This window comes from Acanthopagrus latus, chromosome 1, assembly GCF_904848185.1.
Source record: "Acanthopagrus latus isolate v.2019 chromosome 1, fAcaLat1.1, whole genome shotgun sequence".
NCBI lineage: Eukaryota > Metazoa > Chordata > Actinopteri > Spariformes > Sparidae > Acanthopagrus > Acanthopagrus latus.
In genome coordinates this window covers 27,481,169-27,625,347 of record NC_051039.1, presented here as the reverse complement: position 1 = coordinate 27,625,347, position 144,179 = coordinate 27,481,169, and the positions used below count along the sequence as shown (strand labels likewise).

Below are 144,179 nucleotides of genomic sequence, written 5' to 3'. Positions count from 1 at the left end.
GTACCGCTTTATAGGCAGAGAGGAGACGGCTCTTTTCTTCTTTGCACCTTGTACCCTGGATACATTAAACAGAATCAAAGACGACATTTACATACCATTTGTGTTTCATGTTTGAGGAGTTGAGACAGAAACAGCGCTCATCCTGTGTGAAAGTAGGGACGCTTTGACTTTCTGAACTTTTCCAGAGAAAGACACAGGAGGGAGGGATGATCGAGGGGTGGGTGGGGAGGGAGGGAGGGACATTAGGAGAGAAAGTACTCTCTCAAAGTTTTTCTCTGCAATTTTCTTTTGTCATCTTGTCACCGCTTCTCCTCCTTCTTATCCAACTGTACCGCGAGCAAGCTGTAAATTAGTGACAGCGGCTTTGAATGAGATTCTCCATTTTTCTCTCCTGTAGTCGTTGCCTGTAATCCAAAATTACTGAACATTCTTCATGTCTGGAGCGCTTCTTTACATACTTGACATGCTGCGAGTCACATTAGCATTCATCTTTGTTTGACTGATGTATAACATGATGTGACTCCCACAAAATGAAAACGAGATGAATTAATCAGTTTTTTGTTTGATTCATTTGGTGAACATCTCTCTCACACACAACATGTATCTGAGTAAAATGTGCATAGAATTCTTGTACAATCTGTTGATGATAGATCACTGCCTTCATTTTGACCAATGAACTCTATCATCAAGGTGTCACACTAGCAATAGCAGTCATTTCTGGATAGACAACTGGTGGTTTATGTGCACCGTGGAGAAATCAGCAAACATGTTTATGTCAAACGGGGTGGTCTGTCCTGTCTGAAACACAGATATTATAAGAGAGACAGACCCCTGAAGCATGGGAATAGAAAAGTCCATAACGCCAGAAGTGGCGGATATACCTCAAATATCCCGCCCCTTCCCCTTAAAAGCCAATCACCTGCTTTATGGTCACCAAACCTGGAACGACATCAGCCAATTGCACTGTTGTATCAACAGGAGCTGACAGATGAGAATTATGACAGTCTCAGTCGCAGATGATCTTCTAATAAGCATGGAGTATTGTTGGAGTCTTTGACAAATCAAATCTACCTTATAGCGACAGCTCAATGAAAGAATGGAGCAGATGAATGAGATGTACACATCGTGAAAGAGCTTCTTCAAAAAGCAAATTATTGTATGTATACTAGTACACGAGGCAGCCATTGTCTACACAGAAGTCACTGCAAACAAACGTGACTGATTCTCTAGAGGTCAAATGACACACTCCTCAGTCACTGATAGGATACTTTATTGTAAGCATCACACAGTATATTTATGAACGCTACTGCTTGCAATGAGCCAGATGAAGACAATCGTTTTAAACATCTTTCACCATGAATAAATAAAAATCACAAAAAGGCATTTTAATGTTCTACAGACCTTACAGTGTGCCTAAAATAATTTTATAAGTAAATACTCACTGCAAAGACCCAGCGGTGCTTCTCTTCCATCGTCTTAACGTGCGCGGAATACGTCCACCTTGGTGTAAAACCTGTTTGTTGTCATTACCACTTCGTATCAAACACCCATAGCAGGGTTTGGCTGCTCATGAAGAACTGTCTGGGATTCCATATGATCAAACACAGTCACACCTCTCACAGCAGGAGATGTCCGTGTCTCCTCATAGACATGACTCGTCTCTGATGATGCGATCCCGCCCCGTCCTGCGTTGCTCCCCAGCGGCCTCGGTGTTACTTTAAAGCCTGTCATTTATGAGCTGGTGCTATACGTTCTCCATATGGAGCGCACCGCTATGTTTACATCCCTCCGGCTGTTGGTGGATGGACGTTCAACATCTCACGGTTGCACAGGAGTTCCCCTTCAGTCCTGTATTTGCCTTATATAAATAGTGCATTTGAATGGGCAGCGCCACTTTTAAACTTTCACTCCATAGATGAGGTGGTGTGTTCCATGCGACTGAGATAGGGGTGTAGTTCAGGCGTATACTGTAGACATACTTTCTAGCATCTGTATTTCTTCGCTTTCTGCCTCTGGTTGTCAGATTCATCAACCTCTGCCTTTTCCGCTGCTCTCTCTGAGCTTGAGTCGTTTGGTCGCGCCATGTGAAAGCTGAACCAGTAGACAAGTGACCAGAGCAGAGCATTTGTATGAGTGTTTTCCACAATGAGACATCGTAGTTAAATGTTTTACAGAAGGGAAATGGAACATGCATTGAAAGACTAATGTATATACATTGTTTTCAGTGGATTATCTTACTTCTGTAAATCTGATCGGCCTCCTCCATCTCTCTCCTGTATGTTCTGACAATCTTCTTTATAATGAAGTCTTGTAGCCATTCACTTTTCAGAAAGTGTCTATGACTGCTCTTATCTATCTTTGGCTCTTCGAACTCTTCCATCGTGTCGCCTGGAAGATCTGTAGTATCTTCAAATTCATTCAGTCCTCCAGTCTGGACACAGCGTTTTCATGTCTGGTGCAGGTTTTGCAGTTTCTGCAGATCGTCTTCCGTCTGCTCAGCCTCTTTTTTCTGCAGCGACAATGTGCATGTCTTCCACGTGTCTTCCTTCAAGTCCATCTCGGCCTTCCCAAAATCAGCTTTAGGAAGGTAAAACCAGTGGGACCAGTGGGTAGGATCTTCTTTTTACTTGGTTTCACCTCCCTGGGCATAGAAGAGTTGACTTGTTCTTTCTCCTAGATTGCCAAAGAAAGATCAGCAGGTGGTTTCTCCTGACAAATACTGCTTAATACCAAACTGAGGTGTTGATTACTTATATCTAATCATCAATCAGGTAATCCTTGTCAGTGGGGTTGTTAGCATCATTCATTAGCAGAGTAATCTGCTCACCTAAAGCCCATTTAGGTTTCAGGGAAATTCTGGTATTTTTAAACCTGGGCCTGACTGACTGTTAGATTATAGAATATCTCTCTTTAAATATCTATTTCAAGAATGGTTTCATGACACAGTGAGGAACTTCTAACACTAGACACTAAATAACAATCTCAGCCTCTGCAAGCCACGGAAATATAGGCCTACTGGATTGGTCTACTAAACTTTTGTTAAGTATGACTCAAACATAAATGGCTCAGGTTTAAAAATACAGGAAGTTTCCTTTAAGAGATTAAAATAAAATGAATAAATAAACACATACAAGTGAATGTATTTGTTTTTCTCTTAAAGGTAATTTATTATTCATGTACAAGTACAGAATAAAATACATGTAAGATTTAATTACTGACTTGAATTTGTTTAATAGGAAGTGATTGGTCTTGAAGCTTAAATATCTCTTTTTTGAATTAAGCACATTATGACCACTTCTGTATTTAGATACATTATGCTGGTGAAACAAAATAAGTCTTGAACAGTCCACAGACGTGGTTTGAATAGATCTTATGATATCAGTGCTGTACATCCATAACCATTGAGTAGTTTTACTTGAAATCTGTGTTGATTTATCTCAAATAATAACATAATCCCTTTCATCAAGAATTTACCTAAATAGACAGATACTGAGAGTCACAACTGCCATATGCTTTATTTAATATATACTGTACTGTAATGTACTGAAGCAAATTAAGGAATATTCTATGTTGTTGGTTCTGCTGTCAGCAGGTCTTCAGGTATGTACAGCATAAGCTGAATTTGCTCATCTTGGCTCAGGCGAAAATGAAACCGACTGTATCACTAATATTTAGGCTGTGGCAATATGAAGAATGATATAATCTAACTGACACTCAGGATCAAACCTTACATAAAAACTTATGGCGTATCAACAAATAAGTAAGTGCTTACTCCCTCACTGGCGGAGACAGAAACATATTCCAGCATTTTCGTTTTTCTGTTCATAACGTACATGTCCATGTTACAGCCTGTCATGAGCCATGAGCCTTACAATAGTATGTTAAGCCTGTTAAGCACACGCTCGATGGATTGACTAGTTTGGTCTAGCTACCGGAGGACACGGATGTCAACAAACCGGTATGTAGCTCCTTGCACAAACACACTGTTTTAACCACTTTTGTATTCATTTTTAGTCATACACACTACAGTGCTGTGTTGTAAGGTGTCTGCTGATGTTGCATAACTTTTGGGGTGAGATGTGGAGCATGTTAAGAAGCTTAAAACACAGTGTAAAGTTCTGACCCCATGCTGTTAGCTGTCAATGCTAACTCTCCATTCAAGGAGCCCTGTAATGGTTGGACCAAATGTGTTCATGTCTTCAGTACTGGCAAGTCAAGGGTAGCTTGAGCAGTGAAGCTACATGATTAAATTGACCAAAGTTCTCCTTTAATGACAGTGTGAACAGATCAAATCACGCTCTCTTAACATTTGTGGAGACCAGTGTCAACGTCAAGCCACAATTTATTTCTAATAAATGTGCATTTGGGCTATATCATCAATAAATATATATAAATAATAATGGATTTTTTCAATTTTGTTTCTCCAATTTGAGCTGGCTTATAACATAACTAAGTATATAAAACAGGCAAACCTACAGTGACATTCAGAGACTGAAGAGATATTTCAGGGGCAGTGTCTCAAGGGAAGGAGAGCACACCACACCTCCACAGTACACCACTGCTTATTAAACCACTCATTACAGTCTGTAAGAACATACTTAAACTGGCAATAAATGGTTTTCGGTTACAACTCATCATTGTGAGGTAAACATCTATTCCACAATGTAATGGATACAGAATAATGAAAAAATGTGTTTGCATATGTTCCCCTTAAACCTCCCATCACTGTACACTATTGTCTGGCAGGCGGTCAACTGGTGATCCATTTCTACATCGGACCAAATAATTAATAAACATACATTTTGTCGTGTGCTGTTACTTATATGACTCTGAGGAAACTGGAAACAATCCAGCTGTCTTTGCAACAGCAGCACCATCTGTAGTAGCACTTGGCAATGGGCAAGTTGTCTGTGTCCAAGATATTTTATCACAAGATGAACTGTGTATTGATGCACCGATGTGTAAGCTGGTAAAACAAACTCCCAGCTGGAGGGCAGAAGCACATATTTTATAGAGTCATTTTAATGATCACTGTTCATTTGAATGTTTATTGTCCAAGTTTGAAGTCCTGTCAACACCGACTGTGAACACCACATGCTCTGAGCCTCTCTGAAGTCTCAGATGCTGCAAGACCCAAATCAAGCTGCAATTTCAACTGCAAACACAATGGTAATGTAACTTTGACAGTAATGAATAAAGAATGGCGTGCAGTGAAATGGCTCACCTACACCATCTGAGACACTTTTCAAGTTTTTGCACAGCAAATATTTTGACTTGTTGTGGCAGGAAAAGTGCAGGTGTGACTAATAGTGAAGTGAACTAAGTGGACAGCTGTAAGTAATTACCTCTGTACTTTTACTGCTATGAGCTGTCAATATATCTGTAGCCAATAGGCCTACAGTGGAATATGATGCACAGAAAGCAGTGGCTGTGTGGATAATAGCAAAATGATTCCCACATCATTTATATATAATACATACATACATACATACATACATACATACATACATGCAACATATATAAATGAATTAAAGTTTTGTGTAATGATGAAGAAATTATTAAAAATAACAGATTTTTAAATGTTATTTTATGAGTCAGTGTATAACATTTTAGAACAGTGAGTTGACATTTAATAATTCTTCTCTACTTTGGCAATTTATTGTTTCATGTATTTCGAAATAATTTGTTTAATATTTAACCCTTGGAGCCTCATAATTGGGCAGCCTGTGGTATCTCTTCTGTCTTTTGGAAGTCTACTATCTGCCAGCAAGCACTACACAACAGTTTATCTCCTTTTGGATCTATTTTATTATTTATATATTTAGGAGGGTGTACAGGGGAGTCATGCTGTTCAATAAAAAAGGATGATGAAAGGATGGTCTGATCCCCATCGTGCTTACCACCCACTGGAACACTATTAAAAAAATTAAGCTAAGCAAAATAAATGAATACATTGAAACAGCACCAACTTTAGTGGGTGGTTGTCCCAAGATGAACACTGGACCAGGCCGGCTCCAACCATGTAGCTACTGCAAGTGCAGGGCAAACGGAGCAGCCATGAAGAGCTAACTGGGTTCACTGGGGTTAAGATATGTCCTTCGTCTGGCCTTCATCCATCCAAATACATTGTCCCTTTGTTCATTACATGTGACTTAAACTGGCAAAATTACCTGATAAACTTGAACATTTTTGACACAGCCAGATCCTTTCTGTATCATCTAATTCTATGCTCAGTGCCGCTAGAATGAATATGTTTCTATTAACAAGGGATCTGACTCCACCACCTTTTACATTACACTATGTGAAAGGTGTTGGTCATCATGACAAACCAAGCAACTATTGGCCAACTATACAGTTCATATCGATTTGAGCATTTTTACATTTTAGTAACTGATGCATAAATAACTGTATTAGGAGATAACACGTCAAAATGGTCACCTTGTTGGGTTGCCTCCAAGTGGCCAAACAAAATCAATCCACAGAAGTTTCAAAGTCATGTTTAATATCGGTGCTGTGGTCTGCACTGTCATGTGATCGTCTCAGGTTTGGCACCACCTCTCCCTCCATGCCGTGCACACGGGGGATGCTTCTTGCTGAGAGTAAGTGGAGGCAAAATGTTCGTCATGTGCAGCTGCACCTGCCGTGCATCCACAGTCACCTTGACTCCTCTGTCCTCACACACTTACAGTGGTCCTCAGTCAACATTAGCTCACTTACAGACTCTAACCCCCCACCCTCCGTTTCCACTTTCCTCAGCCCCCTGCTCCTCCTGGTATTTAGCCTCTCTGTCTTCCTCTCTCCTTCCATCCTTCCATCCACGTTCCTGCACCTTTTTTTTTTTTATCTCTCCCTCCTTCCCTCCGTTGCCCCCCTCAGGTTTAATGAAGTCTGCTCTTGTGTAATCTTCCTGCGATCGGGCCCTCTCACCTCCCCTCTCTGACTCAGGTGTGTCCTCTAACAGAGAGCCATTGTTCTCTGGATCCTCCGCTGAAGCCTGCCTGGCACAAGCACACACCTGCAACCAACAATGATACCTTTATTCACCTTACACACACACACACACACACACACACACACGTGAACTCTTCCAGGACATGCCGACATGCAGGGGAACGAGCTCTCTGACAGCATTTTGAGTGCAGAGGGTTTGAAATCACCTCTCGTTATCTCCGGCGGAGGAATGAAAAGAGAGAAAAAGTAGCCGGGTGAGGGAGGAAAAGAGAAGGGGGGAGGGAGGGGAGGAAAGTATCGCAGATAACACGGCCAAGTTGTTGTTTGCACATGCTGGTGTCATATTTGATTACGTCGGACAGGGGATCAGCTGGGCCGGTGCAGGGAGGAGGCAGCGCCGTTGATGTTTAGTACGTATCGGTGGCCGAGTCATAACTCGATTAGCATTCTCTGGCTTGTAGTTTGGTTTCACATGCTCTCAGGCGATACGTCTCAAAAATCAAAGGTGAGCTCCACGGCACAAAAGCAAGATGGGGGGATTTCCAAATACACCTGCTGCAGTTTATGTTTAGGAAAATGGTCAACTAATCCTCTCTTTCCTGTGTCTACCACCGAAACCTGAAGTCTGCACCTGAGGGCAGAGAGGGGGGAAGGGACGATGACGACAGAGGCAGAAGGGAGAGAAAAGAGGGGATAGAATGAGGGAAAAGGTGAAAAAAAAAATAGAGGGGAAAGGAGACTGCACAGGAGCTAGGTCAAGATAAAGGGAGAAATAAGGGGTAATAGTAGAAAGGAAGGGGCTCTGCCTCTTGTAGCTGACATGTCACATCGGCATCACCTGTTAACGGGTGCAGGCCTGCAGGCAGGCTTTTCAAGGTCTCAGATATCTGTGTGTGTGTGTGTGTCCATGTGTGTAAGAGAAAGACAGAGTCAGCTCCCGTTGTGATAAGATTTCACCTTTACCGTATACAGTAAACACACCGTCTTGCCGGAGGATGACACGCAGACACCAGCCCCTCCGCCCGTCCCTCGGGTTAGACGGTGAGTGTGTGAGGTGTGTTTTTCATGTCACAGCCGCACTGATCTCAAAAGGCAAGACACCGTCCCATAAGGCTGCCGCCGTGCGTGTGGAACAGTGGAGCTACAGTACGCATGGAGTGTTGTCTGTGCGAGGGAGTGACTGGGGTTAAATTAGGAGATTTGCTTCAAACCAAAAGAAGTTCACAACCTCAGCTTTCCAGCTCCAGTTCTTTGCCTGAACTCCAATTTGTGGTGGGAACACTGTAAAGTTGTGAAGTATTTTGAGAATAATCTAAGTGGGTTATATGCCTCTCTGACGTTGGAACATGGGGGAAAGGGGTGGGATATGAGTGAAGAGGAGGGGTATGGGTGGGGGTGGGTGTGTGGGGGGGTATAGGAGGCCTTTTGTAATTCTACATGTGACAGGAGCGAAGCGAGGGATGGAAATAGAACAATGGAAGAAATGCTGAGCTTCTGAGGAGGCCCTCAAAGACTTCCAACTCAGAGGCTGATAAAAGCCCCTCTACTTCATATCCCAGCACCCCCTCTTCTGTCTCTCAGACACACGCGCACACACACACACACACACACACACACACACGCACCCATACACGCTGCTCTCTGAAGAGAATATCTTCAAGCCCTGTGCGCGTGCAGCTGAGCGACAGATCGCCAGGGTGTGACAACGATGACGGTTTCAAGCTGAGGAGACGTCTTGAAACAGAGTCACGGCAGTGTCACATCCTGATCGTGGCGCGATGAAAGTAGAGTAAACATGGTAAACATGCCAGGAAATTTTGGTCAAAACTCTGGGAGTGAGCAGTACAACAGGAGGATGCGAGTGTCTGAAAAGTGAAACAGTCTCTATCCACAGTTGGGCTGACAGTGGACTAACTGTACACCGTCTCTGAGGCAGTCTGTGGGTGAACGGGACGCTGATTCATCTGGAATACCACGTAAGCTGACACAAAAATGATCTTATTAGTGCATACACTGGTGTGCTACTGTGAACAATACTATTCAACTATTCTATCCTCTATACATATATACAGTATTTATTCTCTTTCAATATAGATATGTCAACATATCTGGGCTGTATGTTGACAGTAAAGCAGCATGAAAGATGAAGTGCACATTGGTCTCATTGGTTCTTAAAAACTGGATTCAGTTCACAACTCACAAGTTTATTTTTTTCTTTTGGCTGCATTACCTTTTACCCCACCACAACTCCACATCATGCCTTATTTAGCCAGCTAAATGTGGTATGAAGATTTAAATGTTGTAGTTTGAGGTCGTCAGCTTCAATGAAATGCTGAATTCAAGTCAGACGTTCTTCACTGTAAACTGGCCACATCACTGAGTTCACTTTGTTTTGATTTGCCTTTTTATTCATTGGATTAATTTAGAATGTGTTTATGAATTTCATTATCAATTCAGCTTTCCAACCCATTTAGCTCATAGCATTTACCAGTATAGAGCCAAATTAGTAACATACGAAAAAAAAAAGAAAAAAAAAAACATAGACTAAAAATAAAATAAGTGTGAGAGGAGTAACTGCTGACATAAATAAAAATAAATACAAATGACATACACTTAGGCAAACTAAACTAAACAAAAAAAAATGAAATAAAATTAGGATTGAAAATTATATTGAGAAATAATTAAAGGTTATATTGTACATCATAGCACACAACATCATAGAAGTACTGCACCTGATATTGTAAAAGTAGCACTGTAAATGAAAAGGTGAAAAAGTACTAAACGTACATTATACTGACATTAATGTTTTCAACGTCCAGTGTTTGCACATATATACACGTTATTTTATTAACTCCGCAACAGAATAAGTAATTAGTTACATTACTTGTTGCATTTCTTTAAATTACTCAGTCTTTAAAGAAGTCAAGAGTTATCACAGCTTCTGTATTTGACACGTGTAGAAATACAAAAAAAATGTAAACGTTTATTGAGTTTAAAAGATTCATCATTATAAGTATTTACTGAGGATGGTCTTTAAATCTGTGCATCCCTGTACACCTGACTGATTGACCAGCCCCTAATGGATGCACAGCGTCAGAAAGAAAGGATCAGACGACGTCTCCAACGTCTCCTGGAAACCCTGCAGGCAGAAATGCTTCATTCGAGAGCAGCCGGCCGTGCCATGATGCCACTATCTGGAATTAGCTCGGCCGATCTTCCAGGGAACAGAACATTCTGCAGGCTTCGAAAAGTGAACTGTCATCCAGAATCCAGCACACAAAAGGCTCAACACACTTTTACATTTTGTATTGTTTCTTTATAATAAACCCTATGTACTCAGGACTCCCTGGAAATCAGTATTGGTACTGACATTACCTGAATTTCCTGCATGTAGTCGTAGCAGACGGTAGAGTGGACAGGTAGCAACGCACGAAGATACAAAATGCAAATAAGACAGTTTAGTGTTTACCTGGAGGAGGATTTCTTCCTCCCCAACCTGAAATGTGCATCAGACTCAACAAAAGATTTTCACAGCAGCTCTTTTTCTCCCAGAAATGTGTGATAGTGTGATGTGCGACTTGTTAGCCTGTTTCATGTGTCTGCTGCCTGACAGTGTATTTAGTGTCTGCACTTCATGCTGTTGCTAAATAACTTTTTCTCTTTATGTCTTTCTCTGTCCCCTCCTTCTGAACCATGTTGAGAGAGGGAAGCTAATTAGAGTTGCGCAGCCTTGGAAGTTGAGGAGTAGGGGGGATAGTTAGCTGGCGGACTCATGGCGGCTCCCTGTGACATGATTGATTTGGACTGTCACAGCGCTCAGCTGGGTGTCATTGCATGGCGACAAATAAAGGATTACATCGTCTCACGGTAACACCCCCCACCACCACCCCGACCCCCCCACCAACGCCGCCGCCATTGTTCGCCCCACATCAAAGCACAAAGGAGACACATTAGCATTTTTAATCAGAGGCGAGGCAGGGCGCTGTGCAGGCACCCAGCGCTGGATTGGTTCTTTAATCTCTGGGCACCCCCACTTCTCCTCTTAAAATGATCTCACCCAAAACACTGGGTACACACACACACATACACACACACATACACACAGACCATTACTACACACATTTAGACAAACATGCACTTTCACATGTAAAGGGTCAAGCCGGGGGTTCCAGTGTGACACAGTGGTGGAAAATTAACGAGACCCATCTGCAGTCAGACTTCAATTAGTACTTGAGAGTTTGCCCTCATTTCACTGGACAAAAAGTCTGCACTTTTTTCCAAATCTTTTTTTCAGCTCAACAAACGAGGGCCAGCAGAAGGCCCAGAATGCATTTGTCCTCCTCCGCCTTGTGTACAGCCTCCTTCGGAACATGCAGATGGATAATTAGGGCTATACTCCCGGTGAGAGGACAAAGATGATGCTAATTCCATTCATAAAGGGGTCTTCCGCTAATTACACACAGAGTTGCTCTCTCTACTGAGTGAACAATTGCACAGCTGAGTGGTTAAGGTTAAAGGGAGCAGCGTTCATGTTTGGAATCAAACGAGATTAGCTCTGATTGGTGTGTCCCTTCAGCCCTCTCAGGAATAATTTACCTAATAAAGTACCTGAACCAGCTCTTTTTTTGAAGTCAGCCTGAAAGAGACAAAGTGAAGTAAAATTCTCTGTTGACAATTTTAGATGTCCAGGCACAATATCTTTTTTTTTTTTCTCTCAAAACCTAGATTTAAGCTGAATAGCACAAAGTGAGGGATTTTATTTTTAATTTGGTGCAAATGAAACGCCTCACAGCCTCTCTTTTGTCAGTGTTTGGGCCTAAATAATGAGTGACTCATTAATCAGGAGCTGGACGAATAAAAGAGAGGAACACAGAGGAAAGAGAGACTGGAGACTAAAGAGGAAGTGGGCAGAGAAATGTTCTAAAGCTGCTTTCTCTTTCATAAACTGTGGTTTTACATTTAACCTTTTAACAACTAATCATGTACACTGAATATTAATGCCGACTAGTTCCCAGGACACATCATGGGCTTATAGACTGACTTCCTGTCATCTGCAGGGGCAGCAATCAATCAATCAATCAATCAATCAATCAATCAATCAATCAATCAATCAATCAATCAATCAATCAATCAATCAATCAATTCTCTACAGTGTAAAAATGTACTTAAAAAGACAACTTACATTAAGAAAGATGCGAGATACTACTGTGTGAAAATACTAACTGCAAGTATGCTCTTTCAAAACTCCTCTTGGTGATGCATCCAAGGACACCCTGACTTCCAAGAGTTGCTAGCCATACCGGTACAGATGGGTGTAAGACTCATTCATGAGCGATATCACAAAATCAAAGGCAATCACTCAGCAAGCATGGAAGTTCTCAAGAGTAAGAAAAAAAAAATGATGGTTCATAGGAGCTGAAAGGAATTAAATAAATTATATTCTTTTCTATATGGAATAATTCCACCTAGAACATTTTCAGAATAACCTCATTAAATATTTTTTGAAATACCCGAGAAGAAGTTTATTTTGGAGATTATTCCCACTGTGCATAACAATACATGGCAGTTTACTAAGTTCTAAATAAACTGCTTTGAACATTAAAAATGATCTATTTAGTTCATCTGGTATGACAGCTGATGAAAGCTAATGATAGCTGGTATGAAAGAACACAGGACTCATTGTTTCACAGTGATTGATACTTATCGAGCAGGTTTCAAAAACCTGTCTGTTGGTTTGATAAAAGGTAACAGAGACCAGAGGCTGACTGGAAGGATGTGAAATCATCCCAGGAATGAGTCCGAGAACCCGGCAGTAAGTTACCATTTTGCACTACGGGTTCCTTTGTCTCGAAATCAATGGATTTTTTTGAATGGGTTTTCAGTTGAATGCCAGAAAATAAGATGCTTTCACATTTTGTTAAATGGCACAAAATATATCAGTAAATACACCACGTTTGAATAAACAAAAAAACAATAACTTTTTACTTCATAATTCCACTCAAAGGTGCTCTGTGTGACCATCTGTAACAATTCACATGTACTAATCACTTTTTTTATAGGCTTATGTGAGCGGATTGAAATGTGACATGAACAATGTGACCATGTCTTTGCTGCTGAAAATGCAGAATCGAGCTGTTTATAGTCTAAGAGGTATGCCTCGTCTCAGTGCTCAGTCACTAACAGAGAGCAACAGTAGCTAACGTTAGTTTAGAAATGGAGCCCGCTCGCATAAAGTAACAAACCAGCCTGCAATAGAGAACGTCCAGAGCGCCCCTTTAAACTTCATAAATAATAAAAGAGGTCTTCATCTGTGCAGATTATCTTGGTGAACTAATCATGTCATAAACTTGTGGTTGTCACAGAGATTATTTTCAGAAATAATCCTAAATCCCACAGGCTTTTTGTCGAGGAATCCATGGCGATGCTAACTTCCCAGTTAGACCATGAAAAATACATCAGAGTCAGGTGTAAAGACTTACAAACACATGGGCTAATGTGCCCGACAGAGGCCGTTTTACATACTGCCTTACTTATTGATGTCTTGCTACCTAATGACCTCCAGTGTCACACGTCCTTCGGGAACATGTCGTTCTTGAATAAAATCCTCGCTTCCACACTTGCAATAGAGGCAAAAAAAATGAAGCTCCCGAAACAATAAAAGCAAAGGAGTTTAGTGGGGCGGCTGGAAGAAACAGGCCTAATCTGCATGATCATCACTATGGCACGCGCTAGTGATCAAATACGGAGGGGGCTAAATAATAGATCACAATGGGGCTGTCACTGCCTTTTGTTTTGATGTGTGCACTGTGATGAGGCAGGGAATGTGCCTCGCAGTTTAACTTACAGACTGCGGCTCATCTACAGTAGTGTGGCACATTTGCCCTGTCACCCGCCGCACATGACTCGATTTGGGAAGAGAAAAAGGAGCGGGATAAGAGAGAGCTGTCACGGAGAGAGAGGGAGACGATGTGATCGCTCCTAAAATTAGATAGTGATAACACTTTCCGGAGAGAGACTGAATGAAAGTGAACACACTGTGGCAAAGGTTGTCTCACCCCGCCGCAACTGGTAAGACGACTTTGAAACTGTGACTATGATGTGCGCGGAAATGAAAGAGACAAAAATACAGGAGGGAGCAAACGGGCGCTGATTAAAATGTTGAGGAAGAAAGAGAGGATGGGTGGGGGGAAGAAAACAAACTCGAGTCATCATCGCTAATCGTGTTATCATACTTTGATGTGTCAGCGGCATACACAATGTATTTCTATCATTTATGACTTTTAGTGAACACATGATGGCAGAGGATTACATTTGTCAGGAGGGGAGGGGGCTTTGAAAGAGATATGCTAATTTAGCCAAGGAGCAAAAGAACAACATCAAATATGTACCAATGAATAGCCAAGGGACTTTCAAGTCTTAATATCCCTCAGAAGTGCTTTATCTTCGTACCACAACCTGCATTTACAGCACAAACAGGAAAGGAGCCAGTTGTAGCTTCAAAGGGCCGCTGGTCCATGAGTTTAATTCCAGATCAGGCTCAATAAAGGTTATCAGCTGGACCACTAATGAAACAAAGGCGAGTGCACATATGCAAACGGTGTAAGCATGTTTTGCGCCGCCCCCTCTTTCTCTTCTCCTGTCCCTTCTCTTCTCCTCTTCCTCTCTCCTTCTTTCATGGCAGACGTTTGATTTCTATTTTTTTTTTCCTTGCCAGCGTTTTAAGTTCTGCATCAAAGTGACTGGAAACAATACGCGACCCGCCTGACTCTGACTCTCTTCTTGCTCTCCCGCAGTCAGCGTTTGGAATCATAGCAGGGTGGTGCTTGTTTGATAGCTTGATAGTCATTTGTTTTGATCTGCGACTCCTTTGTCTCTGTTTGGGTCTGAAACAATAAGAGATTAGAACCCTAGACTGAGGGTGCAAGCAGAGAGAAAGAACAAATGCCTCCTTTCTTGTTTTCCTTTTAAGTTTGCTTCATTTTCGCCACAAATCTTGCAATCTTTTTTTTTTCTCGCCTTTTCTTGCGTGACTTGCTGTGCTCTTAAAGCCCCCCAAAAAGCCTCTCTCAGAGGGTTGTTATGAGCTCGAGCAATAATGATTTTGAGCTGTTGCATACGCAAAAGGTTGCCGCGCTAACTTTCCAACACACACTGACAACAGGCAAAATTGGTTCCTGTGGTTCAGTGATGGTATCCCAATTATGAAACCATGAACACAGAGAGGAGGGATGCATCACAGTGAGGAGAGTGGTAATCGAATGGGGACCATATTAAAGATCTTTTTCTCCATCTTCACCATCAAACATCAAGGCATGAGACAAAGCAGAGCAGGAAGAGAGAGAGAGTGCAGTCTACCAGTAGAGGCCTTGACTGAAGATGAAAGCTTTCTAGGAATCAAAGAAGCCCCATCACTCATTATACCTTGGTGGGATGCCTCAATCCCCATTCACCACAGTCACAGCACAGGATGCCACGCGAGAGGGTGGACAGAGGATTCAAGGTGAAAGTCAAAACTTGTCAGAATCCTTTCTTGGAACGACAGTGGTAAAGCTCAATGCCCAGACATCTCAAGGTAGAACTTTTTCATAGTAGAATTCCAGCCTCGCTCGGATGGGAATGGTCAAAACGGGAATTAGAATGTCCAAGCTAGAATGGCACCGAAAGACCATATTCACACAGCGGTACATTTTTCTCTAATGTCACAGAGCTAAAAACTAGTTTTGCTCAGTTCCACATAGCAAGTCCAGTAAATACAGCAAATCTGACAAATCCGTCTCATTTTACTGCATCCTGACTGATCAGCGACTGGAAAGACAAGTCGGCCTATATTTCCAGGTGAAGCAATATTTTAGATTAGCTTCGATCAGACTACACATAGCGTTAGCATTCAACCAGCACAAATTAATTCTAAAATATGAATGCACATATTGGTACATTTCTTAAAACCTGAAATGAAACACACTAATGTGATCAAACAGTAATGCTAGCTAAGTGGTTAAATGCTAACTTTAGCTAATGGGCTATCAAATATGTTGTTTTACCTTGAATAGTGGCCTGGTATCTTTCCAGGTTTTTACTATCAATTATCTTTTCAGCTGTTCTTCAGTCAGGATGTGTGTTTGGATTACATGCTACCTGGAACAGAGCAGCATAACATTATTCCAGCATTCCAGCTTCCCACCCTTATCTTGACGGCAGAGGAAAATGGAGGTCATGTGAATATGATCCAGAGTGCCTTTATGAACTCACTCATGAATGCACTTAAATGCGCCTGAATTTTTCATCAATATCTATGCATTATTCCTTTAGTAATAAAAAAAAAAAAGAAAAAGGCGAAAAACAGCAATGATAAAGAAAGTGAGAAAAAAAATTCCTGGATTCTTCCCTTCATCTGGATCAGCACAAAAAGTGAATGGGGTATATTTTGGGCCAAGACACATCCTTCATCCAAGTTTCATGGAAATATGTTCTGTAGTTTTTGTGTAATCCTGCACACAAACCAACCAACCAACAAATGGACACAGGTGAAAACAAAAAGGTAAAAGTAAGTGAAGACATTCAGGCTTCAGCTGAGACTGGTGGCTGCGGTGAGGCTGAAGCAGCACCTTCCCTCCCCTTCATATGAAAGAATTCAGACTCAGATATCTCTGTCTCTTTGCTCGGAAAGCCCAGAGATAAGGCCGCATGGAGAGACAGAGAGCTCCAGTGAGGAGAGCGGGAGTTATGGCGGGGTTGGCAGGGAGGTCAGCCATTTTAATAAGCAGGACACACAATCTGATAAGGACGTGACTCCACATTGACACACTTTGTCTCTTGTCCCGGACAGTCACCTACCCTGCCTCATTTCCTCCCATCATGCCTTCTCCCCACTTCCCCACCTCCTCCCTCCTCCTCCCCCCCGTCCCCTCCCATCCCTCTGTTGTTTCGTTTTATCTCTGTGAAAAATAATGAAAGCAAGCACTTGCAACCGCGTCTCCATTGATGTTCGAATACACAACCAGCAGATTCAAAAACACATTCTGGGATCAAAGTAAAAAGGGGTGGGGGGGAGGGAGGGGGGGGGGTCTTCTTCTTTCCAATGAAATTATGAGCGCAGAGGAGTCTCGGGTGCAGAGCTCATTTGCTAAGACTGTGAGGCAAATAGTCGTTAAAGAATGGCCTATAAGTAGGCATTAAATGGAAATGCCTGCGATTCATGTGGATTAGCATAAGAACCTTTTCTTGCCAGGCCAGCTAATAATATTCATTTAAAATAAATACATGAGAAACGAATCTGTTTGAAAAGCGGGGCGATTGCACATATTTACTGAAGGGGCCGTCGAAATGAAAGAATGGAGATTCACGGTGCGCTCGGAGGGATGTGGACTCGCGAACCGTCAGTTCTTTGAAGTTCCAGAGACTGGAAAATTAAAGTCTTTACAAAAAATTAGAGGAGGAGAAAGGTTTCATGATTCAGTAGGCTTGCCAGGGAACACAAGGCTGAAGATGTCAAGTGCTCAAAGTTACGTCCGATGAATTCATTAATCTTGGTAAATCGTGCCACACAGCAGATGGTTAACATGCGATCTGTTACCTCTGGCAGCAGTGACTTCCTGGTCCAAGAACTTTGCCTCACTGTCTGCCTCAGAGTTTTTGTCCCTGATTCAGCATGTAATGGCATCAAAAGATGTGAAAGTTTTTATTTTGTTAGAAAAAGTCTTAAATCTTGGACACGAAAAAAGTGACTTCTCAGTAGTCCAAACACATCAGGCCTCTGTTGCTCATAGGTTCTCTGTTGCTCGTAAGTTCGTAGGCCAAGCCAATTAAAATGACCCCCCTACCCCCCGAAAAACAAACACACGCAACACACACTTCCGCGGGGCCTTGTTTATATACCCTGTGTCAGCAAATGTGTCAATGTGTGTCCTGTGTGCGCCGGCTTCTAATGATGCTGGCCCATCACGATGGCCCAGTCAGACACTGACAGCCAAGCGCTAAAGTGGAGGAACTCCAGCCGTTTCTATAGCTACTGTGGAGTTCAAAGGCGGCCATCTTTTTCTGAGCATAACAAGAGAAGAAAGAGGCCATCACAGAGCCGGAGACCAAAGACGACCTCCAGGGTTACACGTCAAACCTAGCACCCCCCCCACCCCACCCCACCGACCCACGGACCCTCGCAGCCCCCCTTACCCCATGGTGTGAAGGCATGGTCCCAGGATCTGTGGCTGGACTGTCAGAAGCCTCAGACAAGGTCAACAGAGCCAGGTAAAGATTCTCCTATCAGTATCATATTAGCCCACTTTCTTAAAGTCAACGCTTTGAAGTGACACCAAAGTCTGTTGCAAGTATCTCTCATCTTATGTCCTTTTTTCTAAAACACTGCAGTGTCGACATTTCAAGCAACTTTCAGCGTTTAATGTTGAGCCTTTGATTTTTTTTTAAGACACTAATTTTAACATCTTCAAGGGAGAAGTGAAGTCTCTGCATTTGGGTTCCTTTGTCTGCTGTCTTCTGCCCTTTCTCTCTTTATGATATGAAAAGATCTTAAAAGGAGAACTTGTTAAAAGGCGGATCTCCATCAAAAGTAATGCAGAATGCGCTTTTCTGGTGACATTTTTGCTACTTGGCCATTTTAACATGATGCCTGTCATCCTAGGGCTACTTCTTCTTCTGCGCTCCAAAAGAAAATTCTACAAAGCACACAGACACAAAGACTGCATTTCAAGAGGCAAACAAACTTAGATTGGGAAACCTTTGATAAATCATCATACAAAGTTGAACAGCAACCAGCACAGACTAAGACCAAAAACACTCTGCTGTGTTGTGAAATTTGGGGTATTCAGCAACGAGCGTTGAGGCATCTGCCACACATCTGGAAGAGCAATCATTTCTTTTTCTTTTCTTTTTTCCTGGGTGCAACTGAAGACATGTGGATTTACAAACAGATAGAGACGAGGGAGAGAGATAGACGAGTGAATGTTGAAAGAGCTGTCGAACTTTACACAGTTTTCGTCATTCTACTCAGTTGCAATGTGAAGCTTGGATGCTTAAAGGACAAGTTCAGCTTTTTCTTGTCTTCTTACAAACTGTATATTTGATATTAGACACTGCCACTCTTACACCTCACATGTCTATCATATAACTCTGATCATTCCTCTTGTCCATATGGGCTGTGAAATCAGAGGTGTTCACACAGTATCTGAATGATGGAGCATCATAACATACAGAGTCGACAGATGTAAACTCACAGAACTGAGCCAAGGATGTACCTACACAAGTAGATGATTAGACATGAAAAAAACTACTTCATAAACATAAAGATACAAGAAGGAATCAAATGCACATCTGAGCAATCGAGCTCTGAGATCAGTCAAAGCCAACACGAGCACACAAACACTCCACAGCACTTACAGTCAGTGTGTAGGTTGCTAGCTATCTAAAGCTAACGTGTATAAAGTCAATAAAGTTTGTAGCTTTCCACTGGTCAAAGTTGTGCAAACAAGGCAAAGATTAGCTTTGCCTTCTGCCTGTATCGTCCTTTATACATCATCCACTGCACAAATGCATATTACTCAGCACTTTACTGCTTTTTGCACCTCTGCTTGGATGCTAAACTCCATTTCGTTGTCTCAGTACTTGCACTCTGTGCAATGATGATATTATTATATTATCTTGAGGGCTATCAAAGTTAAACCAATAATAATGTGCTAATGCAAATTCCTCTTAAGATCTACATTTTTTTAATGCGTGATTAACGCATGCAGGAAATGACCCTTGGGCCACCCCATGGTTTGGGATATCAGGAAGCGATGCAGCAGACACAAACCTCCCTGAGCAGAAATAGATACAGAAAAGGATCTTTTGAATGGCAAGTTCAGCTTAACAGCACTGCCGGATGGTTCTCTTCACAAGAAAAAAGTTATTTGCATTTACTGTCAATGTGAACTGAGTTACCACCGAAGCGTGTCAGGTCTCAAAAACCACTTGCTGGCCAAGGACACAGCTGATGCAGAGAGCCCTCCTCCACCTGGCCGAATGCAGGCCACACTGGACAGTTTTGAACAGAGATGCCTGAACCACTGTGCATGGAACAAGCTTTCAGCAGCGATAGCTAAATGGGTGGCTACAGCTTGCAGGCTGATTAACATTGTTTAGTTAACCTTTAACTGTGCAGTTGGCATGACATTGTGTTAGTACTACATTCAGGTCAATATGTCCATCTGTTGCTGCTTGTTGGGTTTGAGTTTTCAGAACCTTTGAGGTTACTCTGGAGAATGTTCTGGACAGTATTCATCATTGTTTTGGATTGTTGCCATAATAATATACATCTGTTTGATTGTTAACCAACTAACTTGAAAAAAATCCTTTTAAGGTCCATTAAGAACAGATGTAAAATGCATGAGTTACCCATGGACAATCAAGCAATTACTTATTGAATCAATTGAGAGCCCCTATTATATTGTATTATATCATACATTATCTGGCAAGGTGGCCAATCAAATACATGCAAGCGCACATTCCTGGTGGATTACTTTTTTACTGTAAGTGCTATATATATATTTCAACTGTTAACTTCACGATCATTGCACTGCAAACAAAGATCCACGTTGTAAAATTCTATATCAAAAACTGCTGTGCAGCGTTTTGGCATATGATAAGCCTTCAAACTCTTGGATCTGTCACTCCAACTTGACTTCCTGGATCAAATTTCACCGTCTTGCCAGCACCTTAACAACATACTCACACCACAGCCCTCTGTGTTGTCTTAACACAGGCCTGTTTTTCTGTCTTTTTGACAGAATCCTGTGACAGATCATAACTCAGGGTATTGTTATTATTACTGGCTTACTAATATGAATATGTGTTTTCTTTAATCAACAGTGTTACTTCCTGGTAGTCAGACGTAGCTTTGTTGCAATACACTACCTCATCTGATTTGGGAGAAAGGATTTTTGCAGAACAATAATTTGTGTCCCACACTAGTGTAGTCACATTAGTAATGGTTCTCTTATGGCTAGTATAGAATGGACTGATACACCGCTGATATACTGTACGATATATGATATATGTATCACATACAGAAGTCTTCTGTTAAGACTTGAAAAACATCTTGAATGTCCTCTGAATCGTGTTTGCCTCAACCTCAACAGCACCTTCTGTAACAGGTGTTCTGCAGCTCTAATGTCAATCTTGTCCCTTTTTCCATCTCCCTCTTCCCCTCTCTGCTCCTTTTCCAGCCAAGGAGACCAGTTTGTATCTATGTATGGAATCATCAAACAAAAGTGAGCTTCACATCACATCAGGTAAAGAAGGCATGCCCGGGCACTTCTAACAGCCTCCCAAAGATGCCTGTTTTAAGTCCTCACAAGAAGGCTGCCTCTCATTGAAGTTCAAATGGATAGCTCTCGGGCACAAGCTTTCCAGGGGGGAGGGAGGGAAGCTCGCTCACCTCTATACCAAACTCACACATCCTACCAGGGAGCTACGTGAGGGGAAGAAAAAAAAAAAATTAAAAGTGCAGCTCGTGGGCAAAGCTACTGATTCCTTCTTTTCTGTCTCTCAAGTATCCCCCCATCGCCTTTTATCACCCAGCCGCCCTCGCTGCCCCCATCCCCTCGAGCCACTACTGCAATGTCAACAAAATTGGGGCTGGGAATGTGGCCGTCTGATGAAAATCAGCTTGCTCAATGGGGTCCTCACATGAAAAGAGCAGCGCCTCAGCACAGATTTCCGTATCTTTCATTATGTGCCCCATCCATAGTGAAAATGAACTAATTGTCTAGTTATTGGTGCCTTGTTATCCACAGTGTGCCCCAGCTGAACGGTCTTTCGCCATGAGGACCTGCCAGTGAATAAAGACAATTAAACTACAAAGGGCTCGATTACAACTCTGCCACTTTGATGAGGGAACAATAATTCCACCAATACCAATCCTGATGAGTTCCTCAGGGTTAAACATTTTGGCGGAAACAGTGTTAAGCTGTATCAAATTAAGTCAGAAGGGGGAAGTTCATTTAATAGCTTGGAACTCCCGATCTCCGACTAAATATCTTTTCCCATGAGCCTTTGCCTGCTGCGCCCCTCCTCCTTCCCTGCAGTGAGGCCTAATTTTTCTGTTTTCACCGAGAAGATTTCACGGTTCACAAGATCAAAAGCTTGCATAAGCTCTGCATTTGTTTACATCAGCCTACGCCCTGACAAATAAAGCAACGCTGACTATCTTTCTCTTTTGCTTTCCCGGCTTTCACTCGTCCGCCATCACACATGACCTCCCACCTCCGCTCACTGCACATGCTCTGCACTATCCCTCCTTCTGACGATCCCAGGTAGATGACAGGATCAAGACACCCCTTTTCCTTGGTCCATATTCATGAAGTGATTGCAAAGAGTTAAGCCGCAGCCAACGCTAAACTTGGAGCCTCTGAAACCGCCGTCTTAGTCTGTGAAGGCGCTGACAACTTTGCCTCCGTCTCCACATGGTGCATTTTGACACAGCCCAAATGAGGTCCTTTGACATTTGGAATGGATATGCAACAAGAGGGACAAAAACAACCACCAAATCAACACATGAATAAATAATCTGTTTGCCTTTTCACTGTCCCATTTTGACAAAACCACAGGCCATCCTTCCTGCAGGACGCCTGTGACTCATTTAGCGCTGAGCTGTTTTGGATGAACATGTCTCTTTGATGTCCGCCTGAGGTTTGACATGTCTTTATTGTTCTATTGTTTTATAATTTCTCCACTGATTGCAGTCCCTTAAACAATAAAAATCTAATATTATGTGAGCAAACATCTCGAACATCTTGAACAAACTTGAACAAGCTTGAATGTTGCAATTATCAGTTTGTGTTAAAGTCTGCACATTATCGCCCTCTGACCTCAGTCTGCATCTGTTTTTTTACCCCCAAAACCAACAACTGCTTCTTAATGGAATCAAAAGATTATTACGAACTGCAGACTAAACTTTCTTTGGACACCATAGTTGCTAAATTTGATTGTGCAAAAACAACAAATACAGTGAATCGGGGTAATGACCCAGACCAGAGTGGTTAATGTAACCTGCTCTTTGCACTTGTTTGTGAGAGCTGGAGTAGCTGGATGTTACTTTGCAGAACCAGCTGATGGGGAATTACAGAAATATAAAGTATGACTGAGGAGGTCATACAGAGAACTGAGCTTTAAAAGGCTCTCTTAGTTCCGTTTGCTGTGGTTATTTTCTTTGGTTCCTCTGGCAATACTTGAGAAAAAGTGCACTCTCTCGGTCTGCCACATTTTATTTGTCACAAAGTCAATATATTACTCACAAAATGCTTGCTTCAGTGTTCACTCAACATAATGAAAATGGACTGAAGGAGTCATACAGCGTCAAGATCCAGATTTATGACAATTGTTGGTACCACATCTGTTAGGACAGTATATGCTCATCTGTCAACACTAAAACAGTGTTTCTTTCTTCTTGCTAGTGTGTCTCCTGCTCCACTTGTACTCACATTAAGCATTGTCAGATGCTTTAGACCAGATACTCATAAAAAAAATAATAAAAAAAAAACTCGAGACAGTTAGGAACTCATTTCACAGAAGTGATTTGCTAGCATTACTAGTGCAATGACGCAAATTGTGGAAACATCACATTTTGATTGTTGCATGCAATATGCAGAAACATCTGTGAGTCCTCTGGGCCTGTGGGTCACAACAGCCCTTCCTCATCATAAAAATGACCATGGAAGTTGACTGAGAAAGGAGCTTATTATGACAAGATGTTGTTCTTTTTAGGTTGAGACCTAAAACTATTATGGCAGTAAAGGAGAAGGTCAGTTGATGTAGAATCCAGTGTGCAGTCCACACAGAGAGGAGGTCAGGGATAGCTGCTTGGGTCAAACAAACGCAGCCGTTTGCATCCAGTGTAGAGGTGAAATTCAACCACGACTTATTTTTAAAGTAGCTAAAAACATGAGGCGCATTAACTTACTGAACTTGCACAGGTACATCCATAACTGAGGTTACATGAGTAAATTAGTTATTTAAACCAAACCACAGTGTTTTCCTGAATCCAACCAGGCACAGTTTCCTTGCCGGAACCAAACAGCGAGTCTACAACAAAGGCTGCTGGTACGTTGCTCAGTCATGTACTTTCGGGAACAGTGATGTATTCTGTCATCCAGGAATGAGAGTGTTTCCGTTCTAAAGCGAGGAGTTGATGAGCAAACTGGGCAATAGGAAATTATCTCATGATGCAAATTAAGTGAAATGGGTCTCAGGCTGGTTCCACATCTGATCAACAACATTTCACATGAATGAAAAAAAAACAAAAAAACAGGAAACTGTAACATGTGGAAACTTCTGTAGATGTTTCAATAACTTTTGATTCTTGATCAATAATCATAGAAATATGGTACACATGGCAACAGTGTATTGCTAATCAGCACTGACCCACTGATCCTACAACACAAACACCCAGCCCATTAATTCATATCAGAAACAAGTCATTTGTTTAATTAGTGTTGTGTTCTACACCTTTTTCAAAAGCATTAAAATGACTTCAAACACTGATAAATGTTTGGATCAAAGCAGAACTATTTCACCCAAGGAAGTCCGAGTTGTGACTTGAAGGAAAGGTGTGAAAGAGACATTGAGACACTTGACATTGTGTGTTCTCTCAGAACAACTGAGAGATTGTGTGCCACGCTGCGTGATCCTACAGCAGACCGATGAATGTATTAATGATTTGTTAACTACAAACACTTTTTCTGCTTGCGTCAAAAAGAAACACGACACGACACCCTGTTGAGCAACTTGAATAACTGAATACTTTTAAGACATCAGAACCATCTTGCAGTGAGATGATTTGGTGTCAGACCCTCCAAGTCAAGAATAAGTGCCTCTTTATGACCTTGTGATTTGTGCTTTGATGTTTAACAATTGAGGGTAAAATCAACTGCAGCAGAGATATTAATTTCAATAAACGATAACATAAAACAGCTGCAAGGAGAGGTTCCATTTTAAAGGGTAACTCCACCAATTTTACACATTAAAGCATATTTGCAAGTCTTGGGGAGAACTACCATGCCAGTTTTTTGTGGTTTCAGAGGAAGCTGCGTGTAATCTGATAAATTACCTTCTTACTTTCTGACTTAGTTGCATTGTGGGTAATGTAAGAACCAGGTTTTGAAAACTGATCTAGCATTGCCCTCCTATAAAACTGTTGCACTTTTAAGGACTGTGTTGCTCTTTCAAATATAAGACATAGCGTTTTTATTCCACACATTTGTCCTCCTTTACAAAACTTGCCACCTACATTACCCACAATGCAGCTGAGCCAGAGTGACAGCACTGGAGGCAATTTATCAGGTTACATGCAGCTTCCTCCGGAGCCATAAACACTTTATACAACTGGTTTCACATATGCAGTAGTTCTCCCCAAGTCCTGTAAACACACTTGCATGTGTAAAATCAGTGGAGTTACCCTTTAACCAAGAGATTTGTTTTGGTTTAAGGGTCTTGAAGCTTAAAACATTAATCAGTAGCAGATGAAATACATCAATTTAAGAAGTAAACCAAATAACCCTCAGACTGCAGTTGCGTCACAAAGACATGAACACCTGGAATCAGTGATTGATGGTGTTTTACAGTGTATGAGTATCTACGGGTGGAGTCCCCTCAATATAAAACCAGTCCAACAGGTCCAGTAAATTCACACAGGACCTGTACCTCCCACAATCTGTGGAAATTATGAGCATCTCTGTCGATAATACTTCCCACAGTGTATGTAAAGATTACAAGCCAAAGGTGTGCGAAGGAGAATGGAATGCCCCCCCCCCCCACCCCAACTCCCCCTCCCACCCCTACAAGGCAATTGGACAACAACCGACTCATGTGGGTAGAGGCTGGCACACCTCAGAGATAGAAGACGAAGATGGGGGAGCAGAGTACCTGGTTCTGGTTCTCATGAAGGCTTTATAATGGCGAGACCGGTGCCAGCAGTTGAGGTGCCCAAGGCGTGCAGAGTGAGGGAGCAGCAGGGGAGTGTGCACCAGAGAGGGAAACAGTCTGTGAGCGAGGGAGAGTTTGAAGTAGAAATGTTCACTTCATAAAACCTTCAGTCAGTCGGAGTGAATGTCCTTCAGAAGACCAAAACTACAAAGTGTCCGCATATAACATGAGAAGACAGTCTTCATGTATATTTCTGTATATGAAAACAATGTTTTGTGTGTACATTTATGTACATTTCCTGTTTCAAGGAAAAGCCTAACCACTGCCTGGGGAGGAGTCAAATTTGAAGATGATTACGAGAACGTATTTCCCTCCGCTCATCGCAGGAAACAAACAGTCCGGCTCTGAATTTAACTCAACAAACAAGAACCATATGCTCGTCTTTCCTCTCCCGTCATCCCCTTCCACCACCCTCTTTTCCATGAGAAACATGTAAATACAAAGACCCAGAAACACATGTGGTTAGTCATAAAGCTGCAAATGTAACCCCCCCTCCCTTGTTTTTTCTTCTTCTCTCCGTTCCGCCCCCAGCCTCGACCTCCTCACCCAAGAAACAAACCCGCAAGAAGGAGGGAGAGAGGGAGAAAAGCTAAGGAACAGGAAAACAACAAAAAACAAGAACAAAGAATGTTGGAGGGGATCACAGCATTGGGAAACTGACTTAATTGCCTGTGTGTGAAAAGCAAAGGAGAAGAGGGACAAGCTGGCGACAGGGAGCCAGGAGGAAAAAAAAGACGGAGCTGCTGCGGGCTCCTGCAGACTGCAAAGCCTTTTCCTCACAATGGTGGCCTCTTCTCATGCCGGGGGGGGGGGGGGGGGGGGCCTGTTGGCCCATCAGTAAGTGGCATGTGAGATGAAGAACACAAACAAGGGAAGACAGGCCCACTACAGTCCTCATTAGGCGATGACTGAAATGTGCGGTTGTCCGTTAGCTTGTTCGGAGACGCTCAGTTTCCCTCGGAGGCTGCCACTTTGCGCCCGCAACTTTCTACCTTCTCATCCAACTTAGTCTCTTCCCATCATCAAGGCCGATTAGCCTAATCGTTTTGTGCTTCAGGGGTAGTTATCTTCTTGGGTGTTAGATGAAAATGGCTTGCAGCTGGGTTGTGTACAGCTCAATCTCTAACAGGTGCTGGGCTCTGTGGGTAAAGAGTAAACAATGGTGGCTAAGCCCTGAGCTTTGCCAGGCAGAGCGTCTACGATGGGAAGCAGTCGGGCTTGAGGGCTCACACACCCACAACCCAGGTGGTTTGCCAGAGTTCATTTAGGCATGTGTGGACCCTTGGTGTGGTTTAACTTGTTTTGGAGGGTGAAAATCTATGAAAAAAAATGAGAGGATGGTTTTGATCATTTTTTGCCACTAACTGGTCTGGTTTCCATCTTAGCTGCAAGGCAAAAGCGATGAGATGGAAGACAGTGGAGTTATGGAATCAATACGTGAGATATGGAACACATGCACAGTAACAGGTCTCATACATTATTAATTTGAGCGAGCTGGTGATCCTCTATTCACCCTTAGCCTCTCCTCTCAACTGGATACCAGTTCCGTGAGCGTCACATGACTGCGTCACATGATGGAGGCCAGTTTTTATCCCTGTGGTGCCTGGGAGGCCTCCAAACCCAGAGTGGCCTCACCACACTTCCCACAGCCGTCTGGGGAATGGACTGCGGACCTGAAGGTATGTGTGAGGCACAACACTGAAGCACTGAGGCTGTCTCAGGATAAAAGCACAGAGAAATTCCCCAGTTTCTAAAAAAGAGCTCAGTTCAATACTGTCTGCGGCAGCCACACCCAAGCTAGACAGCATGTATGGATGACAGCGTCTGGTCGCCGCTGCAGGTCCTTTGTGGCTCATGTTGGGGTCTTGGAACATTCAATTATTATTGAAACGGCTCAAGCTGTAACGTGGGGAATATGTTGTATCTATAAAAACTATTACTATAACACTGTTTAATTTGTGTGATACATTCTGGTTCTCTTAAAGCCTTCCAGTCAAAAATGTGTTTTTCTTCTTGTTCCCACAGTTGAATGTTTGAGCTTCACTCTCTATGGTGGTGTATATACAGAGTTTGATACCAGAAGCCTGATTTCACAACCATCTGCTGAAAGTGTACGTTTTCTCCGTGCTCATTAGAAATCTGTTTTAAAGGCAGGCCTGCGTAAATGATTCGTGGCATCACAAACAGTTCGGCGTGCACATGTGTGACGTGGAGAGACTCCAGTGCTCGTAAACTGAGAATAGACTTTACAGTGAAGTGGGAGACATCTTGTGTCCAGCAGCTGTGTAATTTTAGTTTAAAATATTAAAACATGAACTAACATTGTCAACATAGCATGAAAAAAACATTGCTGACATTACATCTCAGACATCTACGTGCTGTAGCTGTACTGAGATATCTGCTGATGTTTGCATGCATCGTTTCAGATGGCAGATGTTAAATCAGCAGAGATTGCTAGTCTGAAAAGTAAACAAAGTAAAGTCACATAATATTAAGAAATCACATTTTTTTTTCCCTCTCTAATACATCTGTCTTCAAACTGGCTTCTGCCGGTCTCAGAGGCCGTGTTCAGTCCCAGACTGTGACCAGCCGTGTTCATCAGGAGGTGGCAGACCCTGGTCGGGCTGATCCCTGTTGACTTCGTGACCCTCCCGGTCGTCCTGTCAGATAATATGGCCACTTAGCTCCACAGCAACCTGAGCTTCTCTCCAACAGCAGCTAGTCTCTACAGCCAAAATAGATATAGAGTATAGTGAGTAGCAACAAGTGATTACGCTGTCCCCAAATGTTTTAGAGCTCCAGATGACACCATTTTAATTGTTAACAGTCATTTTTAAAGAGTGAGAATGAGAAGGTGCTATTTTAAGGATTTTAATGCTACTTTTTTTTTTTTTTACAAAGATCATGTCAGACACACATTACAGTTTTTTTGTGTGGAGGGGATCTTTGATTTGCCAATATAGAACATACAAAGTGTAGGTGCACATGTGCACAGTAAAAGCAATACTGAAACGATTTCACCGTGCATTTTAGCAATTTGGGTTGAGTCTGTCGAAACTGAAGAGATAATTTTACAATAATCAAACTAAATCACAGATTGTACAGCCAGCTCCATGTCTTCCATCCACACTCATCGAAAAAGGAACAACCACAACAGCAAAAATGTAACAAATCTTGTTCCTGCAACAACAATCTGACTGCTCGTTTATTTGGACGGCTGTTTCGTCTTGTGAGAATTGTGCTCAGCCTTAATCCAAGCTGTCTTCTCCAGATGAGCTTTTGTACTTGTTACACCAAAGTCATATTTTTGAAAGGAGCTGTTTTGCTGCTTGTGACCGAAAAAGGAACCAAAATCGCAGAAGCAGCCTTCACCTGTCAGATATTTTAGTTATCCAGATTGTCTTCGCCACCAACATGACCGGATTTCCATGGCTTCAGAGTGGTGGTGGTTTATTGGTCTCATCTGTCCCAGATATAACTTTATGACCAGAGTATGTTTAGCTTCAAAGCCTTTTCTGACCCCAAAATCCAAACCAGTTCTTTGTTTGCATACCATACTGCCCGCAATGTAATGTGGGCCAATGTGTTAACAAGACTCAAGGTTGCAATATCTTGACACATTAACATACTTTGTGTGTGTACAATGGCCCAAAGGGACTTTGGTTCAAGTATTCATGTGAAAAACCACAACGCTTGGTATTTTTAGAAATGCCGCTCCCAATATTCAGGATCATACAAGAAAAGACGAGTCTGATGGATTCAAAATACACCACAAACCCTCCAAACTGAGGCCACAGGCGAAGCCTTTCGAGGGACTGCATTCCGTTGGGTCAGTCAGGAATGTGGACAAAGTTGCGTGCCACGACAAACTTGTGTTATCGGATCATTCGGCCTTTCTTAAGTTCTAAACAATGGCGGTCTGAGTGGTGGTCGGAATAGACCAACTTTGGGCCGCATGGCATAATTCTATCTCTGTTCCTCCTCTTGAGATCTGAGACAGATACCGTCCTGTGGTGTTTACTGACGAAAGAACACTGCTAAATGGAGCTGTGGTTCACCGATCTGTAAATATGGCCCTTGCCAGCCAAATTGTTCCCCTTGTTGACAGTGGTTTGGACCCGAAGCTCGATCTTGCCCAAAGAACACAGGCTTCCCTTGGGGGTGGTTTGAGACCCGACAGGGGGTAGTTAGACAAAATAGATAATGCCTATCCACTGCTGACACAGAGTTGGCAGAGGTAGAGAGAAAGGGAAAGAGACGGATGGATGCTCCTAAAATAAATGAACAAAAGTTGTCCAAAAAAGAGCACTCTTAAATCAGAACAGAGAGGGCCTGAGAGTGATACGCTTTTCTTCGTTGAGTTCATGTGGACAGTCTTATAGTTTGAGACTGTATGCATAGAACGACTATTGGCAGATAATCAGTTCAGTGTTACTCACATTATTCAAGATTTTGGGAAAGTTCATCTGTGGCCTTGACAGAAATAAGACCGTGTTTAAACAGAGACACAGGTTACAACCCCACTCCCATCAAATATCTTGAATTTTGACTTGGGTCACATGATGACGACTGAGGTACGTCCATTCACTGATGACGGATGAAAGATATTTCTCTCTCTCTTCCTTAACTTTTCTTTGTCAAAGTACTCATGATTTCACATCTTGTGGTTGCCTCACGGCATTTTATTAGATCAGAAGGAGGTATTTTTCTGAACAACAATTTCATTCATTTCGTTATCACCGCAGAACAACAGTTTAGAGTAAGTGTAGCCTGTGCAGATGTGCAACACAACAGCCAAGTGAAACTGGGATCAGGCTTCCTCAACTTGCTGACAGATTTCTTTATGGCCTCTGTATTTTATTTGTTGCAAAATGGATAATCGCTCAATATCCAGGGGACATCTGGCTCTCAATTAACCATGCATGCATCATGATGAATAAGCAGTTTCCGATAACAAGTTGATAGAAAATTCATTTTTTTATTGACAGGGAAGATGATGTCCTTTTCAATCTCTGTTTTTTTCACACGTAATCTTCCACTGTCAGACTGGCGTTCTGGGTAAAGCCAGTAAAAAGAGCAGAGTTATGTATTCTCTCAACAGGCATGCATGCTAGTCAAGGTTATGTTGAATGTAGATGTTCCCTCCAGATAATGATAGCCCCACAACACCCTCACACCCACATACACATCACCCTCACAACAGAATGACAGAGAAACAAGATAGTTCAGGGAAGCTGGAAAGATAAGTAAACTTGACAACACAAGAGAAGAGGAGAGTGGGTGAGAGAGACAGACAGCCAGACTGGAGGGGCGAGAGAGAGAGAGAGAGAGAGAGAGAGAGAGAGAGAGAGAGAGAGAGAGAGAGAGATCTCCAGCAGTGCCAGTCGAAAGAGGATCAAGGTGGTTTTGGATGAGTTTCAGAGGTAAGCTGCAGTTAAAGCCCCTAGCTTGGACCGTTCACACGCAAATGCCAAGCCCCACCGCACACATCATGAAACGCGAGACAACATTCAGGTGTTTGGTGACAGGAGAGGGGACAGCATCCACTGTTTGGGGTTCGTTTCAAGAATGCAAATGCCGTATCATATGCAGTATCCCTCCATCCTGTGGAGGAACTATTCTCATGTTGCACTATGTGTCTTTTCCATCTAGTTGATATTGAAACCACAAACTAGCTTATTCGCATGTTAACAGATGATTTCCATTGTATCATTGTTCCTTTGTGTGGCCGCTGGTGACACTATGTTCCTATATGAAGAAGATATTGGTTAGATGTACAGTATTAAGAGGAAAGGGTGGTATTGTTTTCACATTGAATGCGTGGGTTAAGGATTATTTTAAAATGTATTTATTTCGGTCCAAAACTGTATGTGTATGTTTAAATTTAAATCTGCACGGTCTCCATTCGAGGATTACATTTTAAAAACACCATTTGCAGTGCCAGCATTTTCTTACTCTGGCACACAGTCCACACAGGCCTATTTGGACTTTTTTATCTTCACTTTTAAATAATAAAAGCAGTTTCTAAACCACCTTCAAGAGGATCTTGTTTTACTGTAAACTACAGTGGAAATGTGTCTTGTAACAGAAAATGTAATAACTGTTGGATGCATGGGGACATAAAATCCACGTTGAATATTTCAAACAATCTGCTCTGAATATTTCTTGGCTGAAAATGTATTTAAACAGATGACCTCGTCAGCTTTAGAGGACTTGTGGAATGAAAGGTGTCGCTCGTCATGATGAACCCACAAACAATGATCGGCAGCTCTGACATTCCTTTCTGCTCAGTGGAGCATTTTACCATCTTTCAGTTCAATGTTTTGGATTTTACAGACCAAAAACTAAAAGTGTTGGGTCACTTTCATTGCTCTTAACACTCCGATTCCAGCAGCAGGGAGCTGTTTCCAGAGAAGAGCTCTGATCAATCAATAGTCCGCTACCTGCTAAGCCCCAAACAGAAGACAGGCAACTTGCTGGTGACCATAGTGGAGCATTTCATCACTAATTAACCCAATATTTCCTTTGGGAGTTGTTGGAGACCAAAACAGAGAAAGGCAAAGTTGAAGGTAAGTTATACACAACCCAAAGTTAATGCTACTGTTGCTCCGTTACTGCTGGATGTGTGGCTAAGCAACTGCTCATGTTCAACTTTATAGGATCACTGTTGTGTTTACAGATTGTTTGAGACATGTTCATAAGGCAAAGATCCAGAACTACATAATGTAAAACTTTTATATTTTAATGAAATATTTGATTTCCTGTCACTTAGTTTGTTTTTCAGTTGGTATATATGCTCAAAACATACTCTATGCTGTCTAGGCACACCACATTTACACTTTTAATAATCACAGAGGGCTCAGAAGTGAGTCACACTGACTTTAAACTGCCAACAGGAAGAATGACCATGTTGGAGTCCTTATTAAAAACTTAAAAACTCTGTTGACCGTTGTCTCCTGTTTCCTCTGTCATCTGTGTGTGGTATCTGACTCTAATCACAATGCATTCCATAGGTCATACATCTATGGGTTTCTTTGGCCAATAGTGCTGTAGAAGCAAGAAAATAGAAATGCTCTGTCAAAATGTAACAAATCTCACTAAGTACAGGTTGGGGTCCAGACAGGATGGTACCTGGGTCTGGACCAGGACAGCGGTCTGCCTATTAGGCATAATGATCTTGCCTATTCTATGTACTTGATCAAAATGTCTTCAACAAAACATCTGATATGTGTCACTTGAGTACATTTTGTGCCATATATAAGCATTAAAGCATTATGAGTACATTTTGTGCCATATATAAGCATTATGGTATATATATATATATATATATATATATATATATATATATATATATATATATATATATATATATATATATATATATATATATATAGAGAGAGAGAGAGAGAGAGAGAGAGAGAGATGATTCTTCGCATTGACAGCGTTGTGCTAAATCAGTATGTGCTAATTGTTTAAGTTGTGAAGGTGACATACAACCCGATGTACTGTTCCTCGATGTCCATGGCACATCAGACTTCAGACATTCAATATTTTAATCCTCTGTTCTTTTTAAACTAAATGTTTAAGATGGTGATAGTCTCCTAAACACCGGCTGCCTCCAATCAGGCCATTTGACCCATCTCCTCTCTGTTACTCGCCCTTCAATTGTTACAGGAAATGAAAGTGAACAATCCAACCAGCTCTCACTTTCTTTCTCTCCGCTCAAGCCGTCTATCTGGCACCGGGTTCCAATGTTTATGCATTTACTGAGATTGCTGGCGGGATTGTCAGAGAAAAAGGAGGGTTTATTTTTTTTTCTTTTCTCTCTTTCTTTTTTTTTTCCCTGTGCAATCTCTTGCCTTCAGAAACCATTAATGCCCATTCAACATCAACATCAAGGCACAGCTTTGATGTCTATTCTGGCAACAGACCTCTTTCTTTCTCTGCTGCCTGCTGCTCTCTCTCTGTCTCTCTTCTTCTCTCTATCCCCCTTTATCCCTTCCTCTTCCCTTCGCTCACTCTTTACGGTTACTGTACAATCAAATAATTAAACGGATTGTCGACAAAATGATTTTACCTGGCAATTAAATATGCAAAGCGAGTCGGCAAGCGGCGTATGAGAAGGCGATTAAAAAGGGGCCCACTGCAAATCTACAAAGGCTTCACCAGCACAATAGGCAGCAGCCCCTGCCTGCCTCGCACACTAGCTTAGCCTGGGGAGTGACTGGTGCCTCTTTATACCAGTCTCACACAGCCATGTTTACAATAGCCCCAACCATGCTATGCCAATTACCACAATGCAAGGAGAAATGAATGCCAGTGTTTGGAGAAAAGACGGGGATGAAGGTAGTGGGTATCAGACATATGGGGTGCGCGGTGCGGCGAGAAAGAAAAACGCATGCTGCCGATGAAATCAAAGTCACACCACAGAAATGTCTGCTGAAACAATCGCACGTTTCACGTTAAAATGTAAGTTGAAGTCAAGTCCTCCCGTGAAGGTGGAAACTTTGGAACCTGTGCATAACCTGCACCACACTTCAACAATGCACCTATTAGAGCTGGAATACTACAGAAAGGCTGAGAGAAGATAGCGGGGGGGTGGGGGCGAGCTCCTGATGTGCAAGAGAGGGAATGCGACAGTCAATGTCCATCTATCAACGCTTCAGTGGGGAAAAATGCAAGCAATTTTCCTGGATAGGTTTCCCTTCAAAGCCGGAGCCCCAAGAGGCTGTAAAAATAGAGTTGGGGAGAGGCAGGGAGGGGTGGAGGGTTACACCTGCCCCGTTCCAGACAGTTCAACAGAAAGTAGCTGGTTCAGCCCGATTAAACCCTCTTCATTGTAAAGTTAAAGCCATGGAGGAATGGATTTTAAGGTTTGGGGGGTATGTAATGCATTGATTATGTGTTGAAGTTTCACCGCTCTGTGCCTTTGATGAAAAGAGTCTGGGAAATTAATCTGCTATTTGTGGCGTTATGAATACAAACTGTTCAGGGATGGCTGCAGTGAAATGATTTTTAAAGCAAAAAAAAGTAAATAAATGTGTGCGTATGTGCTTTAAGACTGAGAAAACCTGCAGTATCTCATAGATGTGACAAGCACTGGCGGCTTGTCTGTGTCTCTTTTTTCTTTTTTTGCCATATTGCCAGGAACAGCTACCAGGGGAGAAAGAAACGAGAAGATCATTTTGTGGGAAGTGAAAGCTTGTCAGTAATGACTGTTGTTATCTTTGTTACGTGGCTACCTCTGCTTTTTGCCAATTGCAAGCCTCCCTTTATGTCAACAGTATGAATTGAGCCGTGGAAGTGAGTGGGTCTGCATGCGGCCGACAGCACACGCTCCCCACCGCTGAATTATTTCCTTGTATTAAACGATCTTCTCCCCTACAGCTGAAATAAAGCCAGATAATTGAGACAAACATGGCTGGGCCCTCTGATAGGGGATGCAGGGGGCTTCATTAATGTTTGTGTTGACAGTCAGAGAGTAAGCGCTGGTACTCATTGCTCTTTAATAGGACCAATTAGCCCATGCCCCCATTTCCATGCTTAATGTCTCCCATTTAAGTGCTGAATACAGAACGCACACATTTAACCACTGAGGAGCTGTAACGCATCAAAAGGTTACAGGCTTTCAGTGATTCCTGTTTACGCTGTGAATTAGCAGCTTGCATTCATGAATTTAAACTTCTTTTTTTTTTTAACGGACAAGAGGCAATGTTCAGGCTCTTTCTGTGAAACTCCTCTCCAAAATGATGACAGGACGTGATTAAAAAAACAGGTATTATAAGTTATTTCAGTAGAAATGAAGGGCCTTCGCTCCACCTTCACTCCACGCTGTGCAGTGGTCGCAGCACTACACAGCCGCGCCTCTTGAACGGTGACGACTACAACATTTCACGTTCTCTGTCACTGAGAGAGACATGGAGGCTGTACAGACGGTACAACTGTCGAGCATCATTCTTTGGAGTATTCATCAATAGGTTCCATATACCTGTTCTACTTAGCCAACTTTCGTTTTCAGTATACGTCATTTTGCCGTATCGCAGTGTGGAGTGTTAATTACACTATTCAGTATTTATTATCATTTAGTTATTGTTGCATTTGAAATTGTACAGCTGATACTGATGTTTTCTTAATGGATTTAAGATCGAAGACAAGATTTTTTTTTCTTGTGGCTTCTTAGACCAGCGTAATGGAGTAGACATGCAGCAAAGGCGTTTGCTGTGCAGTATGGCCTGGCCATGATATGCTGCGATATCTTGATGTGTGCAGTTGTTTTCAGTGAGAATTGCTTTTGTAAAACAGTTTTAACTCTCTGTCAACATCATTGCCATCCCTCTTAATTTTGAGGCTTAAACAAAGGTCTGAATGAATGAATATGATAAAAGAAGTGATTTCAGGTACAAGATCTTTCATTTGAAAAATATAAAACTTTAATAAAGGCTACATCTCTCAATAATTACAATAATTATAGGTCCATGTAAATCTTTAAATGAAACTCTTTATATAATGTATAATTTACAGTTTAGATAGAATGAAACAAAACAAAACAAAAGGCCGTGGTGTAAAAAAAAACAAAAACATGATTACAGGATATTATTAAAAGCATAAAAATATCTTTTCAACATAAAACCCTTCTGAAAACCAAGGGATATATATTAAAACCCTGAAACAGGGTAGCACATGGTATGGCATCCATGTAGGCACAGGTGCTGTACTCATAAAACACCAGCGATAGTGTGTGTGTGTGTGTGTGTGTGTGTACTGTTTATGAGCATGTGTGTGTGTACTCTATGTGTGCATCACATGTGTCAGTATCCATACTTCAGAATGCATAATTACAATGTATACAGGAGCTCTGCTATATACGATGTTACTGTAACAACATTCAAAGGATATCGGAGCCATAATTCTTCAACGTTTACATTTTTTTTTTTTTTTCTGTTTTTTTGACACGCTAGCTGACTTCCTCGTGAAGTCATTCTCGGTGACCCAAACTGGTTCTTGTTAGCGCAAGTTATTTTGGTGTGCGGGCTGTAAACACTGCCATTATTAGATGGTACAACTTGTGCTCCAGGTCTCCTCTCTGTGTGTGTCTGCAACTGTTTTCATCCCCCCCTGTGCAATGCCTGGTTTACAAACAAAGGCACAACAAAAAAGATTGAGCTCTGTCGACAGACTGAGAGAAAAAGGGAGGGAGGGGGACAACGAGAGAGACAGAGGAAATACTAGTGTGACAAACTTAACATTACAAACTATCAGCAGCATATAAGACTGGGATTGACCATTAGAATAGTGGAGGGAGTGCGCCTCAGACAAGACCACTGCTAAGGTTGTTAGTTTGGGTCAGACGGGGCTACAAGGCTATGGGAGGTGCTAGGCTAGTGTCACGTCCGTCGTGTAAAGTAAAAACAAAGAAAAAAAAAAAAACACTAAACAATATCACCACAGTATTCTCCCAACATTCAAAGCAGCTTGCCCAATGGCTAGAAATAGGGAGGGGGAGGAACACAGGTTTAAGAGGACTTAGGAAGGGACAACGGGGAAAAGAGTGGGTCTGTTTTTTCAATAAATACTTAATAAAAACTTTCAACTCATTACAAAAGCATCTATATATATAATACATGTATATATACATATATGCATGTATGTATATGCACATGTACAGACGTTTTTGTAACGATGTTAGAGTGGAACATTAAGAGCAGGTTGGTGGCACTGTGTTCAGCACCTGCTAGTGAATGCATCATCAGTCTCGCATTACATCACAACAAAACAGTCTACATCTTCAGTGGTTATATTCAAGAAGAGGCGGGGTCCCCCCCCACTGTCCTCCAATCATCATCATCATCATCATCATCATCATCATCCTTGTATTGGTCTTTTAAAGTCTCTCATTTCATTCCCTTGTGTTTCTAAGGCTGATTGGTTGATAAAGTCAGGGAGGGGCGGCACCTCCTCTGGGTTCGGCATACTTCATTGGCTCGTCTTCCTTCAATCACTCCTCTTGTGCTGGATATATTAACTCTGTTTAGCTTAATATTAAGAAATAGGAAAAAAAAACAATAAAACAAAAACAAAAAAGGAGTCCAGAGTGTTTTTTGTTAATTACAAAGAGTCTCTTGCTCAAGTTTTTAGGGACAGTTTAGCTTTTGGTTGGGTGAGGAAGGGCAATGGTTGGTTGGTTTGTTGGTTGGTTAGCTGGCAACAAAGTGGCTTTTAGTCCATCCTCTCCACCTTGCCCAGGACCTTGCCCTCATACATGGGCAACACGGTGGCATCCTCCCACACCTCTTCAAACACGGCACCACACTCAAACTCATCGCTGGCTTTCTTGAAGTAGTACCTGAGGAGGAAAAACAACGAGAGAGGTCTGTGATTAGAAAACGTTGAGCGTAGGTGTATGTGAAAAAAAAAGAAAAGAGAACCAGAAATTGAACTCAAACGAAAACTGACAAGAATGGCAGCAGGAGTGCATCTGATACATTTCATCATGTTTTAAACCGCTTTGAGGCACCTACACGACTACTTCCATATACAGGCTCGCGCACAACTCCCTTTAGTCCAAATCAAACACAAACACACACACTCTGAGAGCCAGAAATGGATCCTGCTCAAAACAACTTAGTCATAGCCTTCAATGCCATCCCTGCACACTTCAAAGGCAGAGCCTGACTCCACATCACACCGCTGCACAAACAGAGCTGAACCCTCCGTTTAAACACTCCCTGTGATAATTCAAGCTGCTAGAAACAGTCTGTTTGTGTGTGTGTGTGTGTGTGTGTGTGTGTGTGTTCATCCATGTGTGCACGTCTCCTCATCCACTTGTTCATCATGACTGCTGGCCATTCTACAGATGCCTATCTGTCCTGCAAGGTCTTATTAAAGTTGAAGGGTTAATTAGAGGCTGTCTTAAGGCCCCCCTCAGTAGTGCACCCTCCTGCTCTGTGTCTCCATGGCTTCTAATTGGGCTGGCTGTCAAATGAAGGGCCTTTCTGTCACACAGGTTGACATTTCAGGTGCCTGAGAGTCTGCCTGTGACTGCAAGAGCACACTCCGCTGCTTGCACATAAACACGAACATGTCCAGTGTTTCTCTCCTACACACACACGTCATCACAGTCACACACACACTTTGGGCAGCTTTCCGATCACCAGTGGAGAACAGAGGAAAAAAGAGGGAACAGGAAGGGAAGAAAGCTGGGGGAAGCGGAGCGCAGGCCTTGCCTGGCCCACTGAGTGGGTGTGATAGGCTGGACGTGGGCCGAGCCTGAGGGGCTTTATCCAGGGAGGGGGGAGGGTGGTGACCGCTCAGACGGTCTCCTGGAGGTCACAGGTCACCTAGCTAGCCCACTCTTCTTCTTCTCTCAAGCAGAGATAACTCCCAGGGTTAGCTTGGTCCCAGTGACTGTGAAGTCTCCTGGAGCTCCTAATGATTTCTCCTCTCTACTTTAAACCCAGCAAAAGATCAGCAGGAGGGGATTTAATGATAAGCTTTGTAATGGAAAAATGCCTCATTTTGCCCATGTGTGTCGGTGTTCGGAATACAGAAAAAAAAAAAAAGCTCTCTGTTTTACGAGCAATCATACAGCTTAGAGTCATTCAAACAACAAATGTAAGGAGGGGTGTCCTAAAACATACACATACAGTTTTATTTTCCTTGTTGATTGTAATTACACAAAAATAAAGGGAGGTTGTACTACAGCAGCTGCAAGACTTTCGACTCAAGTTTGCATTTATGAGACAAAGGACTGATGGCTTCATTTACTCTTATGGCATTTCAGCAAAGTATTTCTGTGTTCTTTGAGCTTGCTGGGCAGGAGTTTGCCTTTTTCATTTTCATTAGTAAAAAAACAAATGAATGCATCACACATCTCAAATTAACTGGCTGATTTTTTTTTTTCCAGGAGAAAATGCAACATTTTCACTCACAAATAGTTCAAAGTCATCACTTTGTTTCAGAGAGTGAGACAGAGAGAGACAGAAGGAGTCTTTCCATTGGAACATGTTTTATGTGGCAGGATTTTTCTCTCTTCGCAACATCTGGCACCAATATCGTCTGGCAGAGCTGCGGCATACTGTTCTCCACTGTACCGCTGCCATCTCCAAATTAACCAACTCCACACATTCTGCTGCCATTGAAGCCAGACGCTTCATCCCCCCCCCCCCTTTTTTGCGCGATGAAGAGTTATGGGATAGCAGGGGTGCAATGACTTGTTTGCAGGCCTTCTTCTCTCTTGCCTAACAAGCAGATGTGGCTGTAAGCTAATGTTGATGTCATGGGCATGCAGGCTTTGTGTATTTTCATTGGAATAAAACCTATGCAGAACTGAAACAGTTACTTGATAAAGCAAACCTGGATTTAAAATACAATGGCTAGTCAGACTGACATGCCATCTAATTTTAAATTACTTATACAGTCTTACATTCTTTAGAAAATTCCCCCTCATTGATAGGAGGCAATTTTTCTGTTTTAACGCCGATCAGTCATTAACAGAAGAAGGTGCTTGAAGCGTTTGATTTTAATGTCTGATGCAACAGTGTGGAGGAGGAATTTGAAGGCCTCGCAATGGTCTTTGTGCACAAAATAAAATGTCCCAGGCTTCAAAGCCATATTTATTAAGGCTGCCTTACCATGAAAATCAGTACCAGATGTGAGAAAAAATTTGCTCCAGAACCCCCCTCCTCTTCCCTCTCTCTGTAAGCCCTGAATACAGTGGATCAGCCCATTTTTTTTTTCAACTATTGAGCTCTAGTATTTCACACTCCCACTCAACAGACAAGCATATACAGGTCCAATAACAAATGCACATACATACACACAACACAACTAACCCTGCTACAGTACCGACTGCATCCAAACAGCTTTGAACAAACATCTATCCAAGTATGTGCTAGTGTACTGTGATCTGTGTACTGTCGTCAGTGGTTCATATTTACCGGTAGTTGCCTTTCTTGCTAAGCTGTTCCTTGAAGTGTCCCAGGGTGAGGCAGTGGGTCTTCATCATACTGCGATAAGGAATCTCCTCACCACAGAAGAAGTACGTGACCACAAGCTCCTTCGACCTGAAAATGCAAAATGAAAACTGCTTTTAAACAACTGTACGTAGAGGAGAAGGAGTCTGATTGTTGAATGTGGACAAAGAATCTTTGGAATATTATTAATGGAGGATGCCAACAGACAGCTGGCTCGCCGAGGGTCAAACAATTAAAATGAAAAGAGGCCTCTCAGTCAGGTGGTTGTAGCTTAACATCAAACACTCCAACCCATTCAACAACAAATGTATGAAGGGGGCAGATAAATTCGAGTTACCAGGGGCTACTTAACACGTCTTTGTTGGGTTCCAGTGGTGAGTGTGTGTGTGTGCTGGGAGACGGGTGGGTAGTTAGGATTCGGTATTAAAGCATGTTTAATCTTAAATGATTAAAAGGCGAAAGAAGAGGAGTTCAAAGACATAGCTATGCTGACTCATAACATCTCTCTTTGAAGGGAAGAGCGAGAAACTCTGCGAGGAAGCGGGCGAAAACACAAGCTTGGAAAGAGAGGGAACGCTCAAAAAAGCGTTTAAGTGTAAGAAAGCTGCAGAAAGCTAGAAAGCAACTGAGAAGAATTCTAAAAAAAAAAGAAAAAGGGCTATAGAAATAAAGAAAAAGGAAAACCTAAAAGGAGAGACACATACTCGTCTGTTTGGAGTCCAGAGCTGGCTTGAGGGCTGCCTCCGGTGGGAAAAGCAGCTGCTGGATGGCTCCTGTCTCTCTGAAGGCTGCTGGCTGCTGCTGATTGCCTGTCAAAATCACAGAGATCAATGACTAATTAATACTCACATCAGTATGAAGAGAAACCACTGGACAGCATTTTCAGTCTGTTCTGATGTGTTCAATCAAATATGGAAGAGGGAGATATGGAATATGTATGAATCCCAGTTTTGGTTTAAATGTAAAGCTGAATGCGTGCCTACCTCTGTTTCGGTGGCTTGGACACCTCTTCTAGTCGGCGACAGGCCTCCTCGAGCTGTGCCAGGGTGTTGGGTGGGGGCAGGGGTGGCATGGCCGGGTCCTGGATGAATGGATGGCCTGGGTGGTGGCCGCGGAGGTGAGCCCCGCTGCCGATGCCACCTCCACCCCAAGAGGAGTGCGTCCGACTTGTCAGAGTCTTGACGTCAAGGGGGTTGGACTTCTTTAGACCTTGAGTGCTGTAAGGATAAAAAGGGTCAGTATATAACGTGAGCTGGTAACTCAAAACACCAGTGATTCTTGGTACTTGGTAATTTTGTGGGACTTCCTGGCCCACACTCACCTGTGTGGCTTGTGCTTGCCCTGCCTCTCACTTTCGAGGATCCACTGCCAAACATTCTGAGATCGGTCGGTGGCATCTAGGGGAAGGTGCGGTGAAGAAACGCCCTCATCGGTGGCCTTGACTGACCGCCTTGACAAAGTGCTGCAGCGACTGGGGAAAAAGAAGAGGCAAGATGAGATCAGAGACAGAGCAGCCTCACCACAGTGAAAACTGAAGAAATAAGGTACTATGAGCACAACACAGAGGTTACACTCACGCAGGGGTGAAGTCAGAATAATTGGCGCCCCCTGGAGGGCAGAGGCACTGCACGCGCTGAGCCGCCTCGGCCTCAATCTGCTCCTTGGTCTTGGGCCCAGCGTGGTGATGGTGGATGTAGTGGTGGTGGATGTGCTTTGTGGACTGCCTTCCTGTCATAAGAGCCTTGGTGGCCCCAGGATAAGCACCAAAGAAAGGCCCATGGCCAGTGGACAGCGTTGCAACCGTTCGATCTGGGGAGCTCGAACGTGGCGAGTGACGAGCCACACCTGGTGACTGGCAGCCAGGTGTCTTCAAGACACGGGATAGGTGCTCATCTAGGATAGCCTGAGGGTCTTCCTCGCATTGGCTGCCAGACGGAAGCAGAGGGTGATGGAGGGAGGTGCTGCTGGCGAGGTCGCTGCTCTCCTCCCTTTCCTCCTCCTTGACAGGCAAAGGAAAAAAAGTTAAGGCAATTGACAAAACATTCGTATACAGTCACATGTGGGAAAGGCAGCAAAAAGGAGGAATTTATGTCTCAACTTACACCAACTTATATCTATCATCCTCTGAAGTCAGTGAGAGCACACGCCTGGATAACTTGATTTGAGTTTCCTTTTTGCCGCACTGTTATCTTCACTAACAGGCTTTGGGTGCGCTTCATCTATAATGCAGAGTGTGCCTGTGCTTCACAAAGAGACTGGCACTACACATACTCAGCAAACGTGCCACTGGAGAGTAGCTAAGTGCTAACTATTTGAAGGAACTTCAAGTGTGCCTAGAAACATAAGTTTGAAAGTTCCTCCAGATGAAGTAGCGTAGGACAGAGAGGAAAAGGAAAGTAGTAGCTAAACCAAGACAGACTTTCAAATCCCTTGGTCTTTTCCTTGTTCTTCGACATGCTAAAACTGGCATAAAGGCTTTTGTAGTGCAATATGGAGCCATCGTCTCAAGTTAACTTGGATACAAGTTAGAATTTCTCAGTGGGAGCTGTGCTTACTGTTGGTAGAAGTGTCAGATTGTTTCGAACAGGTTTATGTGATTCCGTACCTCCTGGATCTGCTGCAGTCTCTCCTCCAGTGAACTCATGGTGTCCTGCTCTCGCTTTAGCTTCTCCAGCCGGGCGATGAGCTGGGCAGCAAAGGCTGAGGGCTCAACGGGGGTCATCTCCTTAGGCAGCCGGTGTGTCCTCTGCAGGGTAAACAACACAAGGGGAAGGACACTTTAGTGTGTGTGCGAGTGCAACTGTGTAGTGTTTCTGACGGATGCAATATGTTGCATTAATCCACTGCCCTTGCCCTAATCCTATCTTGTTCCAAAAAGCCTGCTACTATTCCAAAAGGCCTAATCCAGATGCCCTTGCCCTCGAGCTAACCTGAACCTTCTCCGCCGCCCATCCCTACCCAGATCTTCTCATGCCCAGTGCCCTTGGCAGTGCCAGGCTGCTGGGCGAGGGGGAGAGAAGGGGGTAGTGATGGCGGGGTAGCAGTTGGTCTCGCTCGGAGGGGAGGCCCCCTGCCTGCACCCTCTGTAGCCCGACCAAGCCATCAGCTAGGCAGCCTCTGAAGTCAGCACACTTCAAAGGGCCCTTGTCAAACATCAAACGCACACTAGGGGTGGGAGGGACACGCAGCTTTAAATCTCCGAATAAAAGCCAGATATCGACAGAGAAGAGAGGGTGAGGAGAGGAGAGGGTTGGAAAAAAGGGAGAGGGGGACAAAATTAACAGCATGAAAAAAGAGGAAGAGGATTGAGATGTGCGTTAGTGAAGTGGCAATGGTGGCAGAAAGAGAGCGAGACAGAGAAGGAGGGAATAGAGGGAGGGAGAGGATAGAGGAGTCAAATACTGGGAAGATCTGAGGGGAAGTAGTAATTTATTTCCCGGCTGCATGCAGGGCAGCTCAGAGGTACTCTAGTCACATTATCCTCCTTTTTCTTTAACTATATGCACCGGCTTCTCTCGCTCCCTTTCTTACTTTTTTGTTATTTGGCACACTGGCTTTCTTGATTTTGACTCTTTTTTTGTTGTTCCTCTCATCTCTTTGTAGACACGATGAAGGGAGGAAGAAGAAAGGCAAGCAGAGCTGCTGGCAAAGGAGCGCCAGCCCTGCACGGGGCCCCCGCTGCCTGGGGCTGGTGCATCATGGGAGACAGAGCCATCTCCAAATCAGGAGGGAGACATTAAAGGAGTGCAAGTGGGAAAGGAAAAGAGAGAGAGAGATTGAGAGACAGAGAAAAGACAGAGAGGAAGAGAGAAAAAAGGGGGAACAGACAACACTGTCAAACGCATGCACAAACACACACATACACACACCCGTGTTTGGATATAGAGACAAAAGAATTTCAAGTTTCTTTTCTTGTCTCAAACAAATCCACCACCTAACCTGTGTCAATCTGCTCTAACCCACTTCCTTAAACCTTCTCACAACAACTTCAGCAGGTCAACAGAGTCTTGAATTTAAAGCACTTACACTGTATGACCCAAATACTAATGGGACCAGATATCAGGGTGGGAGTAGAGGAAAGTGGAATTGAATAGTGATGTTACTCCTACTCATCTGCTAGGATGTAGAGTTGCTAATCAGTTATTTAGATAATAGAGTAATTTAAAAGTTGAATTTAATAATTACAATTAACACTGTTGTGATATCTATTACCTATAGGAAAATCACAGCTACCACTGATGAATGTAATTGATAGAGCCATGACACACTGTGACATGCTACAGATACTGAGATGGAATACAAAGATGACAACACAAGTTTATATTTACAGCCCTACTGAAGCTACTGGGAATGGGGAAGAAGGGGGTTTGAAACAGCGGAAGAAGAAGTGAAGCGGTATGCAAATGCTGCCTTTCATTTACTCTGACTTTTATATGAAAACGAGCGGGGGAATGAAATATAGTATTCTGACACAACATGAGCTCTGAAAAAATAAAATAAAGCACAACTCCTCAAGGGAATCAGGACCCAGTTGTCTGTCAGTGTGTAAAAGTTTGAGTTTAGCAGATTACAAAAAAGGAAAGACTGAGACAGGAAGTAGAACTTAAGGAAGTAGGACTTACAGGAAAGTGGGGTAGCGTTATCTGGCCATTGATCTTGACACTGCGATGCATCTCACGCTGGAGCTGCTTCTTTGTGCCCAGTTTGTATGGAGGGATTCCATCTCTGTGAAAAAAAGAGAGTTATTACACATTTATAAAGGGAACTCCTTAAATGTTATAGGCACATAGCGAGTGGTTGTTATATTTTAGCATTTGCTGCTGCCAATAATCATGCAGGTCACAGAACCTTCACACCGAGCGTCGGTGCATTAGCGTCATTAGGCAATCTTTGTGGAGGAGAGCCCTCAGGAGGCTGTTCATTATTGAAGTGACCGACACAACACCACCCAGTAACCACCCACTAGGCACATTACAGCTAAATCAAAAGGCTGCGGAGCCCTTGAAGCCAAGGCAACAAAAACACACATAACAAAACACACCAGGACAATGGGAGAGATATGCTAAACATCCCACTGTGGGCTTCAAAAGAAAAGCCCCACTGATAAGATTACATCAGTCCCTGTCAACTCTGGCAGTTGTTTAAAAAGCAGAAGAAGTAGCGCTAACCTCAGCAGCTGGCTAGAGTAGGAAACTACAACAGGCTAAAACAGGCTAGCTACTGCTGCTTAAGTGCTGCTAGCTTTGTAGCTCTGGTATATTAATATGAAAATAGAGACGTAACTAGGAATACCAGAAGTCTCAGGACAATTAAGCATTTATTCTGGGAACCTTTTTCTCCATTTTTCATTCTGTGTCTGCTAGCTTTTCCAGTCAGCTGCCACTTAAGCTGGGCCAATTATCTCGGCCGTTTTGGCTGCTCAGAAGTGTCTGACCTAGCCCAAACGCTACTTTTTCTGCTGCCTCTTTGAAATCTCACACTCATGCACATATGCACCCGCTGCCATCTTCGTTTGGCAAGCGCTGTGCTGTGAGCCTCTGATCTCAGCAACATCAAAAGGCTGGTTTGTAAGATAAGGTAATGTTTGAAGTTGGTGCAGCAGCATTCCCCAGCGTCCAAGTAAATCCATAAATAAGATATAAGCAAAAAGAGAAAAAAAATCCCCCCACCCCCCCTTCCCAAATCCTCTTCTTCTTGTTCTTTATCTGGGAAATGAGATTCAAATTTGCAGTGTGCCTTTTAACCACTGTAAAAGGACATAATAATCAAATTGTTCCCTCGAATGAGAGAGGAAGAAGCTGCGTCTTTCACTAAAATCAGTTAGAGGTGGAGAGAGATGAGAGCTGGGGACAAGGACAGGCGAGATCCCTGTGTCAAAGACCTTGGTGGGAACCATTAATAGAATATGACTTTGACACATGACGCGGTTCAACAATCGATCTTTTTTTTCTTCTTTATTCATCTAAACAAGTTCTGCAAGTCACACTTCAAAGTAACATTGTCAAGAAGAATAGACAATGAAGCCAAGCTGCCGATATCACCCGAGTTGCAGCGAGCTCCTTGCAAGTGAGGCCTACTACCAAAATCAATGCATCGCAAACTGTACCCTTGAGACTACGAGCCATCATCCCTCAAGGCGCAGGAAGTAACACAGGAAACTCTTCAAAAGTTTAACTCAACAGCCCAGAGGAACCTGTGCGCTAACAAGCACCCCAAACTTAGCTGCAAAACATCATTCCTACACAAAACTCGCCAAATTCCCCATCACCAATTATGCTTTTATCAATCCAAACTGTCCCCACCCTGGCGAAACATGTGATGGTTGGGCGCTTTGTCCTGGTTGGGGAAGGGAAAACAGTCGTGGACGCTTTCATGGTTTCATGGGCCCTTACTTTATGGGGATCTCCTATTCAGTTGTGCAAGTCATTTTCAAAGCAGTCAGCCACCCTCTTATCCCCCTAAGCTCCCCTCACCTAACAATAGGCTGAAAGCGATTCAGTTAAGCCCTTTATACTCCATGCACTTTATTTTCTCACTCCCTTGCACTTCGAGCCTAACCACTCCTGCTATTGGCTCTGGAGGGTGGAGGAGAGGAGCTGTGGCGGGTTGGGTGGGTGGAGGTGATTTTTTTGGGGGGGTGCCCTAGTCTGGCCAGGGGTAGTTCCTCATGCCCCGTCCCAAGGTCTAGAAATGAGTAACCCCTGTGAAAGCCTCACAGACACATGATCTCAGCACGCCGCAGAGGCCAGTGGCAGGAAACCGACCCACCATGTGAGTAAGCCTCCTTTCATTTGGTGCCAACATTTTTCAATGAGTTTGTCTTGAGGCCCGAATGGCCATTTCCCTCCCCCTCTCCTCCAGCTCTTCAAAGGGAAAAAGCGATTAGATAATATGAAAAAAACAAGTCTGTTGTGGCAGAAGGGTGGGTGGGATGGATACATTTCAACTTTGAGGAAAATGAGGCAACGCCCCCACCCACATCAAGACGTTCTAATTTTTTTTTCTCCCTTCTCTCCAGCCTCTAACACATCAGAATAAACTTCAAAAGGTCTTCAGTCATAATGACTTTCCCAGAGTTATCTCCCTGGAGGCCACAGTAACAACTACACATTAATAGAGTTACCTGGAGTCAATCATAGACGATAATTAAAATACATTATGGACCATTATTTTGCAACAGTGCAGTCCCCTGGCCCTGGGAAAAGCTGAGTCTGTTGAACTACAAGGCCAAATATTTTTCTTCACACCCCTGGACTTTTTCCTGGAAAGGTGTTGACTCTGATCCAAGCACATTTGGATTCTATGGAAACAATAAAATTCACAAAGCTTTGGCCAGGCTCAGCTGAATGGAAATGAGCTTTTTGAAGTTGCTACATTATCTTCAAAGCAAGCTGGGTTGAGATGAAGCTATAAAAAAAAAACGTTTTGGTATCAATAAAAAGTAAAATCACTTACACACTACTGTCCGTCATGGACATGGAATCATCTGTTGTGGCATCACTGGAGATCTCGCTGTCGTTGGCACTGGTGGCAGGGGCAAAAATGTAGCCAGAGTTGACGAAGTAGGGGCTGGCAGGGTCTCCTCGACGATGAGACCTGCAAAAAGTGATGATGATTAAAGTGATGTCTCTCTTGGTTGTGGCGTGAACTGAAGAAAGTGGGATGAGGTATGATGAGTGTATTTGCTCCGTGTTTCCTTCTCTTGTTCATTTTATCAGATTTTAAAAGCAAACTTGACAGCTTAGTGTTTGTTTTGTTGACGTCCTCTGCAGATCCCTGCAATTAGAGTCTCTTTCATGAGACTTCAGGGCCTGAGGAATGTGACAATTAGAAATGAAGGTATTGGTTCTCTTTTTCTTACTCTCTTTCATGTCCATCCTCCCTAACATACAGGGATTGTGTGTTTGGTGGGGTTGAGGGGTGATGGTTGGAGTGGATGGAGTGAGCAGCCTAGCTGTGTGTGAATGAACAACAGCGTTTCCCTTCGTTTTCTCTCCTCTGCTATCTGTAAACCATTTTATTTGGCCCAGGCCCATACTCGTGCACTTTTCCACTGTGAAACTCCACTCTCTCTTTCCTTGGAGTGTGTTCTCCTCCATGCTATCCAACTTCTATCTTTCCCTCTCTATATCATCCAGACTGGGGCCCCTCCTTTACCCACTCTCCCCTGCTTTCCTTTCTAAAGTCTGTCGCTCTGTCTTTCTACTCTCTCCTGCTGTGTTGCATTCCTGTTTCAGTTGTGAAGGGGGTGGACAAGGAAGAGGGAGGGAAGAAGAGGAAGGGGGAACTTGAGCTTTACAGAGGGAGGGAGAGGGAGAGGGAAAGGGGGAAGGAGGGCCCCTTTCTTTATGAGAATGCCTTCTGCCGGGAGTGCTGAGAGGAGAACCCCAGCATGACTAAAGCCGTAGGCCCCAAGCACAAACCTGACCTTTGGAAGGTCCGCGCAAAGAGTCAGGTATTTAGCACAGCTGGGCTCTCTGCCCCCCTCTCTTTCTCCATCTCTTTCTTTCTTTCATGATCCCCCCCTTCCTGTCTTTCCCCCTTCCCCTCCTCTTGTCTCTCCCTGTCTCCTTCCAAAGCATGCTTAGTCTCTGTCAGACAGATTTTTTTTTTCCAATAGGAGAGATAAAAGTGCTGGATAGAAAAGAAAGAGGAAGGAAAACACTGAGACACACACAATCTATTGCAAAGTGGGATCAGTGGTTGAAGCCGTGGAACTGAGCTGAGGATGTTTTGTTGTTGTGCTTTTCTATCACTTTGGAGTTGAGTATTGGAGGTTTCTCAAAAAGAGGGGAAAAAGGAATCTGTGCACTGGCAAAATTAGTTCCACATGTTTGAGATGGAAATTGGTTGACCTAAAGAGATGGTGAGGGGCAGGGGAAAGGGGGAGAATGCGAGTGACGGAAGGGAGAGAAAGGGGGCTCTCTCCCTCTCGCTTGTCTTTGAAAAGAAAAACCAAGAATGCAGGGGATCACACCAGGAAACCGGGAGATGCCCACATGTCAACAAACCGTGTGCGTATTGGTTCCTGAATCAACATGGCCACTTTCAAGCAAATGAGTAACGGTGCTATGATGTTATTCGACATCTGCTCACACCAAGGATAAAATCCTCAAGGGGGTGTTTAAGTTGAGTTATTAGACTTAATCAATTAGTGTTATACACTGTTATTAAAAAGGAGACAAATTTGAATTTCTAGTCACACTAAATGTTTAGTTAACCTGACAGGGAAAAGTATGGATTATCTTAAAATTACACTTTTCCTTCCAAACCAAACTATGAAGACACTGACAAACCTCAAAGTAACAATTGCGTCCAGATGTGAGTACAAAGTAGCTGAGAGAAAAACTTTTGAAGTGCCCTTTGATGCAGGCTCATGCATAAAATCCAGTTTTTGAAAATGTTCCTGGCTTGAAAAGATTTCAGCTGTTGGACAATGTGTGGGACGAGCTCTTAAGATAAAAGCCCAAATGCTTTCCACAAACAGCTCCGCTTTCATCTCTGACCAAGAGAACAATATCGCCGCTTGGCATAAGACTGACTGCACAAGTTCTTTTAACTCTCTATTAGCATTTCTTTGGGTTAGGGAGATTTTGCAACAGCACAGTTACTATATGGCTTAGTGGGCAGAAAAGGAAAAAAAAGAAAATCTAGCAGAACTTTACAATAGCATCATACTGTTTCATGTCGCTGTAACAGTCATGAGGCTTGGTGTCTGAATTTGTGCCTGAACCGGAGGAAGGGTTTCAAAGCACAGGAAACTTGAGCAAGCCAGCAGAGGGCTGCCTGCAAGACACCATTTACTTAAAAGGAAGGCTCAGATCCATTGATGTTTTGTATCCACCCCGCCCCTCCACCCCTCCAACCCCTTGACTAACTGCAAGGCAGGAGGGCACAAATATACAGGCATGTTCCTCTGAGACCCTTTGATCAAGTGCCTTTATCTCTCTCTCAGGCATTTGCAAAATAACTGCCAACTGCCACATATTCACTGTAGTTTATCTAATGAAGGAAGAGTGAATCACGAGGGGAACGAGCAGTACTAAAACACCAACGTGCACTAAAATATAATAAGACAGGCGTGCCGGCTCTTACCTGCAAGTATTCTCCAGCACTTCAGCTGCTGTCCGGATGGTAGCAGTAGCCCTCAGGGTTTTCGCAGACAGTCCAACTACAGACCCTAACGCTTTCGCCTTCAGGTCATTACAACTCCACTCCTCTTCCTCCATGAGAGGAGGAAGGTATCCACACATCAGCTTCAGGCTGCCGAGGCTGCCGTGGTTCATGTACGCTGCGTTCTCGCAGCCGGTGCGCACATATTCGAGGTATATGTCAGAGGTCAAAAACATCTGGTATGCATTCTCTTCCATGTTGGACTGAATTTCTGTCTGTGCCTGGTCAAACATGGCAGAGTCTATCTGTTGTTTCTTAATACTATCCCTTATGAAGGTCTTGGTGGCGGGTTTCAGCTGCTTGGCGACGATGCTGTTGTTCTCGATGTACCGCTTGAAAATAACTTTGGCAACTCGCAAAGTTTTGGTATCCTTTAAGTCCATTTGCCTGAAGCCGTTGCAGGCGAACCAAAAGTCCAAAGTGTCCACGCAATTCTCCCGCTCCAAAAAGGTCCTGAAGAGGTGAGCGCCGTCTTGGTCGCCCAGGAGAAAATGCAGAGACTTTGTCCACCGGACTAGTGGCGAGTCCGGGGACGCGCTGCCCTCTGGCTCCCCGAGACCATCCTCGTTCCTCCGCGGTGTGGAGCCGGGAGGCGCGGCGGCGGCCGGGGTATCTTTAACCTTGCTCTGGGCTCTCATTTTGGCAGATCTGCTGGGGTTGTAGCATGACGCCTCTCCCTCCTCCCCCGGCACCGGAGGACGAGGAGCATCTTCTCGGAAGCTACTGCTGATGTGCTCCGTAAGCGCCCTGCTCATGGCTCCAGCTCCGGTTGCCGTGTGAGAGTGCCGTCGTGCCTCCACTGAGCTCCAGCCTAATCCTCCTCACTCTCTAAAAGCAGCGGGGGAGCTTCTCAGCTCCTCTTCACTCTGAAACACAAAGTATTGATCTAATCAAAGCCAGATCCTGCTGAACTTCAAAGAAAGACATCAAGTAAACAGTCCCTTTAAAAAAAAAAAAAAAAAAAAAAACCCTCGCCGGGTTCACAGAGAAAGGAAATATGAAAGGCTTTTTTGCGTTTCATTTATCTATTTATAATCTAAATGAGAGATCAACTGCAGCCTACATTCTCTACGTGTATTGATCTGTCACATCAAAAAACAAGAATACAAGAATAATCATCTCACACAGCGCTCACTCCTCACCGAAACCGTATTCTCACAACTGTGGCTTACACGTGTTTTCCTAACGAGTCCATGTCACAGGCTTCAACTCCAATTAATTCCCAATCTGTTTCGGACGACCGTACCCTACCCTTGTCTGCATCACACACACACGCACACACACACAGACTCGTTTCCACTCGGAGCTCACACTTGTCCTCACCATCCCAGAAATGCACAGGCGACTCTAGATGCATCTGATCTGCACCACAATGACCTTAAACGTCGTAATGTGCGAGGGGTAAAAAGCCCCGCGGGAAAAAGCCAGCCGCTCACGCGTAAATGTAAGCGATCATTCTCCCTAATATCTGCCCAAGCAAACTATTACAGCACATTATTAAAGCCACAGCCCCGGCAACGTGTCTGAACTACCAACACGACAGAGAGGACATGATGTATTTGGAGTCGAACCTCAGTCTGAGGCTCAGCGATTTGATCGGGGTCTCAGCGCCAAATCTAAAGCGACTTGTTACATTAAGCGCTAAAACTGCCAGGACGACAGAACCCAGAGTGGCTGGCTCTTACAAATGCCTCGCGATCGCTCGCACAGTCTCAACAGGCAGTGAGACACCACATCATAACACGACCGGTTCTAAACTCCAAAAGGATGAGGGTCTGAGGAAACTTGCGTAAAAAAAAGGGGGAAAAAAAGAAAAAACATACCATCGCAAGAGCAGATCCAACCCGAGTGAAGCCCGATTAAAAAAAAAAAAAGTTGAACAATTACTCCATATACAGTAGAGTCTAATACAGTCCCAAAGACTCTCCAGAGATAGTAATCCAGCACCCAAAAAACTGCGACGATGTACGATTAAAAGCCTGTGCCGTGCCACATGTGTCCTATCTCGGCTGCGGAAAGCAAGCGCTGTAGTTTGCTGTACCCTGTCCCATTCAACAACTGACCTCAGAGGAGGCAGGCTCAGTCCCTATGTAGATCAACTAGGGGTGTCAAAATCTGGAGGAGGTAAAAAGGGGGGGGGGGCTTCTGATTGAAGAATACATCCCACTTTTTCCCAGCTAGAAGACGCACCACCCGACAAATATTCGGTTTCTTTTTTTTTTTTAATCTGGGCTACACATTCATACGGGCACGCACGCAAACACGCGCACACACACACACACACACACACACACATAAGCTTCTTATCTATCTCACCGTATTTCTCGCCCACAAACAAGAAACACAGCCCGCATTTCTCAACTTCAAAGCTCAGCAGCAGCACATCAAAGCGGCCAAGAGAGGGGGCCTGTGGAACAGCTTTCCTACAACTTACCATCCATGTACCCGAGTAGCCTCCCTTTTTTCTTTCTTTTTCTTTCTTTTTTTTTTTTTGGTGAAAAACGTTAAAGTAAAGTAGTCCAACGACAGACTGAGCCTACAACCGCGCTGCTCTCTGTCCTGTAATGTCCTATCACACTGGACAATTTTCTCAACGCAGCCGCGGATGAATAAAGAAGAGGAGCGTTTTTCTTCCTCCTCTCGACTTTTTCTCCCCAGGTAGTGTTTCAAGGAGTCCTGGCAGGCGGTAGAAATCCTCCGGGCTGTTTCTACACCAACTGGGCTGAAGGTTTAACTGCGGACTTCAAAGTAAGGAACCGCTGGCCTGGTCCCGGAAGATACATAAAAAAAAAAAAAGAAAAGAAACACAGCGTCTCATCTCCGCAACGGCCGGTGAAATAAGACAAAATAAAACGAACCCGCGACGGAGGCAAACGAATACAGCAGCCACAAGTCACGGCACACCTCCCGCTCCACGCTTCCCCGATAGAAACCCCGCGCGTTAAGACGTCCACCCGCGTTTACTGAACTTTTCCAGACACGGGAAGGTTTTACACGTATGCCAGGACCTTATCAAAGCCAGGCAATCTAGAGCCAACTCCCCGAGGCTCTGGAGCGTCACAAGTAAGTGATGTGCCGCGCCAATAGCGTTATTCTCCCAGTCCGTCTGTTACTACACAAAGTTTCAACAGACACACAAAGCGAACAAAAGCCAGACTATTGCTGCCCGTGGCCTCTTCAAGTGACAGGAGCGACCGCAGCGTGCTCACCTAGCCGGGGAGCGGCCACGTGACAGGGTTTTACAGTCATTTCACATTTCATCACTGAATGAGTAGATATTTTTCTCCTTTTGTCCATTTTCCCACGTTGGTGTATAATGTATAGGGGTGTCTGGGCACGTCATTCCAGTAATATTAGCTCTTTAATACAGAATTACCCGATTGAGGGGGAGTGACATGAAAGCAATTGAGGTTAAATATGTTTTTTTCTCAACAAAGTCCACAACTATTTAAAACATATTCTTTAAGTTATAGCCCTGATGTGATAATCCTATAGAGTGTAACTGTCATATAATTTACATATTAGTCACAGGCTTTTAGCCACAAAGATGTCAACCTAACACACTTGCCAGTTCCACATTCAGGGAAAATGGCACAGCATGACATTTTGATTGAAATTGGACAGAGAGCAAAGGCAAGAGCTGTTCTCTAGTCTTTTAATTCACATGACTCTCCTAATGTCATTGTGACAGAATCTTAAAGAGTGGGTTAGACAGTGATCCAATCCCATGGTACTTCAAAGGCTATATTGTCCCTTTGATGTAGGAAATCAACTTTAAAGGAGAATATAATTATATAAGTCAGAGGATTCAAATTCACAAAACTCTCATGATGGTACAGGACAAGGGAACTAATGAAATCCAACTTCTCCGAGGTCCCCGAGTGATGATTAATTCATGTTGCGTTATAGATAAATAAGCCCGCTGTGCGTCAGCTCCCATGTGGATCGTGTCAGCATCTTTGTCCATTCGTCCAAATCTTTGCGCCCAACGCTTGGTTGAGGGTGACATGTTATCCAATCCAGCACAGATCTGCTGTTGTTTGCTGGGTACGACTATTCATATATCTTTATCATTTCCAGTGTAGATGTTCACTGCCTCCTCACGGCATCTTGCTGCCTGACTGGATACAACTTTCCAACTTGTGCATTTCGGTTCTGACACACGCTGCTGAGTAATCTTAACATAATCTCGCTTTCTTACAAATGTGTGCAAAAGCGAACCTTTCTTGTTTTCTTGGTAAAGCAGAGGAGTCCGGTTGATTACATTGACATCCCGCCAGCCCCTTCCTGCATGCTGCGAGCTTGTCTGATGATTGAGTCCAGCTTATTTCAAATGTAATCTTTTGAAAAATGTTCACTGCGAGGTGTTATCACAAAGCCGTACGACAGCAGACGGCACGGTCTCCTTCGCCGTCCGTCTGTCTGTCTCTGTTTGTGTGCACGTGTGTGTGACAGTGTGAATCTGAAGGGGTCATTCATAGCCACTGTTTATACTGGAGGGCTCTGCAAAACAAACATTTCTGCCACAAATCCAAACAATCCAGCACCCAAAATGCACAAAAAAGCTTCCACCGCTTCGCAAAGGGAAGTGCCCGCTGTCTGTGAGATGGAACGACAAAGTCACAAAATGGGTCAGCAGTGTTGGTACTGTGATGTTCAAGGGGCACTTGGCTGATCAGCGAGGCCCAAATTAAAGCCATGAAATATGTCGCCATACTGTTATCTGTGCGCTAACTTCTTTAAAGCCCCCTTTGAAAAGGGAATTGAGATATAGAGGGGTTATAGAATGTAATTTTTGAAGTGCAGGACAATCTTAAAAGTGGGATATTCACATTTAGGATAAGATGTTATCGTCACTCTAATTAAATTAGGCTCAAATATCACGTCAAAAAGAAAAAGTCCGACAGACTAGTCTAATTTTTGCTGACAGGCGCTCTTTGCTCAGTCTGCTTTTAATGACATGTAAAGTTCAGACTACTCAGGATGCCTTTTAACACATTTATGCAAACGAAACCGCTTTCACCAAAGATGCAACCAAAAAAAATTAAAAAAACACAAGCTGCTGACTTTTTAAATTCATTTGGGAAGTCACGAGACGCTAAACCCATGAGACCACACCTGTTGACCCTTGAATGCCCACTCTTGTGTTTAGCAGCAACAAAAGAGAGAGGGTGCTGTAAAGTAGCCACAAGAAGCCCCCTTTTTGATGTTGACCCTGCCCTGACCCCTTTGTTGGGGCCCTAACCATTTCACAGGAAGATCCAAACGCTTTAAAAGCACAATACAGGACGAGAGTGCCGCCACTGACTTGCTATGAGGCCCCAATAAAACGGGGTGACCTGGAGGCTAATTGAGAGCTCTTGGTTGGGACAAAATTAAAGGCATCTGGTTGTATCACCAAAGATTGGAAATGAAGCTGCTCTTTAATTAGAGAATGCATTCAAGGCACGGAGAAAGTATGGATTTCACTCCCGTCTGTACAGGTGTCACGTCAGAATACATGGAAGCAGACAGAGGACTTTAATTAAACTTGTGTCTTGATGGTTTGTTAGAAAGCTATTTCTTTCTTTCTTTCTTTCTTTCTTTCTGTCTTGCTTTCTTTCTTGCTTTCTTTTCTCCGTACTGTACTGCAGAAGTCTTTTGATGTTGTATCATTAGTTGCCTCAGTCAAACAATAGGCCTGTGTTCTCCCTTTTTTGTCGCCTTTTTTCACAAGAACTTCTGGATTTGCATCATATCGCAGCCCACAGTTTATGCTCCCACAGTGCGAACAATAAATTCCGCACAATCCATCTTATCGCGCGCGCCCCCCTCCGCTCAAATCCTACACTTGTTCTAAAATAGCGACGGAAAACAGAAGATAGGGTGGCTAATTGCAAATAACCCAATATTTTGGAGTTCAAAGGCTGTGGTGGGCTTGAGTGATAATTTTGGCTGAAGCATCACCATAAACACTAATAAAATTAAGTGCGTCGGAGGGAGGAGGGGGCGTGGCCAGGCGTCCCTTTGAACAGACCCTGTGATCAGTTCCCCCTCTCAATTAGCGTATTGTCCACTTGTCCTTTCAGCTGGGAGGGAGGGGGCAGTCTCCCCCCTAGCTTCCCTTTGAAGTGATTATCCCTTTATCTCAAGCCTGAGCGAGGAATATCTTGGGGGACAATGGCAAATTAAAGCCCATATGGAGAGAAGCGTGAATGTCTGTTTGTAGGCTCAGAGAGAAATAGAAAAAAAAAAAAAGGAACGATAGAGAAATAAATAGAGTGTGGAGAGAGAGAGAGAGAGAGAAAGGAAAAAAAGAGGGGCAAATAGCATCATTCTGTTTGCATGAGCTGAAGGGTGAGTGGTAGATGTCAACACTCATCCAAAAAAGTAATTTGGGGCTCGTGCCTGAGTTGACACTTGTAGCAGAGTGACTTTAGAAGAGCTAAAGGAAAGAAGACGAAGGGGGGGGGGTCTGTCATGACAGATGGAGAAAGACGGAGAGAGAGGAATGGAGAGATAGACGGATGAGCATTGAGACGAGAGAGGAGTGCAGTTGTCAGCAGAATCAGATGGCGGTCAGGCAGACAGGCTTGAAGAAGATACAATTAAAGTGTGGAGTTAAGACGGGCTTTGAAGTTGGACATGGTGCATAACACCCTTAAAGTTTGAGAAGCCAGCCATTCATCCGCTTGTTATGGCTTGTTAAGACCATTCCCTTTAAAAGGCCCAATTTGAGAAAATAAGAACTTTAATTTCAACTTTGGGAAAAGTCTTATATTTAAAAAAAAAAAATCAGGAGTGGCAACAATCAGGTGAGGTTTCCAATGAGGTTAAAAACAACCGAACGGTTATCTTTCAGAAACTTGAAGTGAGGGATTTGCTAGAGAAGGTGTGGGGGGATGCGTGTGAGCACTGAGGATGAATAATTACTTTCTCTTCCCACTCTCCCCTTTTTTCTTCCAATCCTGTTTTTCGGTGGCTTAAAAGTTTAATAATGTATAGAAACAATGTCTGTGATGCTTAGCCTAATCCGTTTGGGCTTGGCAAACCTTTGTGGTAACCGAAGCCCTATCTGATGTGAGCAAATGTTTGCCAAGGCAGCATGTACAGACGGACAGTCTGTCTTCCCTCTGTACAGCTGAAAAATAATACAGAAAACAACAACTTTCTGCACATTACGCCAACAAGAACAATAGAAATCTTTTTTCATAAATCACATCTAAAGTGTAATGACTTTTTTTTTTTTTTTTTTTTTTTTACCAAACCATACATAATCTAATCACTATCCTCCTGCAATGAATGCTCTGTATCACTGTGTCAGCGGTTCCTGCAGTAATTCCACTAACACAATTTCATGTGTATTAATGATGTTTGTTAGTGCATCATGCTCAACAAATCAACTGATTCTTCTTCTGATTATGAAAGCGAGAGAAATGTGTGAGTGTTCACTTTGAGCTCAGTTTGCCATCCTTAATGAGCATCAGACAACTGATGTAGAAAAATGCTTGATATAAAGCATCAGTTAGGCCTATTAGAGGCTGAACAAAACTTGTTACAGACCAGCGCTGGTTTTAACTGAGACTCAGCCTGACAGCAAATCCATGCTCTGATAAGTCAAATGAAATGGTCCTATTTCCAACGATCAAATGTTCCCGTTTGACGTCTGGACAAGACAGCAGCAAGAGACAACAGTGAGGCCACAAAACCAGCAGACATGACAGTGACTCATTGTTTAATTGACACTCTTTACAGCCAGCCATTGTGATATCAACATATTCACATCTCAGACACGCTCCAACAAAAAGTGTGAGGGTGATTAGTATGTCCACACACAGTGGCGGATTCTGTGGCAAAAAAACAAATTTAGTGTTCGGTTAGTATTTTATCATCAGTGTGAATTGATGCAAAGGATTTATCGTCGCTGTAAAACCTGCTCTCTATCCACATGTAGCTCCGCTCGCCTGGAGCTGCTCCCTGCTGTTTGCCACAAAGCACTTCACAGGGCAACACAACAAAAACTCACAATCACAGGATTTGAAGTTGATGTGAGAATAAATCCCAAAGCGTGGACAAAATAATGCAAACACCACGTGCAAAAGAAAACCCTAGCTTTGAAGTGGACCACTATTACAAAGGCAGATACACGGGCAAATTAAGCTGAGCGCCAGCTAGCACTGTGTGAGCTTTTAAAGAGAACTGATGACTGACGCTTTTATATGTGAGTTTTAAAAAGCAGCTCTCAGGTACAAACCTGCAAAACAAAAGTTGATGTCTATTTTACAAATGCAACTGTTAAAACTTTAAAAATGCCCCCAAAAGAAAGAGGCTGGAAGAGTCATATATCATACTGCCAAAATCCAGAATTAGAAAAGCAGCTCCTAGGATGAGGGACAGTGGTCGCAAGTCTCAGCAACAGAAACACAAGGAAGTGATAGTATATTATATAGGCATACTAAAGAACCCTATCACGACAAGTCTTGGATCATGTTGAGCAGCAATGTTTTTAACATCTAATTTGAACTCATGGAAACTACAGTATGATTTGTCAATAAAAAATGCTAAAAGGTGGAATATTTAAGAATTGGCCACATGTTGAATTCATACTCAGCATATCATCAGAGTGACTGCTAACTGCTGCCAATTAGCTCGTTAGCTCAGTTAGCAGTCCAGCTAGCAGTCCGAAATAGGAGCTCAGAGCCCCAAGGAATTGTTTGAGTTTACACTGCTGACATAGGAGCTGGTTAACACGATACATATGCATCATAATATGAAGACTGTTATTCTTCATGTTCTGTGTTTATTTTTGACCAGAGTTCTTACATATTGCTTTAAAGTTAGGCTGAAGCAAACAACAGGAAAGGATTGTGGTTATGGTTATAAAAAGTTTCATCAGTTGCAGTTTTGACATAGCACACAACACTGTCTTCCACACACTATTTGCTAATCCAACCTGCACATTCTTACTTTCCACCCTGATACATAAATGCCCACTGCTTCATGCTTTGGCACTAAAAAGGGCATGGGAGATACAGGGAATGAATCCACTGACATGCTTTCAAACTTTTGGAATGTTTTAAACTGAAATTGAACTGACATTATTACACCTTTAAAAAGAAGGAAACAACATTATAATATAATTGTTGAGTGGGCTATATCACTATCAACTGTATTTTTTGGGGATTTGAATATTTATTGTCTGACAATGCTAAATTCCTGTCAGAATGTTAGCTAGATAGCATACATGCTGTGCGTTAGCATTCAGCTTTCAAAACAGACCTTTATTACACTCTAAACACACTAATACGCTTTCCCAAATAAATTAGAGGGTCTACATGGGTACTTTAGACACAGGTGCACCCACTAAAAATCGCCTGTTAACTCCACAGATGGACAAGGCAGCCCATCTGTGATTTTTATCTGAAGCATTACGTTGTATGTCACTGACATCAAGTTTGACATTAAGACTGCGTCAGAAACAATTGTAGTAGAAGAAAAAACAACAATAGACACAGTCTTGATGGGGGTTGAATTCCATTGAATGCCACAGCCCTAGCGAAGTGATTCTTTTCACTATTATAGTTTGAGCCGTTCAGTCAAATAAAATTTGAATGTCTTGTAGAGCTGCAGGATTAAATTATTTTATCCTTTTATCCTCATTAAATTATTTTATCCTCATTTCAGCCAAGAAGGCAAGCTTTTTTGGCTTCAAAACACCACTGAGCAGCTTTCATAGGAATGAACGGGGCTCTGCCTCTAGCACTGTGTCCAGTAGTAACACATCCTTGATTAGACTGAATACCAAATTCCTTCCTTATTTACCTGCCACCACTGTATATTGATAATGCGTCACCACTTCATGTGATGGAATTTAGCGTGTTCACCTGGGTCTATACATTTAGATCAGACCTGAGCTGAGGTGATAAAAACCCAGGTCTGCTGCAGAGAAAATTGACCTGAGTGTAAGTGCAGAGTGTACACATTCCCATTACTCACAGAAGCCAGATCTTAGCGGGTTTAAGTGGGATTTTTGACCAGTGGTAAAGGAGTAAATCACCCCACCCCCCTTATTGACTCCATGGCAAAGGCCCTGAACTTAGCAGACCTAAGTGTTAGTTCAAAGACAAAAATACAACAGGAAGTTCACCAGTACTACTTGTGTTACCCAGGAAGTAACTCATACTAAATCAGATACTGCTATTTCAATGGTAAGCAGCATCAAGGTGAAATACATTTGTGATTTTTCATTTGGTGCAAAGTTGTTAGTGAAAAACAAACACTACATCTTGTAGCTCATTCCCAGAGGCAGGCAGTCATGTTCTCAGGTTTTCAGTCTGCTCACGGCGTAGGACTTCAGATCAGCTCATGACTTGTTTTGTCAATGGACTGTGAATGTTTTGTATGTTCATGGCAAAACGAACAAGAGAGGGACACCAATTTATTTTTCTCAGTCACAGTCTCACACCTCAAGGTTAAAAATTAAAAGAGTGGCCGCGAAGTTGCAACTGTAGACAGGGGCACAGTTTCTTCATGCATATGATCCTGAGTAATGCACACAATACTGCCTGAGCGGGCCCACACATATGTAAAGTGTGTGCATATAACCTACCGTATCTCTGTTTGCTCTTATGCAGCTCTAAACATATATGTTACTGAATGTATTGTGTAAGGCTAAGATATTTTTACAAGTTGAAGAGTTAAACCCACCTACTGTGAATAAAGGAAGTCCCGGATACAGCAACAGAGAGCAACCATCCAGGTCCTCAGCTCTGGCCAGCTGCATATTGTTCGTTTATTCCTGAGAGAGTTTCTAAATCCATAACTAAAACTAAGATAAAAGTGTTTTGACCCTGTTGTGGGATGTTTCCCAGTGTCATGCAGCTACCCAGCAGGTGTGCAGAGGGAGGGTGAGTTTCAAAACACACTGCACAGCAGATAGGCAAAGAGGAACGTCAACAAAGCACTGCTGCTATGCACCTCACTGACTGCTCTGACAACCGACAGGGAAAACATTCCCACAGAGAGAGAAAAAAGATGGAGAGCCGGTGTAGAGGAAGAGAAGAGAGATGTAAAGTGAAAGACAGAAAGAGAAGAGAGGTGAAGAGGGTCAAAGAAGAGAGAGGAAGACACAGACTGACAATAAGGATGGATGAGAGGGAGAGGGAAAAACATTTCTTCTTCTGTTTCTTTTATTCATGTATTATTTCTTGTCTATATGCTTTAACAACACAGAGGCTACACTCACAATTTTACACGTCATGCCAGAAACAAGACAAGTGAAATTTGAGGTGCCATGAGACGGGAACGGCAGAGAAAGGGAGGAGAAATATGGGCATAAACAAAAAGATATGGTTGTGCAACAACAATGGAAACACCTGTACAATCTGTTGTTATCAGGTAAAGCCGCTGTACAACAAATACTACACTGGTGAAGCCTGTGTGCTCAGGTTTTTAGAAGCCTGTGTCAGAGGTGTTGATTCCATTCAGATTGGTAAATTTAATGCCATAATTTGAACTTTTAATTTTGAATTATTATTATTAGTGTAGCCTGTGTCCGCAATAAGTAATTTGGGACAACTGCTAAGATAAGCTATTGTGTGCCATCTAGTGGTATCCTAACATGCGTAGTTTAGCGAGAACATGAACAACTATGTGTAAGACACAGGCGATTGTCTACCAAAACTGGTGGTTTAAAAAGCAACTTCGTCTTTTGATCAGATCTGACTGAACCAGACTGACCTCACATTTTTCCTGATCTGATCAAACTGGTGAGGAAAGCACACTGACAGAAAGAAATATAGAAATCTCCCAAGTTAAATAAAGAATGTTTTCAGAGCTTTTAAATGCAGACACACCATGACCTTATACCTAAAACATTGTAGAGTTCAATTGGCACCTCTTACAAATTAAGGGAAAATGAATTAGAACATTATAGGACCTACAATTGTTGCTCTAACATCTGTTACAGGATGTCATTTATTGTGAACGAAACCTTGAAAAACACACTACTACAAAAATCAAGTCACCCAACTGTGGGAATTGTGAAGGGTTCGTCTTTATGCGAATGATCATGCTGAAACATCTTGACAACAACCTGGAGACAACCAACCATGGCCAAAGAGACAGAAGATTGTTGATTTCCACTCCATTCATGTATGAAAATGTGCTTCAGACTAAATGGAGGAAAAGCTACTCGTCAGTGCCTTCAGAACTCTTTATACAACTAAAATGAGCTACCAGGCCTTGAAAAAAGATGCGTGGAAAAACTGATCATTTGATTAACTACTTTGTTGCAGTAGTGGCAATATGAGAAAATAATTGCCCGGGCACACTGAGGCTAAGGGTATGGTCACATCACACTTCCGTCCTACAAGTATTCGCTTCATTATTGAAACCTGAATGATGAAAAAATTCAAGCATGTGTTGCCTGCGTTGATACAACCTCCAGCTGGCTACCGATGCCGCTATCAGTTTGTTTTTGTTTGATCTGATTTGACCAATCGGCCAATAGAAACACTGATGTTTACGTTTAGAAATGGAGAGCTTTTTATTTTCACACTTTCCTTCACTTTGAGTACATCTTAAAATTATCAGACTTTGTAGTGTCCTTAATAAATTCACTGTATTAGCAACACACACTAAAACCTTCCTTCTGGTAATACCAGCCAACAATGAAACATCTAATCTAAGAATGTGAGTATTTCAACTACTGGGAAGTCCCAGAGCCAGGCCAGGAGACTAACAAAGACTGTGGGAGTGAAAAGGTCAACAGAGTTTGCCAAAGCCTTGTATTAATGAGTAGCACCACCTCGGAGTGGAGCAGAGGGAGAGGCCGCCAATCAACACCGCTCCTCCAGCGCTGCTGAAATGTGTCAACAAAGCAGAGTGAGAGGAGCATGCTCCACTGTTTGCCCTCCCACCCCTGAAGATGATGGGATAGGTGGGAGCAAAGGAAAAGGGTGTAGAATGAGAGGGGTGACAGAAAGCAGGGGAACAAGTCCTCCCCCCACACCACCACCACCACCACCACCACTCACCCTCCCACCACTCCCCCTCCTCCTTCCCCTCAGAATAAAATCCGGTGCCATAAAATGTAAGAGCGGGCAAACAGCTCCTCCCCAGCTTGTCGGGGAGTTTGTTTTAAAGTGGAAATGAGGCTGATGGCGCACTTGGCGATTAGCCCCGCGGCTAACATGAAAGGAAAGGAAAAGACAGCTGCTAATTTTCTCCTTTGACCTTTGGCTCCCGCTGGTATTTCATACAAACGCTGATTTATGGAGGAGCCTAACAGCTCACTGCTACTGGAGGGATTACCGTAAGAGAAAGAGGGAGAGGAGGGGAGAGAGAAAAAAGAAGCTGACCCCCAGGACTCACAGTATCTCAATTCATTCATTTCATCTTTTTGTTTCTATCTCTGTCCTCTTTGCTTTATATGTCCTTCGCCTCTCTCCCATATATCTCTTCGTCGATTTTCCTTTGTTTCTGTCTGTCTGCCTTGGTGGACTTCCAACTCTTTATCTATTTCCATCTTTATTTGCAGTCTGGCTCTGTTTGTCCTTCATCATATCCACCCTTCGTCCCCCGCCTCTTGTGTGCTTTATATATATCAGCAGTGAAATAAGCATTCGCAGCACATTAGGTATAGGTATGAGACTCGTCTGTGCTGTGTCACACTCTTTTCCGAGATTACCATTAAAACACTGGCCGTCCAAAAACAAGCCCAGACATCCTGACGCCCCGTGGTGCAGAAATGAGAAAGATGACACCCTTTTCTGAACGTAAGCTCCCTCTCATCCACCGTGCAGTGTCCATTTGTGAATATGAATCCACGTTGTGTTCCAGCACTTTAGCTGCAGGGAGATCCCATCAAAGTCAGTTTCATGCAAATCCCGTGTATGGATGGCTCCCGTGTAAGGAGGCCCTGAAATGCCTCTGGGGCAGCGGGGAACCCAGGAAATGTAGATCCGGCTGCACATTCCCTTCTTCCCCTTCTTTCTCTCCACCATTGGCCCTCTATTGTTCCCTCAGTTTGCCGAAGGGGAGAGAGAATCACTGGAAAACCCCACTTCAAACATTCATGCTGAATATTAGCTTGGAAATCAAAGAATGACTTGTTCCTGTTATGCATTCAGTGGAGTTATTACGTCCTTGTAAGATAAACACGTATTACAGCTGCTGTAAGTGATTTATTTTGATGTCATATTATAGTGTTTGGTCTGTAGTCCATGTCTCTCCTATCTCTGCCCATGCAGTTGAAGAGAAAATCATTTTTTCTGGTATCCCTGCCCACTTTATCCAATCAGGACAGAGAACTCCATAAAGAGGTAATTCTGTCTGCCCGTGAATGTGCAGAGAGCAGGATCCTCCTGTATCATTCTGTATATCAGCATAGATATATCATTTTGTTGCAAGTTGTTTGCAATGACAAAACATTTCTGAGCATCAGATCAGTGTATCTTGGTTAAAGCTAGTGCTCCCTAACCAGAATAAGTATGCTGTTACACACTTTACCCTCAACTATTTTATTCTAACCGTCTGCATCCTTTGTTAAATAGGCAACAGACACCGTTTTCCCCATCCTGTTTCCAAGTGATATTATTGTTGGTGCCACAACAACTCTAAACATTTTGCTTGTTTTTGATAGTGACCGGCTGAGATTGATATGTCATTGTTGTTTGGTTGTTAAGTCTGTGGCAACAAACAAATAATCAGTTTTAGTGGACATAAGCAGCAAGGGGAGAAAAGATTGATGCATTGCTTAACAGGAAGGATGTAACCAATCAGAGTAGGACGGGTCATGTGGAGCAAGGTAGTGTGATCTAAAATAACGCTGCTACAGCTGCATGTATGTCTGCTGACTGACTACAGTGTATATACTGTGTTTTATCATATATATACATTTATAGATCTATGTAATGCCTGTTACAAAGTGATGCTCATTAGTTATGGAAGAAAGGGCTTCACTCCAAACACTCCAAACCAGGTGTTTCAGGCGGTGCAGGAGTTGTGTTTCCTGTGAGAGAGAGTAACTCCCTTTGCTGTGGACTTTGGGCTCTTTCACTTTGCAGGCCTGTTCCATGCACAACAATGCTATACAGCACAATAAGGGAAGGTAAAAACCCTCTTTAACTCTTGCGAAGATGCTACATTTATGTAACTGACACACTGTGACGGAGGGTGTTTTCACATATAGTCCTGTTTGAATGAACTCAGTTCCCTTGAAGCGGACCAAAAAGTAGCCCAACAGAAAAGGGACACAGTTCTCTTTCTATTCCAGCTCTGATGGGGCCTCAGTCCTATTTCTGTTCACACTATAGCTCCTATAGCTGCTGGAGAGCTTTACTGCTTTGAGTTATGTGTATTTTCAATGATGACTACTGCTATACTTGTCTTATCCACACCAGCTGTTCAGATTTACTTTGAATGCATGCTTTAGATTGAATATGTTTCATTTCAAATATTAAAATATGACACCAGATTATGTCAGGGGATATATTTGAATTCAAGCACATTCCTAACCTTGAAAATCACTAAAATTAAGCACTTTTCCAAAATCTCAATACAGTAGACCACCAGATGTTTACAAGATGTTTTGTAGATCTCTTTAAATTCAAGATAACAACTCACTTGATGCGATTAACATTTCAAAATAAAAAGACTGCATTTTGCCATTTTTCTTATCTTCCAGTAATGTTTCATATTGTATTCCAGTGCACCAGGGACACCAGTGAATGATCTCGCCCACAGTAAACAAAGCAAAACACTGAACACAGTGCCTCAATTTTTCATTCAATCTAGAATTGGCTTTGAATGGAGTATCGTGATAGTATCGTGATAGTATTTTAACAGTTAAGAGTTGCGCATCTCGGTGGGAAACATAGATATAATGGAGAGCCCACCAGCAACATCTGTTAATTTCCGCAATGGACTCTTGTCAGGAAAAGACACTTGGTTGTCAATCTGCACCGTGTCACTGTGTCACAATGCCATTTCAAAAGCACCAGCTTTTCTGGGGGAAACCCTGGAGACAGATGGAGCAGCAAATTGTGTTACACACTAATCTGGGCATACAATAATGTGTAGGCTGGCTTTAGTTCCATAAATGTATATTGGCAATAGTTGTTTGTGGCACCGCTAATGTTAAGGCTGATGAGTCAGTTACCATATTTGTAATCACATGACCTGAATGATGTCATGTCAGTAGGCAGAGAAGCTGTAGCCACCTGCTGCAATATGTGGTTTAAGAAGGTTATACCAAGAATAAAACCATTTTCTGCGATGGGATCACACCAGCCGTGACACCCATTAAAATGTTCACGCTCTGACCCATGAACACTCAGTAGTTGGTACTACATTATGACATACAATACTCAGTAGTCATGGGTCAGGCCGCACCCATTTTCACGCTCGGCTTTTGATTTTATCTCAGCTACACACCTGACGTAAGGTTTATGACTGCATCATGCATGGTTTCCATCATCAGACAGACAGAAACATAAACACCTGGCAAAATTCTCAAAATCGTTTCTGTGTTAGTTCCTGCTACAATAGATGACTACTGGAACATATTGTGCCATTGTGACATACACAGGCACAAACAGTCACAAACTGAAAAACATCACTAATTAGCACTATTAGCAATAGATGGAATGCCTCGGTGACGTTGAGGTATGCTAGTTGAAAGAATGATTTATTGCTCCCATATAAACAAATTCCTTTAACAGTCAGTTTTCCGAGGCAAATGCAGCAGTAACATACAAAATAAATAATACCAGGAAGAGAAAGAGTCACAACAAGAAGAGCCAGACACAACAAGCATGACACGACTTGGAGGCAGATGTGCAGCACGTTGAACGAATTAAAAATCAGATTGGATGTAGCTACTCTACCGGCTAGAAGACAAAGAATTGTTTTCCTGGGAATTTCCAAAAGCTGGCTAACAGAGGGCCAGAACACACTGAAGCTGTGTCAGGGAACAGGAGGAAAGTTTAAAGGACAGTGGCAGACTCACTCTGCACTGGTCTGCTACATCTCCTGCTCTTTGACGTTCACATTGCAGGAAAGTCACTAACTCATTAGCACATTTTGGTTCGCTCATATAACCATAACTGTTTCCAGATTGGGGAATTTTCACAAGTATTAATCATAACAACAAATATCATGATATTCATAGGGAATCTAATTTGAGGTGGGGATTTGTTTTCTCTAAGACAAAAGAGGCAGTGTGTTGACCCCCAAATGAATAAGATAAATACAAATGAGTTAATGTTACTATTACTAACAACCTCAAGACATTATAACCATTATATTAGGGTAATGACAGTGGGCCAAAATTAATCTTTGCAGCTATGCTCTCTCTCACTGCATGGTTTCTACTGTATCGCTCTCTCTCTCCCTCCACCTTTTGTTCTCACCCTCTGGGTTTCATTCAGAGTTCAAGCAGGTCATTAGCAGAGTGATTACAGTGGGAGAGAGGGCATCCATTAAGAAATGCAAGTGTGCGCGTGAGTGTGTGTGTGTGTGTGTGTGTGTGTGTGTGTGTGTGTGTGTGTGTGTGTGTGTGTGTGTGTGTATGTGCACATGTGCCTGCCTGTGATCACCATGTGAATGTGTGCATGCATGTGTGTGTCTAACTGTGATCCTAGTGTGTGTGTGTGTGTGTGTGTGTGTGTGCGTGTGTGTGTGTGTGTGTGTGTGTGTGTGTGTGTGTGTGTGTGTGTATCAATCACTCCAGTGTGGGTGACGACGAGGAGCTGTTTGTCTTTCTCATAAAAGGGAAAGGGATCAAAAGGGCTGGTCTACCAGCTGGACCTTCAATCACACTGGGACAACATGACTTTAGAGCCCTGGGCAGCTGGAGCTCTGGGGACTAATGGCGTGTGTGTGTGTTTGTGTGTGTGTGTGTGTGTGCGTGTGTGCGTGCACGTGTGTGTCTTAAACCCTTTTAATCAGGGTCCCTGCACATTTTCCATCTCCAAAATTCATGTTCATCATATACTTTAAAGTTTAGATTTGTAGTTTTTGCCATCATTTCTGTCAGTTATGATTTCAGTTACCAAAGCAATTGCTAAGATATGGTGACGCGGCCAGTTAATGGTATTGTCTGACCAGCAGCGGAGGAAGTATACAGATCCTTTACTTGAACTTGCAAAAGACACATTTTTTGCCTTGACTTATCATTCTGAAGTAAATACTGATCACACAGAGAAATGGCTGTATAAAAATGACACTATCCATGTGTAGATTGGTTCCCTATAGGTCCTGCTCTTGGTATTGCTGTTCTGTCTGCCACAGGGCTTGTTTGTTCCCATAAAAATGGAGGTCGAATTACAGCACAAAGGAAGTCAGTCTGCCATTACACTGCAAAACAGGAAGCGGCATTGTTTTCCCTGGTTGCTCTCCTCAGGTAACTGGAAGTAGTACTGCAAAATAAAACAAACATCGCTGATGGAGGAGGTAAAGAAAGTGACGAGGAAGAGTAATAGAAACTGTGGTAAAACAAAAGGGAACAGATGGGCAGCCACTCGATGGACAATCCCCTGTTGATATGTGATTCCCCTTAACACCGGTTCATGAGATGGTACGTAACTTTCTACTAGATCAGTAAGTTTCAAAACCTGCACTCTCATTAAGAAAACTGGGTGTTTCCCTCTGCCTTTTCATAGCACTGACATCAGGGTTTCTTGCTTTTTTGCTTTGGACAGTAGCCAAGCTGCTAGCGGTAGTCATGTTTCTAACACCGTCTTTGCTACAGCAGCGCCAACAGTGCTACCACAAGGAAACGCTAAGAGGGAGGAAGTTCAAACGTTTTCTATTAACTCTGAAGGATGAAGTAGAAAACACCATAGTCTAAAAATACTCCAATATAAGTCCAGAATTTTTAAAGCCACTGAAGTCACAGTTTCAAGATAGTTAATAAATGTGGAATTTTAGATACTTACTTACATGTACTGAGTCGATTTGAGGTATCGTACAATACTTTCCACTGAAATGTAGTGGAGTAGAAACATAAAGCCGGGTAGAATAGAAATTGAAGAACATAGGAAAGCACAGTGTCTGATTACATTAACTTAGGGTGGCTACATTCCACCACTGCTGTCCAGCTGTCCCAGACGCAAAGACATTTCATTTGCTATCACATATACATCAAAGCATCATCCTCACTATAAGAAGCTGGAATCAGTACATTTCTGACCTTTTGCTTCAAAAAACACCTGAAACGATTCACCAGTTATCGAAATAACTGTGCAAGAATGTTGTTGTAGTTGTAGGTCAAAGTTAGATGGGAAGTCTGGGTGGATATTTACGATGGACGGGTTTGTAATCATTATAATTCCATTCATATTTCATACTGCTTTGTATCTTTCAAACAAGTTTGGCAAACTTGAGAGGTCGTTATGACATAACCTGTGTGCCGATCTGACAATTTGTGATTATTGCTGATCCGTGTAATAGCTTGGTAGTTACAATGTTGTTGCAAGCCAAATCTGTGGAGAAAGTAGACCCAGGTTGAAATAAGTGGAATCATCCTTTCATCATAGATTCTGTATAATGCATGAAGACTGCTTGACAGCAAGGCTGCGACTCTGATAGGGGATCATTTTTCAAAACAACATATGTGACTATGCAAACGAAGTGTCTCGGGTTCATCCGCATCCTCGTCATTTCTTCACTGTACGCTGTCTAATGAAGGCAAAAAGACCAGAAAATTGGTCACAAAAAGAATGATAATATATACAAACTAGAAATCTCTGTATTTAACAATTCTGTGCCATTTAGCAAGAATGTGCCCTCATCTATAAGTATGTAACATGTATCATGTTCCATGTACCATAACCAGGCTTTTCAAGGGAGTGACAACACAGATGCAATCGAGTTACAACAAACTGACCACATCACCAAAACTTCAGCTTCAATCTTCTCGCTGCACTTTAAAACCATGAACATGCGCTCACCCACTGCTGCACGTAAGCTCTTCTCTTATGATGCTTCCTCCACAGTATCCGTCGCCACCTGTCAGAAACAAACACAACAGTGTTATTTTTACAGGTGAACATATACGAACAACTACATACGAACAGCTACAGATTTAAGTTTTTCATAAACTTGAGCAAGTTGTATCATCTACTGGTGCCAGCAAAGGTTGCTCCCACGCTCAAGCTCATTTGTCGCTGGCTCTGCAGTGTACCAAGTGAACTGAGGGATGATCTGTGATAAGGCACAGACTTGCGGTGTTTAAGAAAATATTACTATCTGCATGTTGTCAAATGAATGGGAATGCACAAGCTACTGTGACCGGAGTTCAGCAGCTACACAGACGAGGTGAAAGCTCAAAATCCTTGCACATTCTTGCCAAGACATTCCACAGACATAACTGAATATATTTCCTTTCAAAGCCCTCTCCGAGCGCCAAAGCTCCAAAATGTCACCCTACTTGCTTTTCTGCTCTATATAAATCACCTCCCTGCCTCACAAAAGAGAGAGGATATCAACTGGGAGTGTGTAAGTGCGCCTATGTGGGAGTGTGCGAGAGTGTGTATATGTGTGTGCATACGTCTAGGCGGAAGGATCAAGGCTGCAGGAGAGGCGTGTCTGCAGAGTTTTAAGATCTGAACATCCCTGTTGTGCCTGTCATGTTGACAGTTTTCATCTGAGAGCCTTGTCCAGACCGTCCCTTATTCTAAGAAGATCATTTGGATTTTAGGTAAAGCTTTGTGTGAGACATTTAGCGAACATTCATTAAACCAGTGTGGTCTCGCCAAATGGTGAATAACACACCGTCGTCTCGAGTCATCTAGCATGTTATCACAATGCTTTTTTTTTTTTTTTTTTTTTTTAGCGAAGCCCTTTGCATTTCAGTTCAGGGCACGAATGTCATAGAGAAAAACTGTGTGATGACGTAGTATGAAGAGCAAGAAAGTGTCCAGGCTGGAGTGGATAGAGGGGTGAAACACCAACAGGACATTCAGTAGACTGGTGTTTGTGTCGCGTGTGAAACTGAAAGTCACCAACGTACCTCCGTGAGATTGTTTACATAACACATTTAACTTACATCATATATGTAATCTAAGCTAACTCATTTGAACCCAAGTCATGAGTCAAGTCTCCTAAACCTCACTAAGTAGTTTTGGTGCCTGAAGCTAACCAAACAACGACCACCTCACCACGTAAAATGACGACGGAAGGTTAACAGGCAATGATGACGAACAGCATTGGTCACCTGTCCCTCGCTGCACATCCAGAGCTCATGAAAAAAGGGAAAACCATGCACAATATCTGCATTACCATTACTGTATTATCCTCCTCATGACAAATGCAATTCAAATTTCAGCTCGACCTTTATTTGACAGGGATCGAATATAACCCTAAGATCTGAATTTATTCCTGTCTGTTTCCTTTTCAATAGATTGGTGTCAACTGGAGAATTCCAAACGTGTGTCAGTGTCAACATCGGGACATGACTGAGGTGTAGCTGACTGAACTAATGAGTAAAGTATGCTCGAGGAGAAAACTACAAAGGTAAAACCAACTAATTGTTGGGACACCTGTGACTGTCTGTTAGGGCCTGTGGCGTGCTGAAGGCAACATAACCTGTTGAGGATGCGAGGCGTGGGTGCATCAGTTTATCCATCTCTTTGTACATGTGTGTTGTGACATCACCCAGTGTGTTCCTAGTCAGTTGAACACTCAGCGGGTAAACAGGTTGTGAGACAAGGTTTCAAAACCGCACATCAAAGGAGGAGGTGTGTTACAAATGAGGTGAATTACAGTGTAGGAAGGAGATAACCGGTGTGGCGACTGCGCTCCTGCCAAGAGCATTTCTTATAAACTCCTTCAAAGGCTGAGGAGAGGTTGACGCAACATCTAAATATGTTCCGCGGTGTGTTTAGAAGCCGCTCTGTTGATACCTTGTATGTCCAGTTTTAGTGGAGGGATTGAGGGATTATAATATGTCTTGTGTGGATTTAGAAAAAAAAAAAAAGTTAAAGTCAAGACTCAGACAAACCTTTCAAAGCCGGTTGTGTAATTTTCAAAAGTGCATGGTCACCAAAGCAAAACTCAGAATAGTGAGAAGTTGGTGGAAGGTTTTTGACCTCGCAGCAGCGATAGCTAAACGCATGGAAGCAGCTTGGGAATGGTTTCAGACAAATTCTTTAGCCTTTTTTTAGGCGCTTTGGAATCCGAACGATATTTCAGTCAAAAGGCGAGAGCAAAAGCCTGTGGTTGTGTGGGTGAAATTCGGATACCGTCCAATGTTCAAAGCCTTGAAATACATATGCCACACAATGTTAAAGCATTCCTTTTCACAATTTACAATGCATAAACATGATGGTTTACAGAGGCCCAGGGTGATTATTTGCACAGAGGTCTAGTTTCAGCTATTTCAGGCTTTCTTGAGGCTGCCCCACGATGCCGCCCCACAAAGTGATTCTTGAAAAGTGTTAAACCACGGGCCCCCAAGCCTCGCTGAACACAAAACACTGACTGTTTAGACTTCAGATACTCAACACAGATTGTCCAGACGGCACAAACTACAAAGAGAAACTCGCACCTGTATGAAGGGACAATAAACTATTTGGGATTATGTTGTTCTATATCGTCCACTCTTCTAACATGACAGCATGTCACACATTTCTGATTTTTATGAATGAGAGAGGTCTGCTTAATATATAAAGGTGAGCACGCGACAGCAGTAAAGTGCTCCTCATGAAAAGGGATGACATGTAAATGGCGCTCTCTTTAAGATAATTTCTGACAAGTTGCACTTTAAAACCCGACTTGCTCTGGGTCATGTATTCATGGCATTTGTCTCTCTGCACATACGGAACATGAACTTACTGTCAGCAGCTCTGATAACACAAGAGAGAATGCGCCAATTTCTCATTTTTTCAAAAGTTGTGAGAAAAAAAAAAAAAAAACCTAAGCAGAGCAGCATCTCCACAAGGGCCCCACTGATGTATCATGAAAGACTGTGACTTCTCAGTTTGCATTTGATACGGTGTCTTTTTAGCAGCCACGCGAGAAAGCCAGTTATGGGAAAACTGCAAAAGGGAGAGACAGGACGAGCTCCTGGGCCTTCAGAAGTCTTGTCAAAAGCCTTTCCTTGCTATGCTTTGTCCCACCGATATTCATCTTGCCAGTTGAAAAGTGAAGACGGCAAAAACTTCGGGCTTGAAAAGAACTTTTCAACTTCTGAAAGACACCTAGCAACAGGACTGAGTATTTGAAAAAAGGAAGGAAAAAAAATCTGAAACAGTAGGAATGGAAGGGACTTCCAGACTGAGACACATGTTAAAGAATCAGATACCGCGTTTGGAGAACGTAGCAAGAATGAATATGGCATTGTACTCCAGTGAAAAGAGGAACCAGGCACATACAGAGAGTGTTGATTCTGGCTAGCTTTGTGTGCCCACATCCATAAAATCAATTTCACATGTCACAGTAAACATATATTTAAGCTTTCTATATATTCTCAGTCTAACTGGGCCCCAAGTGTGTGTGCATGCACCAGACAGACAGAGATAGAGACAATAGAAAGAGAGAGATTGTGTGTGTGTGTGTGTGTGTGTGTGTGTGTGGTGATGGGCACATGTTTATGCATTAGCTACAACCATCAGTAACACCTTGTTAGACAGAATTCTTCTCAGAACTGTCGTCCTGCGGCGCGCCGTTAAAAGAAAAGTTTAATAAAGTTTGATCACCATTTATTTCATCTCAGAGATCAGTGGGGCCTTTCAAAATTTGCAGTGCAAAAACTTTCGCTCCACATCTTTTTGCCTCAACCCGGCTCGTCTCTCAAAAGAAAGCTGACTTCATCACCGCACCTCGAGAGTTTGACGAAAATGAACGCTAAGCTCTTGAATCCTTTCTTTCTTTCGCTCAATGGCAAAATGAATAAATGATATTCCTCCCTTTAATCGACGCACTCAGCGATAACAAAGAGACTTTGAGACACTTTGAGGACACCTAACGATCAGAAGCATCAGGAGGTGCTCTTCGTTTTCGTTGACGGACAGGCAGATCAAAAAGCAAGCCCCTTAAACGCTTCTACCCACTTTAGAATAATCTTGCTTCTTCCCTCTCTCAAGCACAAAGTGGGAAGAGAGAATAATCGTTTCATCTTTACTCTTCTCTCCAGTTTCAAAGTTATTTTGCCCGTGATAAAGCGCTCTGTATTGACGACTTCGAAGGTGCCTTGTCGCTTGAAAGCAGTGACATTTTATCTATATATAGTGTTAGAGTGTGCTTCAATTTAACTTCGTCTGGCGCAGAGCGTGTCTAGCGTTGATGTGGCTGACAGCTGCTTCTTGAAAGACACGGGGAAAGTACTGAAGATTCAAATGAAGTTTTGCCATGACGACAGGGGCTTGATGTATGCTAATCAATCGATGGGGTAGAAAATATGCTTGCTGGTGGAGAGAGAAAAAGGGAAAAAAGTGTGAGTGACAGAAACTTGTCAGACGGCACTCACCGAGATATCAAAAAGTCACAAAGTTTGCGTCGCCACACAAGAGCCCAAATCGCATGTGGTATATGCTACAAAAGGTTCGACTTGAAACGCACTGCATTTGATATAAAGGAAGAGAAATTGGGACAATTCTCCATATGCTGTGGCAGCAAGAAAGACTCTTCTTTTTTTGACGAGGGAGGGGGGGCAGGCTTTGTCTCTGTGACACCTACGGTGAATTCCTGAGAAGATTCTCCGTCTAGGTCTGTCGAAGCCTCTTCCATCGTTCAAAGGACACGGGCCATAGGATGTTGAATTTACATCACAAAAGAGCCTGAACTGTCTCGGGGAAGTGAAAGTATAACAGATGATCAAACAGACACATCGCATCAAATATATCAAACATCGATATCTAATAGAGCAGATTGTGAGAGATGGACGAGGCATCTGCTGTAAAAGACACTCTGTCGAGGCTAAAAATATTATATATCAGACCTGTTTAGGGGCTCAATAATATCGTAGCCAGATGCTTGAGAGCTTACCACCGTGAAGCCGCTGTCCAGGCTACCTGACGCGGAGATCTCGGGTAAAAAAAACCACAACATCTGAGCTGCTGCTGTTCATTTTTTACCTTTTAGCCCGGCAGACGGGGCTTTCATAACGCAGTAAGAAATCCATTCCAGATGTGGATCCCACTGGAATTCCAGGAAACACACGTTGTCTACACTGATCCACATGTATGTCTCATACGTGTCAGAAACAACAGGTTAAGACGACTGAGACAGCAAAGTCAGTCGCTGCATAATGAAGGCAGCCACGCCACTCTTGACTTCTCGCTTCATCTCTTGAGTGTGGATTTATCAAAGTATTTCTGGGCTCGACTCTGCGTGGAGGGTCTTAATTGCATGTTGTTAAGCCACTACATGTGAAGATTTAATCACCCGCCTCTGTGTTAACCAGAGGAGACCCAAATCATTAGAACATCATCAAAACAAACATGGGAGAGTCATCAAAATTTAAGGGTATCCAGGAACGTCAGAGCCATGGACCCTCTTTCAAAATCAACAACGATAAAACCTCACATACCAACAATCGTGCTCGTGTATACAACGTCTGACTCCAATTTACACATGCAGATGTGTTCATATTGTCGCAAACAACACACACACACATACACACACAGAGCTATGTTATCACCAAATGTGATTAACGCTGTAAAACGATTAACATCAGGGTATTTATTCAAATCTAGACATCAAACACATTCTTTCTTCTTTTTTATCTCCACAGATCACAGAAGTTACTGTCAGGGGAGAAAGGCGCCTTCCGATCAGCTCAGCGGCCAGCTCGGCCAAACAAGGCCCGCGCTTTCAGCACAACTCCCTCGCTCTCTTTCATCATTTACAGAGGGAGCGTGCCGCGCCAGCGCTGTCCTCCGCCAGGACAAGGCCGCTCACTGTCAGGCGGACAATGGACAGTAGAGCTGGAGGTGGCAGTGGACTCATTGTGACGGATGATGTCACCGGCATCAGACACAGACACAGCCAGACACCGAGCAGGGGGTCGGCGGGTCAAGAGTGAGGGCGGATGGCAAAATGGTGACAGCGATGCGGGGCTGTAGGGTCGAGGGGCTGGGGGCAGAGGGGGCATGAATGGAGAGTGTGTGTCAGAGTGTGTGTTCACGGTACAGCTGAAAGAAACACTCCGAGCAAAATATATACAGTCATGCATAGAGCAAGGAATGAGGACGCTCCAGACAAGAGGAACAAAAGATGAGCTTTTGTACTGCTGCAGAGCGCTGATGCCATCTGATAACACAGTCATGTGAACTGTGCACATTCTGTCAATGCACAGAGCAACAGCTACACAGGAGCCAGGAGCTACACACCTCCAAGCAACATAGTCACTACACTACAACAATAACTTACCAACTCATACTAATCAACATCTACATCATGATACTGTATACTTTCATATCTCACTTTCATTCGTGTAATATATATATATATATATATATATATATATATATATATATATATATATATATATATATATATATATATATATATATATATATATATATATATATATATTACACGCACACTATGAGGCAGGAGGAGTTCAAAATGTATTTTCCTTTCCACAGTTCATCTGAGAGCATAATGTTGGAGGTTTCAGAGCGGGCTCAAATCAAAGTGTCTGATGCTCTCTAGAATCCACAAAAAGCATTTTAAATGAGTCTATCAGGGGCCTCTCCTCAAATTCAGGCCCCCTAGTGGCATTTTACTGTACTTTAACTGTGTTTTTGAGGAAGTACTGACCTAAAACCATTTAAATATTTGGATGTTGGACTCAAAGTTACAGGAGAATGTTTTCTAGTTTCTGTTTGATGAGATAACAATTCAAGCAATGACAAACGAAGATGTCAAAGATAGTCATTTATGTCTGCAGTTTTACTCTTGCTTTAATATGCATTGCACCATGCAATCTACTTACTTACTATTATTGTCATGATTAAGTTCAGTTTCAATTAATACATTTCTGATTTTTTTTAGACAATAAGCTGATCTGATCACAAATGGGCACTATGACCTCTGAGCAGAACAACACAAGAGCTGGAGATCATTTTAGAGTGAAGATTTGGAGAAACAGAAACCTCTTTGATTGAATGCCTGCTGTTGATAATGCATTAAAGGGGCACTATGTAGTTTTGGAGAACAAAAGGTCAGAATTTTTAATATCTACAATGTTGAAGAGGCAATAACCCAAACTCAGCTGGTTACAGAGGAAAGTAAGGTCCCTGGAACACTGCTAGAAGCTAGAAAGGTGGCAGGGTCTGCCACATGTAAACAGGTAAAACATTGTGAATCTGTGTTGGCCTTTAAGGTCAGTTTGTTTATATTATATTATATTATATTATATTATATTATATTATATTATATTATATTATATTATATTATATTACACAGGGATCTTTCTGTTTTGATTAAAAGTTCTTCCCCAAATTTAAATAGTGCACCTTTAAACATCAAACTAACCAATGCTCTGAGCAGTGCTCGATTACAACAATTTGTAGTTTTACTTAAGTATATGTACATATACTTCTAACTGAGTACTATTTCAGTAATGTAACTGCACTTATACTTGAGAACAGATCTTCAGTACTCTTTCCACCATTGGATGTTACATCAGTGCAACTAAAGAAACAAGTGCAGAGCACTTTAACTTCAAACACATGATTAACTTCAGGGAGAGGGTAGGATCACAGCGTTCATGCATTTTTTACAGTTTTCAACCTGTAACATTGTTACAATGTAATCAGTTATGATCGTAGTTTGCAGCTATAATTTGTTACAGACCGGGGAGCTGTATTTCCGACAATGTTGTTGCACTCCGATACTGTGAGGGGCGCCAAACTGCACGAGATGCAGATTTCTACACAATTTTGCTCTAACACTTTGGAAGTTTTATTCCAAGTTACAGTACAGTTTTTCTCCTTATAATCGATAACCCCTGTTTGACACTCCCTCAGAAATTAGGGTGATGCATCAACACAAGTATATGAAACACAAATATGACTGAAATAACATAACAACAAGCTACACAACAAAATTAAAAGTTGCATTGAAAACAGAGCAAAGGAGCAACATAGTTGTCACGCAGCATAAGGTATTTGAGCTATGGAGACACTGTGTGCGAGAGTGTATGAGTAGGAACATCAAAACAGTTTAAATTGTGGCTAATCCCGGACTAAGATTATTCCTGATGGGAAATCTTCAGTGGAGATGCTGCGCCTCAGTTTCCATCTGGGATTATTGAACTCTTTCATTCACAGGCTTACATCTCACTGTGGCTAATCAGCCTTTAGTGTCTTAGCTTGCCGTTTAAAAAAAAAAAAAAAAAGGAGAAACGGAAATACGATATACATGGTGTAAACACGCACGCTGGTGTGCACCCCCACACGCACACACGCACGCACATGCGCTTGTTGATCTACTGTAATGCGGTGATACTGTAACCTTGCTGGATGTGGCTTAGTGCGAATTTGAGATGTGTTTCTTTGCTTTTTTGCTTTTTGGAAGGGAACATGAGGCCTAGGACGCCCATGTAGGTCAAAAACAAATCCTGCGCCTCAAGCTGGGAAGCCAGAAACTTCTTTGAGCATCTGAGAGGGAAGGGGAGCAGGAGCACTGAGTTTCTTCCAGGTGCTGCTTTTCACAGTGGTAATCCTGCCACGGCGTGACTGTGATTTTTTTTTTTTTTTTTTTTTTTTTTTTTACAGAAAATCTCTCCAAACAGGGCCCAGATGGTGGGAGGTAAGAGGCGCGCACACATGCACAGAAAAAACATGTTCATTCACAGGCGCACACACACACACACATACACACACACAGGCCTGTATACAGACACGGGCGTACACTTGTGCTTATAAAGTACAAAGCTTGTGCGCGCACACACACACACACACACACACACATACCCACACAAAAACACACAGACTGAAGGTGAGAGCTGACTTGTTGCTCCTGGGTGGTCTCTGTGTAAAGATAAGGCCAGCAGGAATAAGAGGGAGAGGAAGAGGAACACGGTGAAACGGTCCCAGAACCTGTGCCTCGACGTTACGTTGGGGTTTCGCTGTGTTCCTGTTTGATACTCATGTGGAATGTCTGCGGTGGAGCAAGAACTCGCTCCTTTTACCAAGTTTAGCTCCGATTAAAGAGCGCACTTAATGACAATGAGTCAGGGCCGACGCCGTGTCAACGTCTCCTCAGCCCCCTCTTCCTCCTCTCATCAGCTCTGTCTGTGGAGGAGTTCTACATGTCCTGATGCAGGAGAACACCTCTGCTTTGCAGCGGCGCCGGTCAGGCATGTCGATCCCGACGAGCGCGTTAGCATGTGGAGGCCGCGGATACGGAGGACGTTTGAAATGAAGAGATAAAAGAGTTAATCTTCCACCGTTTCTAAACCGATTCCCTCCATAGCTCCCTATTTATGTACGGAGGAGAGAACGGGAAAAAAAAAAAAAAAACTTGCTCCATCTCTCCCAGCCTTTCTCCATCGCTCCCTTTCTGTTTCATGTGGTTACTGGAACAACAATGTACATTCTGAGTGCCGGGCCCTTTGATGTCGTTGCATTCACCGAGCCGTCTTAAACCGGAGGAGAAAAGAGAGGGCGAAAAAGACGCAGGAGAGATTCTGTGGTGTGCTTTTTCTCTCCCTCTTTCCATCTCGCTCTCTCTCTCTCTCTCTCTCACTGGCAAGGCATCTGACATCTCCCGGCAAAAGACAAATTCGGTTTCGCCTGTTAAGTCGTCAGTCAAAGCTGCGCAAGAGTTTTTTTTTTCCTCCTCTTTCTTGCTCTCTCTCTCTGCCTCGTTCTCTCCGTCTCTCTCTCACTCTCTCTCTCTCTCTCGCTCTCTGTCTTTGCTTCATTTCCGTGGATGCGGTGTTGTGAAGGCCGCTTACACGCTTTTCAAACAATAACAGTTCACCCCCCCACCACCACCAAGTTTCCTCTCTGCCAGAGCCCTACACATGCCAGCACATCCTTTAGAGAGCCTTGAACCGACAACAAACGCTAAGCATTTTCACCGCCGAGAGAAAAGAGGGGCCCATCCGCAAGCCCCTGTGTAATTAAACTAGATCTAATACTGTTATATGTTTCTCTTAGTGAGAGGGAGCGTTTCAGGGGCCGCTTTCTCACAGCGCTGAATGGCCGTTTCCAGGTCAACACAATGCCCTGCACAGGGAGGAATAAAGCTATAGGAGAAGGACGTTGCACGTTTTTTAAACTTGCTTTCGCAGGCTTTAGAGGACAGGGTCTCTGAAGACTGTCTTTGGGCTTCAACTGCCTGAACTTCACATGCATGCACTAATGTTCTATATTTTCTTACTGTCAGTGAATCTCATTATAACACCAGAACCAGGGTGTCAGACTGCTCTCACTGCTCCCCGACTTCTGCAGGCTGTCTGTGGCACGCAGCCCATTCACTGATGCCGAAGACTTCGTTCTTCAGTAGTAAGCCACAGATTTGTTCGTTTATTTTGTAAGAAAGGGGGATGAACAGGAGGAAATGGAACATTTGTTTGGGACTAACTGCTGCAGACACGATCAGATATTGCCGTGCTGTTGTTCCTCCGACGTTATAATTAATGATCCAGGACCATCACTGCAACAAACCAATGGTGTTTTTGGAATGCCACAACTTTGCAATGAGGCAAACAGATCGTGATCTTTCCCTAAACCCAGGCCAAGTAGGTTTGTTGCCTTTTTTGACAGAAAAAAGCGCATTTAAACTGGGAGAGCCATTAGTAGAGTGAGTACCTGCGCCAAGACCAGCAGTCCTATTTATCTACATCAAATTGTACTCACTCATAGCTACCAGCCAATTAAATATAGCCATTTTTTTTTCTCATGGCACACAAACCCTGGACTCCTGGGTGGAAGCTCTGCACATGACCCACTCAACCAGAACTAACTCCCTGTGTGGACTTTCTGGTCAGCTGCGATGACGTTCCTGGTGCAAATTAATCAAGGACTCAAGGTTCATCTGTTTGTGAGTCTCCAACTCGGGATTATGCATCGAAATGTAAGCTGTTCTGTCTTTATGCCGCTCAAGAAAAACTATTTTTTAGTGGTGGATTGTTGAAGAGTAAGCGGTGTAACAGCCCGTGGAAGAAGCAGCTCTGTAGTCTGGTGGCAGACTAGGTTGGAGGAACAGCACCAACATGGCGAGAGCAGGTAAACCCAGATTCCATCTGGCAAGTGTTCACTGCCGTACCACCAGATTATAGATCATCTTATTTCCTCAGGCTGTGAGACTCCTGAACTATCAGAACATCCTCAACACTCACAAACCAAAAAAATAGTCTTTTTTTTTCTCCTTGTGTTGCAAAACTGTGCAACAACTGGCATTTCGTTGTATAATGCCCTGTTGTAGAATGGTGATTAAGAGAAACTCAAAATTAACTACAGTTGTATTCTTCATGTCAGCCAGTGCAACATTACGGCTCTTTAAAATGTTTCTAATAGATTTTGGATAGCAGTGGAGCTCTGTGGGAGAAAGGGACGAGCTGTGTCAAGTTTTGGCCAAGCAGACTTTATTGGTTTTGGTCTTTCATTGGATCTGACAAAAAGAAAACCACAGACTATCCCCAGCCATAACTGATTAGTAATCTGATGATTCCATTGTGAAACTGTCTTCCTCAAATAGGTTATTGGTTAAGAACAACCCTCATAGTGAGCCTGCTCTTTTCAGCACATCCGCTATCCCTCTACAAGATTCCTGTCATGATGCTAATTGCACCTGACGTAGTTTTACCACCAGGGCCTTTTGCAACTCTCTGCTACATATAAGAGACGGCCTGGAGTGTCTAAAAACCAACATCCTTCCAGTGCCCCGTCCATCACCTTGGCAGAGAAGCATCACATCTCAATCTCTCTCCGCCGCGGTAGTCCGCTCGCCATCCGTTCACCTCCACCCCGGCCTCACTGCTTATACTGAAGGCAGGAAGGAGAACATGAAAGAGCCAATCAAACACGAGGCATCAGAGCTGTCACTGGTGCCTGCAGAATGCAAAGTGTTATCAGAAATACAGCTGAACCTGATCCTCTGGTGCTCTGTCCTTCCCACAGGCAAAGTTATCCTTTCAACTCGCTGTGGCTTTCAATAACACACAAACAACAAAATAACGCCTGCGTCGTCAACTTCAGAGAGTTTGAATATGCAGAAAACATCCGAACACTGCTAATGGTGTGATAGTTAATATCTGTTCTGAGTCATGCTGCTCAGGGAGAAGAGAAACAGAACTTAAAGCAGATAAAGTTATGTATATGACTGTATATTTAATCTAAAGTGTCCCAACATCCCCCCTTTTTTTGTATATCCTTGTTAACTTCACCTCCTAGAAGCCAGTAAGTCACAGCAACACTCCTACATGACAATCATCTGGGCTGAAGTTGCTCACGGTGCGGCAGGCCTACAGCCTCTTTGACACGCTCAACACAGTGGCGCTATTGTCACAATGAAGGGGAGGTGTGAGGATGTGCAGAGAGAATACCCAGAAGCCTCGAATACCCCACTGTCGGCGCAGATGAAAGGACGCCACCAAGCCAAATCACTTTATCAGCCCAAACAGCCCCTCTTATTGTCGGATGTCTCTCAGACGCTGGGTGCTGAGATGTCACACCACTAATTGAGAGTCACAACAAGGACTCTTGTTTGGCCTGCTCCGTCGGTTGTGTACAGCTACTGTAATCACCACAATAATTTGGCTCCCTGAAACATCAAATGGCGGCGTGGAAGCTGCAGGAATTTGCATCGCACCCTTTGATCTAGGAGATTTAAACAAAGCGAGCGCTCGCTCTGCAAAGGGCGTGAAGGTTGCGACGTCCTGCCCTTCCTCCCTTGTCTGCCTGTCATTCCCGCTCCTGTCTGAACCACCTCTATTGTCGTCATTATTTTGGCTACAAAAGCAACGGAGCAATAAAAATCACGCATTAAAGACAAATATAACCTGGGTTGACCAAGGGCCTTGTTTGTCTATTACACACAAACGGAGACAGACATGATTTTGGCAACACACCTGCAACAGTCTGATCATTTACATCGCACCCGAGTCGGAACCTTGGGTCCATAAGTCAGCGTGAATCCGTGCACATCAAACCATCGGTGGACTTAATGTTAGAGCACCTGACTTTTCTGCATTCAAAAGCTTGAAAATGAGCAAATCTTTGTCGCATATTTTGTACAATTGTGTACTGGCATCATCCTAAGTGTTTCAAACCCAGAGACATTTATATTTATTCTACAGTTCTTTTATTCAAGGCAACAGTATGTTCATTTGGTCCTGTGTCACTAAAAATTTCAAAGGAATCACTGAGCGATGGTTGGATGAGACTAAACCTAATGTAAATAAACTTTTTAAAAAACATAAAAGTCATGTAGATAAATTTGACTCAGCCGTAGTTTACTGATGAAGACAACAATTCCCATGATTAAATGCTTCTGTATGTATTATAGAATATATTTGTGGGTGGGTTAAGTTGGACCATTTAATCAGATTAATCTACAGCCACGCTGGCATCTTTATAAGTCTTAAGGAAAATAAAAAGAGGCATGCTAACATCAGCATGCTAACCACGACATAGCTAACCTGCAGATGGTTAGCATCAGCGAAAGGTTTAGCATGTTTAACATCTTTGTTTAGTATTCTAACATTTGCTATTTAGCTCTAAACACAAAGTTAAGTGAGGCTAATGAGGAAATAGTTAGGTAGATATTTAGTGCAAGACAAACTGGAATTGTGACCACATGATGACCCCCTAAAGTCACGGGATCACCTTCAGGAGAATCACAGCAACAAAATGTAACTCCCTGCAGAAAGATAGCAGACTGTAGAGTCTCATGCCCAACTCCTCAAATACTGGAGCTTTTGGTTTGCAGCTCTGGTTGGACGCAACCAGAAGCGTAAATTCAATCAACAGTCTCTCTCCAGGAACATTACATTTTATTGCTTTAGTGTTTGTACCACGTTCCAATAAAGGTTTAAAAAAAACCTGCACATATGTGATCCTGATGGAAGGGCAGGAGATCACCAGAGCAGTTAGGATTCATCCTCTGTGGACCATGAATGTCAGTGCTTCATTTTGTGTAAATCTACTGGGCAGACTTTAAGATGTTCATGTTTGACCGGATGGTGGCGCTAGAGGAAAAGTCAGGAGATCAACAAGCACGTTAGCGTTCATCCTCTGGGCGTAATGGAGCACATCCTTTTCACAGCAGTCCATTTAATGTTTCTCTCTGGACCAAAGAAATGGACGGACCAAGAGAGCATCAGACCAACATAAACTCAATGGGCTATTGATCTCTGAATGAATGATGAACTTGGGCACATCAAACGCAAAGATAATCAGCATGTCAGATTATTTGATCACGATGGTTACAGTCTTTCTCTGTGACTTGAACCTAAATTGCTCAAACAATTGCTCGTTTCTGCAGATAAAATGCATCTCTGTGTTGCCCCGTCTACGCTCCTTATCTGCCTCCTGCGCAGCCAAACCCACAGAGGAGGAACACTTGACATTGATTCCACATCATTGTCTGTGCGCGACCTCATCCTCTCCCTCTTCCCCCTCTGTGGCCCCCCCTCTGTGGCTCACTCAGCCATGCGTACTGACGTCTAATCAACAGCAATTAACCCTGGCCTCGCTCACGGGCTGTGGAGCTTGGAGATAATGAAGACGCCACAGTGTTTTTTTTTTTTTTTTTTTTTCACACTCTGCTTTTGTCGCCCGGACGCTCCCCTCACGGCTGACTGACAACGGAATGTGATCGGCCGACTCGGGGAAAGTGGACCTCCGATATTGCTGTGCCTGCTGGGTCAGCGCGAGCAAGGCTGCGATGTAGGAAATAAGATACTGTACAAAGTGGGGGGGGGTGTTCTGACTTTCAGAGTGGATTTTGTGTAGCATAAGACGTTATGCACATGGGAGGATAGGTGCTGCTGACAGACCTCGTTTTAATTCCTTTTCTCGTTCCTCGTTGCAGAGATAATGGAGTTCCTGGCCAATTCCGCCGCCGCATCTCTTTGTCTCACTCCAATCTCAGCGCGAGAGGCCGACCTGCACAACAAACAGGCACAGGACACATCCACACAGTGTTACGGTCTTTTGTTCGAGACAAAGGTATTTTGCATAACAGAGCTGGCAGAGCAGATCTCAGATGGAGTTTTGGAAAGCACCTTGTAATCTTGAGCAGAAGGACGATTCAAGTGTCAGTCAATCTCCCTTGTGAAAAAAGCAGGCGGGCTGGTCGGAGCCTTGGATGCAAAAATAGCATGGGAGATGGAGGACACCCCTGCTCTACCCCCACAACTGACCTTTGAAGAAAGATGTCTACATGAAACACTCTGAATTATCTATTCAAATGCCTGGAAACAATCTTTAGACAATGACACATCAATCAAACGCTCCCTGAACCGGGGATGGTTGTTTATATAAACGCTGTCCATCTGGGGGAGAGATCTCAGCAAACGTTACATCTCCTTTTCTGTGGGGAGATGGCAGAAAAAAGAAAGAAGGAAGTTCATAGAAAAACTTAAAAATTCTGCTTTTTTTTCTCTCTCTCTCTTTCTCCTCTCCTCTCCTCTCTCTCTCTCTTTTTTTTTTTTTTCAAATCCCAGCGTGAATGTGTCGGCGAGCTCGTGGTATGCACCAAGATGAAAAGTAGAGGCCATCCCTTTGAAATCCTCCTCAAGTCAAAATTACCATTTCATTTCAACTCCAGCCAGGAAACGGAGAGCGGGGCCACTGCTAACTGCTTTGGGCATATCGTTATTTATTGTGTGTAAACTTTGGAGGAACATTGTTGCCTGGGAAAATGTGTTGTGTGGGTGGTGGAAGTGAGCAGTTGGAGCAACCACAAAGGGAGAGATCAGGCCTATTTTCTCTGTAGGAGGAACACATAAAAGTGAAAATAATGCCCATTATTACAGAAAAACAACATCAGACTTCTTTGCTCATAATTTTTCTAACAGCCGAGAAGTCACCACTGAAGCTAAACAACCAACCAGTTGACCCTATTTAGGTAACTGTATTATAATTCCCCCACCCCCCTGCTCTTTTAATTACTAAGCTTTCTGTGTTAAATGGGCCATTATCTGAGCTGGAAGTAACTGTTTGTTTTCCATAATGGTCACATTAAGTCTGTCATGTCGTTTTATATAGTTGGCTTTATTTACCTCCTCACAGCAGGGGGTTAGCATCGCCTGAACTACAGTGGACCTACTTACAGGGACCTATACATTTAACACTAAGTCTGCTGAAAGGAACCGACTTTCCAATTCAGTTTGAGTTGGATTAATGATGAGGAACGTTTTCATTTCTCTGATCACTGCTAGCTTATTGATTTTTTTTGGTCTTTTGCATTTACTCAATGCCATTAGACGTATCTGTTACAGTTACGTAGCCTGGAAACTATCAGATTATATAAGAAATTGATATGTCAGTAGTGAGATTTGATTCATGATAAAATGAACTCTAACAATGTTTTAACAGGACCAGGACTCTCAGCTTAATTCATGCTAATAGCTCTGTGAGGCTGCACTGAGCTAATATGCTAATATGCTAGAGGCCTGTGCATTAGCATGACAAAGCTAGAGTGAAGTGTGCGGCAGGTGTCATTTTTACCACGTTCACTATTTTAGTGTAGTCTGTTAGCGTGCTAACATCTAGCATTTAACTGAGGAGCCGAGGGCTGATGGGTTGATGTCTCTTGTATTTGCCTTCTCACAAGCTCACATGGGTGATGCCTTTGGATTGAGGTTGTAGCAGTGTTTCTTGACAAATTTTCAAAATACAAATGTAAAAATAGTAATAATAGCAGCAGATAAGTGGGTCATGCTGCTGGGGTGGTAGCTTTGATACCCTTTCCCCTCTAAGAACCTGTTCACTAACCTTCTGCAGAAGGTGGGTGTTTACTTAAACGACCCAATCGAGACGTATAAGTAGAAGTAGAAGTATCACTTTAGAGCCAATCAATTTTTTAATATTAATAATGGATCAAAGGGGGTCCCCTTGATAGAAAGCACTGATTATTACCACCATATCTGTCATCCTGTTCAATTCTCATCTTTTAGGTTTTTTTTGTTTCACATATTTGTATAGGTTTTCAACTCTCTTTATGCAGCAGCATGCAGTTAGTTTCAGCCAGAAAGGTTCTGATAAACTGCCTGAACACCACCTCTCCAGCCCCAAGCACAGGACAGACGAAGTTAGCCACTATCTGGTGAACGTTTTGGTGCATTTTGCAGCACAGGTGTCAGATATTTTATGTTGTAAATCGACCAAATCAGAGCTGACAGGAGAATAAATGTTTGACCTGCCATGTGTAGACAGAAACACAGCTTCAGTGGATGCTATGAGATAGAATAATGTGTGTTTCAAACTTGCTCTGCTGCCCCCTGGTAGTCAAACAAATCTATTATTGCAGCTTTAAAGTGTGGATAATTCAACTTTATTATTATTTTTGGATACACTACATTTTTACCTCATTCTGTTCTTCTCAGGTTGTCAGAGAGACTATACACACACGAACAACAACACTACTATAATACTGTAAGGCAGTTAACATGAGGGAGAATATGATTCATACCATCAATCATGTTGTGACATTCCTCACACATATGATGGCTGTTATCACAGCATTTAATAGAATTAAGATCCCAAAGAGAGGGTGTGGACAGAGCCCAGTTGATTCATGACCAGCGGGGAAGCAGCAGAACTTTGTTGACTGTGTTCTCGTCTAACAAAAAAAGTACATCTAATCTTAAACATATGGCTGAAGCCGGGGATTCATGCATGACAGCATGCGGAGCGTGGAAAAATACTGCTGTTGTCTTTTTTTTTCTCTTCCCCTCAAACGTTACGTCTGCTCCTTCTACGTCCTGGATGTTTTTTACTGGTTTCAGTAGACGTTTGGACACGACGATCCGACAACTGCACTCTTCATGTGGTTAACGAGTGAAGAAACTGAACAAAAATGGGACGTTTGTTAAAGAAAGCAATACCATGCAGACTGTTTGATTCCCTTAAAGAACTTGCGAGGCCTGATAAAGGGAAACGCTGGTGTGCTCAAGGACGCAGAAAGGCTGTATGGGTGTATACTGTGAGTTCCTAGATCTATAAAATGCAACTTCCCCACTGTAATACAGATGAGAACTGTATTGGACATTTATGAGCGAAGTTCTCACAGAGAGGATGTTTTCTTGGCGTGCGCGGTGAGAGGAGGGGGTTCTCACTCTGGTCTTTTCACATCGCTTGTTACGATTTAATGAAGTGAATCACAATTGGTGTGTAATTCAAGAGTCCAACAAGCCTGTTCTGACTCGGTAACATCATACCGGCTCTCCGCAGAGAGAAATTTCTGCAAACGTGTCAGTTGAAGGAGTTGAAAAGCAAGCTGGGTGTTGCATATATATTTGGACTGCGAGGGCTTGTTCATTTGTTTTATCTATCCCACTTTTTTGTGTCCTCCACCTCCATTTATTTGTTCTGGCCTCACAGACATCGGACTTGGCTGTAGCGCTTATATATTTAAACAAGGGGCTGCTGAGGGGAGAGGGAAGTGTTCGGCTAAACTCTAGTCGGGTCTCCTTAAACATTTAGACACAGCTCCGTCCGTGGGGGCAAGATGTTTACCTCGGCTGGTTCTTTTCTTCGCCGCGCTGGCCGCCAGTCTTTCTCCCTCCGCTCTGCACTCTGGAACGGCAGAGAAGGACACGGAAAGTCAGATGAGAAGAAACAAAGGCAGCCGCAGGAAGTAAACAAACCAATTGAGAGAAGCACAAGGAAAAGACAGATGGAAACAAAAGGGAGTCAGTCGCACAGGACTGGATCGTCTTACAGGAAGCGCACACTCTGATACTTTAGCCACTGACCTCTCGTACATGGGGGTGGGGGGCCGGCGGGGAGGAGGGCTCTGCAGGCCCCATCTGCATGGCTTGTCCCTGGCTATGTGGCCATGTGCAGCACCTGGCCCACCGCCAGCGCCCAACGCCCCTTTGTGGTGGCCAGAGTGGCCGGTTGGGGTCTGCCTTTGATCCGGGGCCAAGTATTCATCTCTAAAGGAAGAGGAAGAGCAAAAAGAGAGAGAGAGAGAGGGGGAGAGAAAGAGAGAGAGAGAAAAGATAAACAGAGAAAAGAGGGAGGGGGGTGGAGGGGGGGAAAAGTCAACCTCTGCTGCCAATTATTGGAAAAACATCAAGGTCTTTTCTGTCTGTGTAAAGAGAAAGAAGAGAAAAGAGGGTAGGGGAGGTAGAAGAAGAGATCGCCGTTTGATGGCCCGGCTCTGTGTTAGTTGGAGGATTGTGGTGAGGCGAGGCAGAAGCTGACCTGCAGGAGGTGATTACAGGTGGAGGGAGGTGTTTGTCTGGCTGCTAAGACTTGGCTTTTTTTTTTCTTTTTTTTTTTTTGGTGTTTTCTGTGTGCCCTTTTTTATTTTTTTTTTATCTCTCTTCCTCTTCTTTCACTATCTCTCTCAGACTCCGTCTTCCTCTTGTTGTTGCCTTCCTTATCGCTGTCTTTCTTTCCGTTACCACCGTGTGCTGTTAAACCACTTCACAAGGACAAATAAAGGTCATGTCTTTGTCTCCGTTGAGGTATTTCTGTCCATATGTCTGTCTGCACCTCTCTCTCTCTCTCTCTCTCTCTCTCTCTCTCTCTCTCTCTCTAGTCTTGAATCTCTCACCACACACATACACACACACACACACACACACACACACACACACACACACACATTAAACGTGTCACCAAAGCAGGAAGCGACCGTGAATGACAGCCTGTATACCGAAGGAGCATGTCACACAAATGATGAGGATGTCATGACAACAAACAGAGGAGAGGATTACAGTGTTGTCAGTAAGCAAGACACATTTTAAAGCCCGTGAAGAGCAGAAATAATCACATAAATGATGCAGGTTACACTTCCACAGCTACTCTAACTTGGCCTAACAGGCTCAAGGCTCTCGCTTTGATTCCTTTATTTTTGTTATTCAGGCTCTGCGTACATTTGCTTTATCCAAAATACAAAGAACAAAAAAAATCCTGCTTCTCATCACAAGTCAAAGCACATTTGCTAAGTACAACTATAACCTTTCACTATAGGATCAAATAACAGGGTTAAATTACTTGTTCGGTGTAGTTTTTGCCACGAGAGACGAGAGCTTCACTGTTGGCACAAGCTTTTAACCTCTTTAGGCTGTCATCACCTCCAGACAGCACAGAGTCATGAACGGAGGAACAGCTAACTCTTGGTTTATTACAATGTTGTACTCTATGCTTTTTCTATGTGTGTGTTTAACACTTTTAATCAGGCACTCTGCGCATTTCCATCACAATGTTCCGTGTGTTTCCTATATTGTCAAGCAGACCTATTTATTTATTTAGATTATGGGTTAAGCTTACAGAAGCTCCTCTCTCCCACAGAAAACACGGCTCCTGAAGTGCCTGAAACACCTCGTCGGTAGTCCCGGCTTCAATCCATCACACTGTGTCACCATGTGTCACTTTCACATAACTTATGCCTAGTTCCTAGTCTGGCATGTAGAAACGGATTTAGCACAGCTGCTCTGTTGTTGTTGGTGGTTACAGGCTCAGGCGTGTGTGAACTGACGAATCAGAGCAGAGTACTCAGTAGAGGGGGGCCTTGAGGGGTCCCGAGGATAAAGTTTGGGAATGTATTCACACTATAATTCCATCCATTAGTCAAATAATGACATTTCTGGTCATGGGTTCCATATATAATCTGTGATAAATCATCTAAAAACGGGTTGGCTGGTTGATACTGGATATTTAGGCCTATACCAATAATAATATATGGGACGTGCTTTGTTTCTTGAACAAAAGCCCATAATATAGAATCACAATGTTTGTTGACGATGACTTCCAGATAGAAAACCCCCTTTTTTTTTCGGGCTTCTGTTTCAGAGTGTTGTTTGAATTCATCCCAAACCAGCAGTTAGATCAAGATGAGCCGCTGGATAGATATCAAAGATGCTGGCAAAGTAACACAGTACATTAAATAAGCACAGCTGAAACATCAGAGAGGCTTAAGCACCATGTTACTATATATCATTAAATGTTACAGTTATGGATGAAAGTGACGAGTTTGAAAGTTTGCAGATTTCTTATATCACAGAGCAAATCAACAGGCAGATTTCTATCCAGAAGTAACTGTTGTTGTTAACGCCACTTCATGGAGATTTGGTCTATACAGATACAACTGGGATGAGAATTCCTACCATTTGGTGTACTATGTGTTGAGCAGGACATAGATGCAAAATGAAGTCATCACTGGTCTTATTATCTATCAATACGTGGTCTGTAATAAGGTGATACTGACTGATCATTTTAACCAACGAATTTCTCACCAGCTGCTTTTATTTGGAAGATAATCCACAGGTGAGTGTGACTGAAATGTGCGGTAATTGTGGTGACACTTTATCTCAGAGCGTACTTACAAACTTAATGCGTTGTATCAAATTAGACAAAAACAAAAAAATAGTATGTTGCTTATTATACAGCAAACAAACACAGTCATACCCTATTTATAAACCATAATCCCAAATTACAAACTAAACCTTGTGTGTACAGCTTTGTTTAATTGTGCTTATCTACCGTCTATATGCAAAAGAAGGCTGCGCAAATAAGTGCAGTAGGACAGACATGTTGGTCTGTAAACGAAATAGCTTTTCAGTACACAGTTTTGGTAGAAACTGACCTTATCTGATTGTCTTACTACTCCTCTTCAATGCACTGTCGTACTCATTTTTAGTCATGTCATTGTGTTCCCATGTACAATCACATTAGATTACATTACATTAGCGACTCCACCAACATTTCCTCATGTATAGTATACAGCAGGGGTCAGCCGCCTCAGGCACCAGTGGCACACCGGTAAAATCTACAAGAGAGATTTTGGGAAACATTTATAATTGATGAACAAGATGGATGATTTAACTCAGATGTGGATGTTCTCATGAGGAAGGCAGTGTTCCTAATGTTAGCTTTAAGCTTAATATGGCACACTGAGTAAGAAGAACATTTTAAAATGGCACTTCATATCAAAAAGCGCTGCCGTCCGCTGGTACACAGTATGTCCTGTAGTGTATGTATGACACACAGACGCTGCAACATGCTAGCAGGAGTGCAGTTACTTTCATCCCCAGCTTGTGGTCAGACATCTGGCATAAGGGGCCTAAACACTGTTCATGTGCATCACTTGCCTTCTCTCCTCTGCCTTCGTCCTTGTGGACAAAGAAACAGAACAGACAATAGCACTCGCATTGATCAGCAAGGACGAGTTTCCATCGCTCTCTCTCCCTCGGCCTCTCCCTCTCTCTCCCTCTGTCTCTCTCTGTAATTTCCCTTTCATGGCTGTTTTTCCTGCCGTCTCCCGAGACCTTCTCAGCCGACGCGAGAAAGCACAAACTAAACATTAAAACGCCCCGCAGCCCTTTAAACACTTGTCATTTGTCCTTTGTACGAATCGTGGCGAGAGTTACTATAGAGACTGCTCTTTCTTCAGCATTTTCTTTCAACATTTTTTTTTTTTTGTTACCAACGCTTGTTTCATTAAGTTTGCTGGTGAGACTGAGTGAAAGAGGGAGAGGAAAACAGACAGCGAAAGAGAGAGAGAGAGAGAGAGAACCACAGTCAATTATGAGTGCGGAGGAATGATCAAAAACGAGCCGTTTAAAAATCCAATTTGCCACGGGGGTGTAAGATGAGAGATGAGTGAAGGACAGTCAATGTACTGTGGATCTCTGTGGACATTGACCAACATACAGCCCTTTTTCCGAGAGATGAAAGGGATGAGAGCCCGCTTGGATGTTTAGTCCACACTCTAATCACGACTATCATTTTTCAGTAATTAAGCCCAGTTTTTTTCAGCTCCGTTTTCTAACATGTAAGTATGTTTCCCCATATGTTTCTGTGTCTTGTTTCATTGTTTAAGTGGATGTACTGTGCATGAATGCCTGTGTGAGCGCGTGTTCATTAGACGCTGTGTACCTGCGCCCAGCCATGGGCGTTTAATTCGGCGAGCAGGCAGGGGCATTATCACACACTAGCATCACTAATCCCCGTGGAATGAAACACCGACACTTTGATGTCTGCCAAAGAACACTGCTGTAGTATTTGGAGGCAAGACCGCGCATCACGTACAAACCATAATTAACAATCTATAGCTGGACTGGAGCCAGGCAGAGCGGTGGAGGTGCAAGGAGGGCGGGAGAAGAGAGAAAGACACTGGTGGTATAGAGCCAGAGGCAGGACGGTACAGCTTGAAAGGGTGTGCTATATGTGTGTGTGTGTGTGTGTGTGTGTGTGTGTGTGTGTGTGTGTGTGTGTGTGTGTGTGTGTGTATAAATGGGCTTATGTGGAGTTGAGGTCAGTGGTGCCATGTAACTGAGTACTTTTACTTAAATACTGTACTTAAGTACATTTTTTGGCTCCTTACACGGGTATGTCCATTTTATGTTCTATTCTTTTGTATATATATGGATTAATTACTGGCAGATTAAAGTCAGTTTTACCAGCTTTAACATCAGTGATGCTTACACATGAAAAAACAATTATAATACAGTCATATTATACATAGTACTTTGAAATGATCCATTCTGCACAATAAACTATTTAAATCATTACTTTAAAGCAACATTATGTCAGATTTTGACCTTCAAAAAACAGCTTCTGAATCAGTTTGGTGGTACAGTGTCTTGTAATAGGCTGAATGGTGTCTCTGTCACTGCCACTCTGCTCCCTATCACGTGTTTGTGCACTGCACTGTATGTAATGTAACTTCAGTGAGAGCGAGGGATCACAGCCTTACACACATGTTTACTTCAACATGCAAGTCTTCAACACATCACATCGTGATGATGTAATGACTTATCATTAGACATGCATTATGTCTGTCTGTTGTTATAGATCTGGGACTTGTATTTATGATGTTGCACTGTGGGGGGCGCTAAATCGCACAAAATACCAATTTCTACACAATGTTGCTTTAAATGTATTTTGATGTTTATATTTATATATTTTTTAAATTTGGCACTGTTGGGAAGTGCTACTGCATATGTGAAAACACTAGTATGTGGCTCCAGAGGAAGTTGCATGTAATCTGATGAATTGCCTTCTGTGGTGGCACTCAGTGGCGAAGTTGCATTGTGGGTAATGTAGGTGCAAGGTTTGGAAAAGGAAGAAGAATGTACGGGGAAAAAAAGTGTCTGGACTGTCGGCTGTATTGATTTTGATCAGTTGTTTTTAAACCATCTCTAATGAGTCCAACAGTGTTATAGGAGGGCAATGCCAGACCAGTGGACTGCTTTCAGAACCTGTAGCATACATTGACTACATTACACCACCCTGTGTACACCACTCACCATCCTGTTGACAAGGGAGGCGAGAAAATAGCAAAACTAACATTCACCTTAAAACATCACAACAACCAGGTGCACTTACAAGTTCAAAACGACAGCATAAGTAGGTCGACATTAGGCAGGAAAACGTCGTATCACAGGATGGATCAGAGAGCGTCTCCGCCCCTCTCTTGCTCTCTTTGCAGAGGGTTTGTGATTGACAGTAGCTGGAAGGGGCGCGAGCGAGGCGAGATCGTCGACTAGTTAATTGATTGCAGATGCCATAGTTCTCTCGACTGGATAAAAAAAAATCAATAAAAAGTATAAAATGTTAAAATCGATCGGCAAATATTAACTGGGCCACCCAAGTAAAGTATACATATGGGAAACACTCTCAGACTGTTTCATAGCCTGTTAAAGATCTCTTGTTGTGTTTAAGTCAGATTTGATTGACTGTATGATTTCATCTCACACTGTAGATGGACTGCTTGTGCTCATGTCAGGATCTGAGCACTTCTTCCAGCTCAAAGACATACAGTACTATCCATGTGTAAGAGTGTGTTTCTTCAGTGATCAATGCTGGAACTCAAGCTGACACACACACACACACACACACACACACACACACACACACACACAGACACATACACGCTGTAAGAACTGTGTTGTTGTGTCAGTAACAACCTGCCCAGAGCTCAAAGAACACAGAGCGGTGAAGTAAATCCTGCACAACAAAACGAAGCGGAGAGGCTAGTGGGCAGAACCCAAACCCCTGGACTTCTTGCACTTGATGAGGGAGCAGAATGAAAAATTCAGGCCCTCAGACGCCAAGCGGTGCCGAGAAAAAGTCCCTCGAACACACGCACACAAAGCAAGATTCCTCGAGCCACCTACACACATTCTGCCGAGAAAAATGATATCACCGCGTGCCAGTGCTCATCACCACACGTGTGAGCGCGCGTGCCTGCGCGACACGCATGCACACCCCGAGACTATAATACATACACCTCCTGTAAGAGGATAAAACACACACAAAACCAAAGACTTTCATCAAAGCAAGTGAGAGAGGATGTCAGAGATTTTTTCTAAAGATGAAAGCGAGGGATATTCTCTCATTTCAGCTCATCTCTGCCTCTCTCTCTCTCTCTCAAAATCCTTGAAGTATCATCCATGTTTCTACGACAAAGAGAGAGAGAGAGAGAGAGACTAAGGGGGGTAAAAGTTATTTACGTCCCACGCTGTGTTATGTGGTCTGTCACTTCTCATTTTCTCCCAGGGCTGTCCAACTGGAAGACTTCAGTCAACTCTCTCCAAGCCTGTATTTGCTGAGGTAATTACAAAGTGACAGCTTCAAATCCTCTGCCACACACACAGACACCCACACACACACACACACACACACACACACACACACACACACATACACACACACACACACACACACATAGCCAAATAAGGGTAAATATGGGAATGTGGTTCAGTAGCCTGTGCTCAGTGAGGTAAAACCTGAGACATGCATCTCTCGTTTCGTTCAATCAACAGCTAACACGACTGACGACCTTTAAATGTTCCAAAGTGGACTCAGCAGAACCTCTGAAGTGTATATCATGATTAATAGTCCGGATAATTATATAATATTGGGAGGAAACTGAGAAAAATGTCTTTGGCAGTTATTTATTTATTTATTTTATTTATTTTCTGGGGCTTTCTGCATCTCCCATAAAACATATGTGGAATGCGAACACACACACACACACACACACACACACACACACACACACACACACTCACAAACACGTCCACCTCCCATATTCACTTAGAGTTGATTGTAAGAAACATCTTTGATCTTTTTTCCCCTTTCTTCTTCGAGGAGATGCGTTGCCTGTACACGTAATCCATGACAGACATAATGTGATTTGGTAGTATCTCTAAGTGGCAGGGAAAACCAGCTGACAGAAATTAATAAGTTACCGCGGCGATGCAGGAACCGGAGGAGGAGGGGTCGCGAGGAGACGGTGGAGGTGGTGGGCTAACCTGGCAGCAAAACACACAGATCGTCGAATTATCTTTTGAGGCATATCGTCATGGTAGAAGTCGCGCGCACGCTGAGCTCAACCTGCCCTATCTGCAGCTGCACACGACGCCGGTCTGTCGCCTCCTGTTTGGATCATTACTCCAAAAAAAAAAAAAAAGAAAAAAAAAAAACCCACAAGGACTGTAGAAGTCACAGGCTCGGTACTATAATCAAGCTGGGGACCTGTGGGGTCCTGCGTGCCTCGCTTGTGTCAGTTCAGTCCAGATGTACGCAGTGCCTTTTTCGACCCAACACTTTGAGCTCAGCATCAGGCCTCTGCTCTGAATGGAAATGTTCTGTATGCACATGGTATGTATGTGTGCTGCCGGTACGCACACAGGAGTTAGCACTTGGCTATGCAAACATGCGCATGAGAGCAGAGGTATGTGTATAGGTCTGCTGCCATTCTCAGCCAAAAGTTATATGCAGTGTTAATTACAGCAGACTGGGGGGTTGGATGGGTCATACAGTGGAGTTTGTGTTCTGTTTGTGACCAAGAGTCAAGACTGATTTGTTTTCAACTTCTATCACATCAGCTAGTTAACATAAGAGAGTACAACTACGATGACCTGGGCCTTGTCCCTGGTCCATCTGGTGTACGCTTTCTCCTGTAACACAATGTTCATAAGTCAGAGCACAAATTAACAAAGAAAATAAACTGGTTCATGGCTTCAGATTTGAAAAAAAACTGTGACTGAAACTGATCAGATTACAAATCAGAGATGTTCAGTGTTGCAATCAGTGAATCAAAGAGTCCTCCAAAGGCTCCTGGTCCCCGGGGAAAGTTCCTGGGGTGAAAATGCAACTTGCAGTCATCGGACAGGACTGGAGTTCCACAGGATAACTCTACTTACTGCCAAATTATTGACCAGAGCATTCTGCCTGGGCACTAAATCCGTGAGTAGTTTGCCTAAAAACTACGAAACACGAATGTTTTCTCCAAGCGGATGTCTGTTGGAACAAGCTCGCCTGAGATCTGTTCCAGTCAAACTGTTATACAGTCTGTCTGGCGTAACATTGTTATCCATACTCCGACTTGAAGATATCTAATTTTCCCGTGTCACAACAACATCATTAGCGGCGCTCTTGTAGATGATAAGCAGACGGGAAGCCTTCAGGCTCGACTTGATGCCTTGTTTGTTTTTTTTTGTTGTTTTTTTTTGCTCGGACCGCAGACAATGTCACTTCTTTGCAGGCCATCCGGATGGGTACACTCCCATCAGTCATGCTCATTTCCCTGCGTAGGCCAAAATCGTTTCCTGGCAACAGGGGTAAACAGCTGCACTTTGATGGGGAAAGCATTACGTAAATGTACCACAAAACGGAACTACAGTAAACAAGTGTGAAAGCACAGCAGTGTGGTCACAGGGAGGGGGGGTAGTGGAGCTCTGGTATTTACAACGTACGTACACTCATCTGCATTAACTGTCACACTTTATCTGCATTTATGGGCCACATTTACCTGTGCATGTGTGTGTGTGTGTATGTGCTACTGTGTGTGTGTGTGTGTGTTACAGGAATGCCCTCTGCACTAGCCACAACATCTGGATTTGATTTGCAGTCTGACACGTACATAAGAAACACAAATAAATAAACTAATGATGGGCCAAACTTTATCTCACCATTGGAACATTTCAAAATACGAAGAAAGTAGAAAAAAAGAAAAAAGAAGCGGACATGTTTGGATCTGGAGCGCTGACACTAAAGTGACCTCACCGTCGAAAATACCCCAGATAAAGAAGAGGATTTTCAAGGTGGCAGTGTTGTTCATGTGCGGTGAGGAGATGTAGGCCAGGTGTGGCTTTCTGGGTTGCTGTTGGCTTGTGTGCGAGCGCGAGGAGGCTGAAACGAACAGACAGACAGAGGAGGATAGAAGGCAGAAAGAGAGAGTGTGAGGGAGGGAGGTATGTCGTGCTCGCCAAACCACTCAGCAAGACTCTGATTTATTTGGCAACTGCTCGATGGTGGTCCGGTGTACAAGAGGCCACCTACACCAGCGTCCGACCTCCGACCCGCCTCGAACTCAGCTGCCCTTGCTAAATCTACAGGCAGACGGGAGGGATGAGCTGTTATCGGGGGGAGAACACTCACACAAAGACACACATGCTTTCATTTAGGCCACGGCAAAGACACGCACAGGTGTGTGTGTGTGCATGTAACCAGCCCCACATACAGTATGTGAATGCAACACATGGACGTCTTTAGATAAGGAAGGAAGCAGATTTCACAGGATGGAGAACAAAGACAAGATGAGATGCCAGTGAGCCTGTTTCAATTTGACATTATTTGTGGTTATAAAGCTCCTATAAACTGTATTTTTCTATAACATTAAATATTCATGAAAATATGGAAGTTAAAGTATGGGACTAAAAACTCAGAGTTAAAACCCAATTGCAATTAATTAGTGGTAGTAATTTGCCTTCAGTGACTAAGATGCTTTGCAGGTGATGTTTAAAAAGCAGTCCACTGGTCTGGTGTTGCACTCCTGTAACACTGATGGACTCATGAGTAGTTTAAAAACAAGAGGCAGAAATGTTGCATTTCGCTATTCCACACATCCTTCTTCCTTTTCAAAAACAGTTGCCTACATTACCCACAATGCAACTTAGCCACTGAGTGACAAAACTAGAGGCAATTTATCAAATTACATGTAGCTTCCCCTGAAGCTATAAAAGGCTTTATATAACATTTTTTTCACACAATACAGTAGTATCAGACCTGTAAACATGCTTTAATGTGTATAATTGTTGGCGTTATCCTTTAATCAGAACTATGATTCTATCAAAACAAAAAGACATTTTCATGGAAAATCAGGTTAACCAAGCTATATCAACATAAAAACTTGTTTTCTCACCAACTCCATTAATATTTAGCCATGCAGCCAGTTTTCTTTTGCTTTGGACACATTTTGAGACATCTGCTGCTGAGATTTATGCATCCAGTACAAAGATGAATGGTATTTCTTCTGATGGTCTCACAGTATAGAAAATCTTAATTTGAGTAGTTCACCAGCAGCTCGTTTTTCAGAAGAAGAACATACATGTTTGATTTGAATAAACATTCCTGTTCACGGTCAGCTCAGTGGCCGAGTCAGAAAAAGAGGAACACGGTTTCTTTTTTCAAAAGTGAATTTTCAATGCTTGCACCACAAATAAACTTCATGTATCCCCATTATAAGTGGGACATCTCAAAACCTGGAAATATAAAGCCACAACTAGCTACATGTAGAGATACCTCTAGAGCAGGGGTGTCCAAGCTTTTTCCGTAAAAAGAGCCAAAACTGAAACTTAAGAATGGGCCCAGGCCCAAGAATATGTGCCTGTTGTATTGTATAGTTAAAGGGATAGCTTGGGTCCTTTAATGCGGGGTTATATGAGGTTCCTAACCCCTGGTCAGTGACATTTAACATTATTGGCATTTTATATCACTGTCGAACAGCTGCAGAAGGTCCGACCCAAACAGCTGACCCCCAGAGTAACGCAGTGCACAGTAGACACAGCTAACATTATAAATGGAGTGTAGGGAAACAACAATGTTGGCGTTCCATCAGTCATATCTTATGTCCTGTGTTGCAGAGATGTCTACTGAAGCATGCTAACCAGCTAGCCCCGTCCCATCCCCTATAGTGTCACAGCTAACTGAGCAGAGATTCTAAAAAGCAGATACAGTTAGCAACAGTTACTGGTTACTTGATGTGGTATGCACCTTTAAGAGCATTTTGCCTCACAAAAAATATTTTTATATTACATTTACATTTTTTAAAGTAATTTTTTTTATTAAATTTCTCTAGAAACACGCCTTGCGAGTCAAATTGAATGTAATGGTTGGCCAAATTGCAATTTGGGTGAAAGGACCCTTTAATGTGCTCAAAACCTTGTCCTCCTACTTTTACCCTCAGTCCCTCATTCTCCTTTTCAGCCATACAGATGATTCTGAGCTGTGACCTTGGACAGACACACACACACAGACACACACACACAGTCACACGTCCATCTGCTTGCACTTAGAATGGACTAACTCTCATTCCCTCTCTCACTCTTTCCCTCTCTCCCCCCAGTCTCGTCTCTTCCTCCCTTTGTCGTCCCTATTGTTGTTTCCATTCCTTTGAAACTTAAAAATATCCCACCCCGATTGTGTTCTGTACATTTTGTTACCATGGTGATTGCCATGTAGAGCAAGCAAAATGAGCGTGTGTGTGTGTTTGCGTGTGTGTGTATGCATGTATAATGTGTCTGTGTGCCAGTAGCAGTACTATCAGCCAAGCCCAGATTCTAAAGCTATTTTCTGAGGAAACAACAATAAAAGGAGAAACACCCACCATCCCCTTTCTTTAGTCTTTCTCCCCCTATTTTCTCTCTTCTTCTCATCTTTCTCATTCGCAATCTTTTTTTCTGGCCCTCCTCGCTCTCCTTCATCCCTATCTCTCTCCACTGCCCCATTCCTTTATCTCTCTCGTGCCCTTCCATCCAGCCCCTCCCTCTCTGCGCCAGCCTTCAAACACCCTCCATCGCCCACCTGCACCCCATGGCAACAGCCAAGAGAGGGAGCGAGGAGGAGAAAGTCAGAGGGAGATTGACAGGCGGTGTTACAGAAGGTCTTGCGGGAGTTGTTCTGGTAGCAGTGATACTGAGCGTATGGCCAGCCTCAACTGGCCCACACACTGCAGCCCACTGATGACAGCAGCATCAATATGTCGGCTTCTGCCTCAGCACCACCAGCGGCCTGAGAAAGCCACACGCAGCATGGCGTGGAACCAGTTTAATGAGGGTGTACCCCTCTGAACTCATTTTTGTTTTTTTTTCTGCGTGTGTTTATTTGTGCGCTGGTCATGAACGAGGATTCATATTTTATGATTTGATGATGCCTCCTTTTGAAATATGTGCATGTGTAACTACTTGCCGACGAGTTCACACACACGCCTCAGTAAATGCGTACACGCATTTGGTGATGGATGGATATTTCAATTTTGTGTGTATTCTTGTGTGTCATCAAATTAAATTCATATTATTCTGCCCTGTGATGTTCCCTCCTGTTTTGTGTACGTGTAATCATGCACATATGCTGCTCTGCGAGTGTTTGTCTGTGTTTAAAACCACGCAAGAGTTCATTCCTGCTGATCAAGGGAGCAATAGGCTCTTTTAATGCAGGGGTGGTCCCCATGTGCATCCACCACCCTGGGCTGATCAAGGGCACAGCAGCATGGGAGGAGCAGCCAAAAAGGCCTGGTGGGTCTGTTCATCTCACTGAGTCAGCTTGTAGAAAAAAGTGGATCTCAGCAGCCTATTACACTTAGGCGGGGATTACTGAAAACCACAGAATGATATTGATTGATACATTTCTTCTTGGTTTCAGTCTGTTAGGTGATAATATAGACCCTCGGGGAGTTATCTGAGACACGCAAGAAACTGCTGAAACAGAGAGAGAGAGGAGCATCTGCCAAAATACAGGATCTCATGTTTCTGCCCAATGTAGACACTTGGCTTGGGTGTTAAATATATTTTTTTAAATTGTTTTTTATTTATTTATTTATTTTTTGTTATGACTTATGTCTTATTTTTGTAGCTTTGGCTCTTGCTTTTGTTAGTTATGCAAAAAAAAATGTACTCACAAAAGAAACTGCTGACACCCGAGAACACACTGACATCATTATGACAGTCCACCAGGACAAAAAACAGTGGTGAGGGGTGAGACCATCAGACTTGTGGACAAACCAACAGTTACGACTTATTTATTTGGAAGTAAACGCGGAATCTTAATTGTGATACATGTTTAAAACGAGATGTTAATATTTGCTAATTGATTGATGATAATAATTTGACTGTTTGAATAATATTAACCATAACCGTCATTTTCTTTTGGTTTTCACTGCAACGTCAGGAAGAAGTAACAGTGCCCCTTCAAAAAAGAAAACAAAAACAAAACCCCACAAAAAAGATAATAACAGCTAGCTTGTTTAGATTTGTATGTGTTAACAACCAGGTTAGAGTTAGAGTAACTTGCCATTGCTGCGAGCTTGGAGGTTCTTTTCTAACAGTGACATGTTTATTATGGATCGCACTGTTTTTCTTTCAAGAACCATCATACTCTACCTCTGATCGGTTGCCTTCCTCTGTTATATTCTCTACACTTGACTCAAAGTTTAATTCATAGTTTTTCATGGTTCTGATATTCTTGCAGTTCTGATACGGTGGTTAATAAGCTGTAGTTTTCCTCCTTTCCCATCTTCTGCTGGTGCTTTGGGTTATTCATCCTGTGGAGCAGCTCTTCACTGCCAGAGTGTCTCTAGGCAAGGCACAGCTGACAGGCTCGGTGTCCACAGCGAGCTGCTGCCAGGCTGCCCTACCACTGGGCCGCTTATTAGCACTGAGACACCACAGCTGTGAAAGCTGAAGAGGTCTGTGTGTTGTCCAGGGAAACTACAGCTCACAATCCACTGTATCAAGAAAAATATGCACACAACCCATTAACACCAGACAACCACTGGACATTGAGATAGGAAATACCTTTCTGTTGCTAATGAATTCTATGCTCATTTGTAGTTGAATTCAAAAGTAAATTCATGATTTTTTCCCATCCATCTTGATGTCCAGCAGACTACTACGACCATAAACATCACTCTCAAATTCATTCAATCTTTTCAATTTGACGAAGGTGTCTATCAGTTGAACTTTATTCTTGCCGTCTCCTACGTATTGGACATATCTAGCATGGAGTACCAGGACCATGAAGCTGTTGGCATATGAAAATGAAAGCCACAAGCCGATCAGAGTAGGAATAGGGGGGTTTTGCAAGAAAACCAGCAGGATCCATAAAAATGAGTAGACAGGTATTTTTTGAAAAAGCTAAGCAATTGACGACAGGAGAGGAGAATGTTGACTGAAATTGCTGGCCAGTGATCAATAGTAATCAATTCTTTATTTGATGTTAACTGATGGTTTGTCCACTTGTGGCAAGTGCAACTTAGCTGCCAACTGCTCCACTGTGTTCACCTGCTAGTTGCCTTCGTTGTCCGTCTGTCTGGATATCATACAGTGCATTTATCACAGCAATCCCCCTGAAAATAGCTGCGTGCTGCTGCTGGAAACAAGGTTGTTAAGAACGGCGAAGAACAGGGAACTGTAGAGTTGGGTCTGTCCCTATAGCAACACCTTTTACAGTCAACACAGCTATTTCCCTCCCTGTTAACATCAAAATATTGACTAGTGCAGCTTTAAGGGAAAAGGCCGGTTAAAGTGAGAAAAATAAACCATGTCCATGCCTATTGTGTGTGTGTATCAACAGAGAAAACCAGGTACCCAACTGTAGCAGTATCGAGGGGCGATAATGTAGCTCAGTGCTGTCAGTCCCAGCTCGCCAGTCACATTTAAGACAGTGGATAGTGTGTGTATTCCGATAAGCTTCTTCCAGGAAGTCCTGTGTTTCCTCGGTTAGTAATTACCTCTCCTGGAGACTGACCAGGGCAAGAAATAAATCTAGACGTGTGTGGACTGGATAATGGGAGATGTAGAAGGATGATGGCTTTAGCTTGTGGTAGAGGTGGCTCACACACATGCGAGCACACACACGTAGAAACAATATTCCTCGATCTACCGAAACAGGGATTTGAGACAGGAGCTTACTCCTTAGCTGACTGATGAACCCCTGTTAGCAAGTCCTGCAGCCAAATACAGCCTCCGACAGCCTCCAGCCTGCGTATATGTGTGCGCCCTGCAGATATAATGTATCTCCATTCTCTGCTTCTCTAATACTTGTACAGTAGCACCGTGCAGCCATTGAGCTACAGAGCCTGATCACTTCTGATACTGCCTCTCTCTCCCGCACCTTCCCAATCCCTTCAAACAAACTTGTTTTAATGAAAATACATTCCTGAGTTTGGTGGATTTAGCGGATTTTCCTCCCACTCTCATCTCTCCTCCTCGCTCCAGGATTTGTGTGGGGGTTTGGACGGGGGAAAGTGCTGAAGGTCCAGCTGGAGCAGCAGTGGCAGCAGCCCATTTTAAGAAGTGCTGACGCCAAAGCACCGAGCATTGCTATGTGCATTCAAGTAATGAGGAATGCATCTCCAACCGGCTTAGAGAGCAGCAGAAAGAGGTAGGGTGGGGTGGAGAATCAGGTGGAGGCGTAGGGGGGAGAAAGAGAAATTAAGGGAGATAGCAGAAGGAGGAAAGTAAAGAAAAAGAAAAGAAAAACAAGAGGAATAAGAGAGGTATAGAAGACTTAGAGTCAAACACTATATTGCACCTTCACCTGCCCGAGTAAACAGTCAAAGTCTCCCTTGTTGTTTCTACCAGACTACTGAATCTTATTTCTAGACACTGGTACTGAGTGGAGAATGAACCTAGTTTATCTGTCTCTCTTCATGAAAAAGGCACAAGTAGTTCTGACTAAGCAATGTGTTTGCTCAACTAGACATGAAGGACATGATCAAATCGGCGTGGCAGCACACCGTGCACATCAGTAAATGTATTACTCTGCCATTTAATACAACCATTCGGAAATGGATCTTAACCACTTCATTTGCAGGAGCTCTCCAACGTATTTATATCAAGTGATCCATCTGGTCCATCCAAGTGGTCTAATAGTTTTATTGAATCAGTTGTCCTCATTAAATACAATTCATGGTGCTGCTAAGCGTTACCAGATGGTATGCTAATTTGACAATTTTTTGACACTTATATCAGTAGATGTTTGAACTTCACATAGTTACAATAGCACGATCTGGATCCTCGCGTGACCTCCTTCCAGCCAATCGTACTTATCGTAGGCTGTGGTGTTGAAAGTGATTTGTTTTCCTTCCACTGATCAACACTCATTCAAGGCTGAAACGTTCTCACTGAGGCATGCTGTGTTCAAGGCGAGTTGTATTTAATGTACTTTGTTTTTCACATTTATGCACGTTTGTTCTCGCGGTTATGACACAGAGGATGAATTCCCTTGAGTACAATAATTTTAAGCCTACGGTACGGTACGTGTTTCCCATCTGGCTTCATGAGGTTGCTGCTAATTGCTGATGTTTCCTTAGACAGGAGTTTACCGACACACCTCGCTTGTTATTCAGTTATCAGTCAGACCCCACGTATTTCCAGGGAAACAGAAATAACATTAACGATTTTTGAGAGCTAATTGCTGTAGAACATAAATGAAATTTGTTTTTTGAATATCTTTCATTTTGTTGGTAACTATTATATAATGGCAAAATTACTAGTTTGAGATGTACCTTTATTAGTGGTACATCATGATGCAGTCAGGACCCAGGTGCCTGCGCTGAGGTTCATAAGCATCACTGTCTGTATTATTATAAGCATGCAGGGTGTCAGCCTATATTTTTTTGGAGTGAAGAATGGGTTGTTCCATTAAGGCCAACACAAAAATGAATACTATGAATCCTTATTTTGTCTCAGAATACAGTCCAGAAAGAAAGGAGTTTTTTGTTAACTGAAAGTCATACTTGGTGGTTTATGCACATCGATACAATTATTCAAAAGCCTATAAGCAATGACATATGGTAACAAAATGGTGGGGACCGGATCAACCCACAGACATTCCGAGACCACAATAATCCACTGCAGATGATGCCTGACACACACATGTGCGCCATGAGGACAGTGGCTTTGATGGAAACCCTCACCGCCACACAGCCATGACCATTATTTCTTGCACTCTGATTTATTGTACAATCATTCTTGATTTTATTGCTAATTTATGACATCATGAATGTGAGGGAAACCCTTCCTGAATATACCTTAAAATCATGTGAATGCAGCAAGTGCGTACTTTTGATTTCAACTCAGACAAATAAAAAGTCACATTGTAAGCCAACTGGCAGCGACGTGCCTTCTGGTCGGTTAATGTGAGGAGTGACAGCAGCTCCGGAAACGGCGACGCGCCGGGCCAAGCCACAACTTTCTCCTTCTCGTGGCTGCTACACACATATCCTCAAACTCTACAAATTTCCCAGCATCCATCTATCAATCCATGCATCCATCCATCCATGCGTCAACTTGCCAAACCCTCAAACCTCATTCGCAGGGAACGACTTGTTAAAGTGTTGACCTCCTACACAGTTGTGAGTCGCGGTGGAATCCCCTTTCCTGAAGATTTGTGGGGTAAGCCTGACAGGCCAGAGATCTGTTGGAAAACCACTGGCATGAGGACAGGAAGGGGGGAGCTGTCACTGATGAGACCGGTTGCACTAATGAAGGCTAAAGGTTCACAAAAAGGGGAATACTGTGGTATCAGTATTCCGAGTTACAATTATATGAAAGCATGGACAATTAAAGAAAAAGGTGAGAAGCTGGAATGAAAAAGAACACAAGGCACTCACTGTATACACTTCATACATGCAAAAATCAAATCCAATGCAAACACAAACTTGCATGAGTCCTATGGGGGCTTGGTGATTGAACAAATGAGAGAGGCGAGGACACTGAACATCAACTGGTGTCTCTCACTGTTGACTGCCGTCCATAGTGTCTGCTCAGAGAGGGAAGAGTCGTCCGCTTCTCCAGCTGTCCCTTGTCATCCTCCAGCGTCCTTGACTCTCCACTTCAGGCAGCTCTCGGCCCCACGGGAGCCCCGGGCACTGCCAGCTGAGCCACCCTGTCGACAGCTCTCTCCCGCGGTTCGCCATTTGGCGCCTCTCTTTGTACCCTGGAACAGACAGGAAGAACACATCACCCCTGAAGATAAGCATGGGAACATTTCATCATGGGGAGCACAGGTGACAATGCTGGTCGCAGACAGGTAGATATATTCTATTATTCACAGCCCAGCAAGGGCGTCAGATCTCCCTGGCGGTCGCTACAGAGGCCGGTGTCAGGGGTGACATCAAAAAGACAAGGGCTCGGTGACAGCCGCCGACTACGCTGCTGTCGAGGTAATTCCCAGGTGCCCCGGCAAGGGTCCCTTCTCTGGAGGCAGCAGTGGGATCAGGGAAGGTCACCTGGCAACACAGGTCAAAGCTTTGATCCAATCAGAGGAAAATCCAGCAGGGAAGGGCTTTTATGAGGGAGGGGCAGAGGGAAATGGTCGGCTGTCATTTTGTATTTCAGAAGCAAAACATGCGCGCCGAAGGAAGGCAGGCAGCAGCGCCTTCATTATTTAATACACAGCTCGCTTTAGATGCTTCTGGACTAAAACACAGGGTGGAAACAAAAAAGGACCCATGATAACCGTTATTATTAAACTGCATATTTTATGAGGCCCCTCCCGATTAGAAAGTCAATTGCCGGTTATGTATTCACACAGGCAGTGAAAAGGCACTGAGAAAGTGACCCTCAAGCTTGACCTCACACGCTTTGAACTTTTTCTCCTCACCCCCACCCTCCCTCCTGTCTCTCTCTTTCTCCCTCTATTTCTCCCTGCACTTGGTCCCCGGGAATGAATGCTTTGATTCGGCCGTCCAGCTGCATAAGTAAACCACATTACATTTTAGGAATGTAAATAGCAGAAAGTGCTTTTGTGAAAAATTCATTGGATGCTCCCGACTGGACCACATAATTATTTAGAGAGCATATTTAAATACCTCTTACGATTATGGAGGAATGCACGCAATTTCCCTTTCGATGTCCTAACCGGTCATTTGGTCTGGAGATAGGAGGTCACGGAGACAGAGTGGGAAACTATAGAAATGCTGGCAGTGAACCGTGGCGAGGGAGATGATCTGTTCAAGAGTTCCAGAATGCTCTCTGGACCCCAAACGAGAGCCAGTGTCTATTACTGGAGGATCATATATATCCACACGGCACCCAGCGAGAGCTCCAGGCCGACACAGCTGCAGACGGGCTGCGATATCAACTGAATATCATCCGTCAGGGATTTTAGACACTATTTGCCAGGACCGTCAGCAGAATGCAGCGTCATCCCTCTCATGGGCTAAACAGACGCGTTTAGCTGGAAAACATACATGCGCTTGTGCAACGTCAGATATGATTCCCGTCATGATAACTCTGGTACACGAGTGATATGCTGAGCCGTGCGTATTTTCACAAAGATCAAGTGTATACTTCGCGCCGCACTCCACTTCTGCCATGTGCAGGCGCTTCGCTGTGCTCAGATCGGCTGCCATCGCTCATCACTTCCTCCACTCTGCGAACTTCACACACAGACAGGGCTGACTTCCTGTCTGTCTGGGAGGTTGTCTGTCTCAGGGGGAAGGGGACATGCATCTGGAATGACAGGATCGCACTGTGTGTTTGTGTGCGTGTGTGTGCACGTGTGTGAGAAGGTATGTGTATTCGTATATCCACAGCTAAGCATACAATGATTCTGATTTGGAAGATACAATCACCTTCAAACACGGAGCTGTGTCTCTCCTCATGTCCTCCTCATGTCCTCTACCACATATCCTGTTGTTGTGCAGACTAACAAAGGTACAGATTCCGAAGCACCCCCCCCCAACACACACAAGATCAAATGCAGCAACACTGACAAGCAAACATCTCGGCGGCGAACACAAAACATCCCCAAAGGTAGAAGGATAAGATATGAGTGAATGTGTGGATAACTGTGATCTCTTTCTCTGTCAAACATCAGTGTCCTCTCCCAAGACAAGAGATTGGTGACAAGACACAAAAACACACTCAGACAATAAACGCCGTTATTGAGGAGGCGACTGAGGGATGATAATTAATGGCGAGCATGCAGCAGGACAACGATGCTCTCCAAAGACTAGCCCGCTGTCCCCCAGGGGACAGGATGGGGCTTCAATTAACTGACAGGCGGACGTATTAGAATTTCTATCATGGGCCTTGGTGGGCTGGTGAGATGCAGGACTACAATGCTTTGAAAACCAGTGTGGTTTCCCCCATCAAACACGTCCTCTAGGTCCTTTGATCTGCTGGGTGGTATGTGTCCTTGGAGATACGTGTCTGCTTCCTCAAAGCTCTTTGTTGCCAGCACCTCATTTTCCTGCACTGAGTTTCAGTGCTACAGCAGCAGCAGGCTCAGCTGCATTCATTCTCACACAACAGAAAGAGCAAGTCCACATCATGTGGCACCAGGTGATTTAAACATGCATGATGAATACACCAGTGGTATGCATGTGTGTGTGTGTGTGTGTGTGTGTGTGTGTGTGTGTGTGTGTGTGTGTACGTGTGCGCACACTGCAGGTGATATCATCCAAAAACATACAGTAGCTACTTTTTTTGGATGTACACACAAAATCTCACTTGAGTAAAGCCACAGTCAAATAAAAATGTGCGCCATATTTTCCAGGCCAAGTGAGCCTGCTAATACCACTTACCTGGACCGGTTCCAGACCTCTGAATTGCCGCCTACATCTCTAATTTGTTTAGCATTTCACAGAAGTCTGGTGTCGTGCCCACTGCCGGCTTTTCAGCCAGTTGTAGAAGCAGTTGACTAATCAGAGCTTTGTGTGCAGGATTAAGAACAGATATGTCATCTTTCCTCGTAGCCAGCAGTGTGACCTGCCTAGCTATATCCAATAAAAACAGCAAAAGAGAAACTGACACAAAGATGGTGACCAATCCGGAAGACACTGACACATCTGTACAGGTTGCTTATATCTCTATTAACAGATATCTGCATATGAAGGCAGAATGTGTATGCACGATTTCAGTATTGGAAGCGCTCTAGTTTCTGTTTGAAGTCCTTTAGTAGTATTGACCCATCATGTTCTGTGTGAGAACAAACTGGAATTGGAGGACGTTTTTTTTTTATTCTTCTTTATTGGCTCTATTTTTATTTATCTGCATTCATATGCAAACATCTGTTGATAGAGATCGGCTGAAGCATCCTATAGCAACACAAACTGTCATGTTTCAAGTTGCTAATCAGACTGTATATTATTGTACGACCAAGACACAAAAGTGGCTGTTACATTAGCTGGCTACATTGATAGCATCACTGGACAATAGTCGATGAGTTCAGAGACTGAGGTTGCTGAAACAGACCTAATAACTCTTAAATCAACATATTTCTATGGTCAACTGAGAATATAGTCCACTTGACAGATCACTTGCTACTGGTTTGTTAGGGCAGAACAAAACAAAATAACTCCCCTGAACAAGCAACTGGCTGCGATGAACACAGTGTCAGACCGAATGAATGATGTGAAATCATCAGGCTACCACTACACATGCTTTTACACCAAAAGCCTCAAGTGTTACAATGCACCACATGACATGGAGCAAGAACTTCAGTGGGAAAGTGTAAATGTTTCTAACAAGATGTTCAGTTTCCTTGCCACAAAGAGTGCTACAACGCTTGTGAAAACATTGTCGTCTGTGGCTCCAGAAGAACCTTCCTGAAGTTCCAAACATGACCAAGGATGGTGTTTGGACTGTTGGTATATGTCTGTCATTGGCCGACTATTTCAGTCAGCATTCTCCTCGCTTCTGATGTCTGTGTGTTACTGCCCTCAAAATCCAACAACCTCCAAGTTAGCAAACTACACGCTGAAAATGTCCAGTTACTCTTTCGCTGCACGAACCTAAACAATGTAGCTGTTGTTACCTTTTCTCGCCACATCCATATTATCCTCACCCTTACACTATTTTGCAGGGGCGCTGTAGCTGCATCCTGGAGCCACCCAAGACGGTTGTGACTGTTTTTTAAAAAATACTTACAAGCCAGAGTGTATTATTTTGATCAGAGTGGGATTTGGTACAGCGTGACCTGTCCTCAGTCCTCTGTCCACACTGATCTGATGTGACAACTTCTGACCATTGTTTGTTTTGTTTTCATCTCTCTTGAATCCACCAACTTTAAGCAAGTGCAAAATACATAATTGCTGCAATTTGCAGATTTATCCTTTTAGTGGGTAGTTTGGCTTTTTCATGTTTTGCAGCTACATTTTCACTAAATTGAACTAATGTGTAGCCATCCATGGCGCACACGCATTGGTCGAATGGCTGTCTATTTTTGTGCGTCTGTCAATGTAGAAAGTTCTGTAACCACACTCTTCTTAATGAGTTAATGAGAGAGGATGGAGATAACACGCCAGAAATTTAATTTTCTGACTATTCACGTTCCATCATAATCCGCAGCTGCTTTGTAAGATGGGCTTGCATCACGCACGGCGCCTCAGTCTACACTCTACATCGAGCAGCTTGTACAGTGCATGCTTACGTATTTGATGTTGTGAGACCTCCTAGAATCAACTGCAAAGAATCAGGAGTGATGCCTTGTGGGGTAAAAGCCAAGCGGCCTCCTTGCCTCTGCCAGAAACCCCCCACATGATCACTGACGTCAGCAGGCGTTCTCACCAGCCGGCTCTCCCTTGAACTGCTGGGTCAGTTTCCTGTTAGGCCCTGACACAATATGCATGAATGCTCCATCTCACAGTGCTGCCTCCCTGTGAAGTGGTGTTCAGGTTACATTCCTCCCAGCTAAAGCCCTTAGCCCTCCCCAGCCACAGCAGATCTGTAAACTGTTTACACTTCACTTCCCACACCTGGACGAGGGCCAAGGCAAACCTGGAACGGGGCCCAAGAGAAGGAACCGGCAGATAGGGCCTTAGATTTCAGCAGGAGCGGACTGATTGTGTCTTGGGCTGGAGTGGAGTATTGACTCACCACAACCGCCAACACCACCCCACTCTCTCCTTTCTCTCTCCTAAAGGAAGAGTAGAAAAGGAGATTTGGAGTGGAAACAGATCCATGTGTTCAACAGTCTGCTGGCCCGAAAAACTAAGACAAAGTGTTCCCTCATCACAAAGAATGTCTCTGATCTGCAGTGACTAAACACAGGTTATTCATTTGGATGCTTTAAATGGGAAGTTTGCATTTGCGCACAACGCTCCTTTTCCTCTCTCGACTCTCTATCTCTCTCTGAATGCAATTACCGTTTCCTTGAAATCACAGTAGCAAATCCGCCGCTGATGCACAGGTGCTCCGGCGTACGTCACCGCTCGAGCCCCAGTGGGGATATCACTACTAAGTTGCACTTAAGCCACACACCACTTCTGCCATGTCAGTCTTCATGTGCGCCACACCTCATGTAAATGCAAGTCCAATCCCTGACATATTGTGCAAGCGTGATGTAAGTCTAAGACAGAAAGAAATCCTCTGTCCCCCTGGTGCTCGCAGTGAAGCTCTAAGAACGAGGAAAACAGGCAGGAGAAAGGATGAGGGAGGACCAGCTGTATGTACTTTATGATAAAAAAAACTAAAAAAAAACTGAATTACTTGGTGTAGAAAGAGCTGGGGACTTCAGAGAGGAGGACAGAGATATACGCTGTGGCAAACACTTAAATAGAAACTATCTTGTGGAGGGATAATATGCAAAAGTGTGCCATCTGAATTGCAATTACTATGTTTGATTACTATATTTACAACTGAAACTATGTGAGAGCGCAGTACATGAAAGAAACACAGTGGGGGAGGGGTGTGAAATTAAAGAGAGACCTACATTTCATATAAAGCTCCTGTGTTTTCAATAAAGTCATCTATAAAACATACTGTAGCCCTTTACAAAGCAGTGAGGGGAGGGGATACATCCAAATGTAGTGGACTCTCTCAAAGCCACGCTACTTAATACAACACAAGCGGGGGAAAAAATATGTCAACCACATTGCCAGTACAAGCCTGGCCCGGACGATTAATTGCCCCTGTGTCCAATTTGCTGTCTTCTATGTAAGTGACAGAGGCAAAGAAAGGAATTTTCTACGACTGGAATTAGGAGAAGATGAGAGAGGGAGACACGGAGCAAGAGAGAGAGAGAGAGTGTAAACCCGTAGCCCCAAACTAGCATGTCCTGCAGTGACATGTATATTGAATACCAATCAGAGACATGGGGCTTGCCAGCCCCGGCGCAGCACTCATTTCCAATGCACACACTGTAGCTCAATCAGTAGGGCCCTGGCGGATAAAAAGGGATCGCTTGCCTGGCTCTCTGAATATTAGCTAATGCCACATTTGCAAGTCTTCAAGAGCAAAGGCAGAGTGGGTGAGTGGGGGGCAAAGAGAGAGATGAGGGAGATACAGAGGGATGAAGAAACAGAGGGGTGTGAAGAGGGGGTGATAAAGACAGAAATAGAGAGAAAGCAAGAGAAGGAGGAGAGAAATGAAAAAAAAACTATGGTGTGTTTGGGACTGTGGAAAAAAAGAGAGATTATTCCTTGCAATAAAAAAAAGCTGTGAATGGCTTTGTAGTGCACGAGCGATGGAAGTGATGCCTGGATGGGGATTACGCTCTTTTCATCATAAAGCCCCATCTGGTATACTAGCAAGACCACGTCTGTCCAGGCCTCTCGCCCTTTAAAGTGCCGGCTTGGGTTACACATCAATCCAGTCCAATTGCAGCTGTGCCGGGAAAATAAGGCAGAGTAGTTCTGCACATACATGGCAAAGCACAAGCTAACATGCACACAGACAGACGCAGGAGGAACACACCGAAAGTGCTCATCAATTGCAGAACTGTGAGCACATATGCAAATAGACAGATGGATGAACAGGAAGGTGGACTGAAGGAATAAGCAGACATAGAGATTTCTCTCTTTCTCTCTCTCACGCACACACACACACACACACACACACACACACACACCCTCTTGTCCCCATGTGCAAAGTCCCACAGAAACAATGGTAAAACACAAAAAGGACAGCTCTGTTTTTGAAGCATGCCTATTTCTGACTTGAAAGAGCCAACCATAATTAAAACCAATGGGCAGCAATGCGAGATAAATGAATAGCAGAGTGCTCACCAGACCCCTCCTCATCTTTTAACTAAACCACTGGTCCGGTGTCTGACAGATGTTCCGGCTCCATTTGATGTGAGCATGTGCATGCTTGTGTGTGTGTGTGTGTATTTCTATGAGTCTGATGGGCAGGACAATACCATTTGTCATTTCCCTCATCTCTTTTCTACTGAGATCCATCATGGCCGCTCACATACATAAACCCATCATGGTCATGATAGGAACCAGATTAGCTTTCCACAGTGGCTGCATGTACAACACATACAGGCACATGGTACAGCACAAGTCCAGTAAGATATATTCTACTTCTTTAAAGGCTGGCTTTGCAGCAATGATATCATAACTACTGTAGTTAGGAGTTGTAGTATCTGGTATTCTATCTAGAGATCTAATTAAAAACATATGTAATATACACTATATTGTGTCTTTTATCATCTGAATATTAGGCTGTTGGTGCATTAAACCATACATGTGTTTTGGGAAGCCATGAACTGGATTTATTAAATATTCAAACACCAAGAATATTTAAAGAGTAATTAGATAATTCTATGGCGAGTCATGCGAGGTGGAGAGCTGAAAACTAGATAAAGTAGTAAATCATTAAAATTGTTTCAGAGCTTAACTCAAGACAATAATGAAGATGGATTTAAATCCCACTACACCTCCAAATCATCCCTTTTTCACACTTGTTCTTTAAAGGAGATGTGATTCGACTGATAGGTCACATTCCTCCTGCAGATGTACAATTAATCTTTTTAAAAGAGACATCTGCCTTTCAGCCACAAATGATATTCGATGTCACACATTAACTTGAAGGACGTGATTCACTTTCTAGCTATGCTAGACCTTTAATTCTCCTGTCTAAATTGGCTGGGGAGGACGGTGCTTCATCTTTAGACCGTGTCATCCTCACATTGGGCCTCATCACTGGAAGAAAGGCCCACCATCATTATCTCATGATCTGCCTATTTCTAGGCGTCCCTAGACCAATAGGATATGAACAAAGAGGATACTATTACAGCTGGATAAAGATAAATGAAACTCAATTTCACTGGAATTAAAACAAGCTTTTGATTCGTTTGAAACAAGAAAACGATAATAAGGAATTCAATTGGATTTGTTGGGCATTAAAGGTAGTTTGGGCTCTCCTTTGACCATTCTGGATGAAGAAATTAATGCAGCTTCTCTCTCAAAGTGCCTTCAAAATAATGAACAATGGAGGGAGAGAGACAGAGAGAGAGAGAGATTGAGATAGGGAGGGGTGGTAACGTTATGACTCTATTGAAAATTGTGCTGTTAACAAATTGGTGGGTCTCAGCTGCTTTCCGAGACTCCAGCCTCCAGGTGCATTTGTCTGCCTGTTCGTCTGTCTCCTGCTTCATTGTAGTGCTCCTTTCAATGCCGGACCTTCAGTTGTATCCGGACAGCCCAAATGACAACGCTGCCGGCAAGAGAGAGGTAGTTGACGGGAGAGGAGTGAATAAAAAGGAGCACAAATCACCGCTCCACCCGCCTCCACCCCCTTTCCCCTCCTCCCCTGTCAGCCGGTCTGGACAGCCCGGGGGAGATCAAACCTGTTTGTAATCCCGCTCTTCCTCTTCATGTCTGTGTGTTTACAACATGACCACATCGCTGCTGTACACACTGTCACAGCTCTGTCTGTGGTCCACGTCCCTCTCTATTAAATCAGATGGAGCAAGGTGGGAAAGAAATGGGATGCATTCATTGTCCTTGGCTGACAACTTCTCAGAGAGACAGATGCACAGTGCTAGCTTTTTTGCCCTGCACTGACAACTGATGGGCAATTAATTTGCAACCACTACTTCCCCCATCTTCACATGGTCATAATAGACGTTTCCAGGCTGGGTTGTGTATGAGCAGTGAAGTGTCTGCTGTATGACTGTCATCAGATGGTTTGTTCTAGCTCTGGTGACTTCTTCTGAGGAATGCTGGCTAACTGTGAGGAATGACATTTTCCTCTGGAGCAGGCTGGGGGCCTTGTTTCTTTTTCGTCCATGCTCGGGTTCTTTTCAAATGCAGTAATTTGCGGAAGGGGACCCCAGTCATAGATCACAGGATCTGGATTTGTGGGGTTGGTGGGCAGGGGGAACGGCCTTTGGGGGGGTGCAACCCTGGAACTTATTCAATGAAAACCGCATGGCTTTTAATGGGCAACCTCTGGGTGGTCCAATCAACCTCAAGATGACATTTAGTGACACATGTGTCTCTGGAGATTGATTTCAGCCCTTGATTCGCAGCTTATTATGGCTCTTTCTTAGGATGTTTCAAGTTTGTGATTTATCTGGACAACGGTTGATTACATGATGATGTATATGAAATCCAAGCAGGTTGTGTTGGGTTTCCTTTGTGGCTTCCTTGACGTCTTCATCAAACCAGCTTGGGTCGCACTTTGGATCTTTGGAAAAGGCGTGGAAAAGACAAAAACAAGAATCTAATAGACGCTTTTGACATTTGTAAGAAAGGCTTAATCCTGCATGTAAACACGTCTCTAATTCTTTCCTCACAACACATTACTCGCGTTCAAACTCCACCATTCACAGCGAACACAATGCTCTTCACATCGTCCCGAGCCTCAAGGTCAGAAAGTAAACAGGATGGCGCAGAGCTCACCACATCTGACCCCAGTCGCCAAAATGTTACTAATCTGCATCACAAGAACAGCAATCATCTCACTTCAGCGGTTTTCCTGCTACAAACCCTCTCACCCTGCAACAATCTGACATCATTGTCCGCAGACTCCCCAGAACACTTGTGGTGTGTACTTTCAAAGAAATGGGAAAACCCCTTCCCTCCAACTTGGAATTGACCATGAATAAGCAACTTTTCATTGGTAAGGTGGTTTCACATGAGTGAGTGACTGGTTTTTTGAGCAAAATGACATCCACACCCATCAAGATGCTTCAGTCCATGAAGTCAGGCTCACCCTAACCCTAGGGTAGATGTTAAGCATGGATGAAAAAATATAGTATAGTAAGTCTATTTAGAGTTTGTGTGTGATTTAAACTCCTAAGGTAACAGTCAGATGGTCACTGATTTTTTTTTTACTTTGGTTGGCATCAGCTTGGATTGTAGTTGATTTGGGGTTGCATGAAGATTGAACAAGTGAAGCTGTAATGCTGGTTGCCATTGCAAATTATTTAATAGTCCAGCAATCAGATTGCAGTGATGAGTTGCTCATTGTATTTTTGCCTAAATCCAGTTTCCCATCATTCAGCTGCAACACACAGTCTGTCTGACAAGGCCTCACAAAGAGTGTTTTTTGTCTTACTTAAAGCCTGTGACCTGAGAATAACTTCCAAACTATGACAACTCTGAATTCACTCAGAAAAGGGGGCCATGTAAAAGTAATACATAACCCGCTATTATTACATAAATTACTTCAAAACCATCATTGTTTCATGTTTTATCCCACTGTTAGTGGCTGAAATATCAATCCACAACATCATAAACAACACTGAATAAAACGTCAAAAAGTCAGTTGTGCTCACTGTCAGTGAGGTCCAAACTCACCACAGATTTAAATTTCTCTGCATTGTGTGAAACCAACAGCCTGTTGTAAATTACCCAAAACACAATTAAATAAACTGGTATGGGACAAAAACATGGGCAATATTTTTGGTTTAAGCTTTACATTACCAAACAGACCTCGCCTCAAAATGACAAAACTGTTGGTTTCAACAGTCTTTGGAACAAGACAATGACCCTAAGACCAGCTCACTGGGCTGATCATCTCACAGTGGAACCACCATTTGCAAAATTGTTCAACTAAAGAGAACATTTCAAAAGAAAAAAACATACTGATATCCAGCCAGGAGCTAATAAATGTGGTTTTGCCATGCTGACAACCTGCATTTAATTCTCAAGTTTGAAGAGTCAAACACAACCACAACTGGGGGTCAGTCTGCCGAATGGTGTCCCACAGAGACCCCATGATAGAGGGACTGGAGTGAGCGAAGGAGGGGTAAGAAAGGGTATGAAAAGGTTTAGTGCTCAAATCAACTGCTATTACATATAAATGCAAATCATAATCATCTAATGAACAGGCCGGCAGAAAGATATTAGTGTTAATCGTAGACAGCTACAATTTGATGGGTTGAAATAATAAAGCTTAAGAGTACGCTGACCATAATAGCTACCTGCAGTGCTTGGAAAAAAACCAGAGTGCGCCCCCACCAAGCCCTCCATCTTTCATGGAGCTACAAACAGCCCCGGCTTCTCCTTTGGTCAGCCAGCAGCAAAAAGAAAAGAAAATCCTCCCCTGGGTTTGAAATAAAAGGCCTGAATCAAACTAACACCGGGAGAGTTTTTCATTCACTTTGCTACCTGCAGTTTCTGTGTATCAGCCCCTTCTACTCCTGGTCCACATCCCGCAGTGAAATGAATACAAAATTACATTTAAGTTAATGCTAAATGACATTTCCCCTCTTTTCACATTATTTCTCGAGCTTTTCGTTGTGGTTCTTGTGACTGTTGCCTATTAGTAAAAACCACCTGCAGGAGTGATTTGCCAATTTGGTAAAGTGCACCTGAATTGACCGATAGCTTTGAACTACATCCCGAAACGCCGTATAAGCTATATTAATGGCAATGTTCAATAACTGCGTGCCAACAGTGAAGATAAATAATGCATTATTACTTTGTATTGATAGCAGCAAAGAATTGCGGCTCTAACAGCATCAGACATGACGGAGACCCCCTACCTGGCAGCCCCTGTATCCACGACCCCCGCTGTTTGTGTATTGTCGAACCATGGCAGCCCATTGACAGCCTCCCCCGGATTGCCAATTTCCCGTTGGTGGTCCATGGTTTCGCCTGTCCTTTCTCAGCATTGTGCAACTGGAATAGGTGCGTCCTCCCCTGTTCACGCTGCGGTTGTAGCTCCACGATCTGATTGGACGGCGCTAAGCGAGACTTCATCAGGAGAACATCCCTGTCGTCATGACAACTTGCCAATATCCCAACAGGGGTGTGTTTGTGGGAGGGTGGGGTGGCGGAGCATGGTTGCATTCTCGCCTCCGACTGGAACACGACAACGATTCATTTTACATCATCGTTACCTCACTGCTCGCTTCCCTCTCGTCAGTCCTAGCGCGCTAAGCTAATCTGTTCAGTTAGCGATCTCGGAGAGTGTATGGGCCACTCTGCCACAATCTGTGCGTCTCCAACCAGCTGTCCCATCAGGGTTTCTCAGCCCAATGTCTCGCACCACGGGATACCAAATCAGCTTAAAACGATGGCCATAATCACTACTCCGTCACACGAGATTCAGGATTCCGGTAGCAGATACAAAGACTTCTTACTCTTACAAAAAAGTTTGTTCTTCAAATATCTGAGACGAATACTGCATAATCTTCTTTCATCTCAAAAAAGAAAAAAGATTTTTACAAAGGGGACTGCAGTTTGGTAACTTGAGAGAAACTTTTGAGAAAGACATTTCACTCTCTATCCTCAAATGGCCTTTGTCATTGTACCCCAACACTTCTCACCCACATCCTTCCAATGAAAGTCTGAGGACAAGTTAAAGACTGAGGACTAAAAAGACCTTTGTTCGAGCTTATCGTTCTGCTAACTCAACATACAGTTTAGTTCAAAGAAAGAAAGCAAATCCCACAGAATGAGGCTGGAACAGAGCAAAAGAGATCAACAAAAGATGGAAAAAAGAGAGAAAAGAGGGGGAAAGTGAGAGGAAAGTAAAAGCAAGGCATTATCTTGTTGTCAGCCATGCTATCAGCCGCACAAACAGATGAATGTTTGGCGGGTGAGACACCTGCTGTGCTGCTAGCCTGCTAACGCGCGATTAGCCCAGAGCAGGCGGCTGGTTCCCAGGGTTCTTTCCCAGTTACCTCCTGCCGAGCTGGAGACGTTGACCTTGGCCACTGCTGGAGCTCTCCTCCCCTGCTAGGAGTGAATGGCAAGCTGGGACGGAGGGCCCTAGCCTCCGTACTCCTTTGATTGCTAATCCCCCAAACATTGTGCACCACCCGGCACCCTACCTGGCCTTCTAGCCGGAGGCGGCTTGGTGGTGGCCATTGAAAGCAGGTGATGAATGGGGTATAGCTGCTGGAAGCCAGGCTCCCCGGGTAGCAGAGGAGCTCTGCAGGCCAACAAAGCTGCTTAAAACAGTCCAGTGTGGTTCTCATCTGTTTTGGTGGATTTCGGAAGAAAGAAGGATGCCCCCGCTTAGTCCTTGGTATTCTAAGTCTTGATCAGTAGATAGCCTTTTCCAAAAACAGCCATCGTAAAGAGTATTGGGTATTCACAAAATGTAAACAAGTGCGTGATACAGGATACCAGTCAGCAGATTCTCGCAAACTATTACAAGGAAGGACAAGTAGATAAACACAAAAGCTGACACTTAAAAAGAAAATCATAATACTGCTGCTAACCGGAGGAGCCGGCGAAAATTGATCAAGCGTGGTTTGAAGGAAGACATGGACCTCTTAAAGCGATAGCATCCTTTTTATTCTAACCACCGCCCAGCATGGGTTAGAGCTTGAGTATAAACCCATGACAATGTATTGATAGTGTGTAAGTCCTTAGTATTTTATTCTGTGTATAGAGTCGCTGACAGTGCCTTGATCATTTCGATGGTGACTATCGCACGGATATAATCTGTAGAAATTCTAAATGGCATTCCTAAAAAAAACGATTTCTCATGAAAACTTTGCAAAAATATTCCTCAGGACAGACTAACAATAGCTAGATATTGTGTAGAATTCACCATGACAAACAGAAAGAACCAATACAATAACTGTTCTCACAGGGCAATGGCGGTAACACTCGATTCTGCCAATTCAGATTTTCACCTCGGTGACATAGAATCCCAAATCGTTCCCCAATACATTTCAGAGGCGGCGGCGGGAAAAAAAAAAAAAAAAAAAAAGAAGAAGAAGAGCGACGCCACGGAGTGAAAAAATGAAAACACAAACCTTCTCATTGTAACGTCAGCAGCATGTTCAGGAGAGACTGCTGGATGCCAGACTCTTAAGGGGACCGGAGCTGAATTCAATGCCTCTTGTCAGGAGAGCTTGATGTGATTATCGCCCCCTGCTAGGGCAGGGATAGTGAAGTTGTCTGGCGCTGGCAAGGACGCTCAAACAGCACTGCGGGATGCCCTCTCGCTGTCCCCACTCCAGGAACATCGCTCCGGACGCAACAGGGGGTGGGAAACATCCACCATCTTCACCAAAGTGTGTGTGTGTGCATGTGCGCATGTGTGAATTCACATGTTGACATGATTTTTCTGCAGCTCATCACTGTTGTTCCTGCTGATGCTATAGCAGCAAATGGGTGGGGGCTTAGACAAGATGGGCCCCTTTACTGACCCCAGAAAATTTTGTGTTCAAGGTCAAGGTGCTGCTCACTGGCCACTTATGGGCTTATGACTTTTTAATGCATTACGCCTCAGTGTTTGAAGCAATTTTAAGGTATTCCCTAGCGTGTGAACATATTTGTGTTTGTCTGTGAGTGAATAAAAATCATTGTTCGGTACGCCTTAGGAATATTCCCCTCCCCCTCTTCTCTCCACTGAGGAGTCAGTCGCTCCCGGCTCGTATCGACAGACCCTCTGCTGACTATTGATCTATGAATTTGTACAAAATGATAATAACAATATGTCTTTTTCAGTAGTGGGATTATGATGTCTATTTAATTTTTTCATCTCTTGTGTGTATCTCCTTTTAAATGCCTGTGCATCAGCAGTCAAGTACAGAGAAAACATTTTGAATCTTGTGTTGAATCCTGTGGTCGGGTCACTGCAGTGATTCTTGCACTACTACACATGAACACACCACCCTGGGCTTTAAGCTCTGAAAGAATGCCATTGAGCACAGAAATTATGTGCTCAAAATGTAAACAATGCATAAATAAAACAGAGAAAAGGCCTCAGGATAATGAAAGTTTCTCCTCAGGACATGCTTTAGCATGCAGAAAGGAACACGAAGAGCACAGCTGGCATAAAAAGACAAGTCAGACGACAGAAACAGGCGGCTCAGTATGTGACACAGTGACATACATATTCAATCTGACTGGCGATGCATTCCTATGTGCTTTGACCACCCAGGCATGAGATCAGGAGAGTACCCCCTTTTGGGTTATCAGGGCATTTCTGCAGATTTCCCCACATTGTACCACCCCTCCCGCCCCCTTCGCCTTCTGTGCTGTCCCCCTGGAGGCAAAGGGGGCAAAATAAGACTTCAAAGAAACTCCAAAATAGTCCTGACACAAACTCATTTCCTCATGTTACATGAAGGGGGCTGGCAGGCTCGCTAGACTGCTCTGACTCTGGTATGTCAGCCTCCTGCCCTGCGCTACCTCATAACAAGCGGCGGTGACGGGATGCCATTTTGACTGAGCGATTATGGACAGTCTGACATCGACTTAAAAGGAGCCAGATGGGGGGAGAATTTACAAGGTCCTATCCGTGGGTCATGCTGGGCTCAGATGAGATGAGGAAATGGGAGCTCATTTAAGGGGATGCTATTAGCAGTGAAGGACCACAAATGACTGCAGCTTGGAACTATATTAAGATGAAGCAACGGAGGGCGGGATAGCCCGCACATTCAGCTGTTAAAACTTAGCTGTGATGTTTTAACCTGAAAACGTGCTAGGTTAAGAGGAATGGTGTAAATACATATGTGAAAGGGTCTGTTCACATATTTCTTCACTTACTTTGATTAGTACGGTGTATTTGATATCACTGTGTTGGTGTTGTTACCACATCATGATTAATGTTTCTCCAGGACCATAACGTCAACTTAGAGGAGAACAAAGTCCACACCTGAAGCAAGTATTGTGAACTGTATGGGACCCTCACTCAGGAGACTGGGGTTCATCTTATTACACTGTTTTCTTTTTTACTCCAAGTTAGCAAATTCTGGTCAATTTCTTCAGATTTTGGTCAGTGTATGGTTAGGTTTAGCCAACAAAAATGTTTAGTTTGGCTTAAATTAAACCCCTTCCACTTCTTCAATTTGTGTATTTTTCATAAAGCTTTCACATGATTGGTCAGTGACAATGATAGCCCTGGAACAACGCCAAAAAGGTAACATCAGATTGTGGTGCAGATAGTTTTAGTTTCATGGTCCAAGGTTTTGAGATATCTGCTTATAAAAAGTCCAAAATAATGGAGGTCAATGGAATGTATTTTGTGCTGTTAAACTGGACATAGTTCCTGTAAAATTTGTTGAGAGCTGAATTTGAGGATTATCCACAGTAATCTGGGACATTTGTTGTACTGTTTTAAGCAGCACAAATTAAATTAAATTCCTCTCCATTGTACCGTATGGAGGATGAAATACAATACTAAATATACTTTTTTTTTCATCTTGCTGTCTTGGGTTTAAAGACAACTCCTATAACATTGTGACACTCACAATCGTCAGTTTTTAAATTAAAAAAAAAGTATCACAATCAATTCAGCATTATGAATATTTTTTTTATTTCACGCATGTTTCTTCCTGGGACTGACATTATCCACAGTGCAGCTCAACTGACTGTAGCTTGAGTGTGCTATGCTAGCAGCGCCCCAATGTGGCATAGAGCCACTAGCCTCAAACTGCAAGAAAATGGGGTCCAGTAACAGAGGGCCAGTAAACTCACTTTTCTCCTCTCACTTTTCATTTTCAAACTCGTAGTCTTCAGACCCAACCAATGCTGACTCGAGTGACATCACCTGAGGCAATGTCTCAGACTTAACACAGCTCCCACTGCAGCGCTAAAAGTATTTGGCAGAGTTCGCCTTAAAATATAATAATATCCTATCTTGACCATCATACTTATGTTATCAGATAACTGTGTGATTTTTTTCTTTCTTCCTTTTTTGTGTTTTGGGTGAAGAGTTTCTTTAAATTAAGCATTTATTTCTTTCAGTGACTTGACCTAATTTACTTTTATCTGTATGAGTGAAAACTTAAAAGAGCCAATGTAACATTCATGTTCCCACTTGTGAAAACATGAATGTCTAGCCATTATTTTTCTCTGACTCTGACCAAGTGTTTTAGTTGCCAAACCCTAACCATAGTTTTCTTTGCCATAACCATCATTTTTCCCTGACCTAAACCATACCCTAGTTGCCATTCACAGATATTGTAACAGGAATTCTAAAAAAAATGTTGGCTTTGGTCATAATAGCTTTTTCACTTGTGAACTGTGTTTTACATGTCAAGCTTGAAAGCAAAGTAAAGTGAGATATGCACCATAAACAATTAAAGGGGCATTATATGCAACAGGACAAATGTTGGTAATTTTTTTAAATCTAATGTTATAATAACGCTTAAAATACCTAGTTTGTCATCACAAAGATGGCTGGAAAATGTCCCATTGGTGATATTGAACACTGGTCTCTCGATTGGCAGCTGTGTCCCTGTGACAGCTCATATACGTCTCTGTATAGCCTTTGCCTCTGCTGCTCGGAAGGTAGAGCGGTCATTCACCGATTGATGGGTCAGTGGTTCAGTCTGTCAGAGTGTCCGTGAGAAAGATGCAGAACCCCAGATTGATCGTCTGATGGTGTGTGACGCGTACATGGTTTCGGCTTCGATGCGTAGGCGGTGCTTTGCATGTTAGCCTCTGCCACCAGAATATAAATGTGTGTTAACATTTTATTCTGGCGACTGGGCAGCTATGATTCTGAAATAAAATGACTTTGTTGTAATTACAAAAAAATATTCAAAAAATAATAAAAATAAGGGTGTGTGTGTGTGTGTGTGTGTGTCCCAAAAAGCTGCACAGATTTACATGGCCCTGAACTTGACTTGGCTGAAATTCAATCAAAAATATGACACACTTATTACTAAGAAATTATAAACTGGCCTCAGATCTGAAGTATAATTTGGAGGGAGAGTACCCTCCCTGGACCTCTTCCCATCAAAGGGACTTCTTCATTTAAAAGTTTCTAAATGATTTTAGCCTTTTTTCTCCACCAACTCTGTGCCGCTGTAGCAGGCTCATGGTGCAGTGAGGGATAAGTGCTGCTCAGCCACACATGCTGTATCCCATGGTTAGGAATGAAGCTGCAGCTTGGATTAGATGCCAACAGCACTGTTTGGCCAACAGGTATCCAGCTGTTGCTAGGGACTCCCTCATGCTGCAGTGCTCCGATGGTGATTGGTTAATGCATTTTATCAGTGCAGATGGGGCTGCAGCATTGTATACATGTCTAACCACACAGGCACTGAGATAATACTCCGGATAGGATTTTAATAGGCAGTTCTCCCATCAAAAGAAACCATTTACCCCCAAACAATAGAACTGCGTCTGCATATATTACTCCAAGTCATCTGCATGATATATTTCAATCACAGAGCGGAATGAGGTAAGATTATTAATCAAGATTAGGTGATGCTAATATTAGATATGTCCAGGATGTAATATAGCTCATATATTGAAAGTAGGAATGAACCTGGCTAAATTAAAGATAATAATTGGTACAAGCGTTCAATCTGCTCAGAAAATTGATAGCACCACATTAGCATCAGTAGCACCACCTCTACCACCACCTCCTACACATAAACACACCTAGATCTATGCATGCCTCGGTGGGATGGAAAAAATACAGTTATGGGGTTCACAAAGCAAGGGTTGAGGAAATAATGAATGACGAATAAATGAATGTGGAAAAATGGATCTCTCCCGCAAATTGCAGCCGGGCAGGAGTAAGAATCTCTACATCACTCCACACTAAATATAGATTCTATGAAAGCTATTGACTTTTTTATTGCTTGAGGATACATTGATTTTTCTCTTTGATTGTGTTTTCCACAGACGCAGGAAGAGGAAAAGTAGCTTCAAACTGATGTGCAGATAGCACAGGCATTTTCCACAAAGAAAGGGATCCAAAAACAGATACCTGGCAGGACGGAGCAGCCAAGGACAGGCCGTGAAAACGCTGCGGAGTTAGAGGAGCAGCGCGAAACCTGTTGAGCGACTCTTCCTCCCTCCTGCTCGGCTGCTGGGAGGATGACACTTGTTTCTCGCGCAGAGAGGTTTTGATCTTTTTGCATCGGCATCCGTTTCCTCCATCTACAAAGGCCATGAAAGAGAATGAGTAATTCATCTATCTGTGCGCATGTGAGTGTGTGTGTGTGTGTGTGTGTGTGTGTGTGTGTGTGTGTGTGTGTGTGTGTGTTGGACTTGACCTACTTCCGCTGCACTGACATGAGGTTGGCATTTCAGCCTCACAAGTATAACTGCAGATACAGGCGCACAGTTGCATTGAGCACTTGTCTTCCACATGTTGAAAAGCTCACGTCGACCGTCATTTGAAAACACTGAATATGTGCAGAACAGCGCTTTATTTCCATCAACCTTGACTTATTCATTAAAGGGTCTGTGAGTATGCACACCGCTTCTCTGGCTATCACCCATCCCATTGCTGTAAATACTGTTTGTGGAATGCATTATTAGGGAAGAGTTTTATAATTCAGCATTAGATCCATTATTCATTTATATCTGATGTATTTTTCGCTGTTTCCCTATTTCAAAGCGGAAGAAAAAAAAATGTATTGTCAATACATTTTTAAAAAGAAGAAGAAAGAAAAGAATCAAGGTGAGAGCTTACATCTTGTTTTTCGTACTCGCTTGTACCAGCAGAAAAATAAATCACATTCACAATTGAAAAATGACTTTTTACAAACATTTAAAAACAGGTTCCAGTTTCTTCAAAAGTGTCAAGGAAAAACATCCAAAGCATGTCTCCTTTAAAGCAACACTATGTAGGAGCTTGTATTTTACATTTAGCAGACACTTTTGTCTGTGATGTGTGTATGATGTCGCTATCATACACACATTCATACACTGATGGCGGTGGCTGCCATGCAAGGTGCCGACCTGCACATCAGAAGCAGTTGGGGGTTCAGTATCTTGCCCAAGGCCACGTTGACATGCAGGCCAGGGGAATCAAACCAGCGACCTTCTGATAAACAAGATGCTGGCTCTACCCCTGAGCCACAGCTGCTAGTTTCTGTGATTTACCACCTCATGGTGCCATAATAAACAAGATCCCTGCTACTATCAATGCCGTGCTTGGCGTATCTGTTAAAAATGCACTTCCAATAAAGTCAGTATTGGCAAATCCGGTTGTCATTTTTATGTTGAGGCAGCGCGGGTGTCGGCAGCTGCTGAATGTAAATCATAAAATAACTTGTAATCTAACTAAGTTACTTTTAAAGGAGTAATCAGTAATCAGATTACTTTTTCAGGGTAACTGTGGCAACACTGGTGCTGTAAAGCTGTGAAGGGATACAAGCTGTTGATGCTACCTGCTCCCCAAAGTGACACTGCAGAAACAAGTGATAGAGGGCTGGAGTGGCTGTGACAGAGACACCATTCACCCTATTACAAGACAATTACTGTACAATCAAAATGATTTTGAATCTGTTACTTTCACAGTGTAACTTTGAAGCTTGGAATTTGATGATAAATTATAACTGTCATGCCCAACATCAGGGGTTGTTGGTGGCTACAGCCTACAAAAATTCTCCTTGTCATGTCTTTTTTTATTGTCGTTTATGTCTTTATTGTTTGTGGTCGCACAGAAATGAATCCTTTTTCTTCTTTCCTTTTCGTCTGACCTTATTAAAACCAAACCACTGAAACATTTATCCTTCAGTTCGTCACAAATTGGACTTAGAGAATTGCACTTGTTGATGATAGTGACAAAACTCATGGAGTGAGCCTGGGCTGAAACACTGAAACACAGCAAGACACAGCAAGTCGGAACAAGCGAGTGACTTCTGGTTTCACTTCTCCAGGGTGTTCGTGTAACCCATCCACCCATCTACACCAACCTCCACCCTACTTGTGCTTTTTCACTTTTATCACTACCACATCAGCCCACTGGGCTGCCTGTGGAGATGGCCCTTATATAGCCAGTAAGACCCTTTTTGAACAAACAACATCAAAATCAAAAGACATGTTTGGGGGGTTGCGCAACATAAAAAGGCATATACATACAATTTTCACACACAGAAAACTGGGGGCTAGCTTACAAAAGAGAACCGCAGAATATTGTTTTGGAATATTTAGCATCAAAGACACAAGCACAAGACAAAAGTCAATGACCTCCCTCAGCTGGACTCACGTGTCACATAATGGTTTGATCAAAGTGGAGTCTGTTGTCAACTAGCATTCATCAGCGCCTGCGTCACAGTTACGATGGTTGTGACGATTCATAATGGGCAGAAAGAGCCTTAATAGTTTTGGCCGTCTCAGTCTTCTTCGCTGCGCACGTGCACATGACGCCGGCACTTCACCTTGAGAGGAGGGAAGAGGAAGCCTCTGTCAGAGCTTTGATGTGGGACTGCAGACTGAGGGGAGTTCAAAGGGCGTGTCAAGGAAGAGAGAAACAGAGGGAGCCAGCGAGAGATGGGGGGGGGTGACATGGGAAGACTCTCGCCCGGCTACTCCAGGGGATAGCAAGGAGACTCTTAATAAGGACACGAGCTAATGAGGTCCAGGGACACCCACTACGCACAAAACCGCTCTGAACAGTAACAGCTCGCCTCGGTACCGCCGATATTTCACCATCGAGAGCAAAGTGACACGTTTCTTCGCGACCTTATGAGAAACAGGTTCCGGGACTTGAAATAAAGATCTCTAATAGGAAAAGCAGGGCCATGTGAGGAACTTGTTGTTTACCAGCGCGCAGTTCCCTCCATAGCCCAGTGTTATTCAAAACAGGATGCTTTTTGAAATAATTACGCAGGGATGTTTGCAATTTCATCTGGCCATACAAAAACAATCTCTCTTCGCAACCAGATGGAACGTATCATTCCAGAAAGATTGAGGATGGAAAATTCACTGTCCTACTTTGATTTTTTTTTCTTCATCCTTTTTTTTTTTTTTTTTTTTTTGGAATTTATCGCTGCAGTGAAAGCGTGGAATATCTGCGTACATACTGATTTGGGAAGTTTGACACCAGGAGGACAGTTTGGGTCTGTGGCTCCACGCTCTGCTGGAAAATATTCAATTTGTTTATGATCCTGCTAATGATTCATATCAAGTTGTGTATAGATTTCAAGATGCGGCCACAAGGGATGGAGCATTATTTAAAGAACACATTGTTTCCTGCTTATCATTCTGAAAAAGCCCACAGGGAGAAGGTGTGGAGCGAGAGCCGACATTCCTACATGAAGCCCTCATTAAGCCAAGTGTGGAGGGAAAGACTGGTTTAGATTCATGGCCATTCCCAACCTCGACTCAATTGGTGCATCTGAAAAGACCTTGTGATAGAAACAGCATGCCGCAGGAAATTGAACGCAGCTGCGACCCTGTTGTTTGTTTCAGTGTTACGGGTCTTTTTTTTTTTTTTCTTCTTCTCTTCAACTCTGCTTTTTCACACTTTTTCTCAGGAAATGAGGGGGAAGAATTAGGAAATGTTTGCCCTTTACCATCACGATCCTGGTCTGGAGTGAAGCGTTTTCTGCATTTACTGTAAATCCACTGATGTTTTCATGCCTCTGATTGGATGGCATCATCCGCCCTCCCCCCCACTTCCAGCCCTCTGTGGGATTTTCGCAGAATGTCTTCGTCAGCCATTACAGGGAAAATCAGGAATTTCACAATCACAACCTCTCTTCGTCTTTGGAAGTGGATGTCAGGCTCGCAGTCAATCAGTGGAGCCTCAGTTTGATCTCGTGGAGCAGTCTGAAGCAGCTTCAGAGCGTGACTAATGCTGCTGACACATTTCCCGTTGCCCCCATTATATCTCAACCAAACCGCTGGAAGTCAACTTGTTTGTGTCAGCTTTCACTAGTGGAATTTTCCTCCTATCTATATATCCTTCTAATGTTTGTTTTTTTTATTTATTTATTTTACCACAAACAGAATGATGCTTCAGGAATGGCATCGAGAGAAAAAATGCAAAAAAGGGTATTTTTCAATTACCTTGCATTCTTAAAGCCACGCCACAAAAAACTTATTTCACTTGGATGTTTGACCCTCACTGTGCAGTTCGACATTAGACCGCTGTTTACACCTTCGTCTGGCAATGAAGGAAAGTTTCTCCGAGCTCGCCTGACACAGTACAATACACAGATTTTTGCGACATCACTGCTAACTTGGAGACCTACCGCAGCTTGCGCAAGAGTAATGTGAAAACTCGAAAAACCTCCAACGCTCAAACAATGAGGACAGACTTTATAGTAAAGTAGATGTAGTTTTACATCCAGTGGCGATTTGTTTTGGTGATTGGTTAACATTGAAGTCGGCACCACCCATGATGCCACACTACTGACTTTGGTTTTGCTTTGATTGAGCAGGAGAAATGACATCCTGTGTGTTTAAATCAAACATATTCATAGATTGTGAGTGGTTTTTTTTATGTTTTTATTCTGAGGTACATGAGCCTTTAAAATTATTTACCAACATAACAGAACATTTTTGCAGAAAAAAAAAAAAACATTACTGGCACAAATTATTATGTAAAATAACATTTTTTCTTTTTGTGAGTCGCCAATAACGTTTGATTTGGCCCACCGGATGTTTCAGTGAAAAACGTTTCCAACATTCTTACATAAATAGTGTTTGTGCTTTAAACTGTAAGGTACAAATGTTCCTCTTCAAATTTGTAGGATCCCTAATTATTTAAATCATCAAACCACAGGAGACAGAGTGACAGGAATTCAATTAAGGAAACTTGGGGTACCATTTTTGAATCGCAAAATTCCAATACATGTTTGCTTTTGATCCGTGGCTCACCATCAACCATATTCACAAAGTGGCCATTTTCCTCTCATATCACACTTTGGGTGGGAAGGTTGCAAGTTCTGTTTAGGCATGGAAACAGACAGATTGTTAATATTTAACAGCCTCCTGATTGATCAGCAACTCATCATGATCGCATTGCATAAAACTGGGTGTTACATAAACCATCTAACTTATCTTATGATGCGAGAGGTTTAAAGATCCAGTCTTAAGCCTTCTGAAGTACTCACAGAATCATCGAGATAATATCCTACATGTTGTATATCTATGATTTAACATCTGGATGAATGCAGTGGTACTTTGTGTACCGGACCACAACAGCTGGTAAGTCTCTCTCAGAGCAGCTGACGGTCCTGCCAAGCAAAGGTAAACATTGTAGCCCTTGGAGCTAACGTTAGCTAGCATACTACTGTTGACAGACACTTCAAACCCAGTTCTCACTGTGCAGCCCCCATCTCCTCATCATCAAGAGTGATTTAACGGTCTGTTTTAGTTTTACTGTGGCAAGTTGTTGCAACACTTAATCTTCATTTTGTTCAGCCCGCTCCGTCATGATATCACACGAGAGGGATCACCTGTGAGCCCAGCTTCAGTGTGCAGAGCCATGAGGGCAGAGCACGCCCCCGCTGCTGCACGGAGCGGGGCTCGCTTTGATTCAAGATTTATTAATATTGAATGTATTGCAGGTCCAAATTGCACCAGATTAGACACTGCACTTCATATGGTCCTGAACAACACATCTGTCAAGCATGACGAAGATCAGATGAAAGGTTCTCAAGATGTGACAATAAATGACAGACAGACTTGCTTTTCAGTAAGATTTTAAAAAAGTAGGTACATTTTTTTGGGACAGTTCTCATCAGAGTGTGTCATAAACAGTTTGAGCTTTTAATGTTTTTTGGAAGGGCTGAACAGTAAACACCAGCAACACTTTGAGGGTGCAGTGAACCTTGATTTGTCACGAGTCCACCAAAGGACAGCAGTCGTCAGGGTGTGTGAGGTCGTCATGTTAAAGTCGACCTCTCTGTGTCCGTCTGCGCCCTCACAGTTGCAGCCTGGAACGTCTTTCCCACCTGCTGCTGCCCGTCAGCTCCCTCGCCGCCCAGCACACACACACACACACACACACACACCTGCTCCGTGTGGTTTCGCTGCTGCTCCTACCTGCTGAGCGAGCAGCTGCCCACACTTTCCGTAAACCCGTTACTTCCCATCAGCACGACTATCTAACGGCTGCCCTGTGACTGCGGGTGCCATCCCAACCGAGCGTATCGGGAGTGGTTTATTTGAAGTTTTATTTTTGGACTTGAGACAGTTGGGTTTTTTTTTTTTTTTTTGGCGTTCGTATAGCTTTGCAGCCTGTTGCTAATGACTCACTTTAAATGATGTGTTTAACTTTCAGAAGTTTAATTTCTCCCCAGTACAGCTATCAGAACAGTAATCAGGGGTTTTATCGTGTTAAATACAGTTCATTCAGTTTGAGCGCTTCCTGCAGCTGTTTCCATCAGCAAACCACTGGAAGCAACACCAAGGTTAGCGAGCCATTTTAACTCTCCTGATCCAGTAAAAGGGTGGATTTGGATATTTAAGCACTTTTTGTGGGCTGATTACTTTGTACACTGCAAAGGAAAAAGAAGGTGCAGCCACATCTGGTAAAGTGAGGACCTGTGCTTACTGCAGAGCACATATTTTTTTGATTGTTGATATGAAAATGTAGATCTCGCGCAGCTTTAACCTCAACATGTTCTCTTTAATGAAACGTAACAGCTGCCATGTTTTCATCTGCACAGCCAGATTCAATGTTGTGTGATAATAGAATTTACAGAAATTGAAACCAGTTCGTGCTCATCCGATGTTAAATGTGTGTTACAGAAGGAGATGAACAATGACTTGTCAGTTGTTGTTAGTTTGAAACCCTAATGGAACAGAATGAACCTCCGCTTGGCACAGCGCACTCACCAGAGGATGGTTTTTGCAAAGCACAGATACATAGAATTTGTATCATCTCAGAATTTCATATTGCATGTATGTGTGCTGATTTTGAGGTCAGGAGGACGAGGGGAGGGTGGTGACACAACGGTTAGATTCACAACAATTCAGTTCACTTGATTTACAGGGACCATAAGAACTAAGTTTCCAGTCATCGATAACTGCCTCGAGTCAGTGAGCGTCCACTGATCAAAAGAGTTAAAGGGGCCAAAAAAAGAAACATAACTTATTTGGACAGCGGGTGATATTTTCTTAACCTCCTCCCCCGTGTTATTGGGTTTGTGTGTTTCCGTTATGTTGCTGCCCACAACATGAAAGTGTCTCCACCTTTTTCCTGTGTCATTTTCACCCCAGGACGGCTGCTGGATGACAGCAAGCGTTCCCAGGTTGGAAGGCCAATCGTCTCTTTCATGTATCTTTGATGCCATGCTAGTACGAGTAAATGTCTATCAATAAATCATCAATTACTTTCTCTTTCCACGTGGGTGAGTAGTTTGGTTGCAGGGAGCCATGCTATTTCAGTGTGTTGAAATAGGCCCCAAAGCAGTCTCACAAACTGCGTTAGGGCCCGGCCAGCCGGAGCACGGTCTTCGCAGTGAGAGGCGTCTTTTTCCAGCTGGATGCTCTAGCTCAGTAAAACGATGTTTGGTCCACATTGCCTTTTTTTTCATGTGTGTGTGCATGTGTTTTTAAAACCCAGTGCCTACATTACCCACAAAGCAACTTAGCCACAAGTGACAAAGCAATTTCTTTCGATGCTACAAAAGGCTTCATTCTACTTTTTTCGCAGTAAGTACCCACCAAGACCTGTAAACACACTTTAATGTGTAAAACTGATGGCGTTACCCTTTAAGAAACATAAAGTTGCCACATAAGGAAGCATTCAACATATTTGTGGTTTGCACGTGTTTATTTCTCCAACGTTAATTCTGCTGCTTGAGTGGTCCACTAATGTATTTGTCAAGATATAACTGCTTAATCCTTAACTGGAATAACCTCAGGAGAAGGTGAAGTGGCCATCAAAAGTAGGTCAATAAAATCCTGTCCTGAACGAACCTTGATTTGCTTGTAATGGGGTTCACGCTGCACTCATCACATGTTGACTCGCCGATGACCCTTCAAAATCAGTCTGTGTTCAACAAGCCACGGCACGGATTGCAATCAGATGGACTCCACATGACAGGATGTTCTCATATATTTATGTTGTTGTTGTTTTTTCCAAAGATGACTGATGACTGTTGTGTTTTCAGCAAATATTTGCACATCTGTGACGACGCTCCGACATCCGCCACACAGAGGGCTCGCTGTCACCATTCAAGTCCAACGTGGCTCTCCCTCTGTGTCGCCTGACGCCTCAGTTCCTCTTGTCACGGTGAAAGCACACAGTGTAACACTACCGAGCAATGTTTTTAAAGCAAAACACGAGCCTTTCCGTACTGACACCTGTCAAAATGCGACGCTGTACATCCAGACTTGTCTGCGGCGGGGAAGCTCAGAGTACAGCAGGTTTAACACTCATAATGTCAGCGCCGCCTTTCCTCTCACCTTAAAAACTCCATTTCATGTTTCTGCTGCAGCTGCGAACGTGATTTGGTGTATGATTACGAACGTACACCTGAAGTGTAAGTGTCAGAAACTGTGGATTCTATACTGGTTTAACCTTCATGGGGAACATGATCTGTGCCTCTGACTTGTGTGTTTTCTTCCTGTTGTTGTGAAAACACATCCGCCCAGACTCCACGGCACCTAGGCTGTTAGAAATGCCGGGTGACACAAACAAATACATATGCGTGTTTGCAAAGAGAAATCTTCTAATTTCACGGCTGAGATGTGAATCTTCACACAGCTCTTCAGTTCACCCTCTTGTATTTAAATTGAATCACATGATATTTGAAGTGCATGTACTGAGCATGCAATACATACTGTATCACACAACTGTAGTCTGAAAGTGTAAATAATGTTAGCTGGCTGGTTTCACTTAGAGCTGTTTATGTTGTGGTGTTGCTGTATAGCTGAACTACTTTTCCCAGTAGCGTTGGTGTAGCATGGATCACACTGATTATCAGACACCTGTGGCCGTCATGGAAAATCTCAGATTACAACACACACAGAGGGAATGTGACTTCATTCTGTCCAGGACACTATTACTCTTATCTCATCTCAAAGAGTCGTTCACTGCAGTATTGCGGTGTTACGAGTCTCATGCATTTATTCTTTTACATTGGTTGCATGTTATGTCACACTGCTTACACACATCTGACTCTGGAAAGTATAATAATCCCAACCAGTATAGTAATAGTAATATTAAAATCACCCCATAAATCCAGTGTGGGTTAAATTTACAGTTTATTAGATAGACCAGCTGAACAGGTTAGGGTTAAAGAGATTAACCCAATGAACAAGCACTTTTTATATTCATTATTGTAAAAAAAGAAGAAAAAAAGTGTAATGAATAACACTGTCTATTTAAACTTCCGATAGACAGGTGAACTATGTAGGTTTGAGTTTCAGTTCAAGTTCATTTATAATACAAATGAAGTAACCATACAAAGTCAGGAACAGTTATTTGATGTATTCCCAGGTAAACAAGCCATCCTCGAACACTTTTTGAAGCTTGAGAGGTAGCTACTCAGAAGGAACCGACACATAGAAACACAGTACACAGACTGTGCTGTCCTTTGGGCACATTTTGTTAATTTAGTTTATTTGGTTATTATTTATTCTCCTATCTACCCTGCATCTGTATTCTGAAACCCAGCCGGTGAAGCTATTCCTCTTCTCCTAATGTTTCTCTTTCAGAACAATATGGTGCTCTCTACAATAGTGTGCTGTTGCTGTCGTTTCACTATTTAAACTGGCAATAGACAGTTTTCTGCTCCAACATATCATTATGAAGTGAATGTTGATTGCGCAATGTAGTGTGTACGAAACAATGACAACATCAGCTTTTACACTGGTTCCCATATAAACCCCACTATCACTACACAGTGTTGTTTGCCATCAGGCATGTGGTCGACTGGGAAAAGGAGGGTTAACTGGAGATCTGTTTCTATTACAGACTGAATGATTGAATAACTTCACGTTTTGTCCTGTGTTGTTGTTGTTACTCGTGACTGCGGGGGAAACTGAAACAATCCACTTGTCTTTGCAGACGCGGGCCCCAACAATAACACCACTTGGAAACGGCATGGAGCAAAGTTGTTTGCTGCCACTTAAAAATGAAGAGCGTCCTCATAGCTACACTGTACAGTGGCCTCCCAAAAACACACAAAGATAACATTCATTTATAATTTTTTGTTGTTACTGGGTGCATTTTAAGCAGATGGGGACTAGGCAATAAGTACTGGGTGTTAATAATCCCAAAGCAAACTTCGACTGCACGAGAAGAACAGAGACACAGAAGAAAAACAACATCAACAAACCCAAATTAAGGGCTGGTTTTTGTCAGAAGGGATTTTCAGAATCTCACAGGGAACATGTTTAAATTTCAGTTGTGGTTGTGGTCGCTTTGTTTGTGATTTGTTGATATTCATTCAATATTATTATTAAAAGAGGATAGTAATCATCTGTGTCTGGATGACTGCCCGAGGCCAATCATTCTGTGTTATACATGACAAAAAAGAGTATTGGTTTAGCAAAGTACAAGACAGGCGAGACTGTAAATTCTCATTCCAATGATCCATGGCGTTCTCAGTTATAGGGAGTTGATCGTGAAGCAAAGGAAAGAGCACCCTCAACCTTTCAATTACAGCCCATAATCATAACTCAGGGCCACGACAGCTCTGTCCTCCTATATTTGGCCATGGTTTCTATTTATCCTAATGTTACACTAAACAAACAACATCACATGAGCCTATTGATGTGCCCAAACATGTAAACAGATGGACTGAATCCTATGAAACATTTTATATAGCTCCCTCTCATCTTCAGTGACACTGTCACAAAGAATAGTTGCCATGCCACTTCTCAAATGTGGCCCTCAGGGGCAGACGCCTCTCTCTTTAAAGTCCTCCTTAATGTTTTTAATGCACTGTGAAACAGTAGAAAGCAACAATAACAGGAAATACTGCCAAGAGAGAGGCAGACAGAAAGAAAGACCATCTTTCAAGACCTTTCCTCGTCATCCTTTTTTTCTTTGTAATTTTGGTTTCTCTCATGTTTGACATCAAAGATGTTGAAATTGTTTTCCCCGATGTTGTGTACTCTGTAATTATTAATCTGCCTTGCAAGACGACTGCCTTTGGGGCAAAGTCAGACACAAAAGGCCCCTCTCTGGATCTCTGATGTGGAGCAACACACGAGGAAGAAAGGAATAAAGAAGAAAAAGGGAAAAGAAAAATATGTGCAACGCTGCCACCAAACTAAAAGTGTGAACTTTCAGACAATAGCTGTAAACTTTGAAAGACAGAGAAAAAGAGCGCCGTAGAAGGCTGAGAAATGAAAAGCTCAAAGCGAGAGACGCAGAAAGAAAAGGTGAGGCAAGGTTTGAGAAGTGCAGTGTTGTTAAGTTGGTGCCGGGTGACGGAAGAGTGACTAGATGCAGTAATGATGTACTCATTTCTTCCAGACTCACTCAGCTCTCTGACACTCTTCTTAACACCTTGAACTGATTAGTCACCATTCACAACACTTCAGTCTGTGGATTGTGTGGATGTGGCAGCAAAGCACTGACAGACTGTGTCGGATTCACACTGGTATAAAAGTCCCCATGATAATGCCAACCTTCTCTGCTCACAATCCGATACTCTAGTAAACAGGACATCCAGCAAAGTTTGACCGCCTGAGTAAATTCAAAACGCATAAACAGGTTTACAGACAGCAGCAAGTTAGTTGAAAATGGGCAACACTTTATTTTCAGTGTCCATATTTTGCATCATGAGCAGTACACAAACATTTATTAAAGCTTTAATACATCATATTCATGACATTGAAATGTCTAAAACAACTATACCTTTCTTATATATTTTTTATTTAGTTTACACAGGTTTACTGTGCATTCCATTAAGCGTCCTGTTGTATGACTTCCAGGAGGGAGTCAGAGAGAGGAAGGGAGCTGACAAATGTGATGCTACATAATGGGAATTAAACTTTGAAACATTACCTCGTCTTTAACATTTCAACGTCAGATGGATTTTCATCAGCAATTTTGGTTGTTTACCAATGGCAACAACAACTCCCATGATCCCATGCTGCTCTCGATGTGTTTAAACTAAGAGCCCCCTAGTGGCAGAAATGACATGCTGTGTTTTTACTGTATATGGTAATGGACCAGAAGTTGTACACCGCCATGAGTGCATTTCAAAGGTACAGCATGTAGAAATTTTAGTTTAAAACATTCAAAAAATAAATACAATTATGAACAGAATGTGAAGTTTATGTCAAGGAAGTTTAAAATGAGCATGCTAACTAGCTAGCCCCCAGTGTGGGTCCCCCACAACCTCCTGCCTGGAAACCTCTGCCTTCCAGTGGTCCAAAGCTTGTGCTGAAGCTTCTGGTACAGCAACTTGATTCAGCACAGTTAATTGCACTGTTAACTGAGCTAAGTAGCTAACAGCAGCAACAATTATGAGCAGTTAGCTGTTGCTCTGGCGATGTACTGCCTACTATTTATGTTTATTACTATTTACTGTTCATTTTATGCTTGAAATCAGCAGGTTGCCAATTCTTGCATATTACACTTTTACACCTTTAATGAACAATATTTTCTAGCAATTATAGCTTCTCCTACATCTCCTTAGACATTATTTATAATATTACAATTGTATTTCCATTATAGCTTTATTTTATTGTGTTAAACCATTTATTAAATGTCAAGTCCCCTGATACTGTACTCACTCTTTATCTAACAGGTGTAGAAGTAGAAGACAAGTGAGTGTGCTTTAAACAGCAGCCAGCTAATGAAGAGCTAATGTTAGCTGAGCCCTGCTGAGCCCTGGCATGCAGCACATCAACTGACGGTTTGCAGACAGATCTACTAGCAGCTAGCTGGAAGCTAGAGGTAAGATCGGGCCTAAAAAATCCAGCACGACCCGACCCAGGCCCGCAGGCATTAAAGCCCGACCCAGCCCGAGCCCGACCAATTAACTTAATTTGCAGGCCCGAGCCCGAAGCAAACCCGAAATTTCAAGATTACGTTCACGAAATGTCCGCAAAGCCGTGCGCAAAGCGTGCTCTTACTCTGCGCCTCCTGTTTAGTAGTAGTTATATAGCAATTACCTTACAGCGCCGCCTTCTCTGTTTTATCCAAATTATTTATTTACAACAAGTATTCCTTAGTTTAGTATCCACACATCGTTTTAGTATACATTTTTATAAACATATATTTATTTAAAAAAAAGTCAGTGAGAGAGAAGCCCGAGCCCGACCCGACCCGAACGTAATGATTGACATTTTAGGCCTGACCCGACCCGAATTTCGGGCCGGGTCAGGCTCGGGCTCGGGCTAAAGATCTTACCTCTACTGGAAGCTACAAGGACACAACATGGGTACTGGGCATTCCTCCCCTTTTGGTAGAGGCTAACCTCCAAACCCTGCATCAAGCTAACGTTTTGTTATTCACTGTAATGCACTTCCTGAATTTTAGTCCCTTACATGACCTGTCACAGAAAACATGATTCACACAAGTTTTGGTAAAATGTGACTTAGTTACACGTTTCTGCTGGATGGGTTGAAATGCGATGAGGTGACCTTGCGAGTTCACTAACAGGTTGATTTATTCCTTATCCCTAAGCACATTTGCCTGTGAGTCACCGTTTGCTTTACAGTGTCTGTTTTTTTTTTGAAAACTGCATTATGTTGTGTTGAACATCTTATGCCTTTCACAGTCAGTCTTTAGCAATCCAAGCCAAGCAGTTTTACCTTGCTTGACTGTGCGTAGCGCTACGGAGGAGGGAGAGCTGACATGGTGGCTACACTGAGGTGCTGATAGTGAAATCCCATTAGCTGCCCTCCCACTGACGCCAAACTGACATCAATAGGAAGAGCCAGAGCAGGTGGGTGGTCTGTCACTCTCTCAGCGCTCACTGGCAGGAACAACCTGCTCGTACGCACACACACAGCTGGGAGAGCGCTAACGCATCGCTGCTGTTTTGCTGCGCCTGTCACTGATAGTGTCAGTATGTGTGGAGTGGCATTGACGACAGTGGTGGCGGTGGGGGTTTTGTGTTTGTGCATTAAGCCCACAATTTAATATGATGGACAATAATACAGAGCGGAGGGGGGAAAAAATCACTTTCTAGTTCCAGCCAAGGCAGAGGTGGAAGGAGACAGTTAGAAATGAAAAAAAAAAGGGCCACAGAAGTGAACAAACCATTAAAGACAAGGAGGAAAAGGGGAATGCCAGCTCCAACGTGGCCACCAATTTAAAATGGTTTCTGGTCAGGGGAAGTGGCAGGAGTGGATGCCCAAATTAGAGAGGTCCCGGTCGGATCATAGGAAACCCTGTTATCCTCAGCATGCCGGCATTCCAGGGAGCGAGGAGCATGGGAGCAGGAGCCACCCGGACAATGTTTGGTTCAGACGAGATGGGAGGGCCCCGCTTCGTGGCGGATTTTCCGAACCTCCAAAACCACAAGGCACTTGGGAAGACAGGGGCCAGGAGCCTATCGATCACAGCCGGGGCTGTTTGCTGTTTGCCGTCAAACACGCTGCCAGGGAGGTCCCCATCAACAGTCGAATGTAATTGTCTCTCGTGGAGATGGATATGCTCCTCGCCCTCATAAATGTTTTTTGATCTCCTTTAAACAGATTCCAAATGAGATGCTGCAGGGCTCGGATTGTTGTCTTTGGAGGAGTGCATGTTTTTGAATAACGACGACAGATGGAATGGTACTATAAATTCAACAGGCATTGTTGAGATCTTGTCATTATCAGAGTCTCCTGCACTATATGATGGTATCACTACAAATTGCTCGGCATAGTATTAAAACTCCACTTTCATTTTAACCGCTGTGAAGTAATGAAAGAGCATCGATGCTTCTTTGTGAGGCGAAGTTACAGAGATGTGAATGCACTGCGTATCATCGCGAGTAAGTGGGAGTGAAATGCATGCGGTCCGGAGTAAAGCGCACAAACATATGGAATTACATTCCTGATAGAGTATATATTTATTTGAGCGTTTGTGGAGAGAGATTCATCCAGAGTGAGCTCATCCAGATGGTATGACAGTCAAACCAAAGCCAGATCAGAGGAACTTAAGGAGAGAGAGAGGACAGCTACAGCGCAGATATAAAAGAAGAAAAGCGGAAAAATAACACAAAAATTATATATTCATCACCATCAAAACAGGCTTTTTTGCTTCCACCCCGTGAGACTACAGACTACCACTGTCAGCTCTGCAAGGCTTTCGCTTCAAGAACCCACGTGTATGTATGCATGCATACATTAGCCAAATGACAATCACAGCTATAAACAGTGAGGAGAACAAAAAGCCACAACAACCGCCTCTCATTGTACGCCTGACAGCGAAGGTCAGGGGAGTCAAGATGAAAAATGACGCAAGCATAAAGCGACGAGACAGCTCGCCACAGATATTATATATCAGATGAAGCGCCGAGGAGAGAAAACAACTCCCCTTGTAATGAACCAAATCTTCTCCCTCTTGTTTACAGCTGAAGGGCCTTGATGTACCAGTGGACGGGGATGAGGGCTGGTAATGGCGGAGAGCGGAGAGAGGCGGCGGCGGCGGTTTGGGAGGGTGGGTGCAGCGAAGGGGGCTTATGTTATCTGTTAGGCTTTGCCTGTCCAGTGCATTACGAGTCCTGCATCGCTCATTTCATGGCAAGTGTACTGGAACAGATTATCACCGGCTGGAGAGAGAGAGAGCGGGAGAAAGGGGGGGTTAGGGGTGGCCGGGCCTGGTTTTGTAGTCAGAAGATGAGCAGCAGAGTGAGCAGCCTCCAAATCCCTGATTATGCACACCCGTACAATTGCTTCACATTATCCACCGATTTATTTACTTTATTTATTTACTCTGGCATTCAGCAGGTTTCTCTCTCGCCGTCGTCCACGGAGCAAAAATAATTTCTCTGGCGGTGCTGCTCTACAGAAAAAAAAAAAAGTTTTCTCTGTCTGAATAAGCAATCTAACTTTTCCACATGGCTGAGACTGATTCATTTGTTCTGATTTTAGAGGGGCACCATTAACAGATCTTCACACTGCTCTATTGTCTCTCTGTCCACGTCACCTGTAAGTTATTTCCACCGAGACAATCCCCGAGATGGTGCATTTCGCCGTGGGCCCTCACCTCAAAGTGCCGGAGAACACAGCATTGTGTTGTGTGTTGTATGTTTTGAGGCTTGAAAGTTTACGATGGCAGAAGCCACATGGGCCGCTCAGGAGGAAGCCATTTTGTGGCTTTCCTCTGCATCTGTTGATCCCCGTGGATACTTCCTGCCTCTTGTGTTTCTGTGAAAGATGAGATGACAGTGGACCACCGGGTGAGGACGGGATGCCTTTGCACCGGGGGAGGCAACAACTGGAGTCATCTGGTGGCCTAAACTTGGCCGAAGGGCCCGGAGAGGTAATACAGTTGTTCGGGAGGGCACAGGCAGGGATGACCTCTCACTCTGTGCTTGTTCTCATTTAGTGTCGACGGCTGTCCCGTATCTCAGATAACATGTCTCCTTCAGTCCCTCGGCACAGAGGAAATCCACCGCTCATGTACACCACGGCAACTTAGCGAGGATTAGAATATAAGCAGCAAAATCTAGTATTCTCCATGGCGATGACATGAGGTTTTTTTTTTTTAATTGTTTGGGTCAATGCTCAACATGTCCTCTGTGTGCTCTCATCAAACATTAAAAAATAGAGACGGAACTGTGATCATTTATCCTAATGACAGCCTGTTTTACCGCCGTGTCTCTATATAATCTGTTTAGCTAAACTGTTTTCCCTCCTCCGCTGACAAATTAACTTCTCATTAGAGAATCTTTCGTCAGTTAAAGGAACAAAGGCACAATTTTTCCTTTGCCCGGATGACAGGTGAATCTCTTTTCTCATGGCTTCAGCATAACTGAACGAATGCAAAAATGTTCTATGTAAAGACGGTTGAAGATGTTCTCCTGAAAATGAGTTAATATGCTGTATTAGAGTTTATAAAATATGGTCCAGAAGGGACAAATGTAACTTGAGGCACTTTCTTGTCTATGTATAGATAGAACGCTGGTGATGTACTGAGCCAATCGACTGGCATCATTAACAGTCAGGGAATATTCAAAAGGATCATTATCAGCTAAAATGAAGGTGATCCTGTCTTTATTGTATTCAACTGTGTTTTGTCCACCACAGCTAATGCTACAGCACTACTTTCTTCAG

The 144,179-nt window shown here is 43.2% G+C and overlaps 1 protein-coding gene across 4 annotated transcripts; it reads right to left on the bottom strand.

Moving 5' to 3' along the window:
* Positions 1 to 36,718: 36,718 nt before the first annotated feature.
* On the bottom strand, positions 36,719 to 121,369 carry LOC119026192 (axin-2-like). Of its 4 annotated transcripts, XM_037110377.1 has the most exons (15): positions 121,016 to 121,369; positions 107,944 to 108,142; positions 89,935 to 90,117; positions 89,696 to 89,755; positions 86,011 to 86,119; positions 50,991 to 51,934; positions 48,351 to 48,491; positions 45,518 to 45,620; positions 43,501 to 43,641; positions 42,473 to 42,894; positions 42,217 to 42,366; positions 41,879 to 42,112; positions 41,600 to 41,704; positions 40,860 to 40,985; positions 36,719 to 38,266 (listed from the first exon to the last, which is right to left on the bottom strand). In XM_037110377.1, exons 6-15 carry the CDS (start codon positions 51,821 to 51,823, stop codon positions 38,140 to 38,142), a joined length of 2,382 nt encoding a protein of 793 aa, XP_036966272.1. In that variant the 5' UTR covers positions 51,824 to 51,934; positions 86,011 to 86,119; positions 89,696 to 89,755; positions 89,935 to 90,117; positions 107,944 to 108,142; positions 121,016 to 121,369; the 3' UTR covers positions 36,719 to 38,139. The 4 variants fall into 4 exon arrangements, with proteins under 4 accessions (XP_036966272.1, XP_036966264.1, XP_036966280.1 ...); XM_037110369.1 differs by lacking the exons at positions 86,011 to 86,119; positions 89,696 to 89,755; positions 89,935 to 90,117; positions 107,944 to 108,142; positions 121,016 to 121,369 and adding an exon at positions 53,503 to 54,067; XM_037110385.1 differs by lacking the exons at positions 86,011 to 86,119; positions 89,696 to 89,755; positions 89,935 to 90,117; positions 107,944 to 108,142; positions 121,016 to 121,369 and adding an exon at positions 52,892 to 53,441.
* Between the last annotated feature and the right edge of the window lie 22,810 nt (positions 121,370 to 144,179).

Bases quoted from the DNA above. Each gene is read 5' to 3' on its own strand.
- LOC119026192 (XM_037110377.1), bottom strand. From the start codon at position 51,823: ATGAGCAGGGCGCTTACGGAGCACATCAGCAGTAGCTTCCGAGAAGAT. The intron at 41,705-41,878 runs GTAGGCACGCAT...TGATTTTGACAG, and splicing joins TCCAAGCCACCGAAACAGAG to GCAATCAGCAGCAGCCAGCA. The intron at 38,267-40,859 runs GTAAATATGAAC...TTTCCTCCTCAG, and splicing joins AGCAAGAAAGGCAACTACCG to GTACTACTTCAAGAAAGCCA.